Raw genomic sequence first — 121896 nt, 5'->3', positions numbered from 1 at the left:
CAAAAGCAGAAAACTTGTCTACACCTAAGAAAATGTTAACACTCAGCCAAGGCTTTGCATCTTGTTCCTGCACTCTCCTTTGCTTACTATTGGGTGTGCTCTGAATTAGAAATTCTTAAACAAATTTGTGCTTCAGTAAGGAAATAACAAGGTAAGATATTTGGTCTACTTTACTTCTAGGTTCTTAGAACCTAGATGGTTCAGATGGAGAAAATCCATCTAAAAAGTTCTCTATCTTTTGGGTTCAAGATAACTCACAGGAGTTTTATGTTGGAGTATAGATCTAAAGCCCTGGAAACTCCTGCAGTGTCCTTTTCTTTTCGGGTACTGTCTCTGTTCATCTTTGCCCAGAAGCAAACACACACTCACAAAGGCTTGTTTGTCCAGTGTAGATCTGGATGTGTACGTGGTCTTAAAACTAATACCACCATAAAGTCATGCTAACATCTTTCAACACTGGGAACTATAAGAAATAAGAAAATGAATAAGATATTATAAATACTCTCAAGTGACATGGAATTATCCCCAATTTTCCTGAAATCAGTCTGCCTTAGTTGTACTCTTTATTTTTTCTTATGTTGTTTTTGAAAATAACTTTATCATATTTTTTCTAAATGTAAAAGTAATGATGTGCTTATTGTTAAATAAATATCTGGAAAATACAGAAAACTACAAAAAAAATTAAAACACATATAATCCCACAACCCAGAGAAAATCACTATGTTTTAGAGAGAACCTACTGTGCTTACGTCAAAAAGTTCTGAGGCTAAAGTGTTAAATAGGAAATTTCTTTCTATTTCTAGACCACAGCCCACATAACGGCCACATGTTTTGCATTTTCAACACAAGGAAAGGACACTTTTTCAGGAAGAAGCAGATAGAAGAATATTTAAGATATTTAAGGGACAGAGAATAGTTACCTCAATTGTTACTAAGAGCTCACTGGTCCCATTCCCATTCCATTCACCCACCCTACCTGGTTATGTGGGAAGGAATTCAAAGGAGAGAGTGGGTACATATAAATGCCTTAACCATCCATGAGAAAGAGGATGCTTCAGCCTACTGACAGTACCAGGCCGCTCCGGCTCAGCACAGACGAAGCCCCTGCCCATTTTCAAGTGGATAACAATACCTCTTTGGCTTTGGGCAACCCATCTCCGAGAGGCACATTAACTGAAGTATTCCCACCTCTTCTTGAATAAGGAGTGAGGAAGTTCTGTGGGGAAACAGGATTTGAGCTCTTTTGGGAAGCTAAAACCATAGTAAAGGGTGTGACATGAGTATGGGCAATGAACGGCGAGCAATGGCAAAAGTTATTTAATGTGAGACAGTGGAGGAAATGAGAGATGAGGGCACGACTTACTGTGAGATCAGATTTTATCACTTCCCTCCTCTCAGTGCGCCTCCTGGAGGCGCGCTCCCACAGCCCCACTTTACTGAGTGCGACTCGCTTTGGCCAAGTGAACGTGCACGGAGTGCTATGAGTTAATGAGATGCAGAGGCTTTAAGAGCCTCTGTGTAGTTTGCTATGCCTCTTTCCTCTCTGCAGTGACAGTATTCCAGAGAGAGATGGTTCCAGCACCCTAAGTTCTAAAGGAAATACAACAAGGAGCAGAATCAGAGCTGAGCAGTGGAGGATATCAGCATGAGAGAAATGCACATTTATGGTTATAAGTTAACAGGATTTGTGTGTTGTTTATTACCATCGTCCACAATAACCTGTTCTGATGGATATATGCCACGTGCCAAAAATTTCACAGACAGATGAGGGAAGAACAGGTGACACCACCACAAGAATGGGTAAAGCAAAACCCAGCTGGAAAAACTGAGCTGCAACAGAGATTTGATTTTTTACCGAAGAGTGAAGGGTGAATTCCTGGAAGCTGCACTGACTTAGTGCTTTCACTATGTATTTGTTTTTGATTCATACATTATTTTTACTCCACATCATACTGTGAGCATTTCTCATGCTTTAAACATTTTTGGAAAACAACATTCTTAATGCTTATGTTCTATCTCATTTATTTACTTTTTGTGCCATTCACATTCATCTCCTATTTACCATTGCAATGATACTATAAAAGACATCATTATCTCTGTACTCAAGTTTTGAGTGTATTTTATAACCTTAGTTGACTGTGAATTTTACTTATTTAAAGTCTCCTTTTGTACTGTCTCTTGCATTAAATTGTAGCTCCTTATATGCACAAATTTTGTTTGTTATTTTCTCTTCATTTCCCTTGATGCTTATTCCAGTAAATTACACAGAGCTGATGCATATAATAATTATAACTAGCGAACTAACCAAATAGTGCTATGAGCATACTTTTCTCTGACTCTCATAAAGATAATTGACAGGATGGTGGAATGTTTTCTTAACAATAGCTGCTGTGTGGGTGATGTAACTGCATAAACATTTATAGGTACTTATAGGAAGGTTAATTCTCAGTTTTCTTCTACATTTGATATATATGTCCAGATGCTCATCAAAGTTCTTTAGAAGACAATTTAAGAAAAATGGCAAAAGCCAATATTTTCATATATCCAAATTCCTGTTTCCCTTCTCATTCAATAACTAAAAGCTATTAAACACAGTAAGATTTTACAAAGTCAAGATCATGACTGATTCAGCTGTAAAACAGAGAAGTCTATGAATGAAAGAAAAACTAAAATCTGTATAACTAATCATCCGTAGACGATACCCATTCATGCAGACAATCTAGATAATTCCAAAAGGGGGTGAAGGAGGAGAACTGAGCTTCACTCCAATTACCATGTCTGCTATACAATTAGACCCTAAATTCACCATATGTAAGGTACGCATGAGGCAGAGTAGGGCGAGAGTTGAGAATGACAGCCTAATCTCTGAGTTGAGCAACACAATAAATGGTGATACGATTCTCTAAGAGAGGGAAATCCAGGTTGAGGGGCTGAGTTGAAGGGGAAAAGACTCATGTAGTCATGAACATGTTGTTAAATGTGAGACCAGGGTGTTGGATGTGTACATACGCATTTAAGCATTTGTCCATTTGCTTGTAATTCCTGACACTTATCAACCTGGTTGGTGCAGTATCTAATCCTGTTCATTAGCTAGTTACATCCTGTGATTTAAACTTACAAGAGAACAGAAAAGCAGTGGAGAAATAGGAAAATGTTTTACCAAGGTAGTAAAGTAGTGAAAAATAAATGCTTACACAATAATATGCTTTAACTCATTTGGAGTAAGTGCTGGCCATTAAATATAGTCAAAACAGTTATCATGCTGTGAATTACAGGGTCTTAAACATCGCTTTAACTGATATTTGACTTGTTACAGTGTAATGGTGGGTGGAGAGAGGAGTATCACAATAAATTATTGAAGATAAATTCGAAGCCTGTCAGCAGTGATTTCTTACATGTTACTTTCATTTAAACACTGAAAGAAATGACAAAGGCATAAATAGAAAGCCAACTTAATGAAGTCTTCTTTTTTTTTAATGCTGTTCAGTAATGCTGAATCTAAACCAGTTTCCAGATAAGATTATTTCAGCACTGAAGTCAGATCTCAGGACTGGTCTGCCAGGATCGAAACTGAGATGCACTGCTAGAATTGTCTTTATTAGAATGAGTCCAAAAGGTCAATATCTTCATGTCAGCTACTTTCTGCATTTTTTCAATGTGATGGTGTCGGCAAAATCTTTTCAATTTACAAGATTTATTCTGTAGCTAAACATGTGCTGCAGATTAGTGAATACTGTATACCAGAGTTTTGAGTGTAGCAATAAATTTACATAAAGAAACACTTGAGACTTTCAAAGCTTAGGGCCTCCAGCACAAGCTAGTCTACTTTTAGCTTCTAAGAGTACTTCTGTCTGAACTGCCATTGATCTAAATTTACATTGTCATTACAAAATCAAAGCAAGTCAAAGATTATGCTGTGTTGAATTCCCATACTCTAATAGTTGTCTATGAACAGAAGTTGCTTCAAGAAAGTCAGCTGATACTGGGTATTAATCCATTCTTTTGATCATTTTATTGAGGATCTATTTAGTGTCAGACAGCATGGCATATATTAACATGATCAAAATATTAAGTCTATCTTCCCTGTCTCTCTTGGGACCTAGATATATGGCTTGAACTGCAAATTTTAAAATACTAGGAAAGTCAAAAAATTTCTCACAATTGATATGATTCTAGAGCCCTACCTTATCTTGATGCCACCTCCTTCCAGATCCATCCACATCTGAAATTGAGTTCCCTTAAGAAGACACATATGCACACACACACATACGTACATACAATTTCTGCCCACTCTCAAGACTAGTACTGCTATTAAAAATGTAGTGTTCCCAAGTATAGGATTATATGGCAGAATGTCCAGTCTTCTCCCATCTCTCTAGTTCCCTGTGTATCTCCCCCATTAAAACTCTCCCTTTTTGTCCACTCTCCTTCATCTCGCAAGACCTAACCAAATTTTTTTCCTAGTTCCATACCTGACATCTCTGTCTTATTTCATTGAAATGTTCTGACTCAAACTAAAGTCTCTCTCTGGTTTGTGACACTTTATTTCCCAATAAAATCTCTAATTTACAGAGCAAGGTTGTTCAACAGAACTTTCTGCAGTGAAGGAAACACTCAATATTCATCTCGTCTACAGAGTAGCCACTAGTCATATGTGTCTGTGGAATGTTTTAATGTAGCTAGTATACATAAAGACTTGAATTTGTATTTAATTCTAATTAATTAAAGTTTTAACAGCCACAGGTGGCTAAGGTCTACCACATAGAGCAGCACGACTCTAGATAAAGTAATCTCTGCCAAACATTCAAGTACTTGCTTAATAATCAGGGCTATATAAGCAACCAAGTCATTAAGTATCTCTTTATAGACTTCATTTTCTTCATGTTAAATATTTTAAAGTCTTAATGAAAAGACACCAAGGACTGAACTATCAAACCAGACTCACTTGAATCAGAGTTTCACACTTTAGTAATAATTTTGAGTTTTAAATCAATCCATGGCACAGCCAAAGCAAAGAGAAGCCTTGGATCCCTAGGGCAGCTCCCCTGGTGCTTTGTTGCCACATCAGAATACCTGCCAGCCCTGATTAATTACTAATTAATGCATGAGATCAGTAATAATGTATGTGACTACACTACCTACACAAAAGAGACCTATTTAAATCACGAAATATCTTTATTTTATACCAAATAGGATTCATGACATTTCCTAGAAGGCCATGCCCACATATCCATAGATTTCATTGCCCCCAGACCCACAGACTTCCATAAGGAATTGTTGACAGACCCAGTGCATCTGCTCAAAGCATTCCATAGATAAAAATAGACTCTCCCAACACTAAATACCACCAGTGTGTTTCCCAGGAGTTCTGTAATTGGAAGGTTTGTGAGAAGACTGACTGGGTCATCTTCGTTCTTTCTTGGAGGCATTTTTTAGGTAAAGGGAGAGAATGGACTGAAGACCTGATGCTTAACCATTTCCTTCCTACTCAAGAAATTGTGTGTCCACTGACGCCGAGTTGAGTCCTAACTTCCATGCATCCACCAGTTAGGCAGCTAAGGTGAGAATGTATTACTGGCCAAGCATCATTCAAGATGTAGTTCCATATCTGGTCCAAGTTCAACAATCCCAGAGGAGCACTGAAAATGAAATCATACTGTCACCTGCAGGTTACCTATCCTATGGAGATCTAGGTTTTTGATGTCCAATAGAAGCCACTAGTCACGTGTTGAGTCCTCGAATGTGTCTTGCTCAAATTGAAATGTTCTGTAAGTATAAAATGTACACCAGATTTTGAAGACTTTAGTATCAGAAAAGGAATGTAAATTATTTTGTTAATAATTTTTATATTAACTACATTCTTAAATGAAAGTATTTTAGATATATTTTATTAAACAAAATATATCATTAAAATTAATTTCACTATTCATTTTTATGTTTTTAACATGACTACATGAACATTTAAAATTACCTCTGTGGCTTGCTTTTTGTGATTCCCATTACTTTTCTACTGGGCTGCACTGGTCTGAAATATCCTATTTGAAATACCCTTTGCCTGTTAAAGTTCAAAGCCTCTTTGTGATCTCTTCAAATTCCCAGATATTACATTTCCATGGTACTTATGTCAAATATCTCCTCTATACACACTGTCTCCGTTTTGCTCTATATTAGCTCAGCCAAAAACTCATAACCTTTATCAGTTATTAATTTTAAGGGAAGGATTTATAAATGTAGGAACATTATTGGCAATTTATGGGCCAGAGTTGCATCTTAAGATCCCCTGCATTCTCTTTGCTTTCTTTTTCCCTTTATTCTTTGATCATTCTTCCTTTTCCTCTCCTTTCTTTTCGGTAACAAAATTTCTCTCCCTTTATCCTGCAAAGCAGTTTAGTAAGCATCACATTTTGTTTAAGCATGCTTTTGAGGTCTGTCTCTCTCTCCCTGAAAATAGGCAAAGTTTCTCCTTAGGATGAAATCTCAGGAATAATTTTTTCCTCATCTTTTTACACCTGCAATACAAAGATGAAAGCCACTGGAGAGATTTTTAGTGTGTTCCCAATCTAGAGGGGGATATAGGGACACTAAAACAAAAATGAAAATGCAATATGAAAAGTGCCACGATCAAGCACCGCACAAGATGCTGTAAGAACACAGGGAACCAACACCACTCACTGTTAATTACACAGATTAATAAGAGTAATCAGTAGCTGCATTGGTTTGGCTACATTCATGCTATGCCCTCGCCAAGGGATCACGGGACATTCATCATTCACTCTACGTCAACTTCTCTACTATAGAGATTTGCAAATTTTAAATACAATTTCATAACAAAGCCCCTCATTTAAATAAAACCTTATGGAGAAATGCAAACCTATGACTCAAATAAAAGCATAGTTACTCTGATCTTGGTGAGAGGTGTGGAGTCCCATTGATTCACTCCTCTCTGCTATTGGGAAATGCAGTAACCCTCAGGGGTACTTTGAGGAGCACAGTGTAAAAACCATTGCTCAGTTGCCTGGGCTCCCAAGAATCTCTGTTCCACCAATTTTCCATTTCTGACAAATCCTCCTCAGTCAACATGTAGGGCTGCTCTTTCAAACACCCCTAATACCAGCTTCCTGTTGTGTTTCTCACTCTCAGTCTCTCCTGATGTGTTTCCATCCAACATGGCTTCAACTCCGCTTCCTAACGGCTGAAAACATCCAAATTTAAACTCCCAACACAATTTTCATCTAAGCTGCAGGTTCAGATAGCAACACACCTGCTAGATAGCTAGACATCTCCTGTCGGCTTGAAGTTCCACGGGCTCCTCAAACTCTCCACGCTCCACACCTCACACCTGAATGATTCTTCCTTCACTATGCCTCATGTCAGTCGATGACATCTTTCTTAAAGTCAGCTAAGTTAAATACGTGGGAATGCTTTACTTTCTCTTTCACTCATCCCACACTCTCTCCATAAATTACCAAGTCCTTGTAAATATTTTTTCAGCACGTCCTGTGTGGTAGACAGAATAACGGCCCTTTAAAGATACTTCCAGCCTAATCCCCCAAACCTGTGAATATGTTACCTTATATGGCCAGAGGGACTTTGTAGATGTGATTCAGTTAAGGATGTTGAGATGAGGAGACCATCTCATATTCTCTGGGTGAGCCAACCCCAGTGTGATCATAGTTTTTATAAGAGGTAGGCAGGAGGGTTACAGTCAGAGATGTGATAACAGATACAGAAATCAGAGTGATGCAAAGAAGAGAGAACGAGCCAGGGAATGCAGGAAATCTGGAAAAGGCAAAGAAACAAATTCTTCCCTAAAGCAAGCAGATGGAACATAGTTTTGCTGAAGCCTTAATTTTAGCCCTATTCTATGACCCATTTCAGACTTCTGATCTCCAGAACTGTAGGATAATGCATCTGTGTTGTTTTTAAGCCATTAAGTATGTAGTGATTTATCATCACAGCAATAGGACCAATACACCCCTTGTATCAGTCTCTATGTCCACCACCCTGGCTTGGTTCTTGTCATGTCTTGCCTAGAACACTGTCACAACCTCTTTATTGTAGCACTTCTTACATGGTTCTCTAGAATTCAGTCTCTACTCACCACAGGGTTTTCTGAAAGCTTACCTTCCAACGAGTCATATAAAGATTTCTCACCAAGGCTGATGTATTCCCATATGGCTTGACCTTTGGCTACTTCTCCAGCTTTATGCCTTTATTCCTGCCTCAAACACCATTTGAGGTCCTGTAACAGAGAAGAACAAACCTGACTCCATATTGGATCTATTCCTTTAGCTATAACCCTTGTGCTCTGTTGCCTGTGCTGAGTCATGCTGGCTCTGTACCTTTGTAGAATAAAGTTGCCTATAGCCTGAAATACAGGACAGCCCATTTTCAAGGCTCTCATCTTTAAAGGTGTAACACTTTTCCATTCACATAGGGATAAACAGTTGCAGAACAGAGAATAATATTTGTCTTGTTGGAGATTTATAGGAACATTGTGACCAAACCTACATGGGCAGTTGCAAAAACAAAGATTTTGAGCACCAAGATGTTTGCAACAACCAGCACACCCCCTCCCCTTTTAGTATAAAAGAATTCTGAATTCTGACTTGGGTAAGATGGTTTTTTGGGACATCAATCAACCGTCTTCTCAGTCTGCTGGCTTTCTGAATAAGGTCACTATTCCCGCCCCAGCAACTCATCTCTTGATTTATTGGCCTGTCGTGTGAAGAGCAGTACAACTTTGGACTCACTAACATTCCCTGTGCACTCTGCACAATTTCTTCCTCCTTGGCGTTGTACACGTTGCATCCCCCAGCCGGAATGCTTTCCACAACCCCAACCCTCTCTTACTTCTTTAGCCTGGTGAGACTTCAATGCTCATTTATTACTCATCCCTCCAATATCTCATCTCTATTCCCCTGAGGTATGATTATGTTTTAGTATTAAATGCACCCAGAAGACCCCATGCCTGCTTCTGTTGGGCCCTTATAATACTGTCTTATATCTGTCTATGGGTCTCTTTTTTATTGGTTACCTGAGGAAAACAGTGCTTTATCTTCGAGTACACAACACTCAACCTGGCATATAGTAGTTGCTTATCATTTGTTGAATGAATTAAGTTATCGAATTAAACTACAATTAAAATATTGTCCATCTATAAAAAGATCAGTTTTAAACAAAGGGAAGGGACTAATTTCACCGCAAATTGGAATAATATTGAGCAACTGTGATAGGAACATATGTCACAAGTGAAAGAAATTTTAACGCATGTTGTAAAACATCACAATTCATTCTGTTGTTTATAACCTGGAAAATTCATCTAAGACAGGAAATATTGTGTAAAGGAAATCAGGGTTGCAATGGTAAATGTGCAGTTGAAAAGTATAAATTACCTTTGCATTGGTATGATACAGATAAGACTCGTATTTGGTCAATGAAGGAAAAGATTTTATAGGACAAAGCAGTCATTTAGAATCTATATTCATATTGGAACTCAAATCAAAATCTTTGGAATGATCTTCTATTGCCACATTTATCTTACTATGTAGCTGAAAAGTTAATAAGCCCATCTCAAGGCTTCTTTTTGTTGCTTCATTTGCTACAGAGTTAAAGGAAAATTGTGGAGAATATCTTATGATTCATGTGATATATTTATTTGAATATTATACTACCTGGAAACTTGATTATTAGGTCAAAAATTTTGTCAGGCAAGCTGAGAAGTGAGAAAGTTTGTTCTATGCTTCATTTTTCTCTGAAATCTAGAAAACTGTTGTGAATTCCCTGGATAATGAAGCAGAGGACTGTGGTAGCCCAGGAGTGAGATGGATGTCTCTTGCTAACAAGGCAAACCAAAGATCCTCTATTCTTCTTTGTTTTTTTATGGGCCTCTGTCTTTTACGGGCCTCAGATGCATAAATAGCTAAAGAAATGTGTGGTAATTTACAACATGTATTGACAATTATTTCATTAGTACACACACTTCTATTATAGCTCCTCAGCATCACTTTGATTTCCTGTTAAATAATCCCCCTTCTATTCTAAAAACTGATTTGAATTGAACACATCATTATTGCAATATTACGGTTAATTTGTTAAAAACTATTTTCTTTTGAAAATACCACTAAGCAGTTTCTCAGTTCATGATCCTTCACCTTGATCAGCCCGTGCAGTCCCTCTCCTGGTTTCGTCACTGTCGTTGTGTTGTTATTGTTGTTAACTTCCCCCTATATCCACATCACCGTTCGCCTTGCCTTCCAAATTTCCCGCTTAGAATGCTTTAGCTGTCACCTAAAAATGCTGGCTTGTGGCTTTCTTCATTATCATGTAGTTCTAAGTATTCTGTAATTTTTTTTTTTTTTACCTAAGAGTTTCTTAGCAGTCTCTTTTTATTTTTAAAACATTTTTTATTGAGTTATAGTCATTTTACAATGTTGTGTCAAATTCCAATGTAGAGCACAATTTTTCAGTTATACATGAACATACATATATTCACGGTCACTTTTTTTTCACTGTGAGCTAGCACAAGATCTTGTATGTATTTACCTGTGCTATACAGTATAATCTTATTTATCTATTCTACATATGTCTGTCAGTATCTACAAATTTTGAAATCCCAGTCTGTCTCTCCCCACCCCCTGCCCCCTTGGCAACCACGTTTGTATTCTATGTCTATGAGTCTGTTTTCTGTTCTGTACTTATGTTCTTTATTTTTTTTTAGATTCCACATATGAGCGATCTCATACGGTATTTTTCTTTCTCTTTCTGGCTTACTTCACTTAGAATGGCATTCTCCAGGAACATCCATGTTGCTGCAAATGGCGTTATGTTGACATTTTTATAGCTGAATAGTATTCCATTGTATAAATATACCACTTCTTCTTTATCGAGTCATCTGTTAATGGACATTTAGGCTGCTTCCATGCTTTGGCTATTGTAAATAGTGCTGCTATGAACATTGGGGTGCAGGTGTCTTTTTGAAGTAGGGTTCCTTCTGGATATATGCCCAGGAGTGGGATTACTGGGTCATATGGTAAGTTTATTCCTAGTCTTTTGAGGAATCTCCACACTGTTTTCCACAGTAGCTGCACCAAATTGCATTCCCACAGGCAGTGTAGGAGGGTTCCCTTTTCTCCACAGCTTTTCCAGCATTTGTCATTTGTGGACTTTTGAATGATGGCCGTTCTGACTGGTGTGAGGTGATACCTCATCGTAGTTTTGTTAGCAGTCTCTTTTTAAGATTACAGACATACACACCTCTTAAAGCACTCCTTTAATGGTTAATTTTTAATTTTACTCTATTATTGTCATAGTCTCCAAGATATTGATTGCTTGAGATTTGATTGGCTTTCATTGAGTCCCAATAAGAACTCAATTCTTGTGGCTGGTCCATGGGTGCTCAAAAATAATATTTACTTATTGGGTATTAAATACATATATGTATATATACATATATACAATTTTATGTATAATTAATTAGATATATAGAATTGTGATTTTCTAACATTCTGTATGTTCCTGTCTTGTGTGTTTGACCTAACCAATTTCTGAGGAAGTGTTAGCATTTCCAACTAAAATTGGTAATTCATCCAAATCTCCCTGTTGTTATGTCCACTGCTCACCCCCACTTTGCCTCTATTTAAAAAAAAAAAAAATTTAAAACCAAGAAACCCAGAGGAATGTGGAATTGTTAATTAGAAGTAAAATCATTTTTACAAGCTATGGCCTCAGGGCAGGGTTGTAGAAGTGAGGCCTGTAATTTGACTTGAATTGCCTTCCTATTCGCAGGATTTTCCAGTGGTGAGAACCTGGCAAATTATACCTCTACTCTTAACATTTCCCCACAGCTGGATAAGGCACTGTCCACGTGTGCACCATCCAGTCTGCCCTGTGACCTACGGGAATCCCAAAGGACCAGCAAAACTCATCATCAATCCTTCCCATCAGTTCTCCTACCGACGGAGGTTTCCTCTGCTTTTGCCTAGTAAACAAAGAAGATTCAGTACTTATGAATAGACTGAAAATAAAACATTTGGTGGTTGGAGAATAGGAATAATTTTTAAATGCTTTTATTTAAAGACATCTAAAATGTGCCAGACACTTACCACGTGACTTCGGACAAACTGCTTGATTCCAACTTGCCTCATAAAGTTGTCATGAAGATTCAATGAGTTAGTAAATAGTGCTTAGAACAGGGCTAAAGGCATGTAGTATGTCTTCGTTAAACATTAGTTATTTTTATCTAATTGCTGGCTGCATTTCACTCTTCCTCCTCGTTCCAATTTCTTGATTTAGTCATGATTTATGTGAATGGGTGTCTGCGTATGTGAGGGGTGTGTGTGTGTGTGTTTCTGGAGAAAACCTTTTGTAGTTAGTACTAGCTCCAGGAATTCTGCCTCCTCAAAACCCTTCACGCATTCAGTTGTGCAGGAACCTGAACGCCACGCTTGGATTCTGCTCGTGGTTGGTTAGTAAATAGCACAAACTATTTACTAACTCATTGAATCTTCATGACAACTTTATGAGGCAAGTTGGAATTAAGCAGTTTGTCCAAAGTCATGTGGTATGTGTCTGGCACATTTTAGATGCCTTTAAATAAAAATTTGCGTTTTTGTCTGAGTTTTCCTCTTGATCAGAAGAGATGCACAAACTCAGGCATTGTAGAGAGGCGGCCAGTATAGGGAAGAAGAGATAAATGACAGGGTCACACAGAGACAGAGATGAGAAATGGAGAGAGCGTTGCCTAGCTTCCTGTAGCTTCCAGTGCCAGACCTGGGGCCCTTTCTGAGGCCAGGCTGCATTCCTGACAAATGGGCCTTTGAGCCATGGCTCTATCCATATCATAGTCCCTCTTTTGCTTCCGTTACTTGAACTGGTTTCTGTTACTTGCATCTAAAAGTGTCCTAAACAATATAATATAATATACCACAACAACCTTGGTAAGGCTGAAACATGCTTATTAAAGGTGAGGATTGTGTCTTTGATGGCTTCCAGGATCAGAAGATAGAAGAGGAATCACTGTTTGACATCCTTTCATTTACCACAGACCTGAAACCAGAAAGCCCAGAATGGCTGTCGACTTGACCAAAATATGAGAACTCGAGCATGACATCAGTGGAAGTATTCTGAAACTACAGTATACTGTCATCATCCAAAACAGACATCCAGCTTCAATCCCGAGTCCTGGCAGGTGCCCCTGTTCTTTCCCTGCTCAGTCCCCCTGCCTTGTTCCATTTCCCACCCAGCTCATCAAGCTCGCTCCCTGGGGGACACTCTTCTCTTTTCACATCCCCTCCAATGGAAAGCCATTAAGTCACATCATCTTCAACTGCCAATCTTATCCACCCATTTAATCAAAGAGTATGTTGAGTAGTTGACATTTTCCAGGTACCATGCTTAAGTCAAACTGTGTATACAAAATGCAAAAGAGATGTTTTCTGAACCCATGAAGGTGCATTTCTATGCAGCATACTCTTAAGTGTGAAGGGCTGAGGAAAGAGGAGAGGGTTCCTTCCCATAGCTGATGTTTACTTCCATGCAGAAGGCACTGTGCTAGGGAAACACTCTTAGCCTCATTCTAGATGAGTAGTGTCTTACTCTTACTGGTGAGTTTGGAAAGAAAAAAAAAAAAAAAAAGCTGAGTGTTTGTGTTTTCTCTCTTGGGAGCCATCCTGACCTCAGAGGGCATTAATTCTGCTATGCCGCTCCACATCTTAAATTTTATAGAGTCAGAGACCCACGGGAAGAGGCCTCAAATGGTACAAGACTGCCTGCAGTGAGAGGAGTAAATCTCCCTAACCCTAGGGTTCAATGTTACAAAACCCACCTGCCCATGGCTATGAATCACATTCTTCTCCCTTAGCTGCATCAGCAATAATGGCGATATTTTGTTCTCCTATCTGTCTTATAATTTTGACTTATGCCTTAATTGATTTATAATTCAAGTGGGGAAGAGAGGTGTTATTTACAAGCCTCCCCAAGAAAGTTGATGCTGCGTATCTCAAACCCTTTCCTCTCACCTGAGCTCTTGCCCTCTAATCTAAGGATCAGGGAATGTCTCCAGATGGAATTTTCAGTACGTCAAATTGAGCGCATCCCAAATGGAAATGTGCTCCAACCGCTTCGTACCAGGAAACCAGGCGTTTACCACCAAGCATGCGTGTTAAGTCCATGCATTCAGGCTTGACAGCATGAGGTCACCTATGACTCCTCCTCTGAATCCTCTATAGTAAGTCAGGCACAAAGTCTGGTTTCTCCTCCAAAATTTCTCATTCATCTGCCCTTTTAGCTCCAATCCCAGTCTAGACTTCTTCACAGCTGTTTACTGCAAAAGCTTGTCAGCTAGATTTTGCTGATCCCAGAGTTTTCCTCATAAACTCTAGCAGAGCTGACAACCCTGTTCCGTTGCCACTCTGACTGTATGACTCCCTTCAGAAATGCCCTCAGCAGCTTCCATCTTCAGATCAAACTCATTTTCCTGATTCAAAGGCACCACTGTAAGTGGACGTGATACAATCAACCTCTCTGTATTTACTACCCTTGACTCTACTCAGACTTAACTCTTTTATTAACTAAAAGCATAGTGTGCTTTTAGTTCCTGCCTTTCATCAAATTGTAAACCACACACACATCATCATCATCCAAAATCAGCTTCGACTCTCTTGACCATCTCCTCCAAATGTTTAAGGTCAAATGCAAAGCCCAACACACATTTTCACAGTTAATCACACATTGTATTCAATTGTGTGTTCCTGTGGTTTATTACAAATTCTTCTTTATCCAAGCTGAATTACTGTGAGTTCTTTGGGCTGAAGAATCATGGTACATTTCCCATACCATAAAGCTCATTGTTAATCATATAGCTGATACAAAATAAACATTTAATGACTGATTAACTTATAAATCAAGTAACTGTATTTACCTGAGAGATGCTTTGATTCAACAGTCTGAAATTTCAGAGGGATTTGATAATCAGAATTTCTACCCTGACCTCTCTGACTTTCTCTGTTGCCTGAGGCAAGCCATTTTAACTATTTTTGTTAATCCAAAAATGGAAGTAAGACTTGTCATCTGTTTTATTCATAGACAATGGTGAGGAGTATCCTAGTCAATGCAAAGCACATGGCTAATACAAAGTTTAATAAAAATGATAAATAACATCTATTACAAAATTGAACCATTGTTCAATTTCTTCTGCCCTTTCAGTCCTCTGATTCAATACTCTCTCGCTGAAATCTGAGAGCTTTAATTTGAGAAAGTGTTTTACTAATAATCATAGACTTTCTACATTAACTTTTTCATATCATTAGGCACAACTGGATGATATCAAATTATTCTTTTAAGGAAATCAATATATCACTATAAGTGCATAAGAGAAACATCTAGTTAATGGAACTTCAGGATAGGGGAACTTGGGTATCAAAAACTGTATCAGAGCGAAATGGCAAAATGGATAGTTCCTGACTTCAGTTCCCCTCACAGAAAGAGCAACTAGCAATTAACCCCAGGTAAGATGCTTTTGTGAAGATACCAAGAAACCAGAACATGGGGGTGAGGCTGAAGCATCCCTTTGAGCCAAAAAAAAAAAAAAAAAAAACAACCACACACATTAGAAGGGTAGGAAGGATGGTTTTCCTTTGACCATGTCTCCCCTTCCCCAGGCCAGTATACCACCAACCTAGCAGGTCCTCCCTGGCCTATAGTTTCTCCAGTGGAGAGATCCAGGTGGACACCCAGCTTCCTCAGCATTCCAGAAGGCTTCCCAGGAAATCCATGTAGGTATGGCCTCACAGGGATAACTGGGGGAATCAGCTAGAGATGGAGAAGAGGAACAGAGCTCACAATTACCAGTGCATAGATCCTGGCAGACAACATTTCTGCTGGCAGTGCGTCTGACCTCAGATCTCAGCCAGCGGCTCTGCCCATCGGCAGACCCAAGATGGTGGCCCTGTCTGGCCAGAGAGCTTAGTAGGAAGTCCTGCCTGGTTTGGGTGTACAGCCAGCAGGCTGCCCCAATGGCAGAATCCATTCTCCAAAACTGCCAGGACAGTGAAGCAAGTCAGCAGCTCCACTCAACTGCTAGGCCTGGCCTCTAGCCCCGCCTGACTAGCAAAACCAGCCAGAGACTCTGGGCACTTGTGAAGCTCATGCTGGTTGCCCAGCTGAGGCCAAGAGCCAAGCTGGCAGCCCAGCCCAACTGCAGAACATAACTTTGAGCCCCGTCTGCAAGGGAGCCCAAACCATGAGCCTAGGCAGCCTCAAGCCAAGCCTACAATAATGCCTAACTGCTGAGCACAGCAAGCAGCCTCTTCCAGGCAGAGAGCCCAGCCAGTAACCTTGCCCAATCATGGAACATACCCGTGGCCCCACCTAACCAGGAAGCTTGGACAGCAACACTTAGCAACCACGGATCACAGCCTCCAGCCCCACCCAACTGCAAGGTACAGCTGGTGGCCCTGCTCAACCAGGGGTCCCAGCCAGAGACCTCGCCTTAGAATAGAGCCAACCAGCTTGATCACAGGCTACAGCCCAGCCTAAATACAGAGTCCCACCAGGGGCCCCCTCCAGCTGGGAAGCACAGCCTGATGAATACAGATACAAAAATTCCAAAAAACAAAACCAAAAAAACTCTAGCAAACCAAAATCAACATTAGAAGGACTGCACAAAATCACCAAATGGGATTTATTTCTGGAATGTAAAGATGGTAAGATATATACAAATCAATACATGTGATTCATCACATTAATAGAATGAAAGATAAAAATCATGATCTTTTCAATAGACGCAGAAAAAGCATTTGCCAAAACAGAACATCCTTTCAGGATAAAAACTCTCAACAAGCTGAGCATAGAAGGAATATCCCTCAACATGATGAAGGTCATAGACAGCAAACCCACAGCTAACATCATCCCTAACTGGAAGTTTGTATGTTTTTCCTCTAAGACGAAGAACAAGACAAGAGGGCTACTCTCACCACTCCTACTCAACATAGTAACAGAAGTCCTAGTCAGAGCAGTTAGATAAGAAACAGAAATAAAAGGAACCCAGATCAGAAAGGAAGAAGTAAAATTGTCTTCTGTTGCAGCTGACATGATCATTTATTTAGTGAACTATAGATATTCCACCAAAAAATGACTACACAAATATTCTCTGATCTTGCTTGTATGTAGGAACTAAAAAGTCGAATTCATAGAAAGTGGATTGGTGGCTACCAGGGGCTGAAGGGTGAGGGGAATGAGGAGATGGTCAAAGGGTAGAAGTTTTCTGTTATAAAATGAATACATTCCGTGGATGTAATACACAGCATGGTGACTTAGTTAACAGTACTGTGTTGTGTATACACTTGAAATTTGTTAATAGGTTTTAAATGTTGTCTCCATAGAAAAAATGTAACTGTGTGTGGTGACGGATGAGCTAACTAGCCTTAATGTGGTAATCATTTCACAATACGTACATTTATCGAGTCATCACATTGTACTAAACTCACACAATATTATTTGTCAGTTATATCTCAATAAAGCTGGGGGAAAACTGTATCAGAGAATTCCATGCTTTCCATGGGAGTGTTCTTTAAATAATCTTAAATAATTTTTCTTACTTTATTCCCCTAATTCCTTAAACAAAATTCTTTTTCTCTTCCTAGAAGAGCCACTTTTCATCCATTGTGAATGATGAAGAGTGGGAAAAAAAAGAAAAATTTACTCTTTGTATTTGTATAGAGCCAAAAATAAATTCAAATATTTATAGCATTGACATTTTTTATATTAAACCATTAGAGTCAAATGTATGATACCTTTACTTGTAAGACAATAACTCTATTAGCAATAGGTCATGTAAGGTAGATTTTGTGTAATGTTTTCATTTGGACAAAAAATAAATTTTCAAAGTTAAGATTAACTTTAAAAATTATAGCACCAGAGGAATATCTCTCAAAAAAAAAATTACAAACCATCCTAGAGATGATAGTTGGTGGGTGTTCAATACCGTAGATCAGATGTAATCTAAGTTGGAAGAGAGGGGTAAACATGCTAAGGATAGACAAGAATAAAGTTCCTGGAAAAAAGATTTCCCTCCTTTGTTGATTACATATTCTGGTAATTATTTTCTCTTTCAATAATATGTGCAGGGCCTACTGCAGTTTACAAATACTTCTGGCAGTGTGAACTAATTAGGCAAAATAGAAGAAGAATAGGAATGTAACAAAATAAATTCTTTTTTTTACTATTGAAAGAATTCTATTTAGAAGTTTTAGGGGAGGGTAAGATTTGAAATGGTGATAAGGTTCAGCGTTCACATTCTGTGTGGCTGTCACTGGTCTGTGCCATCTCCCTTACACAGGGTAAAGACCGAAGTCTTGAACATCGCCCAATAAGCTCTCTACAACTGCTCTTCTCCGGAGGTGCATTATGTACTTTGTCCTGTGTTCTAGTTGCTCTGGTCTTGAATTTATATTCTTAAACAAACCTTGCTTCTTACTGGCTCAGGGCCTCTATCACACAGTCCACCTTGCCTGTAACGCTCTCCATCCTCCCTCCACGTTACCTGGTTCGTGAGCACCCAGCCTTCCATATCAGTCATACTACATCCTTAGGAAAGCCTTCCCCAACCTCCTAGACCAGACCATATCTGGGTATGCTGCCTTCTAGCACCCAAGACTTACCCTAATTCTTAACAATCCACTTGAATGATTATGAAAAAATACACTGTGCCCTCAACTTCACGAAGCAGAGGCAGTACCAACTGCTAGCACGGTCTCCCCAGCACCCATCATACTGCTTGGCATAGGGAAGGTGCCTAGTGAATTTCTGTTTAATCAATAATTAAATTTTGATTTTAACACATTGAGTAACAAATTCTGAAAGGAACACAGCAATGGGGGAGTAAGAAGAAAACAGAAGTTTAAGGCAGAATTCAGAGCATGAAATAAATTTGTACATTGTGTTTAGACTTTAGGAAATAGAATACAGAACGATAATAATGACATGTTGTTCTATAATTATAATGTTAATTACTTTGACAAAAGTAAGATTAGTTTCTCTTATTTTTAAGAAAAACTAGAATGAGAGGAAAGTAACCGGCTTGCTCACACATTTCTTAGGGTTATACTCATTTATACTTACTAACTTATTTCATTACAGCTGGAGGGTATTTCAATTTTTGTAATAATTTAACCTGAATTAACACCTTTGAAATCTTGTTTCATGTCTTTTGGAGATTAATAAATCTTCAAAGCTAAAATTTTAAAGGGTATTGAAACCTAATTATATTTTATTTCTGAATTCTTTCAAACATCAAAAATTTTAAGATCATAGTTTTTAGTTAATGCCTGCTGGTGACCAGGTGTTTTTAAGCTTAAGACTATAAAAACAAAAAGTGTCTATGAAGACCTGACCTTCAAAGTCAGATTTCTAGAGTCTGCAAATACAATTTGTAGGGCATGTGGGGGCAAAAACAACAGTATAGTTATCCATGACCTGCCCACCTATCCCAGGATCCATCATCTCAATTTTTTATAAATTAGATATAGCTTAAAAATTAAAGTAGAAAATTACTAGATGTAGTTCAGTTGCAAAAGTCTTTTGTGAACCTAAATCAGCATGTTTAAGAACCTAATGTTAGTGTTTAAAAATTATTAGCCATTATATATTATCTAATTTTTCCTACACATTTTCCTTAAATATATTTCCAGTCATATTCATTCATTTAAAAGTAAGTATATCTACATATCATATGGTTTGTATTTCTTTTCAAATTTGCTTAAATTTAACAGGTGCAAAAGTTATTAGTTTCCTTTTTCACTCTTTTCCCAAAATATGTCATCCGGAATAAGTGCTATTTAATCTCCCATGTCTACTTCAAAGAGAAATTTGGTCATCAAAAATATAGATTTTCTTCTGCTCTCCAGTTCAGACCATTAGATTTGTTTTCAAATTAGTATTCTGAAAAAGATAGCTTATGAAGAATATAGGAACGTAAATGTCTTTTCATGGGAAGAGATCATGGTAGGTCATTTGCTCATTTCCTCTATTCAAGACCCACCTACCAACATGGAGTGCGGAGCAGGGTGGGGTGGAGGTTGGGGAGAAAGAGAGAAGGAACAAGAGCGGACAGAGACTGAAACTCCCCAGTATTCTCACAATCTGGAGGTAGGACATTTCACAGAATTCCGCAGAATCTAATGGATTGCTTACATTTAGAGGTGATACAAACTGCTTCTAAAAAAACGTTTATCTTGAAACCTAATGATGAAAGTTATTTGTTTATTTATTGAATTTATTAATCTAAACATTAACTGAGTACCTATTATGCTTTAGTCAGTAAAAGACAGTAAAAAATTAACTGCAAATCCAGGGAAAGAAAGTTACCAAGCAAATCAGTTACAATGGTGTACAACGAGTTCCACAAAGAGGTGTGCCCCGGATGATGAAGATGGTCAGGAGTCAGGTCCTGAGCCAGCTGGGGGAAAGTTTCTGGAAGAGATGACTTTTGAACCCAATCCTGAACATTGGGTAGAATTGTGCGATGCTGGGCATGAGAGACAGAAACAGGGAGCAGAGGAATATCGTTCCTGTAGGAATCTGCAGTGTGTCAGGTGAAACAATGGCAACTTTCCTCAACCACTAAGAAGACATTTACTATTGTGGCAGCAAATATGGAAGTGGTCATTCGTAGCTGGAGAAAGTAACGTGGCAGATTATGGAAAGCCCTGCATGTTATACGGAAGTGTGGACTTTACCCACCCAGAAAGACATAAATGTGAAACCATTGAGGATATTTATCATATTTGTGTTTTAGAAAGAATGCGCTGGGAAAACTCTTGCAGGCTGAATTAGAGTTAGACAAGAGATGAGACTTTAGTTAAGAGGCAGGAAAAAAGACTAAGTAGCCAAATGCTTCAGAGTACAGGACAGATGGGTAGGCCACGAGGAAGAAGAATATCTACAGTGTTTGATGAATCTGCCACCACTTTCAGGAAATTGCTGTTAAGTGGGATACTTCAACAAATTCACAGAATCAGTGATAGAAAAACCCAATCACTAAAACCAAAGCCTTCAACTTAATAGAATGTATATCGCTTTAAAAACACACACACACACATCATGACTTTTATTAGGTAAGCTATCAAATGTTTATTTCATTTCCATTTAAAATATTTCAACTAAAAATATATACAAAAATACATACACAAAGGTTGAAGCAACTAGAAGCGTGACAGGAATATATATACATAAACACAATTGAAATTAAATTCAATGCAACATTGAGTGACATCATATTGCACCAAAATTTATTCCATACAAAAACACATGCATCAAGAGTTTCCATCAGATGAAAGCACACTTATTTCATAGTATCTTACCACTTACACAAATAGCCCATAAACACCATCTGGCAGTGTGATTGCTGTACCAGAACTCTCCCCAGAGGCAAATCATTAATCTGTAGAAAAATCCATTTTATTTCATGTATCACATGCTGGCAGAGGCATCAGTGCCAGAGAACCCTAAGAAACACAGCACGATCCACAAATGAAAGTCCCTTTGCACCATTTATATTTTCATAGTTAAATATCTTAGTACCTCTAATATGGTTGGGCTAAAGATGAAGAAAAGGAATTTGGGTTTTTAAGAATTTATCAATCTGAGACATTGTATAAAATTTGTATGAAAGACGCACAATCCCCTTTACCAAGTTTCCTTATCACAGTGCCAGGAGGAAGAAATGCCACCACAGATGAGGACAATTTAGGACATTAAGGCTCACTCTCCCTCAGCTGGACTTCTTGTTGTATTTTATAGCACAAGGCCAAACCCACCTCTCCCCTCACTCCTCAATCTGGGGAATGGTACAAGGTCATGACAGATGCATTCCAGATCCAAGTGAAGGGATAGAGCTGGTCTATAAATTAACCTCTAAGCACAGATCAAAGAGACAGCTGCGAGCACGGCCCTCCAGAATAACCTACTACTTTCCCACTGGGCTAAATTCATTCCATCGGTGCAAATTACTGATGCTTGTCACAGACTAAGAAAGACATTTAAATACATTCACATATAGTTCCTAACACTATGTTGACACAGACGTACCAATACATACGGAGTTTTCTATTCCTTGATAGTTGAAAAAGAAATGATTCTTACCAGGTCAAATTGTAACCCAAAGCTCACTAAACCCATTTTTATAGAGTCAATACAGATAAACACACAATAAAACAACATGAAAGATTCATCGTGAGATGAACTCGGAGTCAACAACTGCAAACCATCCCTACCAGTGCATCACTACCATCTAATCAGCCCTATGATAAGTAAAAATCAAGCTCTAGGAAACCCAGAGTCAAGTCTTTGTCAGAAAACTAGGACAAATTCAATTCACGAAGCATTCAATACACGAAGCTACTTGTCTTTCCTCTTTCTTTGACTTATTATAAAACCACAGGTAGTTAACATTTAGCATCAGCGAAAAATTCTATGTTTGTTCGCTAGTTTGTCAAAAAAGAAGACACCGTATTACACGGTAATAAGCAATTTTTTTTAAACTTCTGATGCTTATGTTCACAAAGTTCCCAAAATGCTGACAGGTACTACTGAAAATTCATTACTATTGTGCTACAATTCATCTACAAAAGGATAGAAATTTGGGGCAAATGCCTGTGTTCAAAATAACCAAGAATAAAGTGATACGTCACTCTCTTAACTTAGATAATGTCAAAAGACGAACCCTGTTTTCAAACTGTAAGTATCAATAGTTAAATTCTAAATTTATAGCAGCAGTAATAACATTCACAAGGGAAAACTATTAAGTAAAAAAGTTCTCCAAGAAGAGAATCAAAATAATCTGGGATGACTTAAAATTTTTAGAGGGTTCTTGTGGTTTACATGATAACCATAGCACTATAGAGCAATTTAAAAGAGCAATTTAAAAGTGCTATGTGGTAGTGTTTGAAATCATTAATATACACAGTAGTTTAACGTAGATCATTTCTATTTTGTTATAAGCATACACTCATTTTAAACAATCTGTGTTCTATTTCTCCAATGTATTTTTACTTTATATTACAATAGCCAGTAAGCAGAAAATTCGAATGCAGGAGAAATGCTAGGGAAAAAAATAATTCAGAAATCCTTTAAAATAAATCAGTTTAAACCTAGAACCAGGGAACCACATCGCATTGGCCCCTGGTGCAACACGAATGTGCTTCCGAGCATGCACAGAAGAATGTTACTCAGTAGGAGTAAGTGAGGTCTCACTTCACAAACCCTCATTTAAGTCAGGCCCCTCACAACCCAACCAGTTATATAGCTGTAACATCCAAAGCACTAATCTGTTTTCCCACAAGATGCTGTGCAAAACATCCTGCTGCACAAAGTACTCTGAACACAGTCACTGCTGCAAAAGAGATTACTGTGCATTAGTTTTTAGTTTTTTTGGTTTTTTTCCTTTCTTTCTCTTCAGCATTCAACATGGCCTTTAGAGGCTTCAACAAGAGGTAATAAGGACTCAGGAGGCAAGTCTTCCAACGAAGAAATTAACTCACTTGAAAGTCATACTTTTAAAAATAAAATCAGTAGCGTATATGTTGAGGGAAAAAAAGTATATTCACTTTAAAACCAGTGTATCCATCTGTATGGCTCCAGATACCTAATGCGCCAGTTTCTTGAGAGAACTGCTATCTATAAAACTGCTAAGGCAGTTATTGATACTCCAAATGTACCCTTGATCCAAGTAGCCAAAATACACACATGTAACAGATAACTGGAGACTGTCACCATCCTCCAGTGATATTTTAAAGCCAATGATAATAGAGAGAAGGAGGAGGGAATTCCCAAGGAAGTGATCCAAGTGATAGTTTCACACTACGAATATCAGGTAATTATATCAAATTAAGACTCATTTCTATCTTGAAAATGTAATTGCATAAATTTATACAGGTAGCTGTATAAATTTAAATTTAGACTCACTCCTATCTTGAAAATATCATGTCAAAAAATAAAAGACAAAACAAAGGGAATCGCTGATTCATTCAAAAAACAGAAATGGTTCAAAAAGATCAAGTTAATATCCTGATGAGGACGTAGAGAAAGACAGTATCTCACAACATATGGAAAACTGGAGAACTTTCTGTGAGACCACATTGTACACCTTCGTGAATTTGTATCAGATCTAAAAACAGACCAAGTATTTCTTTTTAGACTCCAAATAATTTGAAAATGCAACAAAAAGAAGGATTATCTCCCCAGATTGGCTATTAAAATATTGTTTTAAGTACAGTACTAATAATACATACAGGTTACAATTTTAGGTTTTAAATATATTGGGATAAAGTGAAAATACTATATGGGAAATTTAACCTAAAATACATTTATAAGTAATAATTGTTTTACCTATATATAAATAATGTAAACAGAAGCTGTCACGATGACTCATTATCTACTCTAATTTGTATCCGCTGTGGGCTTCTTGTCAGTTGCACAATGCCATGCTTTTATTCCTGACTTTGAATGGTTAGGAAAGTAAAATGTAACTTTGTAAACATCATCAGCACTGACATAAAGCATATCACATAGGGTAAAATGGAGCAAGGTTTTATTTAAGTAAAATCAAATTTCTGGACTCATCTGCATTCGAACCCCAAATCTCTCTATATTTCTTTCCAGACTTAAAAAAAAAAAAAAAGCTACAATTAAATTCCCATTCTTTGTTTATCTATCATTCAGAACTGACACATAAAATGTCAACAGAGACACTTTCTCCTTATATATCACATATAATAAATATTATGAGAAAGTTACTTATATAGAAAGATTTCAGTTAACTCACTACTTTATTACTTGAATATATATCCTACAAATCCCCCATGCTTATTTCTAAAAGAAAAAGTAATGGGGGTACTTTGATCTTTCTCACCGGGACAGATGCAGATTTTGTAGGGTCAGAAGTATATATAATTTTGCTAATCTACTTTAGGAAAATTAATACAAAATTCCTAATGCAAAATTAAGTACAGGACCAGGGAAGGGGCATCTGTAAGTGAGGGGCACTGAAGCTTACATTTCATTAGTTTCTCAGGATAGCCACCTGTGTACAGCAGACCGTTTTTTAATACTTCTCTATCTATATTGCATTATAAACTAGACAAAAATATTGCTACCTCTAATCATATACTACCTTTCATTTCCAGCTACTCTGGACTTCAGTTTTCTGTCTTTTCATAATCTATGCTTCAATTATAAGAAATCAAATATTGGTCAAAGATGCTCCCTTTATCAGTCTGTATTACATTCATCTCAAATAGAGGTAAATGAATGAGTTTCCTGAAGACTGATTACAGTTCAACATAGAATTCCATTGAGTTATATAATTGTACTCTTGTTAACCATCTGTTGATATGTCAAATAGCAATTGGGAAAACAACCGTATCAGACACGAAGGACAATCTGGAAATTTGTTTCAATGTACTTATTTTAGTGTTAGAGAAACTACCACAAATTGCTAATGGAACCTAATAATCTGTCCTAATTTTGTGCTTGCAGGGGCCGAGGAGACACAGTACAAGCAGACACGCATATGTGTGCGTACACACATCTAACGTTTATGTTTGGTACCAGAGTTCAACATCTTTCCTAGGACAAATCTTTAATCTCCTAAAGAAAGACAAGAACAGGGTCTACTTCCAGCTGACCAGGACACCATTTATAACAGTTTTCTTCTTGTGATCAAAGAAAACTCTCAGAAAAATAATCTAATACCTTTAAAAAGGGGTCAAAAACATTTACTGAAATATTCACAATTGTGTAAGGAGAATCACTCCATTTTTTACATTAAACTGTTACAGCTTTGTAAGTCTTTACTAGATCTACTTAATTCATAATTAAATACTTGAGAATCTATGTACCAAAAAGCAGAACATTTGAAAATAGTATTCTACTTGTCTTGAATTATATTGGCCACTTTTATCATTTGTGTTATAATAAATTCATAAAATGTCTTTAAACATTTGAATAGGCACACTGGTACAAACATATCACATGTAGTAGTTCAATATATGAAAAAATATATATGAGAAAAAATTTTCTAAATATATGAGAAAAAAGTTACTTAGTATAAAAATACACATATGTGTAAAAATGTGCAGGAAAGTTTTCAAACTGGAATCTGCTTGACATAATACCATTCCAAATAAATGTTATGAGTATCAGTTTGGTGATTACATAAACCCTGTATCTTGTCATTATGTAACCCAAAAATAAGTTGAAATGGAACTTAATCCTCACCACTTAAAAAAAAATTATTGACTGACTTTCCATCTGGTTAAAGTAGTATTACAATGGCATTACAAATTTAACAATGTAAAAATCATTCTAAAAATGATGAAAATAATAAGGAATATGTAACCTAGTGAGCTTGTATAGTGATATATTTAAAGAGAAATTAAAACCAAAACTAAACAAATAAATAAAATGAGGAGACCTATTTGCCACTTTGATATAAGCACATTAACCTCTGGAGTAAGCAAGAACTATACACACTTCTCCATGAGACTTCACCTTTTTTTTTTTTTTTTTTTAATTAGAAAAGAAAAAAACTCCAGAAGAGTGTGCTGATTTAGATTATATAGGCTTAGACTATAAAAAATAGGAATATAAAGGAAATCTATTTTTACCTCTAGCAACAAATTCATTTAGTGGAGACAGATATATACAAGTGGATATATGAAGTATAGATTACAGATCAAATTTTGAAAACCCTATGAAAACCCAAGGTAGAAGAAAAAGGAAGGAATTTTTATGAGTTCACTTAAAGAGCCAGAGGTAAGGTTTGGCTGAAAAATTTTCAATCTTGGATATATAATAAATTGAAATTAACTAAATTGAATTTTGAAATTGAAATTAATGAATTGAAAATTAATGAATTGGAATTGACTCAAATTATCATCATTTCTACTTTGATCAATTGTTTATGAACTCTACATCTGCTCTTAATGATTTTAATCAGTGTAATTCTTCCGAAAATTCTTCTTTTTCAAATAGACAAAAATTAAAGGATGAAAAATACTCTGGCTATAATTAACTATTTAATATGACATTTATGTAAATAATAGTTAACAAATTTCATCATTATATTATTCTTATTTGGAAATTCCACAATATTTTCTAAGCCTAACATAATAATACCCATCTGAATACACACACTTCATGCAGAGTTTCTCCTTCTTTCAGTGAACTTGTTATCAGTTACCTCTTTTACAATTTGAATGATAATTAAGGTGAGGCAATTACTGACAAAACCTAGATACAGTAGTGGTAAAATTTTTAGAAACAGTTGTAAATCTTACTTAGCAGTGACATTTCTTCCTTAACTTTTATGTAAATACATGCCTTTTCCTAACTGATATGGACAGTATTATCCAGAGATATTTTAACACAGTATAAAATGTATAAAGAAAATGTACAAACTGTCAAAATTCATCACCATGCAAAAATAGCTATGAAACTAAAAAACTGTTCAGAATTACTAACATTGCATATAGAACTACAGAGCTAGGCATAATATGTTGAGGATTCTGTTTCTTGGTGATTTTCTGTCTTATATTGATATTATAACTTGAAAACTTTTAAATGCACATATTTAGATACATTTACCAACGGGTAAATTATTAGTGAAACCACTGAATTGTGCTTAAGAGGCTTTAATTCCAGATTGACTATTGCTTTGCTCTCAAAAAGGTGTTATACATCCTTTCCTGATCAAATCAGTGGCTGTGAAATCAAAAGAGCACGTAACCACAGAGGTTTCTGATGATGAGTGAACAAAACCTAACATAAATTCTCAAAAACTTGTTTACTTAAACATAATTCCTGGATTTTCCTCATCAACAATAGCCCCTAGAAACTTGGCTTTAATATATATTTATTAAAATTTAGCATACCCTCTCTGTTCTTCGTTCAAAATTCTCTGGGTATAATAATATTAAAAGATGAGTAGTATCTAAGTTGATATCTGTGGGAAACAATGGAATGTCAATGTAAAACAAATTTCTTTCCTCTGTCTGTAATGATGACATACACTTTTTTTCCGCATAAGAAGAGAAAACACTTTTCACAGTACAGTTATCTACAGTATATAAAAATTGTTTCTACAAAACCCATATATACAGAAAACATCTCAGTCTTCAGTTTGAAGGTTCTTAGCCGTAAGACATTTACAGAGAAAGATCCCTAAAGTAATTGTCCATTCTCTAGTCTTTTTCCCTGACCTCATCTGGTAGGTATCAGGGACTCAAAAATCATGTGAACTTGTGGTATAACTGCCTATCAGCATTCTATAACTACACAGAGTTAAAACTAAATTTCTTAGAAACCAGCTAGTTTGAATACACTAGAAGACAGAAATAACTAATTTAGTCCATTCCCAAAGTTGCAATCCTCTGGATTTTCATAAAATGGAGTGAAGTTCCATTTTATTTTGTTTGTTTCAGCTCTTTGGGCAGAAACAAGGCCAAGGAGAGATTGCCAAGATTTCAAATGCATTAATTCATAATTTTTGGCAATCTTCTTCTGGTACAACTTCCAGTATTATTTGTAATGTTCTGGTTATCTTGTCTACAAAAAAATAAAGAAGAGAAATTAAAAATGCATAGAAATCAGAAATGTACAAAAAAACAGCAAAATGTGAATTATCTGGGGTTGAATACTGAAAACACGCAACTGCCTACTTCATAGAGCACTTTCAAGAATTATTTATTTCATTAGAACCCTATCATGTTCAATTAATGTATTTGTCACTTCTATACTTCCCATGATGGCTTCTCAGCAAGAATACATTAATATTTTGTATTCAAATAAGGACTTTTATTCATGAACCAGGGGGGACTGAAAATATTTTGAGACAACAGGACCAAGATATAAATAAATGTTCAAAAATACACTTCATATTCAGTCTAAAATTGGTTTGTTGCTTTTGCACCTAGAAGAATCAGAAGGATCACAATGTACTTTCTAGTCTCAAATGGGTAGTGTATTGAGCAAAACATCTTATCTCCTAGGGCCTTGTTTGCTTCATCTGCAGCAGGAGGGACTCAGGAATGACGTCAGCAAGATGGAGGGCTGGGAGGTCCCAACACTTACCTACTCCCCCCAAAATAAACAAACAGAAAAAACCCCAAGAGCAATGAACAGCTACAAATGGAAGAAAACAGTTCAGGGAAAGCTCTAGACAACACAGAAGCAGCAGCAAAAAACACCCAGCGGAGCTCACCAGTCAAGGATGGCCGCGTAGGAAAGTAAAGGAAGTATTCTGCCCACATCGTCCCATCTCCCAGTTAAGAGCTGCTGGGCACCAGGAGGGATCCTCTCAGAGGAAGCCCATCACAGGGGGAGAAGGAGAGCAGCAGGACCACAGCAAGCCTCACCATTTCGGTTGTTTGCAGCTTTTGGTACAGAGGGCTCTCAGTCTTCAGTGATGCTGACCCTAGCTGATGGAGTGGCCTGTGGTACCCCAACCTCCTCTGGACTACTCCCAGAGGCTGGAGCTGTTGCTGAGGTGAGACCTGCCCTCAGGGGGCCCAGTGTTTCTGTGCCCCACTCTCATGGACTGAGTACCACAGTCCATTGCCATATATGAGACCAGAGCTGTGACTGCTCTTTGCCTACCCACAGCCCCAGGATGGGGCCTTGCTCCACCATTAACAAGGCAACTTCCCTGACCAGAGTCCTGCCTCCAGGGTCCCAAGTCATGCTTTGGCTGCCATTATTGGGGCTGTGCTATTGCCTTGTGCCCCAACTCCCATGCCAGGTCAAGACTCAGAACTGTCATTGCTGAGGTGAGTTCTTACTGCCCTGAGTCCTGCCTCAAAGGTCCCAGGTCCTGGCTCTGACTGCCAGACATACTGCCCCTGCCCTGAACCTCACCTCTCCCTCGCCATGCCAGGTGGCACCTCTGAATTGTCATTGCTAGGGCCTTGCTGCCACTACTCTGTGCCCAGTTCCCTGAATCCCAACACATAGCTTTAACAAACAACTACTGGAGTTGGACTATTCTCCTGCGTGTGTTCCCAGGGGGCTAGAGTTGAGACTGACCCACCATTGCCAGGTTGTGCTACTACTGCACCCTGCCTTCTGGGCCCAATCCACCACTGCACCATCATCCCAAGACCCTTGTCACTGCTGTGCAGTGACATCAGCACGAGTCACAGCAGTGAGCCCTTGAGACCCGGGTACCAGTTCCATTGGCACATGCCTGCGTTGTAGACACCCGTGTCGCAGTCACAGCAAGGGCACCTATGCTCCATGACCGTGGCACTGTGCTAGTTCCATGTGTGCCTGACCCTAGGACCCCAGTTCCAATACTCCTCTGAGTGTCAGCACATCAGACCAGGCACTAAGAGGGGTCTCCTCAGCTAGAGCTTCCTCGTATGTGCAAAAAAAGTAGAGGAGAGCAAGAAGACCCCAGCAGCCTCAGCCTCTGAAAATCCTAGTAGCCCTACCTGCCACTGCAACCTGCAGGTCCTCTGTAACCTCAGCCATAAAAGTGTGGCCAATTTCAGCATCAGCCAATGGAGTGGCATGGAGACTACATCACTGTGCTTCCTCAGGAATCAAAGACACTGCATCCTACCCAGCAGGTGCTCCTACATCCACCTCTGGGGGGAAGTCTTTCCCTACTGGAGCCAGTCTGAAAAGACTGGAAGAGGTTACTACACCTTCTAATGCACAGGTATCAACAGAGATCCATCAGAAACATGAAAAAGCAAGGAAATATGACATCACCAAAGGAACGCAATATTACTCCAGTAACTAATCCTAAGGAAGTGGAGATCTGTGTTATCTGAAAAATAATTCAAAAGAATGATTTGAAGGCAGCTCAGCAATATGCAAGAGAACACAAATAGATAAATCAATGAACTCAGGAAACAATATACAAACAAAATGGGAAATTCAGCAAAGAAATAGAAATCATAAAAACAACCAATCAGAAATTCTGGAGCTGAAGAATACAATGAATGAAATGAAAAAATGTGATAGCTTCAACAATAGGCTCCGTCAGACAAAAGAAAGATCTGTGACCTTCAAGACAGATCTCTTGATATTATCCAGACAGAGGAGAATAAAGAAACTAGAGTAAAAGAATGAAGAAAGCCTACATGAACCATGGAACATGATCAAGAGAAACAACATCCATATTACGGGAGTCCCAGAAGGAGAAGAGAAGGAGAAAGGTCCAGAAAACTTCTTTTAAAACACAATATCTGAAAACTCAAATCTGGGAAGAGATATAGCCATCAAAGTACAGGAAGCTCAAAGACCCCCAAACAGATTCAACCCAAAGAGATCTTCACTGAGATGCATTAAAAGAAAGCTCTCAAAAATCAAAGACAAAGAGGAAATTTTAAAAGTAGCAAAAGAAAAAAGAATCATCACATATGAGGGAATCCTGATCAGGCTATCAGGAGATTTCTCAGCAGAAATTTGACAGATGATATATTCAAAGTGTTCACAGGAAAAAACTGCCATCAAGAATACTTTACTAGAAAAGCTGTCAGATAGCACTGAAGGAGATAAAGACTTTCCAAGACCAAAAAAAGCTGAGGGAATTTGTAGCCATTAGACCTGCCCTACAAGAAATGCTAAAAGGAGTTCTTTAAACTGAAATAAAAACATGCTAATCAGTAACATGAAAATATATGAAAGTATGAAAAAGAGGGAATGCTTCCAAACTCATTTTATGAGCAGTACCCTGATACTAAATCCAGACAAAGACACTATAAGAAAATAGCATTACAGACCAATATCCCTGATGAATATAGATGCCAAAATTCTCAACAAAATATTAGCAATCCAAATTCAACAGCACATTAAACAGATCATTTACCATGATCAAGTGGGATTTATCTCTGGAATGCAAGGATTCATTCTAGTACTAGAAGTTCTAGCCAGAGCAATTAGGTAGAAAAAGAAATAAAAGGTATCCATATCAGAAAGGAAGAAGTAAAATGATCTCTGTTCAACAATGACAGATTTTATATACAGAAAGCCCCAAAGACCATTAAAAAACTGTTAGAACTAATAAATGAATTCAATAAAATTACAGGATAGAAAATCAACATACAGAAATTAGTTGTATTTCTATACATTAACAATGAATTAGCTGAAAGAGAATTTAGAAAACAAACCCATTTATAATAGCATCAAAAATTAAAATGTCTTAATCAGGAAGTTTAATCAGGGAGGTGAAAAACATACACAAAAAGCTTTAACACTTTAATGAAAGAAACTGAAGACTCTAGCCAATAGAAAGATATCCTGTGTTCCGAAGTTGGAAGAAGTAATGTGAAAATGTCCATATGACCCAAAGAGATCTAGAGGTTCAATGCAATCCCAATCCCAATCCCAATTCCAATGACATTTTTCACAGAAATAGCAGAAAATCACTCTAAAATTTGTCTGGAACCACAAAGTAATCCTAAGGAAGAAGGACAAAGCTGGTGGCATTCCAATATCTGATTTCAAGCTATCTTACAAAGTTATAGTAATCAAAACAGTATGGTACTGGCATAAAAGCAGGCATATAGGTAAGTGGAACAGAATGGAGAGCCCAGACCATACACATAGTGCACTAACAAGGGTGCCAAGAACACACAATAGGAAGGACAGTTTCTTCAATAAATGGTAATTGGGAAAACTAGATGCATTCTACATGCAAAAGAATGAAACTGAACTCCTATTTTATACTCACAAAAATTAACTTGAAATGGATCAAAGATTTAAATGTAAGATCTAAAACCATAAAGCTCCTAGAAGAAAACATAAGGGAAAGATCCTTGATATTGGTCTAGGAAATGATTGCTTGGATAAGTCACCAGAAGCACAGGCAACAAAAACTAAAATAAAGTATGACTACATTAAACTAAAACGCTTCTGCACAGCAAATAATCCAAAAATTAAAAAGACAACCTGAAGAATGGGAGAAAATATTTGCAAACCATACATCTGATAAGGGACTACAATCCAAAATATATAAAGAATTCACAAGTCAATAGCCAAAGAGAAGATAATCCAATTTAAAAATTGACAAAAGACCTGAATAGATATTTTTCCAAAGAAGATATACAAATGGCCAACAGGTGTATGCAAAGATGTTCAACATCAATAATCATCAGGAAAAATGCAAATCAAAACCATAATAAAATATCACCTTCACCTGTTAGGATGGCTTTTATCAAAAAGATGAGAGATAATAAATGGTGAGGATGTGGAGGAAAAGGAATATTTATACACTGTTGGTGGGAATGTGAATCAGTACAGCCAATGTGGAAAACAGAACGGTGGTTCCTCAAAATCTTAAAAATTGAACTACCATATGATCTAGCCATCCCATTCCTAGGTACGTATCCAAAGGAATTGAAATCAGTATCTCAGATGTACACCCATGCTCATTCACTGTAGCATCACTAACAGCCAAGATAAGGAAACAGCTTAAATGTCCATCAACAGAAGAATGCAAAAAGAAGATATAGTACGTATACCACATCTGGAATATTACTCAGCCATAAGAAAGAAAGAAATCCTGTCATTTGCAACAACATGGGTGGACCTGGAAGACATTATGCTAAGTGACATAAGTCAGAGACAAATACTGTATGATACTATGTGTGGAATCTAAAAAAACTGAAGTTATGAAAACAGAGGGGACTGGTGGTCACCAGAGGCTAGAAGGTGGGGAAATTAAAGAGATGTTGCTTAGGGGTATAAACTTACAACCAATAAATAAATAAATTCTGGAGCTCTAAATCAATAACATATTTATTTAATAAGGCTCTATTATAAAAGTTGCTAAGAGACTAAATCTTAACTGTTCTTGATAAGAACAAAAGAAATGATAAATATGTGACATGATAAGGCATTAGCTAATGCTAATATAGTATCATATTGCAATAAATAAATATATCAAGTAAATACATCTTATATCTTAATGTTATGTGTCAACTATACCTCAAAAAATTAATAAATAAAGAATGAGGGATTTGCACTAGAATACTGATTCTCAAAGTATAATCCCCAGGCCAGCAACATTACAATCACCTGAGATATTAGAAATGCAGTTTTTCAAGCCCCATTCTAGACATATTGAATTAGAAACTGAAGGTAGGTCCCAGAGATCTGTCATTCTGACAGACACTAAAATGTCTGAACCACTGGGCTTGACAACTTCTAAGGTCATTTTATCTGGGCAGTCTTAGAACCTGTGACTCTTGTTTCCTGAGATACTAGTTCTTGTTCACCTCTTGTCTTTGTAATCAGTCCCTACAGAACCTCTGCAGCCCCCAAGCGTCTATTGTCTTGATGGTTTCAGACCCACATCATCTCTCATCCAGACACGCCACCTTTTTCCTCTTTTGTGACTTGTCATCTGTGGTAGTCCCTTTCCAGCAATATTTAACACCACTAAAAAAGGTATGTTTTTCATCCTTCACAACAGTGTTCCCTGAAGTTGTTTTCGTCAGCATACTGATTTTTATAATATACATTCATTATAAAGGACCTACCACAATTTTGTCAAGTGGTAAACTATATGTAAATGTTCCTTGAATAAATTATATTTTGTCACAGTCCACTCTACATTGAGATGTATGTGGAGCACAGGGGAACACTCAGGAGTGACACAAGTTCATGTTTACGGAGAAGGGAAGTGATCAAATTATTCTAGAAAAATAGAATGTGGAAAAAGGAAATATCAATCAACAGCCAGGGAGATGTGGCTTTTGCAGGCAGAGAAAGAGCTAGGGCTACCTGAGAGGTTGAAACAACAAGAGGTCTGCCAGGGTCAGATGCAAAGCAGTGGCATTAAACTGATAGACTTTGCAGCCCCTCCTCTGGAGAAGTCCTGCCGTAGTTACCTGAACTCATCTCCACAACTCCTGCCTTTCTTGAGTGTGTGTGTGTGTGTGTGTGTGTAACTATTCATGCATTGGTCTACCAAGATTTCTCTTTTTTTCCCCCATAACTGCCTTTTTATTGAAATATAGTCAGTTTACAATGTGTCAATTTCTGGTGTGCAGCATAATGTTTCAGTCATACATATACATACATATATTCCTTTTCCTATTCTTTTTCATTCTAAGTTACTCCAAGATATTGGATATAGTTCCCTATGCGACACACAGTAGAAACTTGTTGTTTATCTATTTTATATATAGTAGTTAGTATCTACAAATCCTGAACTCCCAATTTATCCCTTCCCACCCCCTTCCCCTCTGGTAACCAGCAGTTTGTTTTCTCTGTCTGTGAGTCTGTTTCTGTTTTGTAAATACAACTGCCTTTTATATGCAGCATCTGCTCCTCCATGTCCATAACAAAAGCCTTTTCCAAAAGCGTGTTTGGTATTCTGGAGCACGCCCCTCCCCAGGGCCCTTTGCTTTCTTAAGACATCTGACTTTACCCAGGTCACAACACTGCATGGGTTCCAGACAGAGGGAGAGCCACTTAAGAGACCCTGTTGCTTCCCTCGTGCCACGTTCCTCTTCCTGAGAGCTCACTTTGGATCTTCTATTCAGGAGCACATTGGGGCCCAGGAATCTCTCTTCTGGTTCTGCATATGCAGTCCCTTCTTTGCCCTTATGGTCCATCAGCTCTGATGACAGTCTCTCCTGTGGCTTTCTTATGCTCCCTCTTGGGATCTCGAGATTTAAATAATTTTCATAACGGAGGTATGAGCAGAGTGATTGATTTTGGCTCTGAGTAGCTGCTGGAGTCATGCCAACTTTTCCTCGCAGGCTATCTCCAGCCACGGGGCCAGGCAGGTGTGCTCAGCAGACCCAAGTAAGCCTCTGAGGAAGCTTCCTGCTTGTCTAGGAAAACTTCAGATCATGTGGCCTCCAACTACATCTCTAGTAATAGAAGGCCTTTGGCTCTGGGGACAACCAGCCCCATGATAATATTTCTCTAAATAAAATTGAGCCATTGAATCTCATTTGTTGTCGTCAGTTAGGTAAGCTGTAAGACCAGATAGCCACTGTAGTGTTTTTAGATTTGCTTTTCATGTTCCGCAGTTGTTCCCGAAATCAGCTGAAACAACTACTGACCTTGCAAAATCTGATTTATCCAGTCGCACCCAGTATGAGCACAGGAACTACAGCCAGAATTGAATGAGCCTGTGAAGTCTGAGCACAAAATCCATCTTTCCCAGAAATCACAATAAGAATAAATAGTATCTGTTTTTGTTTTTTTTTTTAAACCTTCACAACCTCTTCCCATGCATGGTCCCATTTTACCTTACCATGAAGATGATTTGGGCTCCTAACTAATGTAGGCAAGCTTAACTCATTTAAAACATTGCACGCAGTCTCCCTGAAAAGGTTGTCAAATGTATTCATTCAGCAGCTTTCAGTGAAGCATCATAAACGAACTTATCATGACACACTGTATGCAGTACATGCTTTTAGGACTCTGGTTCTTCTACAAAATCGCTGTCCACGATGATGCACTGTAGTCACTCTGCCTGTGCTGCCCAGTATGATTCTTCATAACTAAAGATTTTGTTTAAATACAGCTGTCCTCCGTATCTTGCCCCGAGCCAGAGGGACCAGCTCCCAGCCTCTCCTACGAACTCTCAGCTGTGACGGGCTTTGGCTGATCCAGAGAGGCAGCCAAGTAAATCGGCTGCTGTGAGCCGGGGTCGGGCAGGTCTAGCTCTCTCCACGCATTTGAGTCTGTCAGTGGGGTATCTGCCCCATTTCCCTTGGGTGGGAAGCTCGTGTTTCTACAAATAAATAAATAAATAAAGAGCGATCCAGAAGAATTAAGCACTCTGTCACAGATGGTGGGAAAAAAGCTCTCTGTGTATCCTATTCCCTTAAGAGCACATTTTCTTTTCTTCCTAGGGATGCTATCAAACGAAACGTGGTTCAATACTGGCATCCTGTGGCCAGAGAAATTCATCAAATCTCTGAAACTTGCAGCTCCTCGGGTTCTGAACATTCTCTGGCTATCTGAACTCAGCAAGCTGGCTCCGTTTTCTGAATGCTGTTCAGTGACCTTGCGTCTTTTTAATGGAAGCGCCCCAAGTAAGATGTATTTTGATAAACTATCATTTCACAGGCCTGATCTGATCATGTATAGTAGGGTGAAGATAAGTGATCATACCGAGGCTGAAGAATGTTCCCCCACTAAACAATCTAAGGGTAAATCTGAGCACATTGCTTCAAGCAGAGGCTCCCTGCCCTCCAAGTACACACTGAGTTTCTCCTAACAACACGGAGGTAGTCGGGCGAAGAGGCGAGGTGGGGTTCAGGACTCTGCTGTGTGGTGTGTCTGTGTGTGTGTGTTTTGTTTTGGCCAAAGGCTAGGAAATACTTGCTACTGCTGCAATAAATATGAATTTTCTTTATTTTACTCCAAGAATGCTGCCTAAGAGGAAAATCAAACAAAATTACGGAGGAGTGCTGCTTTTTGCAAACTCACTTTCAAGGCAGCTATAAAGATAAAGGGTTACAATGATCGCAGTTTAAAGGCAGAATTGCCATGCTCCCTGGTAAGACTCGATGGCATTGTCGAAAACCAAATAACCATTATGGGACCACTGCATTGCTGCCACTTTCGCAAATAGCTAACACTAAATTTGGAGTCCTTGGAGATGTTCAAAATGTCATTGGAGACAGAAAAATAACAGAAAACTTCAAAATTACGTGAGCATGGAAAAACACCAAAGAAGGAGCAAGTGGAAAACCTGTAGTGGATATACACTAGCAAAGAAAGGGGACAAAATACGCACATGTTAGCAAAAGGGAAGAATTTTTAGCGTTGGCTGACTACCAACAGGAGGGCCAAAAAGCCGCACAAGTGGGAAAGAACAAGGAATCTGTTCTTTTATCATGCTCTCTCTCACTGTAGTCCACCTCCAGGGCTAGCTCTTTCTTCCTAAATCCTCATGGTTTTCCACACGCTCTGGGGTTTTAATTATCTCCTAGCCAGGATCTGAGATTGACACAAACCTCACAGTTTTGAGTACTAATCTGCCCTGAACATCGGTAATGAGCAATCCTAATGATAAATATTGTTTAACAAGCCTTGGGTATTTTTTGTGTGTGTGTTTGTTTGTTTACAGAAAAGGCTCTTTATTTAGTGCCTACAATAGAGAAAACATAACTAAAAACATTCTACCAAAAAAACTGGTATGATTTAACAAGAAACAGAGATTAAATTCCCTGCTAGGCAACCAGCGTGCCTGTGTTAGCCTTAAAGAAACTAACTTTTATAGTAATGCTTCTTTGGGGAACAGTGTTGCCAGCTAGGAAATGAAATTCATGTACAAATAGTAGCATAAGGTCTAAAGATACCAAATATCAATTAAAAGCTCAGAAAGAGTAGTAGCAGAAGTCTATTTTAAATGACCAGCTTCTAAGTGAGTTTGTGTAGCACACTAGAGATGCAGTATGTCTACAAAGTTGGGTTTTGTTTTTCTATTTTTAGTAACACTGACATTATTTATTAATAATTTTACCAGCAATCTCCCTGAACATTTTACTGGGCTTTTAAACATTAATGATGGTAAAGTCAGTAAATTAAAATGAATGAGAAGAAAAGTTGATCTTCAAAGTCACCAAACTCACCCATAAGAACATATCTGCTCCTCTGGATATATTTTTTAACCTCTCTCTCTCTTCCCCCAGGCACCCAATCTAAAAAGAGCATGAATCTGAAGTCCAGCGGATGTGGGTTCACATCCAAGCTCAATGGTTTAAAATCTACACACTCAAAAATAAATTCCCATCTCCCTGAGCCCTGGTTTTCCCAATAAACCAACTCACACGTGGGTCTCGTGGAGGACTGAATGAGATGATGATGTAAGAGAAGGATCTTGCTTGGAAGAGCCCCTGACAGCGGGAGAGGCCTTCAGCAGAGGCTTTTCTTAAGCACCCTTCCTACTTATTAATTTCCTGTATTTTCTCCTCTTCCAACTCACCTGGTCACCAAGCTCTGTTGGTTTTTCTTCTTTACTTTTTCTCACTTTCTCTCGGACCCTGCCAACATTCCCTATGTTCAGACTCTCCTCAGTTCTTGTAGAATTACTGGGGTAAGCACCAATCTCTATTCTCCAGAATGTCTTTAGCCTCGTGCTCTCTAATCCATCCTCACTGTCTCCCCACCAAGACAACTTTTATAAAGTACAAACTGCCTAAGTTTGAATTCTAGGCCTTCTCCGTACTATCTGCAGGACTTGGAATACGTCACGTGGATTCTCCCACACCAGAACTCAAAACCTATGAAATGGGGCTCATGTTTTCTACCTCAGAAAGTTGTCTGAAGGATTAAATAAGGTCATATATGGGCTAATACACAGAAATCACTCAATAACTCTGAGCTGTTACTCTCCTTGTGTTGTTCTTACCATTCTTATGACCCCCAGTGAGTCACCAATAGGGTAGTGTTACACTCATGATATTTAAGATTTTTGCAGGCTCCACCTAACTCCCCACCAAATCTCATATCACTCATCAAAGTGTATGTTATCATATAGAATCAATAAACTGCGTTCAACCCAGAATAAAAATAATCAGGTTAGTAAGGGAATCAGAAGAACAATTAAGTCAGTTACAGAACTGCTGATGAAATTCTACCTAAAAATTAATTAAAGCAACTCAAACTAAATATCCTGAAAGGATTCAGTGGCCCAACCCTAAACATCCTTCCTGCCTTTTCTTCTACCAGTTTTAATCAGAATGCAGGAATGTATTCAAACTAGCAATTTCCCCACTGGTATTTTCAAACTTTAAGGTATGAGTGTGGCAGATGTACACAGAGATGAGTTTTCTACAGCCTGGTTTCTCAAAGGTCCAGGAACCGGTTAAAAGTCTTACCTGACATTCTTCTAAACCACTTAGGTTTCTTGTCCCATATAATAAAGAGATAGTAGGCAGGGACCCCGGTCAGAGTGATGATGAAACCAATCCCTGTACTAAATGGGTCCGAATAAAGGGAAAGGGCGACCATGAAGAGACACGTGAAGGAAAACAAGGCTGGGATGAACAGCGGCACCTGGAACAGCACAGATGAAAATCATTTCAAAGAGGGTTCAAGAGGAGCCCATCAGTCACGTGATCACGTGATAACGCTCTGGTCATGTGACCAGGTGACAGGCACCATCCTATCTTGCTGTAGTTAGTACCAAAATCTCTTGCACAGGGCACAGAGAATGTATTCAACATATTCCTTTAAATTTTTAACAAAATCTTTGGCAAGAACAAAATCTAAGGATAAATAAGTATATTGCATTCAAGATGTTCTGTTTGAATTATTTTCCTCATTAAGAACCATTATGATTTATGGTTTGGATTTTAAAAGATTGGTTCTTTGGTCATGATGATTAGAATCCACTTTAATGGAGAGCCAAGAGCACGGGCTGCTTGTTACACATTATTGATTTTCTGTTGGAGACTCACAAGACGACCCAACAGGGATAAAACAGGCCAACTCCTATTCAACCACTAATAAAGATGTTGCCAGCATTAGGCAATGAATATAATTAGAAAGAAATTCTGACAACATGACTGACAACATTATCTGTGTTATTTCTTAAAAGCAAATAAAAAGTGAGGTCAAATCAATCCCTGAACATTCAAGGCTGAAGGTGACAAGAAGCATATTCGTCAGCTCTCCCGAAAGGAAATGCTTCATTATGGCAAATGGACATTCTATTAAGTGGTAAATTCAAACAGCTTCGCCTTCCCTGGACACTTCACATTTCTATTCCTTCTGGAGTGTATCATGCAGAAAAAAGGCCATGTAATAAGTCATAACATTTAAGAATACTTAAAATGCCACTTCCTAAAGCAGCAGGCTTTTTAGAGTTTTAATCAGTGAGGATTCCACACGAATCTGCCTCACTCTCAGCGTGGCCACCACAACTATTCAGCTTAAAGAAAGAAGCATCCCAGACCTTGAGCAGATCAGGTCGTCAGACACATTTACAAAAAATCCACATAATGAACATTGTATATTAACACCCCCACTTTCCAAAACATGACATGCAAAGTTCAGTCCCTCGCTTGAACAAGTGGGTGAACTATTTTTCCAAACTAAAATAAATCCAATATAAAGGCACTACCTGCAAGAGTTAAACATTTTATTCCAGAGGGATGCTGTCCTCCGCCCAAGCTCCACGTCATCAAGTTATGACACAGGGAGGACTGGGTGTTAGGAGGAAGATTTATGTAAACCCGTCAAGATCGCTGAGGTTACCTTGAAAGGACGATGCATATCTGGGCGTTTGTATCGAAGATAAATCAGCCCAGCAACTGCCAGCCCAATAAAAAGCCACCTGGCAAAACTGAGGAAATTCAAGAGACTGTAGAGGTCCCCAGAGAAGAGCATTATCATGGTCAAAGGGTGCTGAGGGGAAGGAAGAGAAAAATCACACTCAGTGAGTTAAAAGAGAACACAGGTGATCACAAGCACTAACATCGCTACACATCCTTATTATCCTTTCAAATGATTATTTATAAAGATAAACTGCCGTCATGATTAAAAACTTATATTCAACTAACCCTCAGCTATATCCTGCTCTGGTATTCTCTCACACACAAATACGGATGCTTTATTTTGAGTAGTTTTTCATTTGAGTTAAGAGAATATGTTTCCAAAGAACGAAAACACAGGATACTCAATGACTGAAAATGTAAAGGCTCAGAGATTGAGATGATTAATAAATAACCAACAATAAAAAGCAAAAGTGCATCCAATTAAAAAATTTGCAGAACACTCTGCAGATGGTTTCTGATGAGCTCTTGGCTATGCACACACAGGATATACAGCCACTTCGAGGTGACTCTATGGTCACCTGAATGCAAAACGTTGACCTTTTCTTCCTCGACACTTACTCTCCCCGTGTGCTTGCCACGTGTGACCCTCGAGACCGCGGAAAAGAAGGGAGTGCAGAGATCAGCATAGCAAGTCCCTACAGCTGCACATACCAAGGACGGCATGACTGATAGTGGAGGCTTAAAATGAAAGCCCTCTGCACCCAGTAATACATTCTGTTCCCACCAGTGATGTAAACGTCCAGATTCCACACAGAGAGTACTCATACCTTACAAAGAAATTTCAAGGAAACATTTTGAAACAAATTAAGTGCATGGGAAAAAAAGTGTCGGATGCATTCTATGGCACTCCTGACAGCAGATTCCATTTGAGAAAAATGTTACAAAATGGTAGGTAAAAATGAACGTAACGTTGCCAATGGGGATTTGAGGACTTTTACACCTCACTGTCTTTCATATCTCACATTTCACAATACTTTTCTCTGCACAAAGAATTCTACAACTCAAATTTAAGTGTTGGGGCTTTTATTTCTTCCCTTTGGGGTTGCTCTCCAAAGTTGCTCTCACCTTTAATCACAAAATCACTGCACTGTCTAGGATTTCATTGGCTTTTTCTGTAATTTTGTATGCATGTCATTATAAGGGGCCTAGGATGAGACATCTGGGTATTTGGGGACTGTAGTACTTAGCTCCACTTTGGGACTCATTACTCTACAACCTTTTCAGCGAGGCTATATATCAATGACAGGAGCCAAGGTAATCATTTCCCTTCAATTTCACAAATTTCTACAAAGGTAAAAAACAAGTGATGTGGCAATTGCCCCAAAGCATCAAATGTGTATCAGAAATACTGGATAAAGGCAAGCGATGGAAAACATCCTGCCTCTCCAACTCTACCAAGACACACATACAGCCAATTCAGCAATGAAGGAGAACACAAAGCACTATCCAAGGTCAAGTTTGAAATCCTCTTTGCTAACCTGTTCTTCGAGGTTCTATCTAGATCTACTTGTTAATATGCATTACCAAAACAATAACAGCTGGCAGAGGCGTGTGCTTGCGGACGTGAATCATGGAGAGGATTTCTGGAAGGTGACCCTCTCGAGATGCGACATAGAATAACCTGATGGGAGAAAAATGGGGGTGGAGTTGACTGTGTAATTGATCATTTCAAAGGGGAAAAAAAATCCAGAAATCTAAGAGAAAACTTGCATCTTCTTCACATGAAATGGCTGGACATTTCTTAGGTGGTTACTTAGACTTCACTTTTCAGCTAAGGGAGAGTACATCATGAGAAATCTGCCTTAGAACTGTATAAAATCGGCCAAAATCTGGCATGATTCTTTGGGGAGAAACAATAGCAACCTCCAGCTCAACACAGCTCAGCCTGTGTATAAACAGCTGACAGTGAATTTAGTTCCAGGTTCCTAGAATTGCATGTGTGTTGTTAATCCAGTCCAACCCAACACATGTACACACACAGATTTATCTGATCAAGTTTTAATCATGTTAAAACAAAAGGCACTTCTGCATCAAACAGAAGGGATACAGATGGTGGGCTGGTGATTTGTGATGTCTCTTACTTTACTTTTTTTCTTGTCACTTTTAGAGAAACAAAAGATTTTATCACCAGAAACAAAATGCTGTTGTTAAACTGCAGACACACAATTAAAAAACCAAAACAAACAAACAAACAAACAAAAAAACAAAACCCCAACCCCCCCCCAAACTCCCCAAAACTTCACGCCTGACTTCAAAGCAGGCTATGATTAAACATGCAGTGCCCTCTAATGGACAGAGCAGGAAGTGCGGCTGATACTTGAAGGAAGACTTCATGTTCCCTGTCCCTTTAAAAACAACAGGCATGGAGGCACTATTTCTTTTCCTTTGAAACTTATCCTTACTACATCCAGTCTCCAAAACAGAAATGTGTTGCTAGAAATGCTTGAACTCACTCACCTGGAGACAGCAAACACACCACCATTCATGGAGCCAAAGCAGGAGAGGGCAACAAAGATCGGAACTGCTAATGAGAGATTTCCCAGGAGCCGCTCAGAAAAGGTCTAGTGAAACACAGAATGAAGCAAATTAATGCTTTGCCAGGAAGTGGAATAAAATGAAACAATTTAGGCCAAACTCGCTCTATGACTTTCTGTTCACTTGGTGATATGTGTATGTTTTATAATCTTTCTTTTGAGTTAGGGTCAGACTAACCTCTTAAGACAATAATCAAAGGCAGGTACTATGTTATTGCTTGTTGCAAAACTATTGGCAATGGTCTAAGCAAGCACCTTACCTCTTTCAAAAAACAATGATTCATTTATCAAATTTTTATCAACTGCGATATCTATCATCTCTGACTCTGTTAAGTAAAAAAAAAAAAAGCTCGATTCTCCTTTTGGAGACAAAAGTCCTTCTGTGTGTAATACCTTCTCTTTGGTCTGGAAAGCCACATTTTTAATAGTGAAGTACAATGGTACACTGAGAAGTGTTACTGATATGTGTTTCATATATCAATTCCACTGTCATGATTTAAAAGTGTGGTGAAAAGTAATTGATGACCTAATCCTGTATATCAGAGATGTGAGCAGTTCTGAAAATCTTTTGCCCAGAATAATCACATTAGCTCAATCTCGGTTTATCGAGTCACTCCTGCCCTCTCAGGTGTCTCTGCCAATTTCTTCTGGAGTTTCCTATTATAAGGCTAAAACACCAAAACAAGTCTGAGGAAATCAAGCCACAGATATATAAAAGATAAACCAAACTTATGACGTTTCCTTTTATTCCCTGGCATGTGCGACATTGCAAATCTTCATGAAGGGTGTATTTTCCAAAAAAAAAAAAAAAAAAAAAATGGGATTCTTTACTTGTCCTTGATACAGCTGGTGCTGTGTAATTAATGGGCCACATTACGCTCAAAGAATAAGTGCTGCACTTTGTCTAGTAAGACGAGATGATGACCCGACATCTGGAAGCTTTGTGCACTGGGTTGTCTGGCAGAAGTTACAGCACTAGGCAAAGTCTTTTCTTCATACAGTGAACTCGTACATAGGTTCACATGAAATGAGATAATTTGTTCCCTGTGGATGTTTCTCATATGAGGCAATAGTGACTATTTTAAAAGGAACTGACATCTAGTGATGGGAAGTTCTTTTTTTTCACCCTTCATTGTTAGAAGGTCATGAATGAATGCTCTCTTACTAGCTAAGTTTTTATACCAAAAAGTGTGTGTCACAGAATAGCAGACCCGTAACATGACCTTCGGGAGCAAAGATGGTGCTGAAGTCAAATGAATTTTGGAAAATGCTGTAAAATTATGAGTATTCACTTCTTAGGGAGTTAAAATGCACATTAGCTTCTATAATATTCTGAGAACTACTGCAGCAATGACATCTGTTTAACTTTGAATAACTCAGTATTTCCCCACACTAATAATATCCTAGAACTAGTATTCAAAAGGAGATATATATATATATATATACACACACATATATATATACACACACACACACACACATACTAGTAAAAACAAATGTATATGGTCCACTTAGAAATTCTTAAGTGGTACTTTGGGAAAAAGATTTGAAGTTAGCATCTGAAACGTGTCCAAATAGGAGAGAGCACAGAATAAACTGCAATTTGCATACCCCAAAAGGCATTTATTTAAACTCAGTAACTGCCCACCTGTCCTTAAAAACTTCTATTCATGATTTCCAATAAAGCCTTCTATTCAACATGTATGTGTGGAAATGTGTTTTCAAGCACGTAGAGGTGGAAATGTTTTACAAGAAATTAACAATACAGGAAAATCATAGAGGATTTTAGTTGTATCAGTTAAACGGAAGATGCTACGGTGTGTCCTAAATTTTTAAAATATTCATTATCACTCAGTTCTGCAAAAATTACTGAATTTCAAAACACTAGTATAAAACTGCATCAACTCATTAACCTAAATTCCAGTTGGCATTTTCCCAACTTCGACTTACCACTGCCACTGCATTGGAAAGCAGCAGCTCCTCAGCACTAATGGTCGTAAAGTAGGCCACGTTTGTGAGCACGTAGCCAACAGTGACAATGGCCATGGATATACATATGGCAAGGGGGATGGTTCTGAAATGCACAAAAAATTGCTTGTTAGTCCTCTTTTGTTAGTAATTTCTCTGAAACCAAAGAAGATATCAGGCTAATTCAAACACAGAATAAAAGGGTGCAGATAACGACAGGCTTTGTTGGGTATGTATGAACATTGCATCAGGATGCAGCACCACACACTCCTCTGTAATTGAGTAAGGTCCACGAGGGGAGATGCGACATCCATCTTGTCTCTTCCTCTACCCGCAGGACACGTGTGTCTGCCCATTTCTTGCACACTATAAATGCTACAGCAGCGTTTCTCAAACTTGAACATGGAATGCTTGTTAAAACACAGACTGCTGAGCCCATCTCAAGAGTTTCTGATTTGGGAGGATGTGCATTTCCAACAGGTTCCTGGTGATTCTTATGCTGTTGGCCAGGAGACCACACTCCATGTTCCACTGTCCTCTATGCCTTTCTAATACTAATTCACTTGCCTTGACACCTTTCTAATACTAGTCTCCAAAAAGGTCTTTTGCATTCAGCATTTTCCCCTTCAGTAATTCCCCTTACCAGCAAATAAGAGGACCCTTTTGGAAGCATGAGAGCAGGATAGATCTACCTTTCTAAACGTAATAACATATAATAATAATTTTGTATCTAACACAAAATAAACAAAGACGTGCTCCCAATAACGACTTTGCACTGCCCTGCTGTGAGTTCAAAGGAGGCTCAAGATCATGAGTATATATTGAAGCAACAGCATAGATAATCCCATGAAATTAGAGGTGACACGCTGTGAAGTACATATGACCAGACAGTGCTGACACCGGGTGGCATCAAGACGTAGCCGGTGCAAATGCAATGTTATGTCTTCATTTAATGCACTAGGAAAGTCAGGAAGTTACTGACCCTAATAATCTGATCCCATGTTACTGAGACATTACTTGCTGAACATAATCACCTCTTCAGACTCTTTCCAGTCCAAGCAACTTAAACCTTCTGCTCCCGGCACAAAGGCTGATGGGTTTTTTAGTCATCCAGCTTATCAGCCCTCATGGAGCCTCAACCCTGCTGGGTGCCACTAATGAAGACCTCAATATAATTTCTTACAAGATGAAAATACAGTTCTGAACCAGGGGAAAAAAAAAAAAAGCACAGCCTGCCTCGCTCCCCAAGTCGGGTGTGTTGAGCACACTAAGTCCCAGCTCATTACGCTGAATTCTCTAGCCCCCGTTGAGTACAGGCAAACCCAGCCAGTCAGCAACTGCCATTCATTATGCTGCTTGGAGCCTGACACTTCCCCCTGATCCCCAAAGCCTTAAGCCTTGATGGGGAAACACACTGACCTCGAAAATCCTGGCATCCTTATAGGAAAGGAGCAGATGTCCCCCTTCCCCAGTGCGAAGAGGGTCCTGCGGAATTTTCTGTTCACACTGTAACACGCATTGCTCGTTGTGACTGATAAATGCTAAATGTAAGCAAAGGCAATCACCGGGCCAATTAAATACAAGGGGTAAATGGCAAAAGGCGAATTAAAGATGAATTCTGGTTCTTTGAAAGAAAGGCGCTACATCGGTGTGCACAGGGCTAGAAAGAGGAGCATGGGGGTGGGTGAAGCACTCAACCACTCCCTGTATTGTTTTAAACTCATCCTTTAGCTTCTCTAACACCCCAAATGGGGTTTTAAGTTCTTTCCATGGAGGAGAGAAGCAGAGAGAGGGAGGAAGAGACTCAAGAGATTTGCTGACAAGAAGAGGATGAAGACTGCTAATAAAAAGTGACGGGACGTATTGTCAAGCACAGCGAAGTCACCTACCCTGTCCAGGACAGGTGGTACCATCACATCACATGATGCTGCTAAGAGCCAACTCTGTCTGGAATTGGGCAGTGGCTCTCCCAGCACAGCATCCCACCTCTCAGCCCAGCTCTCCCAGGGCAGCCTCCCTGTTTCCCACCCCGAGAGTATGGTCTTTCTGAGAAAGAATTTCTAAACTGATTTTAGCAGAAGGGATTCTAAAAGAAGTCCAGTCTCCCAGGTTAGTTTCCCTTTCCTTCTGTCCTCAGCTCATCAATTAAAAAAGAAAGAAAGAAACAACAGCAGCTGCTACTATTAACCCACCATTTTATTAGGTACTGTACATATTTGCCTCACTTTATCCTTGGAAAATCCTGTGAGGGGCATCGTCACCGTTTTATATATGAAGACATGAAGTCTTAGAGTTTGCATAACTCTTCAAGGATATATAGCTGGCAAGTGGAAACCCAGAATTCAGCTGCAGATCGATCCAGCTTGAAGTCAAAGCATCTAAACCACTCAAGTGTAGTGTCTCTCTCTCTCTCTTGCATGTGAGTCTCCAAACTCTACTAATTTTCAGAGAAATCATAATTGTTGAACATAATGTTTATTGGAAAGCTCTCATCAAGGCTGTATTCCTCATGTCTTCGCTAAAAATGCAGTTTCCTGTAGTATGAAGGAGGGGAAAATCTACTGCATGATTCTTACAATTTTTCTGTATAACATGGACTATAATGTCAGGTGAATGTTTTCAAGAGTTTCAAGGTTTAGGAAACAGTTTATTTTGAACTTAGCCTTTAAACAGAAGCTCACTGAATAAATTTCCCTAGACAACTTCTATGGAAAAGGAGGACAAGTAAGCATACTTATCAGACAAGCTAAAATAGATTATGAACCATTTTCCTATCAGCCAAATATACTATAGAGATGCTAAAGGGAGAAAAATCAAAGGAGCTTAAAATATAGGATAAAGAGAAAAAGGCTCTAACCTTGCAGCCAATCATAACAGGCCCAGTCATCCCTTTCTAGGCAAGATTAAGCCATGGGAATTGGAGAGGATGTGACCAAATAGCCACCTGTCCTTAAGGTTCCACTTCACTTTAACAAAGGGAAGGAGAGGGGTTTGCAGCTGCCTTGGCATAAACAGCAATCATTTACCGAGGAAAACAGCTGACTTACTCAGAAGGGTCTGGCACTGTGTGAGTAACTCCTGGATTTCAAGCATCAAAGCTTAAGAGCCACTGGGTGAGCTGATAAAAGCTATTAGGCCACGCCAGAGCAATCTTTCTGGAGGCTTTAGATGCAGAGGGCAGATAAGCACAGTTAGCAACCCAAGATGAAGGCGAATGGCACATGATAATAAAAGGAATTAAAGGACCTGGTAGGCCACTGATGTTTCAAAGCCCCTGTATTATTGGGCGGTATCCACCAATTCTAAGTGCAACAAAAGCATAGTCTTTAAGCTGAGTAAAAATAACTCACATCTATGAGTTCTACTCTTTTCCCAAATGTTTGTGTGTTTTTTAATGATTAATAAGATACTGAAAACACATACTTAATCCTTAAGAGCTTTTTGTCACGTGTAGCCTTTTCAGTTAAGTACTAATACGTGAGAAGTAAGCGACCATCTGGTATTTTTATTAGCTACAAATGGTCTTCAATTAAAAGGTCTTAGATAGGCAGGGGAGAGTATAGCTCAAGTGTTAGAACACACGCTTAGCATGCATGAGGGCCTGGGTTCAATCCCCAGCACCTCCTCTAAAAATAAATACACAAGCCTAATTACTTCCCCCCACCAAAAAAAAAAAAAAAAAAAAAAAAAAAATTAAACGAAACTTGAAAAAAGGAAAAAAGGTCTTGTATAGCCTTCGTGTAGGTTTATTTTAAATTGGCATCTATAACCAGTCTATGTCATGCATGGATAAATATTTGTTTTACTTGAAATTATCAAATGGAAGTCTCTGGAACAGCTCCTTAGAAGCACTTCCATCCTCAGGGATAGAGCTCCCCAGGAATATAAATGGTCCCAACAGTGACGGCAGGTAGCTTATAGCTGTATAATCTGTGAAGCACTAGCAAATAGGTTTTATCTCCAAATACACACATTTCATTTCAAATCCTTTGTGGAATAAGATAGAATATGAACAAACAAAATTCACAACTACCTCCTGAAATAGCAGGTTATACCACCATGTTCAAACAAGGGAACCAAGGCTCCGAGAGGTTAAGTGAGGGGCCAAGGTCACAAAATTAGTAAGTGGGAAAGCTGGAACTTGAACCCAGATCTTCCAACCCTAAGTTCCACACTCATGGCACACCTTGTCCATGATATCATGGCTGCTTCGTGCTTCCTTTAACTCGAGGTATTAAGTTCCTAGGATCCTTACATGCTGAGAAACATGTATTCTATTTTATATAAATGATACAAATATCAGATGGCTGATTGTCACAACGTGACACATTTTAAACCAAACATATTTTACTGTGCACCTAACAGTCATCACAAATAATCATGCAAATGATGCAGCATTGGATGCAATCTTAATACGCTTCCCAACTACATGACAGAGCATCAGAAATGATCATTGTGTCCAGGGCTTCATGCTGGCTAAAAAGATTCTTACCATGAAAACCAAAAGAGTAAACCTAGCTTGATTCTCCAGAGAGCTGAGGACATCTGAAGGTTAAAAGGATTTCCGATATTCAGACCATCTGAGTAATGCTGTAATCACTGGTATTTAGGCTATTCCTAAAATTGTTTTATAACTGGTACAAAATCTTCTGAGATCTGTGTGAATCAAAATAAATTTCATACACTCCACGGTGTTGAGTACACATAATGGGGACCATAGAACTCACTGACCCTGGGGCGTCTAAAACTGTCTTCGAGCCATGGGACTGGGCATGACAATGGTTCTGCTAAAACCTACTCTGGTGTGTTCTGGAATCTTCTAAGAGAAGTAAGTGCGTGATGCTTCACATTTATATTTAAAAATCATTACTATTTTAACATATGTATTTGGCAGTCAGGAAAAAGGAGGGAGGAGGAAAAACGGGGATTAATAACGGCAAGAAAATGGCAAACTTCTTAATACATGAGATGCAAAGAAAAAGGAAAACGTATTTTTCAAAGTGTTTTTTAACTCTATTAGTAAACTACGGATTATTTGTTTGTATGTAATTGAAAGAAAGCTGTGATTTATTTCCACATAAAGCACTTAAAATTATAAATAAGTACCTTCAGATTCTGAGTATTTATTTTAGAATCATTCCTATTTCACATTTTCTGTATAATGACCCATAGAGACCTTGAAAGCTTTTCTCTAGATCTGATCCAGAAGTTACTCAAACATCTGCTTCTCTTTTTGATCCATCAATTAATTTTTGGAGAACTATTCAGTTCATTTTATTACCACTGCTGTTAATTTTACCTCATTTCTCAAACTTCAGTCATGTGTGTATCTTAAAGAAGATTTATATTTTTCATTCATACCATTTTCTCCCCATACATTTTTACGTTTGTTCCCTGATTCTTGCTCATATCAAATTCTCCAGAGACCCCTAGACATGGAACTCTACTGTCTGATCATGTGATTTCTGGCATTTCTAGCAGGGGATGAATTACGAGTAAGTGTTCTTGATAGTCTTCCAGACTTGAAATAATTAGATGACAGATGATTGGAATCAAACGATTGTTCTGTATGTTTTCAGTGACTTTGCCTCACTGTTACTTAGTGCTATCCCTGAATCTCCAGTTGTACATTGTGAGTGAGACTTGGGTTGTTAATAACATTACAAAAGAAATGCACTTAAGGCGACACAGCAGGTAGCTGGGGGGAAGGCCTGGGTTGTCGCTGAAAGAAAAATGTAGCAAGAAGAAGAATACATTCAATAAACCTATTTATAAACATTCTTAAAGGTTCATGGTTCATGTTCTAACTTAATGACAATTTCTGGGCCAAGGCTGAACACAGTGATGTGACAAGCAGATTGTCACATAAAGGTACACAGTGATCCCACTGAGTTCAAGCATTAAACACCTGGCCTCCGCTTCTGACAGCACCAGGGCAGGGCTATGGGGGTTTTCACTGAGACGTTTTAAATTTCAATACTACTGATGCCTAACCTAAATCTCACCATTCTCCTTTGTCCACAGATGAAGAACCCCATAAACAAAAAGAGAAGACAGAGAGACCTGTAGGGAGATGTGAGAAATGAACAGACACAGATTAAAAGACCACAGGCTGAAGGAGGCTCATGGAAAAATGTACACATATGCAAAAAGGAGAGAGAAAAGTGCAGCAAAACCACATAGAAAAATAAACTAAAATGGTAACTTACAATTCAGAAACATAGGGTAATAAGCAATCAGAAGCATTAGTATAAGCATTTTTAGCTCCAGTAATACTTTACTTTTCATCCTACTATTAGAATAAATTCACTCCTAAATAAAATTATTCAGCAAAATGTAGCTTGAAAGTAAATTTTCATTTGCTTGAATTTCCTACAAACAAAAAAATCTGCCTTGTCTGCATCTCATTATTTCTAATTTTCTAAAGATTGAGAGTGTGTCTTCCAGATGTATTATAGTTATCCATATTTATCATGGGTGAACGTTAAGATATTAGTAGGCAAGTTGGAGTGTTCAAAAACAAAAACAAAATTGGTTTCCAATAAAATGCTAACAAGTAACTACAAAGACAATATAGTTTAATAACAATAAATTACATTTCCACTAATGTCCAACTCTTATTTCTGTTATATTGTTTTTACAGTGTACCTTAGAAAATGTTATCATTTTCCTCAGGATTTTGTCTAAAGTATTCTAAGGTAATACAACATCTCAGCAAACCATTTTTCTTTTTTATAACAGAGTTCCTGAGATTCAGATATGTGTGGCTGAGGAAAGAACTACCCACCACAATTTTGTGTTCCTCTTTCCCAAGTATCAGTTATTCCTGGGGAGCAGTGACCCAGGAAGACCAGATTTTCCAGCCTCTCTGATATCTAGCTGGGAATGTGACTCATTCTTATATGTCAACTGATGTGATAAGTGCAGGCAAGGTGGTTAAAAGGGGTGTTGCCCTGCCCTCCCCGCCCCCTTCCACGAACTAACAGCTAGTTTCAAAGGCTCTAAAGAGAGGCAAAGCCACGCTGTGGAGGGAATCTGGGCCACAGAATCAACACATGGAAGAAAGTCCACCAATCAGTTGGGGGCACCAACAGTGGATCATCACATGATTTAAAAATTCAACTTGCAGTTGTTTAAAGCCATTGAACCTTTATGGCTTGTTGTAGCAGCTAGTGTTACCCTAACTAATAAAAGAATAAAGGGCCTCATTATATCAAGGCCTTTTGTCAATCTCAGTGAATTAATTTATAGTAGACAAAAAAGGGTCCTCATTAAATTTTATCTTACATGAAATTTTCTGTTTTATAAGAGATCAGTATATGATAGAATGTCTTTAAAATAATGTCACAAATGACAAAAATCAAATTAAAATACATACCACTGAAAAAGTTAGGATAGTGAAAGTCTTCCCAGGAATAGAGCAAAGACTGATCACTATTTTGAAATATAAAATCTTCTGCACTTCTGACAATTATCACCAATCCAACAAAGATCATAGCACAACTGCCTTTTGTTTTGGTCAACGATACATAATAAGACAACGCATTATTGAATAAATACACTCTACACTGAGAACAAGGCAACATAAAATAAATATACCCACTTTGGCATAGTAAATGGGAATTAGCGTCAAAATTCACTCAGGCCATAAACATGTGTCTTAGAAGGAACTAGTAACACTTCTACTATAAAACCGGTAAATCAAATCCAGTCACATTTCTGACCAGCTGTGCGATAAGAAATGGAACAGGTAAATATGGAGATGTTCAACCATGACAAATGAACTACTGCTTCTACCACGAGACACTGCCTTCAACGTTTGTGACCAACCATCACAAGTGGAATTATTAGTAACCATTTTGCTTTGATATCTGATGATCTAGTGGACAGCTGGCCTTCCAACTGGGTGCTCTGGGAATCAGAATGGAAGGTGGACAATTGATAGGATTATAGACTGACCTAATCTCACTTCAACCAGATCAGCCGTCTCACACTTGCTTTATGTATTGATGTTCCGACAGACAAATGAAGTGATCTAGTGCTTTCAAATGATTTAAAAATCACTCCATTAGATGGAACAAGTCATGTCTTTAGGTAACTCTTTGGACTCAATACTGGCTTCCTAAAATAGTTCAAAAAATATATAAACTGGTTTCATAAAATACTGATAAATGAATGATTATAAAGTTGTGAATGTATATATTTGATCCTATACATTTAAAAATAATTTTTCACTGCCACAAATCATACTTATAGGTAATTGAGGGAATAATTCTTAGTAGGAAGGGTTTGAAGTTGGTAGGGGAGTCAATAGCTCTGGCCTGGCTTTAATCAAAGTGATAAATCTACATGGCCTGGCCACAGAGAACGTGCCACTGAGGCTTAATGGAGCCACAGAGAAAGGGGAAGATGAGAAGAAATAGAGTTGATGGGCTCAGCACCTTGCCAGCTTAGAGAGACGACACGTCATTGTCAAGAAAGTGATGATGAAGACTCCTGCTTGGAACAGTTGACAGCTGCCTGCAAAGGTTTTAAAGGCCCCCAGGATGGAGGAACCTCCTGTAAGGAATCCTCTCCTCTCCTGTTCATTCACAAAGATTCATATTCCCAGCAGAAATGTAAATTTTATCATCCTTTATCTCTCAGCTCAAAAGTTAAACCTTTTGAAAAATAAGCATTTGTGCTTTATTTTATATTTGCTGATGCCTTTTCTTCAACTACCAGGGTTCATAGGCAAATTCTCCCTATGGATAATTTTTTAAAGTCAAACACAGCATGCAACCATTGAAGGACTGACTGCCCTGGAAAGAGAAGTGGTCCCCACATTCACCCACCCCATAATTTTCCTTCTCTTCCATATTTTCCCTCAGCCCCATCCCCAAATTCCTTTAACAAGAAAAAAACCATCCCAAGTGTAAATTTTCCTCATGCAACATCTTTTCTCTGCAGTTTTGCCTCTGATACTTGTTTTAACCCAGTATGAAAAGTATGAAAAATCATCTAGATTCTAATTCAGTCATGTTCCAGTCACTAGTGGGGACCCAGGACATCACTGGACCCTACTAGGCTTAAACGGCCTCATTAGTTACAGAGGTTGTTGGATTCACAAAGCCTGAAGTTCATTTCACTGGAAAGTTGATTATTCAATCATTTTAGCAAATAAAACTGATTGGTAAAAACTGTTTAACAGGATACTTCGAAAATTCAGCTGAGCACTTGCTCACGTACCAGAGCACCCTAAGAAACACCTGTCTTGTTCTGTCCTTCAGAGGGAAAAACAGGACACTGACTTTACAAACTCTTCTCCTGGGTCTTGAGATTATGATTCTATCCTCAACCAGGAATACCAGCACATCACAGTAACTTCCATCATTACAACTTCACAGCCGCAGCCTGGCTAAAAGTACTGGTCATCACAGAAGATCATTTAAAGGATAAGTGGTCTGTCCATTCTTCCAGATTCTGAAACAGTCAGTGTCTGCAGTTCAGGTCTCTCAAAGCCACATTACATGGACCATACTTTCATAGACACTCACAGTTTATGTCTTTCAGTATAAAACACGCCACCAGGATATATGGTATAACATGGGGCATAGAGCCAATATTTTAGAACAACTATAAAGAGAGTATAACCTTTAAAAATTGTGAATCACTATATTGCACATCTGTAACTTCTACAACATTGTACAGCAACTATATACTTCAACTAAAAATTTTTTTAAATGTATTGCAAATATGTTTTTAAGAATCATCTGAATTTTAGGAGGACATTCATAATAATATTATGGATATTGTCATTTGCATCTACCAGAGTCCCTTATAAAAAGTTCATTCATTTCACCAATGTTTATCAAATATCTTCTTTATGCTAGGCACTAAAAAATGATGAAGACGTCAACTACAATCAAAAATTCATTCTCTCGTGGAAACTAAAATTCAAACAGGACAAGACATGGATGCCCCCTGACCTGGTTATTCACATGATTGTCTCATTTTCATCAGTCAGGCTCAGATCAAGCCTCCCTCAGAGAAATCACCTCTCCTTTTTCTAAGTATGCCCCACGACCCCTGTGCTCCTCATTCCCTGTGATTTTTAATGTGAGGGAGACAAAACAAAACCTTTTCTAACTCCAATAGTCTTTTCAAATATTTTTATGTATTCCTGTTAGAGCAGGCAGATGGCTAGATATGAGCAGAGAAAGGGGGACCCAGGCCATATGGCAGGAACTGGGCAGAAAGGAGGGGCACAGGCCAAATGCAGGAAACCATACATCACGTAAGCACCAGGGGTCCCTGGGCAGAGAATGAAAAGCAGGAACCTCTGGGCTGATAAGGGGTCACACATTTTAGGGGTGACAAGTGTCCTGGAGGCCGACAAAGAAAGGTGGAAAAAAGCAGGAATCTCCAGTGTCTGAATGTAACCTTTTGCTCATTATGCCCTCATTTCAATAAAATTAGCCTTGCAGATTAGAAGTGCCCATCATGTACCCACACCATGACACTTCCGATCCAGAATAAATAAGGACAAAAATCCCTCCTCCCCTCAGGAAGGTGGAGTTGGGATGAAAATCAGGGAATAGGACCCCAAACCCTTCCCTCCCCAATGAATATTCCACCCATTCATTTTTACACTCTGTGTAACCAACTTGCCAAAGAAACTCAGGGCAGCCGCTCACCTGAGCCTGCCCGCTCTCCCCTTGAGAGTATACTATCCCTCCCTCAATAAATCTCCACTTTACTTCTTTAACCTCCATGTCTCATCTCTGAATTCTTTCTGGGACAGGACAAGAACCTGGACACTGGCTACATCTACTGCAACATTCTATTCACTAAATTCTACAAAGAAATTAAGGCCATGTACTCAGCATTTAAAGCGCCCTCAAAGTATTTTCTCTAAATCTCTAGTGCAAGTATTTTTGAGAGGAGTTGTCAGAACTATTTGTTGCCCTTAAGGATAAGTCTATTTTTTATGTAGCTTGTAATCTCAAATGGAAAGAGTTCCTGGCCTCTTTGGCCTCGGTTATTATTATCATTATTATTATTTATTATTATTATTTTTGCTTTTTATCAACCTTTTATTTGTAGGACATGTTCTAAAAGAAATGGTTCATTAAACAGAGAGAGAGAGGATAACTACTTTGGAAGATAAAACTTGGGATAAAAAAGTGAAACAGAAGTATGTTTACAATAGCGATGGAAAGACTCAAAGAAACTTACCAAATTTAAATTACTTCAACCAAACTAAGCTATCGTTTTGACTCTTCCTTTTACATTATTTTCACAGCCATGAGATAAATCTGTACAAATCTCCCAAAAGAAGACTTAAAAAAATAAATGGAAGCAGTGAAGAGGAAAAAGAGGGGAAAAAAGTTGAGGCGGCTTTAACAGAGAAAAGAAATGTTTATTCCATCAAAACCTCATGTGAATTCTAAATTATTAAATCTCTGAGAACACCTGATTTATGAACAGGATAACAGCCCCTAGCCAAAATCATTTTTAATAAAAAGCAGGAAACCTCCTGAAGTTCATCTCAGATTTAATATCAAACACAGCACCACACACGAACACTTCCCCATAAAACACAAACACAGCACGGCACAGTCAGCTGGTAGCCAGCAGCAGGGAGTCAGCAGAACACACTGACAGGGTGTCAGAGCCAGGGAAGGGATCAGGCTCACAATTGAGACGGAGCAGCCATGGGGAGTGGACCACAGACTGAGATGATGTCACGGAGGAAGGGAAGAGGGCATAAGGAAGGCTCATTTCTAAACACAGGAGAACAGCTGATCTTTCCTGGTCAAAGCACTGAGCTTCCTGAGTGACTATGGGATGGAGAGAGCATTGCAACTGTGTCCTGTGTTGATTTCTGCACATAAACTTAGAATGTACCAAATGAACTGGAACCACCACGAGAAAACAAGTGCTAGTAACGAAATCAATGAAATCCAATAATGCCATCCTCATTTTGTAGGAAAAGTAGCAAGTGTCTAAGAGAGGCATAAAAACATGACTCAAATACTTTCCAACAGATGCTTGGTTCATCGATAAGAAGGATATCAGGGGGGAAAAATATCCTTTCTAATTTATGTTGCTTAGGAATCGAGTTTATGACCATGTTCATAACCTATGTGGCAAAGGATTATTTCTCAGGAACATAAATTCGACTAGTTGGATACATTTATAATAGTTAAATTCATTCATGTTTAATCCTTTACAGGGTAGTTTCAACAACTACAAGGATCATAAAGAAATATTTTTTGCATGTTTCCATTGATATTTCCATTAACATTTTGGCACTTGGTATTTTGTTAAAAAATATTCTGGAAAATAGAAAATCATTCTGAAAGGTGCTCTATTTGTAGAGCTCAGGGAGTTAAAAAAGAAAGGCCAAAAGGGGAAGTGAGTAAGACTAATATTATCGACAGAAACCTTGTAGGTTACTTTAATTAGTTAGTATTTTAAAAATCTAATAGAAGAAAAAGAAACCAAGTTAACAGTTAAGCATAGTCAGCAAAAGAAATGTCTGGACTATAAAGAATTTAGCCCTACATTTAGAATATATCTTTATATAGTACAGGTTGTATCATGAGGTAATATGACCAAGATAATTTGAAAAACTGTGAACTTTACATTTCAAAGCACTATCTAGATTATCCTCCTATGCATAAAAAGCTTGGAGTAGAAATTGCCTTCATACAAATATGTTATACTCAACGTTGATTTCTTCAGAGGAAAAGAATAATAATTAAGGCCATATTTCCCTGCAGATTAAAAAGAGTATTAGAACTTTTAATAATAAAAATTATATAGTCATTGGCTGATACAGCAATAGAAAGATAAGTAGAGCAGAATAGATTACCTTGAAATACAACCTAGTAAAAGACATAAAAACTGAATATATAATACAAGTGTAGTACATATTATAAACCAAGTAAATATCGTAAGATAAGGGGTAACATGACTTTAATAAATGATGGGATACTGGGAATTTGGGGAGAAATCAAGAGCTTACACTGGATCATATTCAAAGAAATCCATTCCTGATAAGATAAAAAGTTTAATGTGAAAAGAAATCAGGGGAAAACAAACAGAAAATGTGAGTAAGATTTACATGATCTACAGATGTAGAAAGATCTCCGATATAAAAGCAGTATATAGAAGTTTCAAAAAATTGCAACATTTAAATGTAGTAGTTAAATTTAAATATTTAACACATTAAATTACTATATTTAAATTTAAAGTTCTTTAAGCTGAATCATAAGGAAAATTTAGTTACATGAAGAACTGATGAAATATTTTGCAAAAAAATGTAAGAAATAAAGAATCAGCGCCTGTAACATACAAAGAATTCTGCTGAATCACCCATATTCAGGCCCCCACATGGCAACCACACACAGCTACTAGACAGGGGAGTCACACAGACTCATGTGTGATAAAAAAAAATGCAACTTGAAACAATGGGGAGTAATTTTTGCTTTTTAATTAACAAATATTTTTGTAAATAATGACACTCAATGCTGATTAAGTATTCTTAACTCTCGTTATTGTGGGAGGAAACTGATATACCCATTCTGGAAAGCAACTTGGTAATGCAGAAAGAAACTTTTAAAAAGTTCATTGCCTTTGATACAGTAATTCTCTTCTAGCAATCTTGCTGAGAAAATCATTAAGTATGTACAAAGATTAATATATTAAACACATGACACAGCATTATTAGGCTAAGAAAAATTGGAAACAATTTCAATGCCTAAGAGAAAAAGGAGTAATTATTGGTACATCTACCCAATGAAATATTATACCACCATTAAAAATGGTGTTTACTTAGATTTTAAAGATCTAGGGAAATCTAATGAAATGACATGAAATGAAAAAAGCAGGATCAATCTAGATGAACAGAAAGAGCTAGAGCTAAGCTCGAGACACAGCAAATCGAGATGGCAGAGCAAACTTCAAGGTGCCTTCAAACTGCTGGGGATACAGTAATGAATGACACAGGGGAAACTGACAACAAATAAACAAATATATATATATATATATATATAAAATGTAATGGCAGGGTTATGAAGAAAAACACACATGTACATTCATCTCAAGTAATATAATGCGACACATACATGCATGGCAGAAACACACACACATACATACAGATGGGGAAAAAACACACTATCAAAACAATAAAAATGAGGCCTTTCATTTGATGTGATCATGAGATGAGAGATGACTTTTTCTTCTACACATTTTTGGATATTCTAATTTGATCACATGGATGGGCTTAGAGATTGTCATTCTAAGTGAAGTAAGCCAGAGAGAAAGAAAAATACCATGTGATATCATTTATATGTGGAATATAAAAAAAGAAAAAAGAGGACACTATGAACTCATCTACAAAACAGAAACAGACTCACAGACATAGTAAACAATCTTATGGTTACTGGAGGAAAGGGGTGGGAAGGGATAAATTTGGGAGTTTGAGATTTGCAAATATTAACTACTATATATAAAAATAGATAAACAAATTTGTATAGCACAGGGAACTATATTCGGTATCTTATAATAACCTTTAATGAAAAAGAATATGAAAATGAATATATGTATATATATGCATGACTGGGACATAATACTGTACACCAGAAACTGACACATTGTAACTGACTGTACTTCAATAAAAAATAAAGATAAAGGGGGAAAGGCTACATATTGCTATTGAAAATACTATGAAGGTCATAAAGTTTTACTTTGACTTTTTCTAGTAGGGTACAGAATACATAGAAAGAAATGTTTCTATCGCTTGACTAAATCATTTGACCACAACTAGAGATGGAGATTGGTGTCCTAGCCATTGAAAAATGGAATAAACAAAGTGTGTCTGTCAGGAGAAATACAAGAACGAGATCATCAGGACATCTCGTGTTCCTGGGTGCCCCCGATGAGAGGTGCAGAGTTGGGGGGGCTGGGTTGAGCAGTGAGAGACTTCCGCCCAGGAGCTGCTACAGAAACAACAGGAGCCCAATTCACACTATCTTTTAGAGAACAGGAAACTCCGGCTCTGTTTAGTCACTGTCTCAGATCATAAACTTGATGGTTTGAAAGCACCTACCTATCAAAACAGAAGCTTTCTCCTGCACTGCAGTTCAGAGTTCAGATTGTGGCTTGGCAGAAAGCCAAATGGCTGTGTGGCCCAGCGAGAGACACTGGCGAGTTCAATTTGTAGCTGTGTTCCCCCAACGTTGGCCACTTGCTCCCCTCTCCTTGGCAAGAGTACACTCATCCACCCATCAGCATCATGAGGATCAAACAGCTAAACACACACATTTCAAACACATTTAACCATTCTTCCATCAGACCCTGAGCAGCTACAAAACAGTATTTTAGCATCACGACCATCAGTTGCTATCCATCTCTCTCATTTCTTTTGTCATTTTCTGGCTCAAAAAAAAAAAAAAAAGAAATTAATTGCGTCTTCTATATCAACTTCTGTTTTGTCTGCCTCAGGCCGGAATAAAGGAAGTGAGATTTTGATTGTTTGACAATATCAATACAGAAAAATTAAATATTGCCCCCCAGAGAGTTATCAGAACTGTTTTAAGTACCAGCATATCTGTAAAGACGTTAGAAAAAATAAAAAGCAACTCTTATAAGAGCCTAACATTTTAGCATTTCCTCATCATCAAGTTTTTGTTTTATTCTTATAACCAAAAGACCTTCAATAAATGACCTTGGATAGATTACTTAATTCAGCTAACCTGGGACCTCTTTTATAATGTTTGAATAACAGTTTTAGAAAGTGGAACACAGGCAAATGTTAATGCTTTTGCACATTTTTAAAAGCAGTTTTGTTCTCTTCTCAAATGACATGTGGGTCACTCCTAATGATTACATTCTCCCCTCAGCTAATTTCAAGGCTGCAGTCTTGCCACATTCATCTCTCTCAGATTTGTATCCAACAATGCAAAGTGTTTAGAAAGAGGACTAGAAAGGGATTCAGATTTTAACTTGTAAACATAGACAAATTAATCCACCTCTATGACTTCAATTTCTTTATCTTTCCAAAGAAAGGGATGGAAAAGTTGATAGTTACTTCTTTTCCAATTCTAACCTTACAGGCCTTTGTGCTTTATTTTCTCAAGGTCAAGTTCATGGTGTTGTTCACCGTGGCAGTGAGTCAGTCTAATAAACTAGGGCAGCCAGGCCACCATGTAAATGAAAGGAGATAAGTGGGTGGAGAACTATTTGTACACAGATGTAACATGAAAATTGAACTAATTTAGACATTTAGAGACAATCACACACTTTCCTATTTATCCCTGAGAAAATGACCATTACAGCAGAATGTCAGGAAGGAAGAAAAAACTGGTATCATGAAGGGTCAACAGGAGAGACACTATGGATAAGGTGGGACATGAGATGCTTATAGAAAGCACTGTGTGATAGGCAACCTACCAGGTTCTAAAAATGCCTCTGCTTATAAAGTCATGCATTATCATCTTTTGTCTCTATCTCATTTTGTGTTATATGACTATATAAGCTTTACTTTTTCACACACTAAGAAAAATTTGAGTGCTATGCCATGGACTTAATTTCATAAACTATCTTTCATATAATATTGTGTACCTTACCATATAAAACAGTGGCCTTAGTAATTGATTACTGCATTCTCAACTCATTTGCATCATGATTGATTATTGTTAAGTTTTTGATATTCTGTTCCACATTTACAATTTTAAGAGAGAGAGAGAATATGAGAAAAGGGGAAAATGAGAACATGACCCAGCAGTAAATAGTTGGGGCAACCATCTTATTTTTAAAAGCTATAAATTGGTCTCCTTAGATAACCAATGAAATACTCCATGTTTTTGAAAAACAACCCTCTGTGTCAGAATTTAGAAATGCCTGACTCTGAGACTGAGATCGTTTCTGCTTCCCATGGCAGTGTTTCAAACAAGGATGTCTTTTACCTCGTCATAATGGAATGCAAACCCAACACTGAACCAGTGCAGAAAAAAGTGGTAGTTGGCCCAAGTTCACAAATCTTGATCTGACAAATGAGCTAATGACATGATGTTTGATGACAACAGTAAAAAGTAAATGGTTGACCATTAAATAAACATCTACTATGAGCAAGATATTGTCAGACACATGAGTATATTATTTTTAATTCTTGCAAAACTCTCCACAATAAGCATTAGAATACCCACTTAACAGCTGGGTAAGGGAACAAATACACATTTAAAAAATATTACAAAACTCTCTCTCTCTCGTTCCTTAGGTAGGCAGCAAAAAATTATAAATAAGTAAATGCAATTCTAACCAGATTATTGGAAATGCCTAATGCCTCAAGTAGTTGACTTATCAGAGAAGATATTTCTCTGCATAGGTAATTCCTTCATAATATACACTTAGACCCTCGAGAAAAATGAAACACATAGTAAAATGCTACCATGAACACCTGTACCACTCCATACACCATTTAATACCTTCTGCAGGCATATATGCTAAAAACAGTAAACAGGATCCCGGATTCATCATGCACATTGCTGATCACCCTAACAAGTGTACTAACAGCTGTATTTTTCCAGTGCACTTCGTGCATCACAAGATCCTGTACTTAGGGTGATCCCACTTAATCAGTTTCCACAGCTTGGCTCTAACCCTAGATCTTCAGATCTAATCATTAAGTTCCTACACTGCGGAGCGCCGATTTGGCTTTATCCCGTCCCCGGTTTGTCCATCCAAACTTCTTACCACTTTCTGACATAACTCAAAAAGCTACAGTCCACTCTAATCTCCCAGTCATCATGAGATCTAGAAACTGGTCACAGAATCCCTTTCTCTGTGTCAGTGTCCTTGACATTTTTTCTTCCTGAGACAGAGATCCTAAGTTTCATGCCTTGACCATGCTCCCCAAATGCTCCTTCTATTTGTCAAGCTAGGGAGTTGTGTGTCATCTACAAGAATCATAGAACATAGCAGAGTTGAAAGAAAACTCAGAATTTGCTATTCTACCATTCTTTTTCTGCAGTTGAGAAATCAGAGGCTCAGAGAGGATAAAGGATGTAGCTAAGATCACAGAATTAAATGTTTCCAGAAACAGAACTAGAACCTTAGTCACCTGACTCCAAGTTCAGAGCTCTTTCCACAAAGAAAGAGTCTCAGCTGCCTCCCAGCCCGGCTCCCGTCCTGGACTGGCATTGTTATTTTCCCCACCTTCTTTACCCCACTCTTCCCCTAGAACACCAAATGTTTGAAAGTCAGATTTTTAACACATATTATTTAAAATATTTTATATTATAGAAGCAAACTGAGGCAATGGCCTCTCACTTTTTCGACTTCAATATCTAAAGACTTGCAGCTGAATGATAACCCCTTTTACGTCTATTTTGAAAATTTCAATGCCTGACCAAATTCTTATTTCAACACATTTGAAAATAAATTTTATTCTAAAATGCACTCTTATTAAATTTAATCTCATATGGTCTTTTATTAGCATGGAGAATAAATCATATCACCTTTTTCATTCAAAAAACAAGACAAACTCCCCTGGATTTTTGAGGAGAGGATGTAAGGGCTACCTTGACTCACCCTTCTTCTCTAAGCAGTTTGTTTAGTCCATATCTTTGGGCTGAGACAGTGTGGCGATTATGGTGCTATTTGCTAGAATTTTCTGTCATGTGATTTGTCACCTTGTCTGACTCTAGCAATGGTTCAAGTCCAGGAAGCAATTACCTTTCCCAAGATATTTGCTTTTGTTAAAAATAAAGATATAAAAGAAGACTGAAAGGTGACTTCTTGGATTGCAATGCTCTTGAAACTGTATATATGTCACAAAAAGAAAAGCAACTGAACCTGCTTTTAGGGTCATCTTCCCCGAGCACTGCTTCACATACACCAAAAACCTGCAACAGATCCCCACACCCCCATCTCACGGGCTACTGGATCATGCCCAAAATTCTTGTAATAGAGGCTAAAGCTCACCACATGCCAGCATCCACATCTTTAACTACCATATCTTTCACTCCTCTTCACAATGCTTTGTTTTCACCAGAGCAGTCTACATCGTATTCCCTGAAACCACTAAACAGTTCCATGCTCTGTGTATGGCCATCCCTCATTTGAGATGCCTTCACTTTTCTGTTCTTCCTTTCTAGGTCCTGCTCTTCTCCCAACTTCCTCTTCCACAGCAAAGTTACCTCCTTAGTCAGCCATCATGCCCCCTGCACACCCATGGGTCACTTCCACTTTGCACCCTAAGAAAATGACTGGCATGTTGGAAAGAGCTCTGGAGCCAAACAGTCCCTGCATTGTATCAAGTATGGATTATAATCCTAGTCTTCTCATGTACTAATTACATGCCTATGAGAAGTTACTCCACTTCCACATGCTTCAACTTTCTCAACTGAAAAATGGGACTAAGACACACCATATTGTTAAAAATAATCTGAAGGGCTACCCTGCAATCCATCTATTACTCAGATAACAAGTACCATTTATATTTTAAATAAAGACTATGCATTTTTAAATTAGACCAAAAATGCATTAAAAAAAATTTGGGGGTAAACTAATAACTTGTGTTTTCCTGTTTTGTACCAATTTGATAATTCGACAGCTTCCTTTCTGGAAATAAAAATTTAAATACATGCTACCAGCCACTCAGATCAAGAACTTGTTTGTCAGATTTCATAAAGGAATTTCTCGGTAAGATAGTGAACCTAAAAATAGGTGACTGCAGTGGAAGTACAAACAGTCCATCCATCATACCAGCACCATTGGCTAACAGTGTGACGGGGCCAGTATGGGTGTGGGTATACAAATATTTGGTTCAGTAGGAAAAAAAAATCTGCCAAGAAATTCATTCTGATTAGGATGCGTGAGCGTATTACTACCTGAGGGAGGTTAGAGACTATTAAATAAAAAGCAGTTCTCATCATCTTCTGAACCTTTTAACTACTAATAATTGGGTACTTTGCTGATGAGGCAGAACAACTTTTCAAGCTGATTAATAGGTCATGTGTGTTGAAAAGGCACCCCCGTTCATAAAACAATTATGCTAATCCTCTAATTTTTTCCAAAGATTATGAAATATTCTAATCTTTGAAGAACATAGGTTTGGGTTGCAGATGGTGTTTGTATATTACTTGTCAGGCTCATTAACATTTTTGATTTTCACATATTTTATCCTCCCAACCCCATGAGAACTGTAATATAGGGATTATTACACTCTATTTCAAAGGGGTAAACAGACTTAGAAGCAATTTAGAGGTCTGCCCAAGGTCAAACATCTAGTTAAGAGGAGACAGCATCAGAATTTTTATTTTCTGAACCAGTGTTATTTTCAAAGACTCAGTAAATAAATATTTTTACAGTTCATAAAAGTGAAGGACATGTTTCTTCACTGGAAAGTCTCAACTTTATTGGGTTCACTTTAGACGTTTACATTATTGGTAATACAGTTTGAGCTTTTGCCTATACAAGTTCAAAAGTTGCTCATTTTCCGGAGTAGATCGCTAAGCTCAGTCAGTGTTTGAATATGACTGGCCAAAATTATCAAGATTATTTCAGTGCCTGGTAAATGCATATACAATGGCCTAGATGCATTTAGTCTCTGCCCATAATGAATGACATGGGATATTACTCTGTTTTTGTGAGAATCTTAAACAACAATGAAACTGAATGAAAACCAAGCAGCGGTCCACAAACTAGATTTTAGTGGTCCAAGAAGTTTTTCACCAAGTGTAACCCAGAATGTAAAATTTAGTTATGAGCCACCTTTTGGGTACAATCATTAACTTTCAAATCCAGGCATAGAGAAGGGTAGCTTATTTGCATTAATCAGAATATGGATGAGGAGAGTTACTAAAGTGTGAACTCCAAAGCAGGAGACAATCTAATGACTGATTTATTGCTTCTAATTGCAGAAGGTATTTCCTTTCTGATAAGAGGATTCTAACTCTGTAACCCCTGGTGTTTGAGAAAATGACCTTTGGGTTGTACCTATTACAGTCAAGACATATAACCCCTCTACTTATGCCACTCAACAAAAAATTTATCAAAGACTGAAATAGTCATGGAAATTATCAGGTTTATAATCAACATATGCCAGTGAAAAATATCTGTAACCAAGTTCAAACAAGTTGTAAATTTTTCATTGTATTTTATATGAATTCTGTTTAAAGACATTATAGATGAGATTCATGCATCTGGTGAAAAGCTAGATTACATAGTGTCCAAGGTCCCCCTTTAGTTTTGAAATTCTTTGACTTTATCATCATACCACTTATGGTCTCTTATTATATGGATAATTAAGGGAAACAGAAGCACAGGGCAGAATTAAATCAGCCACTGTTGTTGCTCCTAAGACGAGTTTATGATTCTTGACTCAAAATATAAACTTCAATAAAACTAAAATTCAAACTTAGAAACAACTAACATAAAAGGATGTAAAACAGTCAAAAGCATTGACCTTCAAATTTTTGCCTCATAATGGGGTTAGAATCCTTAAAATTTAAAAAAAAATCTAAATGTCTTCCACAAAGCACTTGAAGGATTAATATCTGTCTTCTTTGATTACTGCCTGATAAAATATTATAACATAATCCTATAATTTCTGCACCACTTATTTGACACTTCAGCCTTACATGAACAAACTGTGTTTGAGCCAAATGTATTTTTTATGCATATGTGAAGCTGAGAAATGCAAGAATTTTGATCCCAGGGTACATCAATCTCATGTTCCGTTAGTGAGGAATTTTCAGACTGCTCAAAGGCCAGGAAGAGTAACTTGGTGACCTTGTTCTCTGAACACAGAATCATCTCTTCTTGTGTCTTCTGGACAAATAGTGATCTTTTGTCTGCCTCAGTGGCTCAAACAGTGTAATTATACTCCTATCGCAAAATATATTTTAAAATGGATTTGCCAAACTTTTTATATATATTTCCAGAAGAAAGGCACAAAATAGAAGGATTTTAATTTAGGTTTCAATTATTTCAACAACTGAAGAGAAACACTGTCATGTATTAAGATAATTCTAGCAATGCCTTGTTGTCATTAATAAAGAGATGCTTCATTCTGACAAATCTTTGTAAACTTGGGTATAAACGCAATTTTACAAATAACTTGGTTAGGAGACACCATTTTTTAAGAAATTCATTTGGCAAATACTTTCACAAATTAACTTTGCTTAATAATCCTTATTTTTCTATATACGTTTATTTACAGTGAGGTAACTTTCTGGGAAAATTAGTTTACATAGCTTAAGAACATACAGCACTTGAGTATTGGTAAAAGGTGCTTTGGAAATATTCTAAGAATGTAGGTAGCATTATTTTGTAATAAAAAGATCACAAAATATAACACTGCTGTAATCTGAATATATATAGTCAAGACATTATATGCTATTTTCTAGCAACTGTTACATTAGAAACCTATAAAGCATATAGAGAAGAAGATTTCTCTCATAGAAAACTGTATCCTTAAAATACCAAAATAATGCAAGATAAAAGACTTCAAGTCAATTTTTAATGTTTTTTCATGTAACTGCTACAGCTCATTTGGGTAAGATTTTTAAATTGTTTTTGTTTTGCTATGTTTTTAATCAGGTTAATTTTATATGTCATGTAAGAAATAGGCCTTATAAAACAGTATAATATTATTAATAATCGCCTTCACTCTGGCTTAATACAAGTCAATAAAGATAAAAGCACATATACCAAGAATTTAAGACTGCAACATCTGAACTGAGTGTAAGTAATTTAATTGTGGACCATTTATGGACCACTCTGATTGATCACATCGCCTTAAAGGTCTTCGGGCATTTTCCCCAAATCAAATCTCTTTTCTTCTAAGTTATCATTGGTACAAGGTGCAATGACTTTCAGACATCAATTAATATAAATTGGAAGCAGGCAAAGTATTAATTAAACATGACACTCTGATTATTTAAACCTTCTATTAAAGTTGATTATTCAGAGCATGTTGATAGCCTGCTCTTCAACAACGACTGATGGTCTCAGCTTTACTGACTCCCTCCAAGTCTACTGTTTCCAACTCTTCAGAACAGAAGGAATAAATGAAGTGAGAAGAACATGGGAACAAGTCTAATAGAAAAACTGACTAATCTCAGACCCCCAAGGTCAAAGTAAAGCAATCCATTTCTTGGCTTTCATCAATACAAGACATGATTTATCAATCCGAGAGCAGGATTACAAACATTATACATCTCAATGATATGTTCTCTGCACCGTGTGACTTTTTGAACAATGACAGATTGCACAGTCGCCACAAAAGTAATATCATAGGGCAAAACCCATTATATTCGCAAACAAAAACATTTTGATTTTTAAGAACAAATTAGCACATATTACCACTACACATTTCATTTGGGGCGGAAATGGCATTTTAAAATTCACATATTCCTTGGGATTCTATTACCTTCATGGTCCAAACTTTGGACATCCATGCTCCTCAAAACAATATTCTTACTCTAACGTATATCATTTGCGGGGCCAGTCACCATGCTATAAATAATTATTAAATGGAATAGTTTTATATTACTACAAAATTTCAATGGGAACCATGGTATTTTCACATAAAAATGTTAAATGCCTCTTAAAGAATTACTACTCCCATAGACCCAAAGCTACTCCTGGAGAAGAAAATACAAATTATAAGAATGACCATGGGAACATTTTTTTAACATTATAGATGTAATCATATAACAGGAATTTTGCCCAGAATTTCAGGATTAGTGATTTACAAGCTTTAAAAAATAGGTAAGACTTAAGAGACTAAAGAAGTCAGGAGCTAATTATTTTGATACCATTAATCTCTCCGTTTCTCTCTCACTTGTTACATTGAGGAATTGTTCTATAAGTCATACTCATGATAGCAGCTTGGAAATTATTCCATAGAGTAATGTTAGCTAATTTGAAAGATTTCCACTAAAATTAAACTATATGTAAAAGGTACCCAATTGTGATCATGAAACCTTATTCCACATACTATATATTTTAAATCACATTGGTATTTTCCCTGATCTAAATAAATGATCCCTTTTTCAATTAGGTCACAATTTTAGGGAAATTTAATTGCCGAGATCGAGAAGGATAGTAAAAAGTTTTGTATCTTCAGCTGCTGGTTCATTTCGCCAGCTGCCAGGACACTGCACGCTATAGTACACCTGGACACATGCACCCGTGACTGATTGGGAAACACATTTATCTTGGCACGTCACAAAGGAGGTGGAATTAGAATTATTCTCCCTGGTAACTAAAGGTATTTTGGAGCTGTGTCTCCCCACAAAATAATACAAATTACACATCTGGACTAGGTCCACATAATTTTACCATCTGTCATCCATATTCAACCATCAATTGTTCCCAAAGCATTCTCTGTGTTTAAAAAAATAAGATTTTGTTTGAAAAGAACTGGACAAATTGTCAACATTTCAAGGAAATGTTATTTTAAAAATTGAAGACATTGAATAAATTGCTCAAAACCCTGAATTTCCTTGGTTGATTAATATATAGTACAAACTTAACCTTTACTTTCCATTTAGGGGATTTTGTAGATTTCTCATATTCTGAGAAAACAAATGTGTTGTCTGAGTTTTATACAGAATCCTCCGTGCAAAAGTTGATTATCTGAGTACCTAATATAAAAGAATAAAAAGGGATCAGAGGTTTCTTTCTTCAGGTTGTCTTAAGAGTTACTTATTTTCCTGACCTAAAAATCCAGAAATTTGTAATCTCTCCTGAGAAGTTCCTTAGTTTGAGAGCTCAAAATATAATTTTAAATTAAAAGTATTCCAGGAATATATAATGAAATCTGCAGAATCATGGTTTCCAGAAAATGAAAATACCTCATCCAATGTAAGCAGTGATAACAATCTTAGCCTTAATCTTATAGAACAGGCTTCAATATGGTGTGAAATAATTTTGTCATGTTTCTTTCAAAAACACTGAAGAAAGAGAATTGCTTAGGATATTGAAACCTAGGAAACACTCTTATGTTACAGTTTACTTTGTTCCCAAAATAAAGATACCATAATCATAGCAACAACCAATTATGTAGAGATTAAAAAACAAGTCACTAATCTATGCATTTCACACATATTAACTGATTTCCACAACTCAGGGAGGTAGGTACTATTATTATTCTTACTTTTTTGAGATAAGGAAATTTCTTTGCAATTAGAAACAAAACCACAACCATAGCCACAACAAAAACACTGAAGCAATACATCACGATTCTTTAGTATTTGTATATAAATTGATCATGGACATTATCAATGTGTGAAATTAAGGCTCCTAAATTAAGAAAGAGAAAGAAGGAAGGAGAGAATCGTTGACTGCCATATGACTCAGGCAGAATGCATCAGAACTCAGATCAAATTAATAATAGCATAAATAGTTTTAAATATGCTTAATATACACAGGAATATTACAGTATGTATTACAAACAAAATCTATGCACAAACTGTTAAATAACATTAAAAGAGAATGTGAACTATTTCTATGCCACTGATGTATCATAGACGTCATATTATAGGTCACATCCACAAACCTACAGTCTGCCATTCTTTTCATAAGAAACACTCTCTGATACTGGATTTTAGTAATTGGTCTCTTTAAAATGTTTTTAGGCTTAAAAGGAACAGTCATAAACCATAGTAATCTCTTTCCCACAATGGAAATTCAATACTTTAAAGAAAAGAGGAGTCTTTCCTCTGCATTGCCACCTACACACTAATTATGCTCAAAAATAAAAGACAAGGCAACCTATTTATCTCTGTAATCATAATGTAGTTTACCATTTCAAAGTAATGCCAGAAACAACTAGTTCCTGGTAAATGTATGTTCTCTACCACAATTCCAGTTGTAAATATGAAACATTGTTATAAATTTATCATATTTCTCAATAAAACAAACTTTTCTCATGTTTAAATTGCAGAGTGTTTGTATAAAAGTTAAATCGGATAGTATGAAACATCATTTTAACCTAAACTTCTGGTTTGTGTGCTCAAAATTCTCACAACCCTGGTACTTGGCCAGATCTAATCAGCTTACTACCTTCCAACATACTTGGTGCCAGAATTTTAGTCCACCTTAGTTTGAATTAAGGCATGTTCTCTGATGTCCAGTCTACTTCTTACTGACTCACCTCCATACTTGTTTCCCTTTCTTGGAGGTCTGTCCCCTTTTCTCTCCCTTTCTCTCTCCTATATTTATCTAAGGAACACCTACTCATCATCTGAGACTCTATGTAAGCAACGTCTCCCTGGAGAGAGTTAAATATTTCCTCCTTTAGTCTCTGTCAAACTAGGAAAGTAACCTAATATGGTATCAATCACACTGTGTTACGATTATTTGCACATTTGACTCAGTGACTAGACAATTCTTGAATACAAGCCTTACTCCTCATGTAAAATGATGCACAATAGTTAGAACTTGGTAGATGTTTAATAAAATTCAGATGAACTAAACAACTTCAAGAATCTGTCTATATCTTACTCTGTACTACTTAAAAATTTCCCTCTTCTGGCCACAGATTACATGCTTTTCCTGTAAAAAATCAGGTTTTTACACAAACAATAAAAATACTTCATTTTTCAAAGTTCTAGGTTAAAAAATAATTCATTTTTAAACATGAAGTCATCATCAACTCATCTAATCACCAAAAGGATCACTAACCACAAAAAGCTTTTACAAGCAATCATCCAGCTCCCAAAGTTTACAAGTCCCTAGAGTATCTGCAGTTATTTGAAGGCTTGTCCATTAATTGTCCACAATTGTATAGTTGTAACTAATTGTATAGTTACAAAAAACTCCTATGAGTTACTAGAAATAGTCAACTTTTGGAGTTCACATCTTATGGAACATCTGTGGGCAGCTGAGAGTCCATGTTAAATTGTATGTATGTTTTTATGAAGTAGGTCACCTAAAATGCAACTCTATCCTTTTGTGCTTTCAGGTTACCAGATAATTTAGTATTGAAAGTAGAATATATAATACAGTTATTTACATCTAGTTTATGATAAAATTAAGTAAGTTTTACTTGCCCAAGAGAAGATGATGACAACGATGGGAAAGTGAATTGGCCCACACTGTACTCCTTCGTTGTCTACTTCTTCAAATATATAACCTTACCTTTCACTCCTCATAAATATTGCAGAGTAAATACGGCTACTTACTTTTCAGGATTTTCCACTTCTTCAGTAACAAAGTTGAGATAAAACCTGAAAAGATATAAATGTAGTACAAATGATCAATGTATTTTATAATCATAATCCAAAATTTCAAATTTTAAGTATTTAAAATCAAATTCAGAATTATAAAAACTTTATAAACAACTAACCTAAGATGAAAATCTCCAACATCAAAAGCTCCCACAAGTCAGTTTTCTATTAAACAGTATTTGTGGAGTTCTTTGTTATTTCTTAACATTTTTATAGAGGTTTAACATATGAACAGTGAAGTGAACAAATCTTAATGTATAACCTGATGAATTTTTACATATTTATACATCTAAGTAACCAACAAAAATATCAAGAGACAAAACATTCCGAACACCCTAGAAGGTTCCCTCAAGGCCCTTCCAATCACTATCATCTCCTCCACCCTCACATAAATGCAACCACTATTCTGACTTTTACCACTATAGGTTAGTTTTGCTTATTTCATCACAATAGACTAATATTTGCTTGTACAACTATTATACAATACTTATTCTTATGTGTCTGGCTTTTTTGCTGGACTTCATGTTTGTGGGTCTCATCCATGTTGTTGTATGTAGCAGTAATTCATTTCTTTTTATTGTTGCTTTTCATTATATGAATGTAACACTGTATATTCTCTCATTGATGGACATTTTAATTACTTCCAATTTATAGCTAATATGAATACAGAAATCATAAGTATGCTTGTGCACGTCCTTTTGGGGACCATGCAATCATTTCTCTTGGGCATATACTCAGAATATGATCACTGGGTCACAGAGTGGATGTGTATTTACTATCACACTATTTTCTACCATTTTTGCATTCTTATCAGCGATATATGAGATTGCCATGTGTTGGTCACTTGGGAAATAAAAGGAGAAAATCTATAATCTCTCATCTCAAGGAGCTCATAGTCCATGAAATGGTCCATAGAATCATGTGACACGCAGGCACAGGAGGCTGTGCTAGAGCATGCCCAGGGTACCACGGGAGCCAGAGGTGAAGTCAGACCCAGACTGTCAGTCAGGGAAGGTTTTCAAAAGGAAGCATCACCCAAGTCGAGTCTTCAAAAATGCTTAACATTTAGCCCTGGTGAAGTGGCGTGAGGACACTCCAGATGGAGTGTAGCACACAAGCACGGGGCTGTGAGCAGGAGCTGAGTATTCTGCAGCACAGAACACTGGGGGAAGTGAGAACACAATGTAAGTACAAGGTGGCCTCTGGCTTCTGGGAATCCAGATTTTAGTAGCAGTAACATGTCAATCAAAACTTGTAGGGCAAGAGAAATATGACAATAGCATTTGCCCTGGATTTAAACACAGAGGGTGAGTAGACAATGAAAATGGGATGAAAGATAATCAATTCTCAATTTGCACTTCTTCTTTGCAAGTCACTGTTTTCCAGGATGCATCCCGCCCAAATAACCTCAAGTCATAAGGCAACTGTGCCTTATGCAAAACAGCAACTATGAACTTGCTATTTTTCTTTTTTGTATATTTAGGCAGCTAATTTTAGACACATTGTTTGTCATTATACTGTAAGTCGATAACTAAGCAGCAGAACATTTTGAATACTTCCCCTGAGCCCTGAACACTTCTGTGGGTCTCGCACAAGACCAGAAGCATCCTAGGCACACAATCAAGCTCTGCAGGAGCTCAAATACTACCTCACATTACGTTACGGCCCTAGAGAGATTCAGATTCCTTTCCTTCACTTGGTGAGTCTACTCGTCCCACCCAGGGATGTCTACTGCCTTGCATCCTTGACTTCTTTTTCCAATCTAAAGGGATTGCTGGAGACCTTTTAAAATCCTTGAAGTTCTTTTTCAAGGTTCCAAGATGTAAGATTGAGGCAGACTCCTCAAATAAGCATATAGAGATAACTGGATCATGAAGATGAGAAAACTAAAGGATCGCCCCAGAGAGAGACAGTCATGAAGACAAAGACCTTTCTACCTCTTCACTGCATTGGCTTAAGAATATTTCACAAAGTAATGAAGTCATATTTTCAATATACTCTTCTGTGTTCTTACTATTCCTTAGAAGGTAAATTAGCCATCATATAAGTACACAGACATATGGGTCTATAGGTACAAATTCTCAAAAACCAAATGGCTGGAATATTAGCCCATCATCCTTTATACTTAAAGTATTTCATAACTTGAAGATGAGAAAACCTGTCTTATTCTATCTTTATAAAAACTCCATCTAAATTCACAAGTAGGCAGTTGATGCTCATGGTTGTAAAAAAAAAGATGGAGTCACTTATGTTAAGTCTCACATCACAAACCAAAACTTCACTCATGTAAAGTTTCAGACCTCCCAGAAATGGAATCTTGAGCCAGTCAATTAGGAATTGCACCATTTAGATAATCTGCCTGACAGATTCTGCCATCCTCTAAATGACAATGACTTTGCAATAACCAATCTGGTGGGGTTTTTTGTTTTTTTTTTTTTTTGTGCTTATGATTTTCTTGTTTCCTGACCACTTCTGCCTATAAAAGTCTTCTAATTTTGTACAGCTTCCCAGAGCTCCTTTCTACCTGCTAGATGGGATGCTGCCAGACCAAATCAATTTTTGCTCAAACTCTTAAAAATTTTAATATCCCTCAGTTTATCTTTTAAGAAAGCTAAGGTGTCTAATATTTTAAGGACTCTGTTCTAAGTAGAAACATTTGAATATCTGAGAGAACAGTAGCAATAAAGGTGACCAAAAAGTGAGCAGCCAAGGGTATTTTTTTAATGACTAGAAAGTAAGTTGCTAAAAATAGAGGTTGTAGTTATATCAGCAAGGCAAGCAACAATCAATACTTATATCTGGAATACGCGCTCGGAGGGATTTGATGTGTTTGTTCTAAGCCCAAGGCAATGGGAAGTACAGGAGGAAAACGGAAAAAACAAAACAAAACAAACAAACAAAGAAACACAAAAATACCTCACCCCCCCCCACACACACACTTAGAAATATTTCCGGGCTTCTTGCTTCAAAAATAGTCAGTTCCTCCTAAACTGGTCTTTTCCAACAATGTTAAGGCAGGAAAGGAAATATTTATGAAAAAAGAACCCAATTTCAAACATTTGCCACAGAGAAAAGGCAAGGGCGGGGGAGTGGGAAGGAGAAAGCTGCTTATTTTGGTCCAAACATTCGCATCCTGTGGGAAATACACCGTTATGCTCTCCTGGTCTCCAGCAACGCGTCCAGAGCATCCTCCTTGCTTTACATCTCCTCAAGTTCTCTAGAGAATGTTCACAAGATCTATTGTTCCAGCTTTTCCATGGTTGTGTAGAAAAAGCACTACAAAGCTGGCAATGCATTCCAATACCCAACGAGGTGAATTATTTTAAAAAGAAGCTTATTCTTTAGATTAGATTTGACACAATGCTACAAAATAATCCCAGCAGGTGTTTTAGAAAGACTAAACCCACTGAGGATAGGATTTAAAAGGAAGAAAAAAAGACACCAAAAAAAACTATTTTCTATCACACAGTTTAAAAAAAAAAAAAATCCCACCAAGCAATATTTAGCTTTGGATCAGGATATGGGACTGAAATTGGTTGAGTTCCCCAGGTCCCCAGGGAGACTGGCAGACATATTTCTCTGAATGTGGACATTGGCAATAAAATTAAAGCTGTTCTGACCCAGCTCTGTGACCTGGCTGGGTTAATGATTTCTTTCCCCCAATCATGTTTCTGTGAAGGAGTTTTCATCATTCGGAAAAGGTCCAGCATGCCTCATGGCCAAAAGCCTGCTCTATTCAGATCCAAGGTCTGGCAGTGTCTTTTTCCCATTCAACACGTAGAGGTTGACTCATTAACAGAACAAGGCCCTCAAAGAAAACAAAAAGGTCTTGCTTCTTTTACTTACCCTCTAGGTGGTTAAGTTCTAAAGACAATAGCTGTTTCTGCCTTCTTATTTGCAATGCCCCTATACTACCCCCGCCCCCCGCCCCCCCCCCCCCCGCATCAAACATTGTCAGGGAGGCAGCACAGGGAGTGGAGGTTCACTTACAGTGCCCCGTTTATAATTCCACAACTCAGTCTTTTAATTCTATCATGAAAGGCAAAGAGAGGTCAGAAAGGCAGGATCACATTTGGAAAGTGCCTAAATGCCCCCCACTTTGGAAACTGTTTTAGCTCCCATCATGTTCCATTTATATCCAGATAGTAACTTTTCCTCTGCAACTCCAAACCAAAAGACAATTTCTTCTAAACACAGCTCCCTTTTTCTAAGACCGATGGCCATAGATTAACAATCAGATTATTTCTACCCGTCCACAGAGCAGCATTTAGGTAGCCAAACAGCCTGTTAGAGAAGTACAGTTACCTATCTGTCCCCTACAGAAATCACTTGTATCAGACAACATTCTGTTTAAAATCCTAGACTTAATTTCCCATTGAACCCTCCAGAATGTAAGAAAATCAACAATTTCCCATTCTTTAAAATTGGGAGTGGACATGAGGATTCTACGGGTAAAAGTATAAATAAAGGTTCATGTAAACCTTATTTACCCTGTAAATAGAGGGTTGAAGAATAAATTTCTAGGCTCAAGATGGAGCCAGACTCCAAACACCAAGCCAACACTGGGCTCTATACTTACTTCCTTGTTTCATATTCATTTTCTGTTTTTCTCTTCTTTGTTCCTTAGTCCTCATGCTATAAAAGCTTCCTGTCCTCCACTCTATTTTGCTGTTCTTTGGACTTTTGTTTGTATCACCTAAATTGTCATTTTAAATCATTTTAACAACAGTAACATTTTGGGTTCAGCATCAATAAAACTAAATATTAAGATAAGAAGATAATTCAAAATGAAAAGAGTCTTTATACTGGGAGAAATCTACCAGCCCTCGAAAGCCTACAGAAGTGGAGAAGATTTGCTCTACATAAAGCAGGTGACCTGAATATTCAGCACTTGTAGTAGGCGAGGGAGTTGGGGAGAAGAGTATTTTAAGATTCTGTGGGAACAGATGCATGGGTACTCACAGGCAAAAGAAACTTCATTCAATAGAATTAATCAAATCTCCCTTGTGACTATCTCCACATTCCACATTCCTGATTGAACACTGCCGAGCTCCCAACACTTGGCTCTGCCTGAAAGCTTTTTGCCACCTCCCTGCTTCACCCTGGCATCTCCTGGTGACCCTCCCAGTGCTTGGCTGTTGCCCCAGGGTGCCAGGGCTCTGATCCAGGCTGAAAAGCCACAGAATAGATGACTCTGCTGCTAACCCTGTGATCACAACTCTGTTCTTTTTTCCGCTCAGCACTACATTGTGCTTTGGACAAAAATATAAAGACTTCAGAAATACTGAGTGATACGAGACTAATGCTCACAGACAATGGCTATCAAAATATTCCGAGAATGCACAAATATTTCACACTAGACTTCTGAGAGCAACAATCTTCTAAGAACTTCAGACACTTTGCTTCAAAAGCCATGTTAAAATTTTTAGTTCCTGTCCTCTCCTGATCCTCCTGTAGTGCTAAATTTCCATAATTCAATGAGATTAATAGGGTAAAACCTCCATTTATTTTGAAATGTATTTTTATATTCCATGCATTTGCTGGAAGGTAAGATCCTAAAAATTAAAGAACAAAAGGAAATTGTACTTGTGTTTGAAATGCACTTATATGATTTTTGAGCTAGTGTGGTTTGTTATTATCTTTAGGTTCATAGAACATTCTCACAGCTAACACTGTACAACTACTAGCTCTATAAATACTAAAAAAGAAATATTGCTACTAATTACTCCAAAACAGTGAAATTTAATTTTCTTACAATTATTTTGATGTTTAAATAACACTATTCTTCCTAGTGGGCTTTCTCCCAACAGTCACCTCAACTAAATCTTACTAGATCAATAAAATTTAATTAGGAAGAAATCCCACTCACAGACATGATTATTGTTATTCAAGTTCCTGAACAAAGCAAGACAAAAATACAAAGTTTTAATGCTTCAACCAGAAAGGTATCACAGTTGAACCTGCATTCAAGGAAACGTACCTGAAGCCCAGTGATTTTATTCATCTTTGCTGCGCATTTTGTTTTCAAATGCTGAGGAAATTTTAAGGAATTTGTAAGGTCCTTTAAATCATTAACAGAGAATCTAGCACACCTGATTTCATTATCCTGGTTTCTCCTTCCTGCCTTTAGAGTACCATTTTACCTCCTGGAAACATCTTACTTATTTCTATATCTGAACTGTTTCTTTCTCATGGGAAGGTGGAAAAAATCAATTAATCACTATTTGTATACACCCTTGGAGCTTCAGTTGGAAAGCTTTTTGACAAGCAAAGACTAATCTTTAATTTCTTGTGGCACTATTATGCCCTTACTTATACATACTTATAAGTGATTTGTACTGGCTCGTGAGACCCAGCATTTGTTTGTTTTTCATATTATCAGGCTAAATCCAGCAGTCACCTTGACTGGAAACCTGAATGATGTTGGTGTGAAGTCGTGTACGCAGTAATCAGCCTGGTGAAGGGAGCCGTGCCATCTTTCTCACTTCACGTAAAGCACATCGCACTGGATGATGGCTGTTCACAGTTGCCCAGCACCTTGCTTGGCACTTGATCACAGTACTTGAAGGAATTAAGTATCCAAACCACCAGTTGACAGAGATAAAAACTTACCAGCCAGCATATGCATACATTCCATAATAAAAAGCCAGTGGCAATCCCATAATACTTGCATCTCTTCCTGAAAAGGCATCTTTAAAGTGTTGTGTTTGTCCTGCAGTGAGAATAGAAAGATTTAGGACTTTTCAAAGAATTGGTTGTTATTCCTTCTTCAACCTTAAACACGAAGAGGGGAAGACAGAGGGGCTGGGGATGAACTACATAGAGTTTAGGTCCAGATTTCTTACTCTCTGCTCATTTCTAACTTTATCAATGCTGCACCCACACTAGAGAAGGAGTCCCCAAAGTATACTGATTACCACTAACACAACTTCACTTTTCTTTTAATAAAATGATGGCAAAGAGGAAAATGGCATTTCAAACACAATCCCTTGTTTAAGCGTGCCTCTGCTCTTCACAGAGTTTTTGTCCACAAAAGAAGGCTAAAGGCTCTTCTGTAAAATCTAGTTTTTAGGAGTGTGATAGAATTCTTAAAAATGAAGATAATACAGTGCTTGGGAAGAAATATTGAAGGGTCACTTCTCAATGAGGAGGTGGCATGAAACCCCAGAACCACCTTCCTACATCATTTCACATTCTACTTTCTGCTTTTCCCCTACAGTTCATTAGATACCAAAAGGGGCTGGAAAGCCCTGTGGAACAAATCTGCTCCCACCCCCAAGCTTCTTCTGTAATCAAAGGTCTGTTGGAGCACAGCCAGGCCCACTTACTTACTTCTGACTGACACTATCAGTCTATGGCTAATTTCCCTCTCCAACAGCAGAACTGTATGATTTGGGAGAGACCACATGGCACACGAAGTTGAAAACATTTACTCTCTGGCCATTTACAGAGGAAGTCCACTGACTGTTTCCTAGAGAATGGCATGATTTCCTTCTAGAAACACTGAAAAGAAACTCTCCTGAACACTAAAATAAATAGGTTTTAACAAATTTTGCATCAACACGTGGATTGAACACTTTAAGGCATCACATTTTTCTCCACTTTATAAATCATAATGGGACTTTTCTTGTATATATTTTGGATAATTAAAAAAACAGAAATTCAGATTTACTTTAGTTAACCAATATTTAAAGTTAAGCATAAAATGTCTCCATTTCCCAAAGAAAATAGCAAATGAGATTATCCAAATGAGAAATAAGTTTCAAAACTGGTCTTCACATATGTAAATAACAGAGGAAAAGGAGGTGGATGATAAATGAGATCATCTCTCTTCACTCAAATCTGGTTTTGCCTGCATTGTCCAGAAGACAACATATGTATCAAAAAAAGGTAAGAGTTCTAAAACCAAAAATGGAGAATGCTGAGTTATATACTAAATGATTTTCCCCTTGAAGCATCCAATTCCCAAATACAGTTCATTTTTTAAAATGATACCATCAATTCAGACATACTCATTTTACTAAAACATCTCTGGGTCCTCATAAAAGGAAAATATAAGTACTAAAACCCAGATAAAAAACTTCTGTTGAATATTACATTATCATGATCTGTGGTCTCCTTGGCCTTAAGTAACTATTCCTAAGAGTGTGGCACTGAAAAAATCTATAAAAGATACCAAATTTTGTAAAGACCAGATTCCTAGCACAGATCCTGAAATGGGCCATTTTGAGAGTGTTACAAAAGAAAGGCATTTCTAAGCTTTGGCAATATTTTGGCTGCATAACATTGGTCTCAAGAAGATCAAAGTCATTATATTCAAAGGGAAGTTTATCAAATCCTCATAAGAGAATATATAACATACAGCCATTTTCTGGATTGGGTTATATTAATAATAAATGCACAATGTGTATTAGTCAAATTTTCTCTTCCTAAAGTTTCATATTAATATGAAAAACAAGTGATAAATTACAAAGAAAATCATCATTTTATAGTAATAAATATTCCTGCTAAGAATGCTCTCCTAAATATGAAAATTTACTTTAAATGTGGTAAAACTCTCTTAGGTCATTTTTCTATTATGTGAGATACATAAGGAAATCTGGTCACATTAAAGCTTTGAGATTGAAACTGAGGCCTTTCCAGGGGCAGACCCCTTTATCCCCTGCCTCTTGTTTATAGAAAAGCTTTAGTCTCCTAGGCCTTCCCTGAGTTTTAAAGAGCAAGTTTAATCTGAGACGTGAGAGAATGAAGAAACAAAGGAAAGCAGTTAAGCAAGACAAAATATATTAGAATAGTTTAGCCATAAAACAAAATCAAGATCCTTCAGTTCCTCCTCAGGGGCTGAAGATTTTATCCTGACTCATATCCTTGAGTCATTTTACAGATACTAAAACCCCTACCAAGTGATAGAAGCTAACTGCACAATGACCACAATCATGTAACCCCTAAACCAGCTTGAAACCTGAGGATTGAAAATGCTGACCCCTGTGACCTTACCGGTTACTCCATTATCAACCAGTCAGAGAATTGTGCATGAGCTCATCACACATCCCAAGACCCTCTCTCTCACACTGTCTTTTAAAACCCTTCCCTGAAAGCCATCAGGGAGTTTAGGTATTTTGAGCACGAGCTGCCCATTCTCCTCGTTTGGTCCTGTAATAAACACTGTACTTTCCTTTACCACAACCCAGTGTCAGTAGATTGGCTTTGCTGAGTCCTATAAGGTGAGCAGATCCAAGGCTGGTTTGGTAAAAATGTAGGTATTAAAGAATCATCCTATTGCAAATGTCGAAAAAAAAATCCAAAAGATACATCATGACCTCTGCTCTCACGAAATTTACAATTCAGTAACATTTGGGAAAACCCACCTCACCTTACCCACATATATAAATAAGTGGTAAAAATTGACTACAGTCTTACATTACATCAAAAAGAAAAAAAGAAAGAAAAAATCTTTGTCTTAAAGGATAGTGCATCATCTTTTGGAACCCAAACTAGAGGAAAAGATGGGTCAATGACCAGAGTTTCTACACTTTCCAAAAATGGAAGAAATTTCTTACAGAAGTCTTAAGAGTTGGCTCAGAAAAGGAAAGCAGTAACAAAACAGACTATTTCCCTACATTTCTAATGGATCAGATAAAATATGAGCAGGCCAGCTCTACGGAGGCCTACTCCAATGTGAATTACAAGAATGAGCTCACGTCTTCCCTTCAGTATAAGCCATAGCATAAAAAATCTCCACCGTGTTTATTTTGAGTTGGCTGAGGTTGCTGGATTTAATGCAAACATTTAGCCAGGAGAGTTCTAAGATCTCCCACTAGGCTTATTAAATGGACAGCAGCAGCTCCCTTTCCCCAGCTAGAGTGACGAATCTTTCCACGTTTGTTATTGTTTAATGCCTCTACCACCAGCAAAGGTTTTGCTGAATTTTGGCATTTCGTTTTGCCTTGTGTAATTCATCTTCTGCAACTTCATTAAACTTCTCTATAAAATCCTGTTCTTGGATCAGACAATATCAATGTAAACATTAAATACTTAACATGCCCAACTTGTAAGTCACTTCTTTACAATTTCATCTCACTGCATCCATTGCTCATTGAGTAACTCACCTGGTCCTCCTTCTCTTCCAACAGTTTCCCCTGAATGCAAGCAATTGCGTGTGCCTTCTTCCCTAGAACAACTGACACTCTAAATGACATCATCCTCACCCTTCTCATCTTTTATTACTTAATAGACAACTCTATAAGGCAAATAATCCCAGAAAATGGTATTACATTTCTGCAGAAATGCAGATTTTACATTAAAAATAATGTAACAATAAAAAAATTTTTTACAACTATTTTTATTGTCAGATGGTATTTGTTATTTTAGGAATGCTATTCCCATATTGGACTGTCTCTGCCCAGATTTCATCCTCAAGGTAAAAGGAATAATAATCATAAAGTAAATTATTCATCATGTTTCAGTATTTTCAGATGCCTTTTTCTCTCTAATCTTTAATACTATTGTTGAACTACTTTAAAGTAGAAATAAGTGGACATATTTATCTATAGTTAAAACTAACAGCTTATTTTTTTTCCTACTTTGAGTTTTCACTACGAACAGTTTATACTGAGAGAAAATTCACTGATGCCTTATTTTGTTGCTTGGCCCAGTCTTAATCCTCTTGTTGCCATTATACCAACCCACTCCCCAGGGTTGCAGGCTTTCAAATCAATTAGATGACAGTATAGAGTGTAAGTTCCATGAGCAGAGAGACTAATTAAGGGATTCTGCTAGAACAAGCAAAAGTTAGTGTTAGAAGAGACCAACAGCAGATACGTATTTTAAAAAGCATTTACTTTTCAGTCCATACCTTTAATTAGCTGCATCACTCCAGGGACTATAATTATCAGAATTGCTGTGAGCTTGCAAAAGGTTAGAAAAATCTGGATCCGGGCGCTCCAGCTGACACTCATGCTATTTAGGACCATCACCACGGCTACAAAGAAACAGATGAAGTTACAAAAGGCAAATCCTCATCGGCATGAAGACACCTTAGGTCCTGGCTACTCGAGGTGCCATCAGTGAACCAGCAGTGTTGGCATTACCTGGAAGCATTTTAGAAATGCAGAATCTCAGGCACCACCCCGACCTAAGAACTACAAATATGCATTTCAATAAGATCTCTAGGTGATTTTTATGCACATTGAAGTTTGAGAAGCTTGGATAAAACCTGCAGACAGTAAGAAGTTATCACTCATTCTGTTCTCTATATATGTCAATAAGAAGGGACAAAAAGGTACTGCCCCAACAATCCTATAATAAAACCTTCTAAGCAACTTCTTAAGTCATCACATGCAGTCAAATTATTACCAAATGCAAATTTGTGTGCCTGATGCTCCGTGAGGCCCAAGAAACCAAAACGTTGGAGTTCGGAGCAGAGAAAGGTTGATTGCAGGGCCCGGCAAGGGGGACTGGGTGGTTCATGGCCAAGAAAACCCTAGACTTCTCAAAGGGTTTCAGCAAAGCATATTTAAAGGCCAAGTAAGGGAGGGGATCACAGAGCTTGTGATCAGTTCATGCACAATCCTCTGATTGGTTGACGATGAGGTAAGAGGGCAGTCAACACTATCAACCCCTCGGCGCCAGAAAGTCTGGGTGCTATGTGCTCTCAATCATCAAGTAGTTAATTTCTACCCTTTGGTAGTGGTTTTTAGCATGTAAAAAACTTAGGAAATACACATGAGACACTATTACCTGGGTACTTCAGAGAGGAGCTACAGCAGAGGATATGGGGGAGGGGTCTGTCCCAGGAAGGTCCCACAGGGTCCTGCTCAGTTACAAGATTGCTGAATGTAACTCTTCAGCTTTATACAGCAGGCAACTACTTCCTTGCTCCATGATTGCAGACGTATTCACCTGCCAGCCTGGGATCACACACAAGAACTGGGATCACACTCAAGAAGGGACAGTATGTTGAGAAGATGGCTGGGACCTTATTCTTCCCTCTCAGGACTAGCCTTAGCCAGCAGTTTTTGCAATTCCTCTCCACTTTACAATTAGCACAGCAAGGAGTGACTTTGAACCTACTCTAAAGATATGTTTTGGGACTTGAAAAAAGGTTGTAAGTGATAAATTCAAAAGAGTTCCCCGAGCAGGATGCACACTGGGTCCGAGGCCAGCAGAATTTCCCTGTCTTGATGCTGTCTGCAGTGTTCTGAGCAGTACAACTATCCACTGCCCCTCTCCCCACTGTGAACCATGAGCACCGTGAGGACAGAACAAGCATCATCCATCCCTGTATTGCTAGTATCCAGCTTCATATCTGCCCCAGGAAGATAATCAACACAGTTTTCTTGAATAAATGAATGAGCTGGGTCGCCAGCTTAAAAAACAAAAAACAAAAAAATAAACAAAAAACCCTACCTTCAGTCAAGAAGGCATGAATAAAGGGTGATACTGTCATACCCTGCCTCCTATACTCTGCTGCAATGACTGAGTTATTCTAGATAGTGGATTTCAACTTTATGCTCTTTCCAAAACCTTACGCTTAGTGTTACTACTTCCTACCCACCCCCCCCAAAAAAGCTACTTCATATCTGACATTTATAGTTATTATCTGTAAGCTTTATTTTTAAAAAGGTGTATTTCCCTGAAACAAATACCAAAAATGTATGAAGAGACTTCTCAGGGGACAAAACACTTGTAGAATTCTTATAATTCAAGTTGCGATAGGGAGTTTTCCATATGTACAGTAATGAGTGATTGTCAGTGTTTCCATTGCCAGATGTATCATTAGTTCATTTCATAATTTAAGAATCGGTTCAAATGTTATCAACACATGATATATAATAGTAAAAAATTTTAAATAACCTAGACCCCTGAAGAAGTTAAACATTTATTACACAGAAGTGTGTTCGTGACATATTACTAACCAATACAGCAAATTACAGAGGCATAATGGACTGATAAAGACGCAAAGAGAAAAAAGGACAGGAAAAATTCTGAAAGAGTGTTTACCAAAACATTAACAGAAGATGTCTACAGATGATAGAAATCTGAATAATTTTCAAGTTTTAAAATTTATTTTTCTACAGTATTTTAATAATTTTTATAATGAACATGAAGCATTAAGTAACAAAAATCAACAAAAGCAACTTTCATTTCTGAAAAAAATTCTAAGATGGGAAGAATAAGGGACCAATAGATCCCATACAAAGTTAAACAGGGGGTTACTAATGAAGAAATGTTTTGAAGGAGTAATTGATGAGAATAATTAGAAAGGCTGGAGCCCTAAATAAAGCTACATGGGAGGCTAAGGGAAATATTTTATCTTTGAAGCTGAAAACATGAAGAAATAGACAGACCCATTGTCAATAGCCCAGTGCATTATTTTATCAGTGGAAAAATAGAAAATGAAATTATTTTCCTCTCCCCTATATAAAGCACTTACATGTTGAAAATAATTTAATGCATCTCTGCTTCATCTTCATCATCCAGTGATTCTTTTCCTTTTTCTATGCAAATGACTCTGTGATAATGAGTCATCATATGAAAGGGATTATGTTTTTAGTTAAGGAGATTCAGCACTGGTCTGAAAATAATTGGACTCATGTTCCCACCACCAACAAAAGAGCACTGTTTTCTTTTGAACAGAGCTCCTAAAATGCCAAACACTTTCTGAAAGTACTCCACAACAGGAAAGAGCTGTTGTACAGAGAGGGAGGGAGAAAAGGGAGGAAGGAAGGGGGAAAAGGAAAAGAGGGAGGGAGGGAGGGAGGGAGAGAGGGAGGGAAGGAAGGAAAGAAAGGAGGGGAGAAACGGACAGGCGGAGGGAGGGGTGAGGGAGGGAGAGGAAAGAGAAAGGCATTCTCATATTTGGAGCCTCTATGTATTTGGGAAGAGAAAAGAGGGTTTGTTACTTTCATAAAGCACGTATGAACTTAATGCCTGATGAAACAGAAGGAAAAAAAAATGAATCTGAAGAATTTTCTTTTATATTTCATAAAGTTTTCTTAGAAAAATGGAAAACAAAAATCGAACAAATATTATGCCTTGATAATCTCACCTTGTTTTCCTCTCAGACAACGGAAATAAAAATTCTGGTTAAAACTGACTTCTCTCAAAGGTTTCCCAAAACCCTGCTTTATCTGAGCATCCAGACAGCACCCTCATTATTTGGTATGCCAAATTCCAGATGAGATGTACCTCTCTGACCCTGAGGAATACAGCTTAACAGGTAACAAGGCAGTCAGTACAGAGGCACCGTGAAGGTCCTCAAGTGGCTGGAACTGCTGTTTCATAAGGTGTTTTTACAGAGAAATTTAAGTCTATGTATGTTACTTATCCAACAATATTGAAAAGGGATTTGGGATTCACTAAATGCAAGAGCTTTCGGAATTTCTGAAACAAATAATATCTACTTTGTTTTTTATATACTATCTATACCCATTGTAATCAAAGAAATCTGAGTAAGCCTTCCTCCTCCTAATTTTACTTCCTTTGAATAATAATTGGTAATTTCGCACATTAGAAATTACTTGTATCAACTTAGGCTTATTACTATTATTTTTTTGCTTGCATTATATGTTACCAAATTGAAACTAGAGGGACATACAGTTTTTATTTACCCAGTAATGATTCAGTTTCTTAGGAAGTGAAAGGCAGCAATGAAAGCTATATGGATACATCCCGGTGATCAGAAATGCATATGGAAGGGAGCTGCATGTGAAGTGGATGTTTAGAGGAGTGTTAAGAACCGATGCAGTGATTTAAGGATTGGCAAGTTATTTCTTTCTGCATTTCCGTAATTCAAGTCTGTCTTTTGTTTTGCAGAGTGAGATTACTGAGCCTGGATATACTGGGTTTTCTCCCAGGTACAGGCTCTCCTTGGCTTCTGACTTCTGCTTTGTGCTAAACTGGCAAAATATATGTGCACCGTATGGTTGAGCTAAAGTGAGTTGTTCCACTGTTCTTTGTGACAGCTGCCTGGGTTGCCTTTCTCTTTTTGTTCGCATTCACTTCCTGGATGCATTAATTTCAGAGAAGTTGTGTAGCCAAAAAAACCTTTACAGAACAGAGAGACTATATCTAGGATCTCACTATTCAGAATAAAAATGGTAAGCATTCAATAAATATAATCCTTACATGGATAATGTTATTTAATCCTCATGTCTCTGGGACATGGTTACCATTATTGGCGTTATCTTTCAGATGAGCAGCTGAAAATCCGTACACTACTTAACTTGCCTATGTTCTCAGAGGTAAGTGTGAAGATAGGATCCGGGCCAAGTAAACTGATTTTCTAGTCCACTCTTTTGACCCCTCCCTCACAGGTAACAATGAGGAAGTAGTTCAAAAGACCTATATGATCTCACTAGCATATCTATTTCTTCCAAACTCCTGGTGGCTCTTCGTCTCTGCTAAGGTTCATGTTTATCTTGGCTGGGACTTCAGGACACACTGGTTCCACATTTCATTTGTCACCCTTATGAAGGGTATGGTTGTTGTTCTGCAGTCCTTGTTTATTTCAGTACTATGTTTCTCTACCTAAGAATTGGTTGTCATGGTATTTAGTTTCGGTAGAAAAGGAGTAGGGATAGCCAGACTTCAGAAGACTTAAACAGAGCCGCTCCACATGCAATATTTGAAATGCTAGCCCAGAACCGGTCCTAGGTTTTCTTTCATGTAATTTAATGATGCCAGGAAAACACAATTTTAGAAAAGAAAATACAGTAATGCTCTTGTAGAGATGGTTATTTTGTTCCTCACAATGCAATCACAAGTGTTATTTTGTTCGCTTCCCCTAATTATGCCCACAAGTTAAGAGAAGAAGATAGGGCTCAATGCTGGAGAGGGTGTGAAGAAAAAGGAACCCTCCTACACTGTTGGTAGGAATGTAAATTTGCGGCCACTATAGAGGACAGTATGGAAGTTCCTTAAAAAACTAAAAATAGACTTACCATATCATCCAGCAATCCCACCCCTGGGCATATATCCATAGAAAAATACATTTCAAAAAGACACATGTGCCCCAAATTTCACAGCAGCACTAGTTACAATAGCCAAGACATGGAAACAACTCAAATGTCCATTGATAGATGACTAGATAAAGAAGTTACAGTATATTTATACAACAGAATACTACTCAGCCATAAAAAAGAATAAAAATGCCATTTGCAGCAAAATGGATGGACCTGGAGATCATCATTCTAAGTAAAGTAAGCCAGAAAGAGAAAGAAAATGCCATATGATATTGCTTGTATGTGGAATCTTAAAAAAAGGACCCAAAGGAACTTATCTACAAAAGCAGAAATAGACTCACAGACAAAAAGAACAAACTTATGATTACCAGAGGCTAAAGGGGGTGGGAAGGGATAAATTGGGAACACAAAAATTGCACCTCTTAGGGAGTGATGGAAATGTCAGGTATCTTGATTGTGGTGGTGGTTTCATGGGTGTATCATTTATCAAAATTCATCAAACTGTACATCTGAAATATGAGTAGTTTATTGTACAGGAACCATACCACAATTAAGGTGTTAACATTAATTAATTAATTAAACAGAAGATAGGGCTCTTTACTCACCTACATAAACTAAACTAGCAAGAAAGTTGAGACTCAGAGAAGTTAGGGATGCTTCTGGGAGTAGATCTCACATTGTAAGGAAAATATTTTTACTATAATATTCTGCCATTCAAAGGTATACTTACATAGGGTCTAGTTTCAGGAGACCAGAACAAAAGACTAGATATCATTTTAAATACTGAACATATTTCAATGCTTACTGAAGCTACAAGGAGAGTGAAAGTTCATGAAGTTCCATAGAAGACAAAGGGAGTCATAACAGTACTGGGCTAGAGGTGAGTTGACGGGTGAATATCTAAGATTCCCTGTTAAACTTTCAAGTGTCTGACATGTCTACCAGAATGGACAGGATTCTGGATAAGCAAAAACTCTTAATTTTTATTAATTTGATGCAAATGAAAAAGAGTACATTAAAGGCAGGGGGCAAATTAGTATTTAGTAACTCCCAACGCCCACCCTACTCTGATTTCTTAAATAGTTGGTTCACATTTCACCAACCTTGAAGTTCTTTTTCTCTATGATTTGATTATAACCAGGTCCTTCAAGGTTTGCTCATTTTCTGTACTTGAACGAAAGAATTCAAGCTCCTACAAACTGTTTCCTTCCCCTGTAGGGAAGACAGGGAAGCAGTTCATACCATTCAACTCTCTTCTCTCTATCTCACTAACCTTCTACCCCTCTCCTCACTTTGAAAGCTGCAGAATGTGAGAGATTTGCCCCCAGGTTCGTTTCTCCTTCTCTATCTCCATCTCCACCTACTGTTGCTCCATTAAAGCTAAATTCTTTTCAGAGACAGTCTGGCATTCCCAATTAGACCACTGATTTACATTATCTACCACTGAGTCATAAGCATAGCCAGCTTCCTCTTTTAGTGCTTCTGATCCTAGGAACATATTTCCTCAGAGACTCAAGCTTGCAAAAGAAACATCAAAATTTGTAAACTCATGTTGTAACTAATGGCAAAAATAGAAGGACCTGTCTAGGTTAATCCAAGATTTCCTCAGGCTGTCTGCTATCTAGTCTATCACCAATCTCTACTGCAGGAGTTTTGTAAATAAACTGCAACATACTTAATCAGCCCTACCTATAATTGTTTTCAAATTTGGTTTGAACGGTTTCCATTTACTCTTCTAAAATACAAATTTTCCCTTTAAAAAGTTTAGTAGAATTGGGATAAATAAGAAGTCATTTAGACTTCCCCAAATAGTAATATGTTATCATTATCCATCTCATTTCAAGTCTATCTCAGTCCAAGCTGTGGATCTGTAAATATTTATATAATATCTACTGAAAGTTTGCTGTAGTAGCTTTTAATGAGTAACCTTTACTGGCAATTCACAGAACTCTCAAAAAATGCTACCCCTACCTTTCTCTTTTTGAATATAATAATTCTGCCTCAGTCAGTTGAGGGACAAGAATATAATGGGTACAGCAATTGCTACTGATCCGACCCCTTAGAGGAACACCAGATTTATCAAGAACTTTCTTTGGGAAAGGCACTCTGCTCAAGGTCTTACAAATCTGACTAATTTCATCCTTCCAGTCATTCAAGATAAATTATCTTTTCACAGGTATTTTACCAATAAAAAAACTGAGGCTTAAAGAGGTTCAATAGTTGGCCCCCCAAATCACATAACTAAGAAACTATGGCACAGAATTTCAATTCCAGGTTGTTTGCCTCCAGAGCCTGAGCTATAACCACTATGCTAAGATGGTTCAAAAATTCATGGTGTTAGATCTGAATATCACATCAAGCAAAGTCTATTTCATTTACCACCAATTTCCTGCTGCCTGAGAAACTTGAGGATGTGTCATTCTCCAAGTTCAATATGCAGACATTCCACTGGCTTCTCGACTAGAGAAAAATTATTAGACCTCTTCTCATAGAAAATCAGTTGTCAACAAATATTTCTTGAGCACAAACAACATATTAGGAGCTATGTGAAGGGTTGGAAATAGTACAGAGAATGAGCCCCTGGTCTCATGGAACTTCCAATGATGTTTTCCCACAAGGGTATAAATAGCTATCATTTGTAATTTGTTCTCTAAAAATTTCTGGCATTACCCAAAACACTTTATATACATCATCTCTTTTAATATCATTAAATCCTGACAAGACACCTTATAAGACCGAGCATGATTTACAGATAAGAACACTGGTGCAGAAAGGTTAAGTGACTTGTCCCCACGTCTCACATCTGTAGTGTGTGTTAAGGACAAGATGAATCAAGTACACCATCACCACTCCAGAACTTAGAAATATCTAATTCCAGTATTTTTCTTTGTCTTTCTTTAGAGACTTCACAGAACAATTATGTGTATATGTTTCTTGGATTAAGGGTGACACAGAACAATTATGTGTATATGTTTCTTGGATTAAGGGTGAAATCCAGGATGAACCTGTTTAAGTTCAGAAATACATGTACTTAACACTAGAGATGCATTATGTGTAATTCCTAACTTTTTCCTGCTAACTAACCACTCATTTCTCCATTGGTAATTGTTCATCTCTTTCTTTACTGCTCTATCGAAACACCTCAGCCATCTATAACTAAAATTTCATTCCTGAGTTTGCAATTCAGTTATTCCTGTGTAGCTGTCTCTTTCCAAGTAGTTCAAATTTAATCAGATGGAATCATATTGATTCCTAAAACAGTGATTCAAACAGTATCTACAATTTAGTAATCATTTCCCATCATATTCAAGGCTCTGGAATCTAGACTCTTGTATTAGGAAATTAGAGTCATATTTGTCTTCACACCACATATGTAATGTTGTGCATGTTCTTCTTTTTTATTTCCTTTTTAAAAAAAAAAAAGTTCTAGTATCTGTGCCCATTAATGAAATGAACAACTTCCTAATTTGGAGACCGTAAAGAAAACTCCTAGTTGAGAAATGCTACTAATAATCAAATATTGAAAGAAGACTCTTATCATGATCATTGATGGACAGTTAAAATCATAAAGCATAATGAGAGTGACAGACGTTAACACTAGGAAATGTGTGAGCACAACACACTCAACACAGAATCATCACTCCACAAGGATACGTGTGTTACAGTTCAACACGTTACTACCAAGGAAGGATAATTTCTAATTCAGAAAATCAATTAAAAATTGGGTTTTCTTTTGTAAAAGTCTTTTTTTAAATGTGCAATCCAGATACTATTTTACTAACAAGGTGCTTTTGTTTGCCTATTTAAAAAGATCAGCCATCATATCTATTGACCCAGTGCAAAACTGGCATGTAACATAGTATCAGGGATCACTCCAAATCCTTATTTTTTTATTTCCCAGAACAACTTTGGCAAGGTATTGTAAGCAAAAAGAATACCATGTGGGGAACAGTTTCTGCGTGCAGGAAGTCTGAAGAAACTATGTCTCTAGTCACTTTTGTGGGTTTTTTTTCTTTTTCAGATTTACACCTATGATACTCACTTATGCCCACGGCTGTAATGAGCTTGATTGCAAGTTCAGGAATTTCACATTGAATAAAAAATGGTTCCAGAATGTAGCGTCCAAATGCCAGAGATATCACAGCAGTGGCTGCAGGGCTAGAAAAAAAATATATTTAGGTTAACTACAGAAAAAAAAATAGCATCTTCACTAAACTTCTTCTACCTTGAGGTACTGTTCTTCAGCATAGGGAACCTATTCCATAGGAAAGTCTGTAAGTATAAAACTGTGTCCATCTTAATCACTATTTTATCCTCAGTGTTTAGTATAATGTCTGTCATACAGTAGAAAACCAATAAATATTGACTGTATGGTGATGTGTGAACTCCATAGAATGACCCCTGCAATGTACTGATGTGTTACAGATTATTTCTGACAAGAGTAACTTAATCTGAAGTGTAATTTTAATAATGAGTACTTAGGTACCATGGGTGTTTTCAATAGAAGAGAAATATTAAAGCACCTCAGTATCTTGTCACCCCTCAAGTCATTCATTATTCTATTTGAAAGTCCAACCAAGTAATGTGAGTCTATTATCACCAAGAAATATATGAACCCCTTAAAAAAGCTTTAGAATACATCTAGGTAATTTTTTCTGTATACACACACACACACACACACACAAGGCAGCTCTCTTGGGATTCAAGTAACATTTGATTATGAGCTACTTGAGAACAGAAATTGCGGCTTATTCCACATTAGATCTCTTTAACTGGCCATACACCATTCAGTAGCAGTTTGTGGAATGAATGAATAAATGAATGAGCACTGTATTGGTGCTACTATTGCAATTGGAGCAATCATGTTCATCATACTGCTAAGCAATTAGCCAAAGCACGGCTAATTAGCCAATACAATTAGCCAATACGGGGCTGAAGAGGGACTCAAGTCCAGCTACATCAGGCTCCAAAGCCCACCTTCCTGACCAGCCAGCACTCTATCTAAGTAAGTAGTACACTCACTGGAATGCTGAGTATGTTGTATTCAAAATATTAAAACCTTAATCTTTCGGTCATTTGTTCAAAAAGAATTTAATATCTGACAATTAGGGCACTAAAGTAAGCAGTAGAGGGGTTATAAAAAGTGTGACACCTGGTCATATATGCTTGAAATGCTTGCAGTTTTAACAGGGAAACAGCACAGATGCCTGAAATATTAAGGAGACTACAGGACATCATGCTAAATGTCAAATGAGAAACAGAGACTGCATTTTTCAGAAGAATTAAGAGAGCAAAGAAATACCATAAACCAGAGTGAACAGGAAATTAACTGTGGAAAAGACAGAATTTAAGTTGACCTTTGAAGAGTAATATTCAGATTATCAGAAAAGAGTGGAAGGCACATCCCAGGCAAATTCTGGTTGTTAGAAAAGGAACAAAAGACTTCCTTATCATTATTTTGTTATAGCAAGTTTTACGTATTGCAGAATTGTTTAAAATGAGAACAGACCTAACAAAGAAGTAAACACTACTCTCAGCTCTCTGCTGAAAAAGGGACTCCTAGGACTATAAAAATCAAGATTAGTGTTAAGTCCATACTTATGAGCTCTACATTCGCCACTTAGCCACACAGGACAGGATAAAAGCTCACAGGAGCTCTCAGCTGTATATGTCTGATAAGTTTGCAGTAAGAGCAAGGTTCTACAGTTATTTCTGCTAAACTTTGCCGTCGGAATGTGCGAGTCACGTTTCAGGGGAGTAGTCTGCCTTAAGGAGCTGTGATACTCTCAACTTCTCATGTGATGTCATAAGTTTCCCACACAGTTGGAGGAAATTTGCTATTCAGAATGACTTAGCATTATTCGGTTTGATTTTAAAACGAGATAATCAGGAAGAGGAACACATTCTTAAAACAATAAAATCAAAAAAGCTTTCTGCAATGGTAGTTCACTGATTTGTTTAACATGAGGATATAAGTCATTTATGACAAGTGAAATTTTGTTTCTTTGGAGAGTATAGAACTTGGCAACTTACTCAGCTGTTAAGAACAGAAGTTTCCTAGTCACGAAACTGAGTAAACTAAAATAACTTCATGGCATAACCTCCAAGAAGGAAAAATGCCAGTTAATAGCATAATGTTTAATATTGTCTAATTACGATTTATAATCAAACAGAAGGTCTGACTCATCAAGGTAGATTTTGATGTTTCATCTCCTTTTCAGGTCAACATCCTTCCTGAAAATGTCATAGAGAATAACTGAATATTAAAGAAAAGCAGCTGCTCTGAAACTTTGGCATGGCTGGCAAACTACTACTAGTGGCAAAAACGCATTAAAAACATTGAGTAGCTTACTTGCCAGAAAGAGAAAGAAAAATACCATATGAGATCGCTCATATGTGGAATCTAAAAACAAAACAAAACGAAACAAAACAAAAAACATAAACACAAAACAGAAATAAACTCACAGACATAGAATACAAACTTGTGGTTGCCAAGGAGGCGGGGGTGGGAAGAGAGACTGGGATTTCAAAATTGTAGAATAGATAAACAAGATTATACTGTATAGCACAGGGAAATATATACAAGATCTTACAGTGGCTCACAGAGAAAAAAAATGTGACAATGAATACATACATGTTCATGTGTAACTGAAAAATTGTGCTCTACACTGGAATTTGACACAACATTGTAAAATGATAATAAATCAATAAAAAATGTTAAAAAAACAAATGGATGAATGGCAAAAGAAAATTGAGTAGCACAGGGAAATACATTTAATTTCTTGTAATAACATGTAATGGAAAAGAATCTGAAAAGAATATATATATATATATATATATATATATATATATATATATATATATATATACACACACATATATATATGTATGTATATCTGAATCACTTTGCTGTACACCTGAAGCTAACATTATAAAGCAACTACACTTCAATAAAACATTTTTTTAAAAATTGGAAAAAAAAAACATTAATTGAGAAAGGTGTTTCATCACAGATTTCATGTCCTGAAGTAGCCATGTTTACCACATAGTCCCATGACATGCACATTTCTAATTAATTAAAAATAATCAAGATAATTCAAGAAAGGGAATAACAAAAAGGTTTATTTTTTTCTTAATTCTTTTCTATCTAGGATCTTACCGTATTATGAGCAGTTCCACCCAGACTCGCACAAAAGCTGGTAATGGGCCAAAGACTTCCAGGATGTATGTGTAATGACCGCCAGATTTCTTTATACTGGTTCCCAATTCAGCATAGGACAAGGCTCCTGTGAAACATTTATAATGAAAAGGTGCAAAGTTAAAATATCACCAAGTCATCCAGCAGTAGAATGGATACAGCAACGTTTATGTTGCATGAGATGTTATTACATTCTTTGGTCTGAATGACATCACTTTTTCAAAATAAATAACTGTCATCCAATTCCTAAGAGCCTCCGAATTCCTCTTGTAACTTCCTCGTATTTGAGATCTAGTTAATTCTATTCAAACAATGCAATTTTACTTGAAATGGTAAAGACAAACTTTAAAAACAATATATTACTGAGAATTTTGAATCTCAACCTTAAGAACAAGGGACTAAGAAAAGAAGATAAAATAGATGCTAATCCTTATTTTTCAAAGAACATAACTTCTCATCAAGGAATTATCCTAAATTGACCTCATTATGATTATATTGAGAATCCTTTTAATAAATGATATTTCTGTGGCATACCAGAATAAGTAAGATTTATCTGCTCTCCCAGAAAAGCATGGACTCAAGGCCTTGCAAGGCTTCATGTCATTTTTAGGATATGTTTTGTTTGTCAACAAAATGAATTTTGACTCAGATATTCTATTTTTAGGAAAGTTTTTCTTGGATGTCTTTCAAGTATACACTCTGGGCGGTTGAAACAACATACTTCTTAAAAAGGGGTGCTATAACATTTATGTACATTAAGTAAAATGAATTATAAACCAAATTTTAACATGTAGCAATAAAACTCACAAGGACTTGCACAAGTTATGTAACTTCCCCAAACCTCAGTTTCATCCTCTGTAAAATAAAGACCTCAACCGTTATCTTATAAGGGGTTTGTGTGTATAAATGTGCAAATGGGTGTCAAGGACAGCACTGGGCGTGACACACAGAAAGCACCTCATGAAATACAGTTGCATCTACTCATTTAAGCAATTAATTCTCAAGAAAATGAAAAAATATACCTTGATATTATGTGAAAAGTTCTATCCATGCTGCTAAGAACCCAAAGGTAAGGTGTAACTTTTACCTGAATTACTCTGGAGATGAAAAGTATAGGAAATTATTACTACTCAGTAAAGCTTCAGGTAGACCTCTCCAATGTGAATATAATTTAGATAATCAGCAAAATCTTAGTGTCACTTATCCTATTCCTGAACCTACCAGTGTATCAGAGTCACCTGGGAAAATTTTTTTTATTTAAAAACAAACAGAAAACAAATGCTAAGACCATACCCCAGACCTACTCTCTAACCAAGAGAAGCCAGACTCTCCCATAAAAGCATTCAAGAAAACCTGTGATTTTAAAATTCACACAACTAATTCTAAAGTAACAAGTCTACAGATTGATATTTGGGGATCACTGATACAGTTTGTCTGTTTATAACTGATTGTAATTAGTTGCAGTTCACTCTCTGCTGGAAACCATTCGCCATGCTAGTTGACTGTACAGAAAAGCATCTAATACAAAATATTATTGGAAAGAGTCTTAACTACCTCAGAATTTATCGCCAGAGAATCAATCCCTAGTCCTGTGTATACTTTGCTGAAACTCCAGGATGGTTATCCCAGGTTTAAATTGAGTTCTGGACAAATGAAATTTTCATTTAAAGGTCTCAAACTCCATAACCACTTTCCCCAGATGAAAAAACTTCAAAACAGGATGTCAAACATCCATGTATTAACCCTGGCTTTAAAATAGGTTGTAAACCAAATATACAAATTCTTTATTTTTAGTTCCAGAATTCTATAGTTTTAAGATGATGACATTTTTTTCTCTTATATTTTGCTTTGCTTCCTGTTAGGAATGCACTCCTGTCAAAAGTTCCCAGTAACCTAAAAGACAAGTGCAATGAAAATATAGATAAGTACATTAGTTCAGGAACACACTCCCTACAATTAGTAATCAAAGAATACCAACTCAGTGTAAGTTTAGCTAGTCCCTTTAGCTTTTTTGTTAACTTCTTGAGATAATATAATTATGCAAAAGCATATTTTCATAGTACAAATCTGCATCACTTTAGCTTAATGCTCAGAGCCATTCACTTTATTATGTATGAATAACCATTTATTGTGTACAAAAGTGGAATCACATAGTGGGAGCTGCCTGCACATAGTATGCAAAATCCAGGAAACTGATGAAGGTTTCTCCTAGTAGATATTGACTTATTCTGAGTATACCAAGTGTTGTGGACAATTAAAGGCTGAGGGTGCACAGAGTCATTTAAGAAGATCAACAATTAAGTTTCTCTTTGTCTATAAACATGCACGCCACACCATATGAATACCACTAACTCTTTGTAAACACTTAAAAATAGAGTAGATTTTTCTATACTAAGCCTTTGTTTCAACAAGTTTGATTTAAAATACCTTCTTCCTAATAATAGGAATTTGAGTTTTCTAGATGAATGCTCAAACCAATGCATTAAAACATGGCAAGGCCTTAAGAATAAATGAGTTGGTACATGTAGGACCAAGAGTTAGTACTTGGTCCTGGAGTTAGGACAAAGACTTAGTAACTTTAATGTCCAATATCTCTTGGAATCAAAGCACACTATTTGCCAAAGAAGAGCAAATATATCTCAGACATTTTTCACATAGCATAAATAAAATTTAATTTTCTTGACCGTTCACCAGTTTTTGTCACCTTTACAACTAAATCAAGTAGCTTTCTAGTAATTTTCCCACCTCATGAGGGGGCATTTATTACCTCTTTACTATAGAGATCTAGATTTTGAAGAAAAATTAAGAATCATACTTCTTCTACCAGTTCTGCTGAGACTAACTCAGTGAACAGGTGGACAGATTGTCTGTGTCTCTGGAGGCCAAGTGAACTCTTAATGAAGAAAACAGACCTGGGCAAACACAGCAAACGAACACCTAATTCCAGTTTTACAGTTTAGATTGTAGAAGTTTAGAGGTACTGGGGAGAGATCAAAGGTTGAAAAAATGTAAAATATGCTCGGACACTTGCACTATTCTCACTTAGGACAGAGGTTAAATTATATGCCATCACACTTCTTTCCACGTCAGGGACTTTTCAAGGAATATCAGAAATTGACAAGCACACAACGTTAAAAAATTAAAAAGGAAAAGACTGCTACCCGTTTGTTTTGCCAAATAAAAAGTCAGTAAAAACTTCTGCTGAACACTCAGTTCTGTGTCTAAATAGGCCACACCGGGTTTCACTTCACAGGTGTTTCATTCAGCATGCCAGCTGCCAAGATGCCCCAAACAGACGTAACTGAGCACAAGTGCCTGGGACAGAAAGCTCAGTGTATTTTACTGGGTCATCAAAGTTAGCTTTGGTGCTCATGGCCACAGGGAAAAGTCAGACGATAATCTGTTTTAGGAAAAGAGAGCACAGCCTACAGGAAGCAATTTCAGGGAATTCAGGATTCTGCCAACAGTGGACACTGCGTTTGTATAGTTCACATACCTCACCAAAAATCCGAAAACTGAGGGTACCCTTTGCCATTCATTCCCTCCTGAGAAATTCCCTTCTGCTCTCCCAGAGAGCAAACTGCCCAGCTCCACAGACACACCCCCAGAGAAGCAGCTGCAACTCACCAAACAGTGACAGGACCCCACAGACCGTCCAGATAACCAGAGACAAGCCCACGCTGCCCGTGTTCTGGAGGATGCCCTTGGGAGAGATGAAGATTCCTGCTCCAATGATGGTGCCGATGATGATGGAGATTCCTCTCAACAGAGTGATTTTCTTCTTGAGCACAACTCTCTCCTGCCCAGGTGGCTCCTTGCTGCCCAGGGAAGGCAGCCTCCCTTGAACATTCCCCTGCAGGTAACCTCCATTGGAGATGGTGGACACAACGGGCTTTCTGACCATTGCAGGGACCCACGTGTGAGGAAACAGGAAACAGAGGGAAAAAAATAAAGCCCACAAACTTTCAACTTGGATGCCTCTTGGTGTGACTGATCGATCTCCTCCCGTTTGCTTTCAGATTCTTTCTCAGTGCTAGTGTGCTCACAGGTAAGACTCTAAGGTGTATTTTCGCCTTCAGCAATCTAATTACTCCTCAGGAACACCTGTGCGTTCGTTCATGGTGCTCGGGTCCCCCACCTCCCCGACTACCTCTGCTGCGGCGGCTGCGGCAGCTGCCCTATCATTACAGACCAGCTCAGCTTCCTCGTGGGCTGGTATTTAAGCTCCTGCCTGTCACACCAACTTACTCTAGCTAGATGATGATGCAAATTCTCCAGGTTTGCATCAGCCACATGAGAAGTCTCCAGCATTACTCAGCTCTTTTTTTTTTTTTTTTTCCTTTTTTCTTCTTTTTTTTTTTTTAACACTAGCAGCAAGTTGCTCAACTGGCCAAAGCTTTCAGAGAACAAAGCACACACTTAAAAGGGATCTTAACCAATCCAGAAGGAGTAAATTCGGAACAGACCTTCCCAGAGATTTAAAGCAACTCCTAGTGAGGGAAAAAAGAGCTTCACTCGAAAAGAAAATGAAAAATGAAACAGGAAATGATCACTGCGTTGTGCAGAGTTTCTTTTTATCTTTAACTGAAGTATAAAACCATTTCTACAAAATTGTTTTGATCATAGAAAGTTACCCAAAGCTGCATTGTTTATGACAACAAAATTTAGATTTCATAATGCTTCTTGCTTATTTGAATTTCTTTTTACTTTGGGTTTCCTAGCAACAGTCAGATCTAATATTTACAAAGATAGAATGATTCTGTATAGCTGCTATCATGCATATAACAATTGTGAGCCTTACATAACATTAAAGACAAAAATTATTTCTTACTACCTAAATAAACCAATACTTAAAATCACCATCTGAGTGTGACTACTTCAAAAATTAGTGACTCCAGAAAATAGCCATTTTCTGATTCTCATTAGCACAAGATAATCTCCTAAACTAAGAGATATACTCTCCATTTACATTTTGTTCCATCAAATGACCAAAAAAATCTAATTTCAAAATTAAGCAATGTTTACCATGGCATAAAAGTATGCATATAACAAAGGCTTGAAAAGGGATACTCAGAATAAAATTGTGGACGTTGATCATGTTACATATGATTTTTTTCTAACGTGCATCAACTATCATTTCATTATAATTATAAATTTAAAGTAAATTAGAAATGTAAGATAAGATTAAAATAGTTACTTTAAAACAGTAGGAAAACCAAACATTCTTCAACTCTATTAGCTTTCTTAATCAAGTGCCCATAAAACAAATACCAAAAGAAAAGAAATCCTGGATATCACTTTTGGCTGTGGTTATAGGTGGTTTTGGATTCAGTGAGATTTGGATGTTATCATTACCCTGAAGCTACGTTTACAAACACTATTAAGTATGCTTCTAAACATCTGAGCAAAAACAACAGGCAGAAAAACTTGTGCATGAGAGGTGAGGATGAGAGGGAGGGGTCAGGATGATACAAGAAACAGCCAGAAAGTAGCACGGAGAAGTTCAGAACATTTTCTGTTGTGTTAGCACCTGAGAAAATTACACCACATCAATGTTCCAGCATCCAAATAACTAAGACTACATCATTTCCTTTCTGTATTATCTACCTAAACCCTACATAATCTGCTTTGGGTATACCAAGTTGGGGTGTTTTTTAAGTTAAAATAAATACTTTTTCCCAGCTGCATGTCTTTCAAAAAATAAAAATAGGTAGTTTTCCTCAATCTTATTGAAACTCCTAAAAAAAGGAAGCTAAAGAAAGATTCTTATACTTCTCTTCTTCCTCCATGTCCTTCATTCACACAATTCTCCCGATTAATACACATATTGAAGAGAGGAAAAGTGTACAAGGAATAGCCCCTACTCCTTAAAAGCATTTCATGAAAGAAAGAGATATGCTATATTGTGGTAGCTTCCCTTTTCTGGTAATCATTTCTGTCTCATGATTATAAATATGGCCATATAATGAAAGACCTGGCCAAAACTAATCACCTCCCCAGCTGCAGGGCATAGGAATGTGGCCTGAACTGGGATATTTCTAAACAGAATTAGATTTATCTTTTTTTCATCTGTTGGAAGTTGTAAAGATGTGACCCCAGAACAACTGGGGGTCATGTTCCCAGCCATATTGAGAAAATCCTCACGAAGTAAGACTATACAAAGAGAGATACATAGAAAGTGCCAGCATCATCATGCCCTGTTTTAGTTCCTAAGGAACCCAGACTGGCTCTGGCTCCCCAAGGTCTTCCTTTAATTCTATAAGCTACCTAGTGTCCTTACTACGTGTGCTACTTCATGCTACCACCCCCGCCTCTACCCGCAAACACAACTGCACATGGATAGCACAGTTAAATGTAAATGGCATGTCATTAGAGCTTCTGAACTGGGTTCATATGACATATGACATATGACAGCCATTAGACACATGTGGTTATCAGCACTTGAAATGTGGCCAGTCCAAACTGGGATGTGCTGTAAGTGTAAAATATCCACTGGAATTTGAAATCTTATTTAAAAACAAAAAAACAAAATATATCTCCTTAATAATATTGTTATTCATATTAATTTCTCCAGTTTCATTATATTTTTCACGTGGCTACTTAAAAAATAACTTATATATGTGTTTCAAAGCTGTGGCTCACATTACGTTCCTAATAAACAATGTTGATCTAGGAGAAAACATTGAATATATTCCCCAATTTGGTGTAAGCAGGGATTTCTCAATAGGGACAAAGTACTAACCATAAAAGAAAGATACATTGGAATACATTAAAATTAACCATTCAGTTTACCAAAATACATGGTCAAGGGATTGTAAAACTGAATCATAAAATGGGAGAAGGTATTTACACCTGGCAAAGATCTCATATCCAGAATAAATAATAAATACCTGTAAATCAATAGAAAAGAAACAGATAACCCAGCATAAAATGAAATGGGCCAGAAATTTGAAAAGACACTTGAGAAAATGGCCAATACATTGATGAAAAACTGCTCAACAGTATTAGTCATTAGGGCAATTAAAACTAAAACCACAAGGGAATATTAATTCCTGCCTTCACAGTAGCTCACTTGAGAAAGGCTGTCAGTACCAGGAATAGTAAAAACGTGGAGCAACTAGAACTCTTATATTCTGCTGCTGGTAGTCTAAATTGTTGCATCCATTATGCAAAGTTGTTTGGTAGTATCTACTGAAATTAAATATACACATACCCTTTGACCAATAAATCCCACTCCTACAAATATGCCCTATAAAAACACAGGACATTTATGTACTAAGACACAGTTGAGAATATTTGTAGTAGCTTTACTTATAAAAGCCAGTACTGAAAATAACGCAAATTTACATAAACAGTAGAATGGATAGATGCATCATTATATTTATTCTGTGAAATATGACAAGACAATAAAATAGAATGAACAATAGGCTATGTGCAACAATACAGATGACTCTCACATGTCAGAAGGCAGATTTTAAAAAATACATACTGCATAATTCAATCTATATAAAGCTTAAAAACAACTCTATGGTGTGAGAACTCTGATAGTATTTTTGAGGTATATGGATACTTGTGATTGAAGGGGTTAGAAAGGCAGTTCTGGGGTCCTGGTAATGTACTATTTTACAACCTGGGTACAATTACTTGTATCTTTTCACTTTGTGATAATTCACTGAACTATACACTTATATTTTTGTACTTTTCTATATTCGGGTGGAAGTTCAATTTTTTAAAAATAAGCATTTTAGTTGAAAGTGTATGGTATCCTCTCAAAAACAGATGAAGCAGACAAATAAGCAACACTATAGAAAATCTGAAGAGTATGATTAATAAATTTAGGACAGTTCTATTGAGAACTTCCTATCCACCAAACAGAAAATATAGATGATTTTAAAGCATATATAAAGCATTAACAAAAATGCCATGTCTAAAATACAAGGGAAACCCTAATAAGTTTCAAAATTAACATGCTAATGAAACACTCTTACCATAAAGCAGTAATCAAGTTAGAAATTAATAATGAAATTATAAAACCAAAAAATAAATCTTTTATGTCTGGAAACTAAAAAACATCCTATCAGTTTGTATTTAGATCAAAGAAATGTGAGAAAAATATTCACAAAATACACGAAATAAAATTGAATAATAATTTAAAAATTATATCTTCGAATTTATAAGACTCAGTAAAAAAAAAATTAAAGGAAAATTATACGCTATAAGTTACATTAATCAGAAAATAAGAAATATGTAGAGCAAATAAGCTAAATAATCAACACAAAATTTGGGGTAAAAAGACTATGTTCAAAGAAAAAAAATCAGGAGTAAGGAAAGTCAGAGTAAAAAGAGAAAATATTTCTAACAGCAAATTCTAATTATTTGCAAAGATAACTAACATATATAAAACAAGACAAAAATGAACAACAAACAGTCAGAAAATTAACTAAACAAAACAGAGAAAATACCTTAGTGAGTTGGAGCAAGTTTTTAAATAATAAAGAAATATAATGAACAACTATGTGCCAGTAATATGAAAACCTACAGTAAGTGGACATCTTTCTGGAAAACAAATAGATACTGAAACTGTATTAGAATAGAAAAAAATCAGCAAATAGAAAAACCGAAAAAATTTGAATAACCATTTAAGGTAGTAATCAAGGATACTCTTGGCTCAAAAAAACAAAACAAAGCAAAAGTAAGCTTTATTTGTTTTATAGATAAGGCCTACCAATTTTTAATGAAATGATCTTTTTCTTAGAGAAGTTATTTATTAGAATGAAAAAAGAAGAAAAACTATCCAACTCATTCTTTTGAGTCTAGTGTAGGAGTTAGCAAACTTTTTCTATAAAAGGCCAGAAAGTAAATATTCTAAGGTTTAAGGCCACACATAATCCATTCCCAAGGTGCTTCATGTGTGTGTGCATGTATTTGTTTTTTTTTATAACACTTTAAAAATGTAAAACTTATTCTTCACTCTTGTGTAGTTTGCCTACCTTTGGTCTAGTTATATCTTGACTGCAAACAGGATAAGGCCATAAAGTCACTGCAATGGCTATGACAGATGATTTTGTACATGATGTTTTATTAAAGCACAGACATGCTCACTTATTTTTATACTGTCTTTGGCTGCTTTCACATTGTAAGAAAAGTGACTTGTTGTAACTGATTGGCCCAAAAAGTGGAAAATGTTTACCATCTGGCTCTTCGTAGAAAGTTTGCTGACCCTGGCTTAAGAGAACATGCAGAATTGCCATGCCACTTCTTCTTTGATTTTCTCTTTTACTAGTAATCTTCTTGCACATTTAGAGCTTAACGTTATTCCTATAAGACAGACATGCTCCAGCCTTAGGGCATTTGCAATTGCTATCCCCTCTACCTGAAATTCTATTCGCTTAATAGCTACATGTTTCATCCTCTTACCTCCTGCGCTAACTTTTATCACAATTCATCATTGTATTTCAGTTAGTTTTATTAATTTTCTCTATCCTTCATGAGATTATGAGCTCCCAGATCTTGGATTGAATTTTATTTCTGCATCTCGAAATGCGTAGCCTGTTATCTGTTACAGAGTAGTAAGTACTGGATATATATCTAATAATTATTAACTCCCAGAAACATAACTATTATTATTATATACCTCCATTGAGAAAGTGAAATGGGGTGGATTAAGGGGAAAGAGGAATATCCAAATAATCATCTCTTATAGTAGAAAGTTAATATATAACATATAAAATGATAACTGTAAAATAACATGATAGGCATACTATTAAAAGATATGGACTCAAAGAAGAGGAGAAAAATCAGGTTCGAGGGGAATGTATTGTGTCTGGGGAGTAAGAAAAAGAAGGGAGGATAGAAAGGGATATTTAAAAACAAGGATACCTGTTCATGTTATAAGCCTTATAGAATAACTTGAATTTTCAAACTATGCTCTCATCTTTGATAAATATAAAACAAACAAATTTAACAATGTATAGTTAAATTTAGACATAATAACATAAAAAACAGCAAGCAGTTAAAAGATTTCTAAGGCCTTTAGATTATGTAAAGTCATGTATTCATGTGAATAATTTAAGAGTAATTATAAAAAGAGAAGAAAGGAAGTTAGGAACAAATGAGGAAAGAAAGAAAAATAAAGAGAAAAGGAAAAAAAAAGAAACAATCTATGACTCCCAAATCATAAGAAAGGGAAAAGAAAATAGAAAAACCTCAATTACTCCAAACTACAATCAGGAAAGAGGGGAAAAGGGCAAAGTTAGGGGAAGTTAAGCAAAAATGCAGAAAATCAAATTATAAAAATATACCCAAATATATGAAAAATATCAATAAATTTAAATGAATTAAAAGCACCAGTTAGACAAAAATTTAGAATTATAAAAAAAATTAACATTCAATTAGGTTCTATTAACAAAGAGCACATGAAGTTAAAATAAGACAAAAAATTATTATGAATGAAGAGTGATTGTGCAGACAAAACATCTTTGTACACCCGAAATATAGACATAAAATACATGAAGCAAATATTATGAATTATAAGGAAAATGTGATACACAATTGTTGGAAATATCAACACTCTTATTCTACTATTTGTTGAATCAGTAAGAAAAATTTTATCAATTGTAGCCAATTATTGATATTCAAGTTTCCTCATATCACTATTACTGTTTCTGTGTATTCATTTCCTGGCTTGTAATTTTGCTTTATAAAGGCATACCTGTAATTCTCCCTTGGAAGGCTGTCCTTGGACTAATGGAGTCACACACTTCCCATAGGTCCACAGAATGTGAAGTTCTTTAAGAGATGCCAACCAATGACCCACTGATCTGATTATATAAAAGTTCACTGGCCTTGCCTTGAGTTGAGAAAAACGCTAAGGTATAATTTACCCTCAAGAGTTCTTCCTGCAGGATCAGTCTAGAACTTTACCATAAAGTTCTTAATGTCAAGAATAAGACAAAAAAATTTACTGTCACTATTATTTAACATTATGTATGAGATACTAGCCACTGCAACTAGACAAGAAAAAGAACTTAACTATTTAAAAATGAAAAAGAGGAGGCAAAAATTCACACTATTTTATGATCAGTTGACTGGAAAAAACAAAACACTCAATAACTATAAAAAATTCCTATTATAAATCAAATAATTTGTGAGGTGATTAATAAAAACAAATAAACATAGAAAATCAGTGGTATATATACAAACATGTTAAATAATAAAATCAGTTATGCTATTTATAATAACTAATAAATTTAAAATCAAAGAATGAACAAAAAATTTGTAAAACTTATATTTTAAAAAATCAGCTTAACCAAATGGAAAGGTATGTTATATTCTTAGATAGGAAGACTAATAGCATTAAGCTGTCAATTTTTAAAGTTAATTTGTAAATAGAACATGATCCAAATGAAAATGCCAAGAGTTTGTTTTTAAGTAGGAAAGTGATTCTGCAGTTATACAAGAATATTGGTTTTTTAATTCTGAAAAATAAGAGCACCAAGGGGATACCAGGTTATCAAAATATACTATAATTCTTCAGTAGTTAAAATTATGTGGCATCAGTACATTAAAAACAGAGTAATATAAGAGAATACAAAGCCCAGAAACTGACCCAAATACATTAAGGACTTTATTAGATGATAAAAGTGTCATCTCAAACTGCTGAGGAAAATATGGACTATTCAATAATAATATGTGGAAAGCTGGATAACCATTTATAAAAACATAAGTTGAATCAGTTCTACACACTGTACTATAGGAACAAAATCCTAATAGATCAAAGATCTAAATATAAAAATGAAATTATAGAAGTCCTATAACAAAACTTGGTAGAATTCCTTTAAAATATAAGAGTCCAGAAAGTTTATCTACCTGGCACAATCTCCAGAAGTCATAAAACATAATTATATTAAGAGACTACAAATTTTAAAATCCATGTAGCAAAAAATAAATAAATAAACTTAAAAATAAAATGGGAATTATATATTTAATATCACAACCAAAGATCTAGTCTTTTTAAATTTAACAGTTTTAGACAAGTAAGTAAGAAAAAAGACAATCCAACAGGAAAGAACAAAGGATATTAATAAATTCTCCACAGAAAAGGAAATGCTAATGGCTTTTATAAATATGAAAAGATACTCGAACTAGTGATATTTAGAGAAATAAAATTCCATAAATTAAAGATATGCTCAAAAATAAAAAGAGCTGGTCAAAAGAGACACTTTCTTGAAGTAGCTTCTATTGTCCAAATTTAGAATAATTTGAGCATGAGAAAAGATAATTACAACAGATAACATACTTTTAAATGGTGAGCACAGTTCACTTAGGAGAGAGACAAGGAAATGAAAAAAAGGCAAATTCTTTTAAAAACCATAGCTAATATATATGTAAAAGGAGGGAAAGAATTAGAAAATAATTTTGCAATTCAATGCAACAACTGATTCAGACAAGATCATTGAGTATCAAAACCACTGGGTTTAAACTTTGTTAAGTTAAAAAAGAGAATATTCACATAATCTTGAATTACCTCTCCATTTAAAGAGGAAAGCATACCTTTGCAACATGGAAATCTGATTTTCACTACCTTAATTAAGTGATCAAAGTAAACATACTCAATAATGCCTATTGATGGAATCAATATTGATAACTGAGTATCATCTATGTAGAATTCTTGCTCAAAATGTTTAACCTAAATCTAGTGATGAGGAAATAATCAGAAAAATTCCTAATAGGAGAAAATCTATGTAACAACTAAATTAAAAAAAAAATTTAACATAATAAAAACAAGGGAGGATGAGGACTATTCTAAGTGAGAAGAATCTAAAAGACATAATGCAGTTTATGAAACTTGATTGGACTTCAGATTTTTAAAAGAAAATATAAAAGATAAATTAGGGAGTATTGAGGAAATTTGAATATAAATTGTTTTTTAGATGACATATGAAACTTCCGTTAATTTTCTTAGGTATAATTATAAATTGTGATTGCATAGGAAAATATCATTTTTCAGAAATAGGTGTGAAATACATATGTCATGATGTATGCAATTTATCTCCAAATGGTTCAGTAAAAATATGTGTAAATAGAAATAAGTCAAATGTAGTAAAATCTTAACATTGCATCATAGTCTGTAATAGGAAAACCTTCAAAACAACATCAATGCCCATCAAAACTGAAATGGTTAAATAGTTATCTAAATATGCACTATAATACGAAGCAGCTATCTTTTTTTTAAAAAAAAAACTTCAAATATTTTAATGTTAAGGTAGATAGATTTCTAAAACATTACATATGATACGATATATAAAATATAAAATACATAAGGGTTAATAATTGTGTGAGTGTTTATAAATATGACTGCATAAAATCTCTGCATGGAAACTAAGCAGGCATCAAAGCAGAAGAGAACTTTTTAGTACATACTTTTTAAAATGCTATATTCTATTTAACTACTGTGAATGAGTACCTATTTTAACAACAACCACCACAAAAACTGTAACAAAGAACAATGGAGAAAGTTCCAAAAAATGTAGAGAAAAAGAGAATAACAAGGTAATAATAGAAACTGAGACACATATAATAAGAAACAACAAAAGCAGCATATGGTCCTATGAAAAGCTAACAAACTAAACATACTGTTGACAAGATGGATGGAGGTAAAAAGAGACAAGGTAGATGTAAATCTTTGTAAAAGAAAAATAGGGGTCATATCTACCAACAATATACAGGTTTAGAAACTCTTTGATAAAGAAATATAAATTCAAGACAATTTATTTGAAAAATTGGATTAAATAAACAATTTTCTAAAAAAATCTTTTATTACCAAAATGATTCAAGGGTAAACAGAAATTTTAAATTCTTGAATAGTTAGAAATTAATCAGCAGTTTAAAAATAATTTATAACAAATGGACAAAAAGCATATAGGTAGTTTTATAGGAAAGATCCATAAACATTCAAAGAACACAAAATTCCCATCTTAAGCAAACCGTTACCCAAAGTAGTGAAAGAGAAAAAACTCCTAACTCTTAATAATTATAGTCCCAATGTATTTAATATACTCTTAATGCATTTAATAATTCACAATGATCACCAGGCTATCTCAGTAATATAAAGTTATTTTCACAATAGAAAACTCAGTGTAATCTTGAATTATGTAATTAATGGATGATAAAATTATAAATTTCATATACTCTCTATATATATTATTTTTATATAGGTATACACAGTAAAATGTACAATATATATTCTTTTCAACATTTTATTAGAATTTCTAACAAACAAAGCAGAAGGAAGAGAAATCTAAAGCATAAGAATTATTTTTAAAAAATCTTTGTTATTCACAGATTACATTATTATCTACATAAAAGATTCAAAAGAACCTACCAAAAATGTATTAAAAAATAGTAAGAATGTTCAGTAGGGTTGCTGGATATAAGATCATTATACCAAAAAATACATTTCTAAATACATATAACACTTATAAAATATAAGCTTTTAAAAAGTATCATTAAAAATTATTATTAATTCTGATTTGCTAAATGATGAGTCTGTGGCAAAGGATAAGTAAACTGATAATGTGAAAATACATAGAATACTTTCTGACATCTAGAAAAGAATCAATCAATAAATGTGAAATGCCATGTTACTCTTTCTAAAAAAATTGTCATTAATAATTGAAAAAGTGGCAGAATACTTAAAAATAAATTGAAAGTTTAGAGAAAAGTTTAGTCTTTATTGAAGGACTTACGAAAAGATTTATAATGTAGATACATACCTTTTCTTGCATGATAAAACTCAGTATCTTAAAGATGGCAGCTTTCACTAAAAAATTGATACATCAAACTAAAATCAAAGCTTAATATTTTATAAAACTAGACAAGCTCATCCTCAGATTAATGTTATGGTGAAAATCCAAAAGTATTCAAGACAAATTAGGAAAACACTAGTAAGAAGAAGATTCATCCAACTGGAAATCATGACTTCTTATAAAAATGTAGTAATTAAATAAGTGTGATATTGGTATAGAAACAAATAAACAGACCAATGGAATATAAGAGAGAGCTTATAAAAAGACTTAATAATATATACAGCTATTGGTATATGACAGGTAGCATTACAGAACAGTGGAGACAGAGTGGTCTGTTTAACATATGGTGTAGCAATAGCTAGCCATTGAGAAAAAGTTGGAATTAGACCCCTATCTCATACCATAGACACACACAAAAATATTTCAGACAGATAAAGACCTAAATAATGAAAGCAAATTTTAAAAAATATTTTATAAGGATGTATAGGAGTAAATTTTATACCATCAGAAAATAAGATTTCTTAAACAAGAGATAACTACATAGCTTCCTTCCTCATCCAGTAAATCCTCTGCTCTAATTTCACCTAATCATAAAAACCTTCTTCGACTACCAGCTATAAAATACTAGCCCTCATACTTAATGCTTGACATTCTTTGTAATTATCCTGTTTTATTTTTCATCATAGCAATTTGTTTTTCATCACTGCTGAGATGGGAGTAGAGATTTTATCTATTGTCTTCACTCCTCTGTCCCCAGGACCTAGTATTTAGCACACAGTATTCCCTGGATAACATATACAGAATTATAAAAATACAGAAAAAAATCCATTTTAAGTATTTATAAATTTATCATATTAAGTTGAAATTTTTCTGTATATTAAAAATCACCTTAAACATAGAAATAGGCAATATCTGAAAGACAGTATTTATATTTCCAGTAAAAGACAAAGTTGAGAATATACAAATATATATGCAAATCTATAAGGAAAGATAAACAATAAGAAAGGATTACAAAGATAAACAAGTAAGAAAGGATTTAATCAAACTATTCCAGAAAAGAAAACCCATCTGGCAGAAAACATAAAAATGTGTACCTCATTAGATACACAATCACTTTACTGACAAATGGCAGGAATAAATTTGACTGGAAGACTAGGGCCACTTAGGAAAATCAAATGAGGTTTATGTGCCTAAAGCACAGAGAAGGAAGCAAGAACACTCAAAATATACCCTGGAGATCTCAGCTACATTCTTCAGCACAGTCTGAGGTTCAAGTTTACCAGTTGTAGACCATAACATCTGAATGAGATGAATGAGGTCCCCCTGGCTTTCCATAAGCATGACATCTACTTTCCAGATCTAGCCTGACATCATAATCCTGGAGTAATTCTATGCGTCAACTAATCTGAATAACTGCCAGGACCACCTCATCTGGGCCAGCTTTATCTCATCAGTCTCAGAAGTGTACAATCTACAATTTGATTACAACTTACCCTACATGAACAAATCTTCTCACCCAGCCTCATCAGCCTCCCAGAGGTCAACATAGTCTCATCCAACCCAGAATCAGAAGAAATAACACATACTTCTTAAATATACATGGAACAGTTTCCACAATTGACCACACACTAGGCTGTAATACAAATCTTACAGCTTTTCAGAGAAAAGACATCATACAGATTATGTTCTTTGACTATAACACAATTAAGCTAGAACCTGGAAATAATAAAATTAGAATCCCCATGAAAATATTATTAGTCAAAAGATAAGTGGTAAGAAATTTAAAAATCCTTAGAAGATGAATGAAAATGAAAACACTATACCTAAATTTATGAAGAGTAGTTAAGACCTTACCGAGAGGGGAAAGCACAGCCTTAACTGCTCACATTAGAAGAGAAGAAAGACTGAAAATAAAAGAGTAAATGTCCAACATAAGATATCAGAAACAAACAATAATCCCAAAGAAAGTAAAGAAAAATAATTAAAACAATGAGGGGAGGGATAAATTAGGAATTTGGGACTAGCAGATACAAACTACTATATATAAAACAGATCAACAAGAAGCTACTGTATAGCACAGGGACCTATATTCAATGCCTTGTAACAACCTATAATGAGAAAGAATTTTAAAAAGGATAGAGTAAATATATATGTATATGTATAATTGAATCACTATGCTGTACACCAGAAACTAACATGACATTGTGAATCAACTATACTTCAATTAAAACAAATAATGAAATAGAAGATGAAGATGAAATAGAGAAGTTGATCAACACTAAGTTGGATCTTTGAAAGGTGACAAAATAAAAGCAAGCCTCTGGTAATATAGATGGACAAAAAGAGACATGGATGAACAAGTAATACTATGAATAACTGTAATATGGAAGAACAAATCTGACTCCATGTTAGATCTGTTCCTTCAGCTCTAACCCTGTGCTCTGTTTCCTGTGCTTAGTCATGCCGGTCCTGTACCTTTGGTAAAATAATGTTGCCTATAGCCTGAAATACAGAGGATAGCCCATATTCAAGGCTCTGACCTTTCAAGGTAAATAACACTTTTCTATTCATACAGAGATTAAAAAGTTGCAGAATAGAGAGTAACATATGCCTTGTTGGAGGTTTACAGGAACATCATCATGTGACCTACACGGACAGCTGCAAGAACAAAGGATTCCAAAACCAAGAAGTTTGCAACAACTAACCACAACCCCACCTTCTCTTTTTTTAGTATAAAAGGAGCCTGAATTCTTACTTGGTTGGGGAAGATGGTTCTCCAGGACATTAGTCCCCCAACTCAGTCTGCTGGCTTTCTGAATAAAGTCCTTATTCCTTACCCCAACACCTCATCTCCCAATTTACTGGCCTGTCATACATTGAGCAGAATGAGTCTGGACCTGGTAACATAACAAAGAAGACATAATACTAATGATGGAGTTGAAATTAAGTAGATAATAACTGAGTATGATCAGCAATTTTATTCAAATTTAATTGAAAAACCTAGGTGAAATGGAAAAAATTCTTAATAGAAAGCCTTAACCTAGCAAAACTAACCTGTGAAGACATAGAACATCTGAAAGGCAATATAACTATTAAAGAAATTGAAGAGTTATAACATCTTAACAGAGTAACACAGATGGTTTTACAGGTGAACCTAACCAAAACGTCCAAAGATTAGTACAGTTGGAAATTTGCTTACCCTACAACCCACCAATTTTCCTCACAGCAATTTAACTAAGAGAAAAGCTTACACATGTGCACTGTATGAGGTCCACAAGAACTCCCAGAAACCAAAAAATTACAAACAACCCAAATTCCCTTCAACTGAGGAACCGTTAAATTGTGTTTTATTCACACAATGGAGTGTGAAAATGACACTGCATGCAATAACACAGATGAATCTTACTTTATTTTAAGTAAAATAAAACCTCAAAAGCCATTCAAAATGATACTCTTTTCATAAAGTTTAAAAACAAACAAAAGCAAACACACCCACTAAATTCCTAAAAGCAAGGAAATGATGGGTTATGGGATGTAAAGGGAGGGGGTTTGAGAGTTCATGGGTGTCCATGACATTATTTATAAACAAATAGGTGAATACAAACATGGCCACGCATGAACTAATAATGACTTTTGATCTTGAACCGAGGTATATAATGAATGTAATGCTTGAGATCCTAAAGGAAATAAAAAGAAGTAATTGTACCTCCTGGTCTCATAGTAACAAGTCTTAACCAGATAGTTCACACAGGAAAATGAAAGAAAAATGAACATTTCACTCCTCTCAGGTTGACAAATATTTAAAATGGATAATATCCACACTTTGGTGAAGGTATGGAGAAAAAGAAACCTAAATAATGATCTGAGATATTAATGTATACAACTCTAGAGAGCAATTTAGAAATTTCCAGAAAAGTTAGTTGCATTTGCCTTATGAGTTAAGAATTTCACTCCCAGAAATCTACCTTGAAAAATTCCCATACAAGTGCTCAAAGGAAACAAGCACGACCTCTCATTGCAATAATGTTTATAGTAACAAAAACGTGGAGATGTTCTAACCATTCATAATAGGGGAATGGATAAACTGTGGTTTATTCCTATAAAATGTGATACAACTGGTAAAATGGATGAACTAAATTTGCATGTATTACCATTTCAAAAACATAAGCTTAAATGAAAAAAAGCAAGTTGCAGCAGGATGCACACAGTATGATACCATTTATGTAAAGTTTAAAAGTACACAGTAAATTTTACATAGTGTTTATGAATCCATTCCATATGCAGTAAAAGAACAAAAACACACATGGGGATATAAACAACTCCAGAAGAGAGGTTACCCTTGAGGAGGCAAGAGGGGAAAGGGTAACAGGAGTGAGGCTTTGCTGGGATCTTTAATGTTTTCTTTCTTTCAAATAAAAATAAGACGTTAAGCCCCAGGAAACATGGCACAATAGCATCTAAGTCCAAACTGTACACCCTGAGGTTACTGTATTATTTTCTAATTTTTCTGTAGGTTTGAATTATTTAATCAATACAATTTAATTGAATTATAAGATCAAGTAATCTGACATGTCAAACTTTACCTAAAGTCGCAGTGAGTACTGTCACCTCCAGTAAGGATTCATAACACATCCCAGTGAGGGAATCACTGGACTCTTTAGAACGGTATGATGTGTCCAGTCTTGCTTGTAATTATTTTAGTTAACTAAGCCTAAATTGTGGCTTGAAAGAGATTTTGGGAAGATTACTTAGCCTTCTGCAATATAAATTTTTATTAGGCATTAGGGAATGCCTGAAAGTACTCCTTTGTAACAGATGATTGAGGTTATATTAAACCTAAACAAACTATAATAATTCATAAATGAGTAATTTCAAAACACCTAGAGTAATTAAAATCTTTTTTCATACTGCAATTTTTTTGAAAATGTGTGAGCTCCAGAGAAAATATTCAGAAGCAGTGAAGGAAAATTATAAATATCAGTTATAAATATAGATAAAAATACATGTAATTGAAACATGATTCTTGGTGTATTTCCATTCAAAAAGTCAAGCTATCAAAGAAGCATGCGCCTTGATTTCAATCATGACACTGTCATCACAATATAGGTACAGGCAAGTCTCAACTTGGATTTCCACTCTTTGTTCTTTTAAGAAGCAGGAAATAATCTCTGAAGAGGATACACCCTTCACCACTATTAACAGCATACCTACAATATGATTTATGTCAACATTCAGTAGAATAATTTGTTAGAGGTCCTGTACTTCATACTTTGTACCAGGAAAGAGCTTATTAAAGGATGCCAGGGAGGGTATAGCTCAGTGGTAGAGCACGTGCTTAGCATGCATGAGGTCCTGGGTTCAATCCCCAGTCCCTCCATTAAAATACATAAATAAATATAAATAAATAAACCAAATTACCTCCCCCTACCAATAGAGGAATTTGCCAAAATACAGTTACAAATAAAATAAAATCATTACTGAAAGGAAGGGAGGGTTGAATTCTTGCCTCTAACATAAACAAATTCACACATTTTATCTGTTAAACAAAACAAGTCAACTGTGAATTCAAACCTAGTTAATTAAGTCATGAGGTACATGAAAATCTCACTGTGAAATTCAGGGCCAGAATTCACCAAAATAATTTCTATTAGATGGCTAACTCACCCTAGCAGGTGTCCCAAAGAACTATAAATAAATTGTGTATTAAAAAAAAGGTACATTTATTTTCCTAAAATTGGTTTTTTTCCCAAATAATTTGGTATATATTTGAATTAATTCTGCTAAGCAAATTCTCTTTCCATTTGAACATCCTCTGAAAGCATATAAGCATATATGAAGTCATAGATCTGAATGTCTACAGTCCTTAGATGAGAACATCCACTTTGGAAGATCCAACCGAACTCCTTGACCTCTTTAATCTAAGCCTTTCCCCTGTGCATCTGTCCATTTTTCCTTCCTTCAGCAAACATTTAATGACTGTTTACTATGTGCCAGGCATTATACTAGGTGGGAATATTTAGTAGTTAGTAACAACAACAACAACAATAACAATAATGTGTTATGTGCTTGGCACTGAATAAGCACTTTGCCATTGCTGCCTTCATGAAGTTCACAGTCTAGTAGGGAAGGAGCAGTAGTAAATTGATTACAATTATAATAAGGGATAAGAAGGAATTCTATGAGAGTCTAGATGACAGGGCGATGGTCTGAAAGTCAGGGATGATGTTCATGAGAAAGCACAGGACATTCCCGGTTTCTACCAACCAGCCCTCCTTATCTTGCGCCAGTTGTTCAATAGTGCTTTTCTCTGAAAACCAATGCTGTATCCCTACGGACTTGACTCAGCTTTATCCTGCCACTTACCCCTTTCTCTCCTGTATCCTGATCTGCTCTTGGTAATGAGCTCATTCTCGGCCTCCATCTCCGTATTTAGGCAAGTATCTGTCACCCCACTGAATATGCAAATTTCACATGAGCACGTGTGCACTGTTATTTCCTGGCATCGGATAAGTAAAACCAAAGCGAACACAGGAAGTGCTGATTGAAAGCTACCTTTTCCCCATTTTCTTAACATATCACTCCTACTTCTCAATCCATTTTCTTTCATTGCAAGGAAGAAAATGAGAACCAGAGGGCAGGAAGGAGGAAGGACTAAAAGAAGAGAAAAAAAGAATAGAAAGAAGAAAAAGAAGAGAAGGAGGAAAGGAGGAGGAGAGAAGGGCACCAGCAGAAAGTTCAAAATCAGTTTTGAAAGCATAGGAGAACACTGACATGCCTTTTTCCTCCTTCTTTTTTCATCTTCTTTTCAACTTTCTCCTTGTGTTCCTTTTTTATATCCTTTGGCTATCAACATCACTTACAAAACACTTACATCATGGTTTTTGTATACTCAGAGTTCCTTCCTACATGCAGATTACTTTGAAATGCAACAGTCAACCCCGGGATGCAATGACTGCTGCATAGAGCTGAGGTCACCTTGTCCCTTAAGCAAAGCTGACCAAACCTCTCATCTCATCTCTGCTACAGATTTGGACAGAGAAGAAGGCAACACTTGTATTTCTGTCAGCCACCACTGGCATTGAGTTTTTACTTTTGCTGTATCTTCTACATTTTCTATCACTACTCTGTTTCTAGCTCATTCTTTTGATTTTCCTCACCTCTTCACCAGAAGGACACTGCCCAACCCTTTCACATACACCCAAATGGCAACTCAAAATTGCATCTTTACATGTGTCTAGCAGACTAGCATGAAATTATGGGCCAATGGGATTTGGAAAGGAGGAATTTACAAATCAGAGAACCACCACGAACAACTTGAAATAAACATCAGGTATATATGGTTTTAAAGTCTCTTGGCCATTCCTGACATTGGAGACTTTTGCCTGGCAGCCCTCCTTCTAGAGAGAATGCCAACTGTTGGAAAATTGCTAGTTATCTGTCTTCCCCTACCTGCTTTCATCTTCTCTCTCATCCTCCGGCTGCCTAGAGAAACTCAAACTTCCTGTTTTGCCATCAGAGAAACTGGTTTGCCTTCGCCTCACTCCTAGCCCAGCCTATTACACCAAGAGTCATCATTCCACAAACCAAACGGCCCATCACAATACTTGTCTCAAGAATGCATTTGATTTACTAAAAAGGAATTATTTCCTAGTTTTTAAACTAACAGGTTCTTTTTCCCTCCTTGCTACAATCTTGAATTAAATAATTTAAATTAAAAATTTTAATTAAAATAATTTAATTAAAATTTTTAATTAAATAATTTTAAATTAAAATAAAAAACAAAGCAAAAGCAAACAAAACAAATCAATCTCAAAAAGATAGTATCAAAAGGTAAAATATGCTGTAATAAGTATGTCTAAAAGTCCTGGCTAGTGCCTTATTGTAATAGTACTTCCTTGAAGCAGTTATAATGGAATTCTCTCCAACAAATACAAGTTTTGTTCAGTTTATAAATGTGTGTGTGCGCGCGTGTGTGTGTGTATCTATCAGTCTCTAAAAGAGTAATAAAAAGTCTAAAATGTGGCATAACACACTGAGGACAAAGGAAAAAGAATGTTAAACTTCGGTGAACAGGCAGGCAGTAGTAGAAACCTCAGAAATACAGGCACAGTTCCTGTTACTGAGCCTAAGCTCCTACTGCTTGCCGCAAGACAGGCCAGTAAGTTGAGAGATGAGCTGTTGGAGCAAGAAGTAGTCTGCAGACCAAGAAATGGTGGACTAGTGTTCCAAAGAACCATCTTGCCCATGTTTTGATGGTGGGTTTTTTGTTTTGTTTTGTTTTTTGTTTTACTGAACAAAGATGGGGGGGTGAGGAGGTGAAGTAAAAAGGTAATGAGTTATTGCAAATATTTCCTGGTTCTGGCCAGACTCCCGAGGGGATGCGTTAATTTCTCCTCCCCCTACAGCCATTCACAGGTGGGCCTGGTCAGGATGTTTCCTGTGAGCTAAACAAAGGTATTTTAGATTAATTCTCAGGTCTGGGAGGCCGGGTTCCTGGGGATGGGCCATTATGTATGCTTTAAGCTACGGGCAACAACCCTTTACTGATTAACTTGTAGCAAAAGCAATAGAATACAAAAGTTAAAGTAAAAGAAACATCCAATATGGACTCAGATTTGTTCTTCCCTGTTACATTATGACCCCTGAAAGTCAAACAGATTGTGCAGTTGTGTGTGTGTGTGTGTGTGTGTGTGTGTGTGTGTGTGTTGGAGAGGTGCTAGCTGAAAAGGTGGGGAAGGGAAACATGAGAAGTGCTAATGCAGCCACTCAAATGACAACCATACCACACACATCAACATGGTCCATTTGTTCTGCTTTCCTTTGAAACTCTGAGTTGATCAATCTGCTAAGTTAACGAGCAAACTGCAGCCTAGCAGTCTGTCCCGTCCAAGCCTGTCTTGATCAAACACAACACTTGTAAACGAACCCAGGAGGAAAGCCAGAAAGCCAGGCTAGGGCTGATCAAAAACATACATCACATCCTGAGAAAATATCAATGAATCTAGAATGAATACTTCTTAAAAGAAAAGGAAAAGAAAAATCAAGACTTGACAGGTGTTCATAAGAAGCCTGAAAAGGAGAGGGAAGATGATAAGTGAAGCTGACGCAGAGAGAGCGTGTTGAAAATTTTGAAGTAATGCAGGTAGTTACGTGATGCTTGGGGATTACATATTCAGATACAGCCTGATGGACAATAACTTAAATTTGCCAAGCTCTATGTTGAATGTGAGTTTTTAATTTGGCAAAGAAGCCTTTTCCTTCCACGAACATCAAGTCAGAATGCAGCCATTGCAGTTGAATATCCAGCAGCAATAATCGGTGCATTTGTGATAACTAGGCATTTGACCATGTTTTTGTGGCTTAGATTTCTACTTAAGAATGGTAGGAAATTGGACCAATTACAGCTTTGAAGTTTGGGGATTCAATATGCCAATGAAGTAAGGGTTCAGACTGTTCCTATTAGTTTCATATATTTCCTAGAAAACTGAGTCAACACTAGTTTGCATTTTAAGAAAAGGAAAGAAAGAGAGGAAGGGAGGGTGGGAGGAAAGAAGTACAGAAGAAAGTCATTTTTAAAAAATATATGTGGCTGAGTGTTTTATGGTCATTTTAATTGAGAACGCCATATGAGAAAAGCATCCAATTATAATAACTCATATTTCTCTGACACATCTTAAATATAAGAGAGGAAGAAACTGAAGTCAATCATTTTTTATGATTGACAGAATCAAAATATTTTTGCTGTTTTAAAAGATGAAGGTCAGGCAATCTACTGCATGTAAAGTCTCTCAAGGAGAGCATTTTCAGTGGCACACTTAGGTTTTCCTAATGGTAATGGTAAAACAAATTAGGATAAATTTATTGCCTCCATCCTCCAATCAACCATTTCCCTCCTTTCAGCTGAATATTTTTATGTTTTTGGTCTATTGGAATCCTCCAGCTAAACCCACTTTTCACTCAAATACCCAATAACACAAAATAATCCTTTCTTCAATGAAAATGCCTCTTCTTTCACATTAAACAAATATAAAAAGGAATTTTATTGCAGAAATTCAATTCAAGTGTGAATGATTGCTATAAGCCCAAAAGGGGAATTTTCTAATTAAAATCAATTGGTGATACGGGTAGGAAGCTTGTTTGTTTTGGGGTTTTTGTTTGTTTGGCATGGGAGCATTCAAAGCACCCCTTGCTTACTCTGCTAGAGTAGCCTTTTATTCTACGTATTTTTGGAGTCATTACAGAACAATTCAGTAGATTTTTCAGTTAGGCTGCTGGTCCTTGCTAAAAGCCGGCAACTTTTCCTTCTGTTTGTAGCACAGTGGCATCTTGATTTCACAGCAACCTCCCCACTGTTACCCAGCCTCAGTGCTACTGAGGACAGGTAGCCAGCTTTCAGCCTCATTCACTCAGAGTTAGGATGAGCAAGTCTTGTCACCATTTCTCTCCAGGATCAGGAATGAGATTGCTCCTGGTCACTCACATGCCCAGCCTATTACTACTGTTTCAAACCCACAACATGCGAGCCCAGCTCAAGTGAATACTTTTCTGCCTCAGTTTCTCCATATATTCTCTTCAGCTGTAACTAGATCCCAACCCCGACTGCATCTCTCCGTGAGCCCTTGATTCTCCATCCCTCTCAGGGGCCCAAGTTCTGTAAACATCCTATCCAAGCACACTCAGCCCAAGTCTTTATCTCTCACACATGGCTGACATAGCCTCAAGAGGCCGTGAGGATTACGTGACCTAATGGACACAAATTACTCAGCACAGTGCCTCACAGAGTATGGAAAATGCCTTTGACTTCCCGTCTAAAGAGAAGTCTGTCATAGGAAAATATTATAAATCTACACTGGGTCAATAGTTTATTTAGTAACTGTCA

The 121896-nt window shown here is 36.7% G+C and overlaps 1 protein-coding gene across 2 annotated transcripts; it reads right to left on the bottom strand.

Annotated features, from left to right (window-relative positions):
- Window positions 1-5089: 5089 nt before the first annotated feature.
- On the bottom strand, window positions 5090-101343 carry SLC7A11 (solute carrier family 7 member 11). Of its 2 annotated transcripts, XR_006724746.2 has the most exons (13): window positions 99838-101343; window positions 96172-96298; window positions 93055-93170; window positions 83903-84028; window positions 79660-79759; window positions 73003-73047; window positions 45800-45923; window positions 43773-43876; window positions 42840-42936; window positions 41236-41385; window positions 39855-40032; window positions 8125-8242; window positions 5090-5766 (listed from the first exon to the last, which is right to left on the bottom strand). XR_006724746.2 is itself a non-coding variant. In XM_010954635.3 (12 exons), exons 1-12 carry the CDS (start codon window positions 100112-100114, stop codon window positions 28535-28537), a joined length of 1512 nt encoding a protein of 503 aa, XP_010952937.1. In that variant the 5' UTR covers window positions 100115-101342; the 3' UTR covers window positions 21111-28534. The 2 variants fall into 2 exon arrangements, 1 of the variants encoding a protein (XP_010952937.1); XM_010954635.3 differs by lacking the exons at window positions 5090-5766; window positions 8125-8242 and adding an exon at window positions 21111-28602 and having other exon boundaries at window positions 99838-101342.
- Between the last annotated feature and the right edge of the window lie 20553 nt (window positions 101344-121896).

This window comes from Camelus bactrianus, chromosome 2, assembly GCF_048773025.1.
Source record: "Camelus bactrianus isolate YW-2024 breed Bactrian camel chromosome 2, ASM4877302v1, whole genome shotgun sequence".
Taxonomy (NCBI): domain Eukaryota; kingdom Metazoa; phylum Chordata; class Mammalia; order Artiodactyla; family Camelidae; genus Camelus; species Camelus bactrianus.
Note: the sequence above shows the minus strand (reverse complement) of the source record. Positions and strands in the feature narration are given on the sequence as shown.

What these genes read in the sequence shown, in the direction of transcription:
- SLC7A11 (XM_010954635.3), bottom strand. Translation starts at nt 100,114, where the DNA reads ATGGTCAGAAAGCCCGTTGTGTCCACCATCTCCAATGGAGGTTACCTG. An exon ending in CATTACAGCCGTGGGCATAA is followed by an intron (nt 84,029 to 93,054) that starts GTGAGTATCATA and finishes GTTTCTTTGTAG; the next exon opens with CCGTGGTGATGGTCCTAAAT. An exon ending in TTTCCAATGCAGTGGCAGTG is followed by an intron (nt 43,877 to 45,799) that starts GTAAGTCGAAGT and finishes GTGTTTCACTAG; the next exon opens with ACCTTTTCTGAGCGGCTCCT.